Here is a 121765-nt window from a genome sequence, read left to right as displayed (position 1 = left end):
GAATTGAATTTCATTTATTATTTTTCAATGAATGTTTTAATTGCCTATATTACTCAGGTATCAAACAAAATTTGTGTTTCAAAACTCACTGTCCATGAGGAAGTGTGGATTTATCAGAGAATGGTTAGTTGCCGAACTGCTTAGGAGTGTGTTAGACTAAGTAGAAGATACTTTAATTTTGTATTTGCACCACGTATATTTCCAAGAACTAAAATAAATCAGCTTCGAGAAGGATATGTAGTTGCTCTTAAGAATAAGTTTCAAGTTTATAATATTACAAAATTGCATAGGAATATATTATTGAGTATTCACCAGTGAACATATCTGGTTGGAATTCAGAACATTTCGTTAAATGAAAATTATTTACTGAGTGTTTAACTATATATAGAGAGAGAGTTATTACGTTAGTATAACTATAATTAACCCTTAACTACTACGGTGAAAAAAGTTGCACTAATATTCTGGTGGGGTTTGTGAGACCTCATCACAAGAAAATCATATGCTAATTCAAATATTTATTTTTTTGTTGGAATACAAGGTCCTGTGGAGGTAACCTTCTGCTCCACTTTAACGTTTTGATTTTTCCCATAGACGTAAGCTGTAGAATGTCTAAGCACACTTCTTCTTCCTCACTGATCTTAGTTTCCTCTGAGGCTGGGGCTTCATCACATTCAACAATACCATCAGACATTTCTGACGAAGACCTTAGTTCGTCTTTACTTACATCACTGTCAGTTACGTTATCCACCAGACGTTGAATTTCATCATCCGTCAAAAATGTATTCCTGGCCATTCCGCTCCAATTGAAGCACACTTTCCGAATATGTAACACACGCCGGTGCCAGAAGCTATCTCCAGAAATGCTCACTAGAGTCACAAAAAAATACGCTTACGCTCTGGTGGGGTTTCACAGACCCACTTGAAAATACAACTACTGTAATCTGCGACACAGTACGGAATAAATTTGAAGTTGATGTTATAAAAGAGTCATCTTTTGCCCACTAGAGAATGCCTAAGGCGGGAACGCTATCTGGAAAATCCGTGAAGAATAACTTGGCATGGGGTCAGTGAGAGTAGATAGGAGTTAATAACACTGTCAAGTTTATGCACTTCAATGTCATTGTAAAAAATATCTTATTGATTTAATTATTTAGCGTATTTACAACGAAAGTCTTTTGATTGTTGATCAATTGCTTATTAATTTAGAAAGTGTACTAGTATGAACACAATCAGGTAGCATAGTTAATATTACTATTAAATTACTAAGATAATATATGGAACATGCGAAAGTTGCATTATTGCTGACCACTCCTTCGACAATTTATTTTCCATCGTGTTATTTGTGCCAGAGTTCTTCCTTTAATAAGTACTTCCTAAAAGGAGATTCATAAACGCAAGCTCTTATTGACATAATATAATCATTATCGTTTCTAATCCTAATTTCTTTTAATAGCAAATATGTAGAGAGTAAGATATATAATAGTACGTCTAAATTGCAAGTTCAATCCACACAAAACTTAAAAAAGCATTAAAATGCTTCAGTGTCATTTCGTCTAAAATGATTATATGATAAATTGATAAATGATATATCAACATAATGTTAAATTATTTCGATATTATTGGTGTCTTTTATATAAATCACACAACATAACACATTCAAAACGAAATTTTTATTCTCAGTTTGAGACACAAGATTAACGTTGCAAATTACATTTTAAATTTCGAATGTATTTTAAGAGATTACAACATGGAATCTAGAATCTCCAGATATCATGAAAAACATGAATATATGACATACTACATGCATCGTAAAAGTGTGCTAAAAATACAAATTCTATAGTTAGAATAATCTGCATTTTAAAATTTGTAACCTACAATGCAATGGTTTACTTCAATACAAAACATCAAGTCCAAAATTCCTAGTAAAATAACAGTGTTTCATAAATAATACAATAAATATAATATATATTATGCAAAAGTAACGCTTGGAAGTTTTACACATTCTACTATTCAGATTACCCAAACGTTCGAAGCTATTTCATATTATTTACGTTATAGTGAACAAATATCAATTCCTTTTTTAAAATTTCTTCTATTCTTTGAAATTATTCTTATATTAATAATGCTTCTTTTACCTTTGAAATTTAAATGTACAAGAAAATCTTTCTTAGAAATTCAATTTTGAAATGTGGATTTTCTTTCCAGTACTCTCTAATAAATTAGATTCAAGGTTTTAAAATATCATATATCTATCTATCTATCTATCCATATATATATATATATATATATATATATATATATATATATATATATATATATATATATATATGTCAACTACTTGCAAAAATTCAGTATATGGCATCAAAATATCATATATTATCTAAAAGCATATTTAGCTCTAAAATACGGTATTTGTGATTATTTCCTGTTAAGAAAATTAATCTAGTAATGTATTTTCTAGGAAATGCGTTATAAAATAGTACACTTATAACTATTTGAAATGAAGAAAGAGCAATGTTCCTGTTAGAAGTCAATAATATGACATTCTCTATTGCATTGAATGGGTTGAGTATGACAAAGGAGTTCCTTTAAATATCATCGTCTAGTGCACTAATGTCATTTCCGAAAACAATTCATTGTATTTTCCCGTATTATGAGAGTACTAGCTACCATTTTGACAAGCGTTTAGAAAACAAAACATAATGAATATAATAAAATGTAAGTAAAATAAAATACATAACTGTATTAAAACTTTGCTCAGTTACTGTAATATTCTAAAGAGAGTTTATTTAACTATTAAATAAATCTGTAACTAATTTGCGACATTGATGCTTCTGGTAAAAAATTATAAATTGTATGAACTGTAAGTATTGTCTATTAGTGTTTTGTTGTTTACTTATTCACATTATTTTAATAAAGAAGTTGTAATGCTGAGCATACACAATTGAAGAAGTACCGGTGTCCATATACTGAAATTATGAGAAAAATTAACATGAAGTACAGCTGGTTCAGAAACACTTTATGTTCTACATGTTCTGAATTATAATCAAATATCAAAAAATTCTATCTATGACAAATATTTCACACACACACACACACACACAATATATATATATATATATATATATATATATATATATATATATATATATATATATATATATATATATATATATAACCTGTTATACTTGCAGAACCCTTATATTTGAAAATTGCATTTAATGCGGCATCCACCCTCTTATGACGACCGTATAATGTCGTCATATCATTTTTCATGCTTTTTCTACTCTTCATACTTCAGACTAAAGCCACCGCTTGTCTATAGTAAATCCATACAATCGTCAATTCAAATAGTATTCCCGATGCTCCTCATATACCAAATTATCAACAAAAACTAACTTGAAAATAATAGAACTGGTTGCCATAAAAAATAAGAAATATGAAAATTGTATAATTTTTTAGTTCGCGTGCGTTTCGCGTGTAGCGTTTCAATGGGAAAGTGTATACGACTATCAAGACGGTGAATTTATAGTAGCGGCATTGTTGCAACCGACGCGACTGTTGGTACTCTTGCTTAGCTGCTTGAAATGGCTTTTATCATAGGAGGGAACACTGAGAGCTAATTGAAAAGTCCCCGGCGCATGTGATCTATAATTCTCTCTCTCTCTCTCTATTTGTATTAGCCCGTGTGTGTGATTTCGTTCCACAGCAAGTAGTTGGTTGATAAGTGTTAAATGTGGCGTCATTCCATGAATAATCAAGGCTAACGGAAGACACACGCCTCCTCGGCCCCGTCAACAGAAGTCACATCATTAGTGCTAACATTCAACAACTTACATTAGTGCTAACATTCAACAAACTCTGAACTCGAGTGTTTAATTTTTTATATCACGAGTTCTCAGCATCTTCTCGATTGATTCATTTTTTTTCACTACTAGGAAGATCATTTAATATAGATTACGATACATTATAATTAATTCCGAAAAATAGGCCTTCGGTTGCTGTGACGTAATTTTTCATTCATCATAAATAACAAATTTTTAGAAACTACGAACCCGGTTTCATTTTTTCATTTTTGGTAAGCATGACTGACACCAGTAAAATTACGGTATATTTTATCCTGGAAAATGGGACCTTGGGCGCCGGGCGCGTCACGTTTTGATTCACCATATATAAGAAATATATAGAAACTACTGAACTGATGTCAAAAAATCTTTTCTTGTTGGAACGCCTGTCTAATGCCTATAACGATACGCTATATTATGTCCTGCAAAGTGGGCCCTTGGACGTAGGTGCGTCATTTTTTGATTCACTATATATAAGTAATTTTCAGAAACTACTGAATGGATTTCAAAAGTTCTTTCGCTGTGGGAAAGCGTATCTAATGCCAGTGACTAGGTTCTATATTTTATCCTGGAAATTGGGCTCTCGGGCACTGAGACGTTATTTTTTTGTTAAATATATTTCATAGAAATTCAAAAAATACTGAACCGCTTTCAAATATTTTTCCCTGTTGGAAGGCTTGTCTATTGGCAGTGACGATACGCTATATTTTATCCTGGAAATTGGGCCCTTGGGTGCTGGGGTGTCATTTTCTGATGCACTCTATATAAAATATATATAGAAACTACTGAGGAGGCTCAAAAATTCTTTCCGTTTTGGAAATCTTGTTTTATGTCAGTGATGACACGCTTTGTTTTATCCTGGAAACTGGCCCCTTAGGGGCTGGTGGTGTCACTTTTTCGTTCACCGCATATAACAAATATGTAGAAAGTACTGAAATTACCCCTAGAAAAACAGGTAGATGCACCAATCTGGGAAATCAGGGAAAACGTGATGTGGGCCCTCATTAATATCTGATGTGGTCCCCATGCAGATCTATTGACATTTCTGTGCATGACTTCCAATGTGGGATGCCCGACATGGGCCGACGTCATCTCTTTTCTCGGTCGACATTGCTCCATATGTATCAATGTGGGATCCACATCTTGCTTACCTGGTGCCCACATCTAACCTCCTTATATCGCTTGTTTGATTTCCTTTCAACTAGCACTACATGTTCGTTGATATGTCGAAATTCTATCTTATACCCATAACTGATCAATTGGGGTTCAAATTGGCCTAGCTCGTTGTCACATTTCCCACATGAGGCGTTGTGGGACCCAAGTTTTGCCAATGTGGAGGTGCTACTGGTTATCATTGTAATTTAAGTTTTGAAAAGTTACTGAAATGTCTCAATGTCACGTATCCACTTAACATCAATTTCTGTCCTGCAATCAAGAAAAGAAAGAATGAATACTCTCTTTAATTTCTACCTTTAAGGCTATGGATAAACAGGAAAAATTGATAAATTACTTATTCTCATTTCTATAAGTAATTAACAAAATCAGGTGCAAACTGCAGATTATCTAATTGTGTGTAATAAAATTTTGAAGTTTCAGTAATTGTCAGAAATCTTTGTATATAACCAAAGTTCAGAAATTCCGTTTTCTTTCAAACGAGTGTGAGTCCGGGACAGTTATCTTCCCTTGTGTCCAAAGTGCCTTTCTTGAACTGACGTCCTTTTGAAAAGGAATAATTCAATGAGATGATTTGGATTAGATATTCCATATTAACAAACATTCCACTAACTACTTGTATATTAAAAGCATTACTAGTGTAATTTCCCGATATTCCCACTTAAGACTTTGAAATTAAAATTAGGTAAGGATAAGGTTAGGATTGAGCGTCTCAACAACAATGTTATTTCATTATCTTCAACGTAATATTAAGATGCAAAATTGCAGCTGACATCCGCATTTCTTTTCCTGTTTGAATACGGTTACTTGGTTTCGAGTGGATATATGACATTAAGAAATATTTCAGTAACTATTTATTGACATTAACTAAAATAGTAATTTCCTTCTTTTTCCCAGGTTAATCTTGGAAACAACCTTAAGGGTGTACATTGAATAAGTATCCATCTTTAACTTTATTGTTTGCATACAATTACTTGATCTCGGGTAGTTACCCGATATTGACAAACATTTCAGTAACCTTCTCAGTAGCACACACATTTACCATACTTCCGCCCCACAACGCTCCATGTGGGAAACGTGGGATGGAGCTGTGAATATTTGAACCCACATTGTCTAGTTATGGGTCGCAGATAAAATTCCAACATATCAACGAAAATTTAGTGCAAGTTATTTTGAAAAGGCTAATGTAGCGCTCGATATAGAAACCAAATTTCATGTCGATTTTGTTCTGTTTAAGCGAAGAAATAGATGACAAGAAAATGGGCGTCCCATCTGGACCCAGATGGATCTGTATGGCATCTCCATATCCTATCTAGTCTACATAGATCTATGTGGGTCCCATGTGGAATTTCCGTTTCCAGACTTGTAATTAAGAATTTTAATGTGTTTAAAATACTTCACATTGTAATAATTTATTCTATTAAGTTTCTGAAAAAGCAAGTTGTTAAGACCATGAAGTAGTTTAATCTGTTTTTTTCTACTTCAGAAGTAAAGTTTAAAACTGCACAGCAATAACTTTATTTTAAATTAAATATTCGTCGTTAACTCCTTTGGGAGAAACATAGGGGACAATGCTAACTAAATATATCCAACAAAAGTTAGTACAAGATGTACTTGCTTCGACGTGACGATAGAAGAGAAGAGGAACTGGACAGGCGAACTGCAGTTCGTTGAAATTCGTTCTTGAGGTACTTCTAAATTACACTTAACAAAAATGTTGTTCTTTCGTGATCAAATGTTTGGAGGGGTCTGTGTCCCACTCAAGAGTACTTTGTTTTCAGGAAAATACGAAAGCCGTATTTCCTGATTTTACATCTACAATATCTGTACACAATTACATTTGTTTTGGCCCTCTTCTTGCTACAATTCGAGCGGCAAATTTAAGAATTTTGGGTGGAAACTTTTGCAAATGAACCATTTTTGCATACAAAATAAAGATATACGTATTCGTTTATGTTTCGCGAATTGTCCCAAAATGGAGTTTCATTGCAATTTTGCATATGCTTTAGGCACTATTGAATTACACTTATTAGACATTTTGATACTTCTTGATCAAATATTTCGAGGGGTTTGTGTAACGAAAGTCACGCATACATGATACAAAAGGACATATTTCGTCAATTTTCAATAGGTGCGAAGGGTATTCCATACAGGGTGTAATTCTCAGACATGCTCTCAATAGAGTTTTCAGATATACTGTGATTTCAAGGAGGGTTAAAGGTAAGCAGAAGGTAATCCTTAACAACAATGGACATCTAATGCTTCGGAGGGATGTTGGAAGTGTCATCTCCATGCTTTTTGTGTTCAGAAAAATGTGTGATGCGATGTATTTCTTCATGGTAAATTTCACGTTTTCTTCACTTATAAGCGTGAAAGAAAACATTGGAATATGCGTTTTCCCGAGTACGAAAAACCGTGCGGATGACGATTCTTAACACTTCCGACATCGACCAAAGGATTCTATGTTCACTACTATCGAGGCTTATCATTTGCCTACTTTGACTAATCATAAACTCAGAGCATATCTCAATTTTCGGTTGATGGCATGTATGGGAATTTCAAACGGTATGGAATACTCTGTACACCTACTGAAAATTAATGAAATATGCATTTTTGGATTGTGTATGCGTAATTCCCTTTGCCCTGATAAGGACCATCACCCACAGTTTCTGGAACTCGTAATAGGGCCTGTAGAAATTTGAATTTTTTGCGATTTTGGACAGCCCTAGCTCTAAAACTATGCACTTTTCCGCACAGGTTTATACGAACTTTTTCGCTTCCTTCGATGTAAGGAATCACCTCTTACAGTTTGCCGGTATAGTTCATTAACACCATATATATATATATATATATATATATATATATATATATATATATATATATATATATATATATATATATATATATATATATATACTTTCAAGCTTTTGAAATTTTAATTAAAACCAATGAATATATATATATATATATATATATAAAGATAGAGAGAGAGAGAGAGGCTGTGTACGCATATATTAAATAAATACATTTGACACAAAAATGTTTCTAAACTTAACAAAAGGATTGATTTCTAGTTATAGAGAAGTTCTATTGGAGTAAAATAAGTAGAAAAATATTAATATGATGACACGCATATTATATAACAAAATGTAAAGTGAAATATATTAAATCGAATAAGTTATATAAAGTCCAAGTTACATTGAGTATTAACACTGCAGAAATAAAGGTTAGTTATTTATTGTAAATTGCAAAATCATTTTAAATTTCTTACTAACCCTTCAATTTTTTCTGTAATTTTGAAATCATTATATCTGCTGTACTCATGTGGCAAAAGTATTTGGTATTTTGTTTTTCTATTAACTGCAACACACTGTTCAAGTATGCAGATACAACTAGCAGTAAAGAACCTTGTTCTGTCGCAATTTTATCCATTTGAACATTACCTCAATTTTCCCAGGACAATCATCTCTAAAGGTCATACACTGACGTCACCATTACCGTGCACTAAATGAATTGAGCGTAGCAGTTGTGCTGTTTTAGGATATATTGTCCAAGAAGTAAACAACTCCACGAATTGGGCAAGATGTTCCCTCCAACTTGAAGAAGCATCTTAGAATTAGGCGAAGTTCATCACCAGCGCCACAATAATTTCTGATGTGGGCTAAGTTGATACTGAGACTACACTGTTGAGCAGGAACCACTGTTTTCGAAAAACACAATTGCCGGTAGGCAGTAACCACCTCTGCTAGTAGCTACGCTTCTAAGTTTTAGCATCAGAAGATACAATCGCTAATATGTTGTTTGTATTTAAAAACAGTATCATCATCTGTGAGCCCAGTTAATATTTTGCACAACATCGAGAAGGCATAAACATTATTCTCCTGCAGAAAAAGAGGAAATGAATATATTTAGTTTTTAATTTATTAACCATTATATAATACATTCTATATCGGGTAGTCTTTTATTTTAATTCTAATAGTGGGAATAAAATCAGCATCTTAATTCGTGAATATTTAACCCATTAGCCATTGTCATTCCCATTAAGGCATCCAACTTTAACTCTCCATTTAATACTATCTGTCTTCTCGGAAAAAAATATAGCCTTCATTTCTTTCACCTGACCATTGCCAACCGTGTCACACATCAGCCATTACTTATGGAGTCACCTATGAATCATTGCTTTACCCTCTGGAACAATGGACTTGTTCCAAGATGTCTTTTGGATACAATATAACTGTTTAATTTGATTTTCATAAGGGAATAGATATGTATATATCTTTGTCTTAATTTAACGTTAGAGTCTATATAAAGAAGGATGTGTTATTTAGTGTTAAAATGTTTAACTGAAATTGTTGTATTTTGAAAAAAGAGAGAAGAAGATTAGCGCCTTTACTAGAAAGAATATGGAATTTATTCGAATTAAAGGTGTGCGTGGCTTTAGCGCTAGGCTTCGTGTAAGGGCGACCTTGTTCTGGTCCCTGACCCTTTTTCAATGGTAGTGAGGCACGGATCTCGTGTTTTGCTGCTGTCTGTTGTGTTCTTTCGTTGTGCTGTTGCATCGCTGTTTGTTAAACTGGTCAGCATCGAACAGATTGGAAGTGTGTGCGAAGAAGAAAAAAGTAACTAGTCTCATGTGTTGTGTTTCGATAAATATACTAGCTAACCTGATCACGTAAGTGCTTTCTGTTGGTTACAGTGCTTATTTTGCCTGCTCTCCTCAGTTCTTCTCACCACAAAACAATACTTGAGGTTTTAAGATAGATCGGATGTTGATAATATAAACGAATTTTAAACGGGTTAATTTTACCTTAATTGCTGGTGAGCGTTGATTACGATAGTTGCACTTTCTCCATGTCAGACTACTCTGTGTGCTTATAGAACACAAATTCATAAATTTAATTTGGGAATCACGGTTAACACTGACTATAATTTCATCAAATATTTTGTAAATTCATTATACAGGAAATAGCTCAACAGAAACTTCTTTCTTTATAAAACTTGAAGATATCGTTAAATCCAACACATTCTGAAATTCTGACAATCAAGATGATTGCAATGATTCTATATACATTGGGGAACTTCCTCCAGCACGGGTCGATTGAATATCTGACAATGACAATATCGAACAGGATATTATTGACAATAAAGAACCATCGTATGTTCCAGGACACATTGAAATTCATTGCGCTACAGGAGGGATAAACTCGTTGTGGTACACATCGCTGTACCATTGGTAATTACAAATGGTTCTATATTACTAGAATAACAATTTCAAACAGTTTATTCGTGATAAGAATGTCAATTTGGGGTTCAAATAATGTGTGATAAGCTGCCCGGAGACAGGTTATGTTCCTGCCAGATGAAAGCGTATCATGCCAATTCAAACATCCTGGGGATAATGATTCAGACGTGTCCGAACTTGGGCTATCTGCTGTCCTTATAATGATTTTTACTTTAGGTACACTACAGCCTCACAAACTACGTCAATGTTTTCAAGCAATTTTCCTTGATATAATATTTCTCAGATATTGATGGCAGAGCAACAGAAACTGTTCGATTCAACTGAAAGAACAATTGCTCTACTTCACCTTTCACAGAAATGAAGTAAAAAGAACGTCGAACATATGCAGATAGATTTGATTTACATAATGAAATTTTGTCTCTTACCTGGAACGATAACAGCTGTATGAGGCTATTATTCAACCATGAAACAACTGATTCTCTCTCGCAAATAAGAGGTAGATTAGGGCTGAAGAAACCGTTCATTTCCCAATTTCTCCTGATGACAATACAACAAACATTTGCGAGGAGTGCACAAGATTGGGACCTCCAAAACTACAGACTCAATACAAATGCTATAAAATAGTGCTTCTCTTATCTAACTAACGCTATTAACGTTCCACTGGTGGGCTCCCACGTAATATTTTGTTTCGCAAATGTTATTTTCCTACTGAATTACAGAAAAAATGTTGGCATGCTATATTTTGCCATGTACGTCTCTTCACAAAATACGATTCAACAATGGCTGGAAAAATGTTTAGCTAAGTCATCAACTATCCACGTACCTGTTGGTATTGAAACATCCGAAAAACTCATTGTACGCACATAATTGGTAAACAAAGGAAATATGCAATTTAAAAGAAAAATAAAAAATCTTGCAAATAAAGTATGGGACTACAAGAGGAGTGCTTGGATCAAAACCACCAGATGTGTTTCATGATCTGCATTTGTGTATCGGGCTAAAGCTGCAAACTTTTCAAAACATTTTGCTACTGTACTTCAAGCTAGATGGTTTATTCTTAGTATTTGGAAGTTGACGAATAAAAATAAAAATTTTCAAAACACAATCGTATAGTTAATGGATTAAAATCACAAATCCAATTGCTACATCTTATACTTACATTAGGAATAATCATTAAAGTATTAAAAAATAAAAAAAATATTTCAGAAGTGGTTATTAAAAGAGAAAACCTATTTATTAATTTTAATAAGAATATATCATTATTTTCATTAAATTAATTAGCTCTTTAAGAATACTTTTATTAAACTACACCTACCAATCCGTGAAATATAAATCTCTTTGATATTTTCTACAGTGAAAATTAAGGGAAAGAAAAGTTGCACGCAATATTAAGATGAAACAATACTCTAATGTTTGATCATCTTTGTTTATTCTTTCAATCGTGAGCATTCAGCAGTATATTTGTTTCATATTATTCCATTGTCTGATGCTATGTTTGCCATGTTTTTACTGTATTTAGGTTACACTATTCTTATGCGTGCATTACAATTTATGGTAGTTGGACGATATGTGTGTGTTAATTAGTAATAACAAATACATGTATGATCACTTGAAATATCATTTAAACGTTATAATAAGACGTCATGTAAGTAGTGATTAACTCATCAGAACTTAGCTTTTGTTGCACTTTTGTTATAATTGACAGGCAATATTTTAAACAATCCTAAGATTAATATAGAAAGAATATATATATATTCTAATACCAAAAGTTACACACAAATTCATATAATAATCTCTGTACAACATTGTATATTCTTTAGTATTTGAAGCACGTTGGTACTAATATTATATTACATTTTATACATCACCGTTCTTCAAAAACTTAATGAATTAATAAGTAATACATTTTCTATGAATTTTATCATGAAATCGGTTTAAACTGTTTCTATATTCCATCATAGTTTTTCAAACATTGATTATTATTTCTCTTACTTACGAAGGTCTCCGGCCGAAAAGGATTAATAGCGGATTGGTATATTATTCTTTAATTCTCGTAAGAAAAACGACCTTTACCGGAATATGTTTTTGAATTTTGATAGCTTTAAGAAAACGAATGTGTCCATTATAAATAATTTTCAAAGATAGAACATTCAGAATTCTTGTTAGCTTATATATATTTCTATATATGAAGACATCCTAGTCTTAATATCTTGTCTATTAATGTATTTTAAACGAAATCAACATAATATATGCTTTTCTCTATTAATTGTCTCTTAGTTTTTGATTTAAAATAACAATGGAAATTTTCGTCACGTTCGATCATATCACTTTAAACTAAAGCAACAATAAATATTTATTATCGTTATTTACCATTGCTTTAGCCTCTTATGGTTCTGTAGGCACACTCATATATCTTAGCACACACACACATATTTTTGCATGGAAAACAAACATTTTCTTTTCGATTATTTTTTGTTTATTCAATTGCCATTCGCTTATCTTTCTCTATGTGGTTTCTCCATCTGGCCTCTATTATCTAAGTGTTGAAACAATTTTAACTATTTTACTGTAATTTAACATTATTATGATTTTTATGTAATACCTAAACTCTGGGTATATGTTTTACGTATTTTCGAAAACACAAGAAAGGATTTTAAATAATGTTTTAATTTCTTGCAACTATCCGTAAAGTGTAAATCCGAAGTCAATGATTACATTTAAAAGCGCTGTAGTATTATAAATATTATATTAAGTATAATATAAAATAAGTTAAAACGTATGTGCGTGTTCCATATAAATGTTTTCAAGAACCTGTAACATATGCAACAAATTATACCACACGACTTTTCTAACGCTACTATAGTCCTGCTTTCCTAAACGCTTACAACGTTGCAACAGTTTACGATGTTTACCGATTATTTTTAAATCTTATTACTGCATTTTCAGTACCACCAAGTAGTCAACCACTAACTTAACCTAAAACGAACCTAAGAATTTCTTGTACTATTGTTACTTAAGTACTGCTTACACACGCAACATAAATAAGTAAAGTTATATACAACAATCTGCTGTAATATGTCTAATTCAGTTTTCACCTATCTGTATATTTACCTATGGTCAGGAGCAGAACAACCTTACTTTAAACTCTAATAAAATCCCATCAAGCGTTTGTCATTCGTTAGTTTTTAAACCTACGTTTTTTTTTATTTCCGTACACAAATCATGTATGACTCGTATAGTTTGTTTGATATAGTATTATAGCTTTACTTTTGTGACGCACTGCGTACTGGACGTTGCGATTAATGAAGAAAATATCTTCCATATTATTTTATAAACATGCCAATGTATAAAGTAAATTTTTAATGCTAATTTAATTTGAAATTTCACAATCGATAACAAATTAGTCTCAATGTTAATAATAACAAAAATAATAACACAACTTCTTAGTTTGAATTTGTGAATTATTTTACTAAGCATATTTACTGTATTTCGTTTGAAAATTTTAGTAAGTTGTGATCAATTGTTTCAAATGCTTCTGACGCCCATAAGCTGTATTATAATTTTACTGAAGTGGAAAACTTGTTCAAGTTATGCTACAAGTAAGTAAATCAGAAAAACAGGCACCAGTATTGTTGAAAAATAATGTATTATTATACATATTCATTTCTTAGCAATGCAGAAATATACTTAGATGTTTGTATCTGTTCACAATTTTAGTTGTATGAATTATTGTTATTAATATTTCATTAAAAATGTATTTATTTATCAACAAAATTTACAATTAAAACGTCAATGCAGAATTTGCTATAAGAGATGTAAATTAATACACTATTATACAATTTACATATTTGTCGTATATTTTATAACCTACTCAACTCAATCCATTCAAACCATGGCTGAAATTTCCATGTTCAAAATATACGAATAACCTGTTACTTAATTATGTCCGAACACGTAAAGCGAGAAATACTAAATTTGATCAAATTTTATCTTATGTTGAAGAGGTGAAGGTATTACAAGTACCACTTTTCGAATAAAAAATGGTGTCCTAGGAGCAAGTACAATACAAGTATATCAAGATTGTAGCTGGTAAGAAGATACGATGGTCACCAATAATGTATTAGGCAATTACAATTAAGCTGAAACGTTAGTTTGATGTTCTTTATTATGATAAATCACGAGGTTTTAAACTGTTTCCAATGTATTTGCTATAGCAACAAAACTACCACCGTATGTCATTGTACAATCATGGAAAGAAATCAAGTGAACATATGAAATAATCAAACCGATACGAGCTGAGTCCACAAAGGAGCAATCTAACACTCTGTGCAAGTTATTTTCTAGCTCTGTTCTGCAGAAACAACACAACATTCAGAAGATACGTAAACGAAATTACGTATTTCAAAACATACGCAATATAATGTTTATTATAAAAGAGAAAACCACATAATCTGTCAGTATGCCAATTGTGGATTTTACAAATATATTTTACAAAGGAAAAGAAAATGTGTGTTAATAAAGAGCATTATGAGATTGACATTGCTTTCGAGAAGTTACTAGAAACTTCTTTCCACTGCCTTTGAAATGGTAGCAACAACGTATAGTTCCAAAGATTTTGAACGAAATGAAAACCATTCATTAACATGTAAAGATAAAGAATAAAATTAAATAAAATTAAAAATATACCGTATGCGTTGGAAATACTTCATTATAGTTTTCTCTAATGCGAAACAATCACATCATCCAATATTTACTAGCTAATGGTACTTTTCTCTCTAATACGGCGGATTTTCATTTTTGCAAACGATCTGCGCATAACTGAAAGTCTCATTTACAGCATCAATTCTAAATTTTATTATTTTCTTAACAATTAGTTGCGTTTTATGTAAAATTGTAGCTTTTTCAGTCATTTATTATTCAAATTTTTAAATTTTACAAATTATATGATTACTTACACTTTTATTTTTATTCTTATTGCATAAATCTTTCCTTTTTATTTACATTAGCATGTTTAATTTGTTCTATGCCATAATTGCATGTGCTTTTTGATTGACGACTGTGGATATATTTGGTCTAGGAATTAATTCGTGCGGTTGGTACGCACACATTGAAGCTGTAGTACAAACACAAAATACATAAATACCTTAAGAAAAATATTGTCCATCGCTAGCCACCACTTTCGCCCACCTGTCAGGCAATGTACGGATTCCGTGGCGAAAGAAGTCCTCATCCTTGGAAGCGATCCAGTCAGAGACCCATGTTTCGATATCTTCTGAAGAAGTAAACCGCTGTCCAATCAAATCGTTGTTCATGCAATCGAACAAGTAGTAGTCCGAAGGAGCAACGTCTGGTGAATACGGCGGGTGGGGTAAAACTTCCCATCCGACATTTTCTAAATAGGTTTAGACCGGTTTTGCGACATGTGGGCGAGCGTTATCATGTTGAACAATAAGTTTATCATGTCTGTTCTCCCATTCTGGTCGTGTTCTGGCCAGAGCTTGCTTCAAACGCATTAATTGTCGTCGATAACGTTCTCCATTCATAGTTTCACCCGGTTGAAGCAGCTCATAGTACACCACACCTTTCATATCCCACCATATGCACAGCATAACCTTTGTACAGTGAATATCTCGTTTTGGTTGTGATGGACCTGGTTCACCTGGTTTCACCCAGGCCTTTTTTCGTTTAGGGTTCTCGTAATGGATCCACTTCTCATCACCCGTAATAATTCGAAGCAGAAACCCCTTTCTGCTCTGTCGTTGAAGCTGCAATTCGCAAATGGTTTTTCGTCTTTCAACGTCTCTGTCTTTCAATTCATATGAACCCAATGTGACATCTTTTGAATCATTCCCATGGCTTTCAAGCGTTTGGAGACTGTTGTTTGATCAATGCCTAATGCTGCTGCAAGTTGTTCCTGCGTTTGACACGAATCCTGCTCGAGCAATGCTGTCAATTCTTCGTCTTGAAATTTTTTTTGGGCTGTCCAGCTCGCTCTTGGTCTGCCAAGCCGAAATCACCACTTCTAAACCGTGCAAACCACTTCTGACACGTTCGCTCAGCTAGAGCATGGTCACCATACACTTCCACCAAAATACGATGACTTTCAGTCGCACTTTTCTGCATGTTAAAGTAATTCAGCAGGACACCCCGCAAAAACACTTTATCAGGCACAAATTGCGCCATGTTCACTTAACTACAAACTGGTGTTGTTGACGCATTAATCCACTGCCCTATACTACGAACGATACGCGATGACAGGGGTTTGCAACACATGTGTGGATACACGGAACTGTGGGACGCTCCGTTCGTTGCGCCATCTCTTGTCCACCCGCACGAATTAATTCCTAGACCATATAGAATATAAAATTGTTATGATATCAAGAAAATATGTTTTTATGAAATTATAGTTTTATGGAACACAGGATGTTGTTCTTTTCTTCACAAAGCAAGATAAGCAACTAACCCTTACCATCTTTGATTAACTTTTTATATATTACAATAATATACTGTACTTGATAATATCAGGGTAACAATTATCACCTAATATGACGTATAGACACTTACTGTATCCAAGATCAAATCCAGAATGGTAATACTAAAAGAAACATTCAACCACAAAAAAGTCATTTTTAACTTGCAGACTTAATATAGAAGTGAGGAAGAAGTTGGTCATGTCATATATATGAAACAAGTACTTGAACTGTATGTTTCACGCACTTGGACAATACAAAAATTAGAGAAGAAATATTTAGAAAGCTTCGAAATGTGGTCTTGAAGTAAGATGAAATGATAAAATACAGAGAGAGAGAGATTAAAAACGAAAATGTTTTATAATGGATAAGAGAGTAGGACATCCTTTTAGCCAGCATCATTCCTAGGGAGGCCAATTGGATTTCACATATTTTGCGAAGAAATTGTTTTCTTCATGCTGCCAAGGAACGAAAGCGAGGGAATGAGAATAAGAATAACATGACTGATCAATCGATGATTGAAATATAGAAGAAAATATCGATAGTTAAAAGTGGTAGCTGAACATCGAATAGCGCGGAAGAAATATTTCCAGGCTCAAATGTAAATATAAAATTAGTAGCAGAACCTGCAAAATAATAATAATAATAATAATAATAATAATAAAAATAATAATAATAATAATAATAATAATAATAATAATAATAATAATAATAATAATAATAATAATAATATCTACACAAATGCCAGTCAATCGACGTTATGGAAAGTTGGTTTTGTGTACAGCAATGTGTTTCCAACTAGTGGGAAGTAGGTATCAAACAACAACATAAAGGTAAGTGCCCTGTAGAAAGCTCTGAGGAGTTTTTCTATGAAAATTTGTGCTACCCTTCACAGTGTTTTGTACGTATTACAAATTAATCATAGTGACTTCAAATTTTTTGGTAGGTGTCAGGAAAAATGGTTGAGAACGTCCTCTTTTTTTTCCTTCCCATTAGATATCTCGATTTAATTGTACTCCTGTGAAGATTGAGATTTTTGTAAACGGAGAGTTTTGAATAAGATTTCTTGATTACCAGCATAATGCAATGTTAGTTCGTCATGTATGATAAATGACGTTCATCAGTGATCACACAGTCCGAGGAAAGGGAAGGAAGAAAGAATTTTGGAAGAGAGGAAGCGTCCTGGGACATATATGTTAAGTATCGTACATATATGTTAGGTATGTATATATTACATTGGGTACCATTGGGTACACCACTTGCCTGGTGTAAATGAGGAAACGCAGTAAAAACACGCGTAGCATGGGTGGCCTCAAAACTTTTTTATATTTTACCAATCGAGTATCCTCACTTGGAATCGAACCTGGAACCGCTCGCACTAAAAACGGCAGTGTCAACGAGTACGCTATGTGGTGCCAAATACGGTAAATACGTCAGTGCGTGAGCAAAGATAGATGTGGAAAGATAAATCGATTGCTTAGTATCCACGGCAATTTTCGATTGCCTAACATTGATGAGGAACTTGATTAGCTGTACAAACTTCTCATCGTGGGAAATATGATGAATAAAATCTGAACTTTGCGATATTGTCAACCAGTATTTTTATAGATGATAATATTCTCCGATACTAAAGGCATTTCCTGACGAGGGGAACGTATTGAGTTCGGGTTCAATTAGTGAGAAGTGTGCTGATAACATTCAAGCTACTTCCATCCCATCAATGTATATGAGGGATTGATTTGTAATTAAACAAACAACTTCTACACAGGGCGCAAGCGTTGTTTTGAACATTGTATTTAATTTGACATATATGGAAATTTTTCGTATTAGTTTAACAGAAGGAAATTAAAATCACCGCTATAGGAAGTATAAAAATACATAGAATGAATCAGTGCTCAGTAGAAAGAAGGAATTGTTTGAAATGTTGATTTGGCATGGACAATGAAGTTCTCGCTATCACATAGACAGACAGACGTGAAGTGTTAATGTTGTCACATCATCATACAGTACACCTACGTATATAAGTAAACAATATAATCAAAAATAGAACCGTAAGTTATAAATATTTGATCACCAAAAGTAAAGAAAAGTAATGACTGTTTCAATTTAAAAAATAAATGTAATAATAACAGTTACAAAAATTGCGAATTCCCGGAAAACACACATAGTACTATACCTTTGTTAATTATTAGTTACGCATTCTAAATACGTAAGCGTAGATATTATAGTTCAGATTTGATTTTTACTGAAAGGAAAAAGACTAATAACTATATATATATTTATTGTTCTTTTTAATCCTAAGCTACTTCTGTTACTTCGAAAGTTGCGCATTAAATTTTGCTCCTTAAAATGTTCTACTTGATTTTGTTTTTCCTTTCAACGTTTAACAGAACGCGGCAAGAATGTTATTACACAATTCTTGAAGATATTATTCTTATGTCATCCCACATCAAGTATAATTGTACTTTAATAGTATTTAAAATAAAGAAAACAAGAATCATAGTATATCTCGCTTTATCTGAAATTCTGTTCATGAGCTTATATTTGTTTCTGGAATTGGTCATTGGATTCTCGATTTGGATTTGTTGTTGCTGCTTAGTTCGTAGAGAATTAAGGTTGTTCATACAGTCGAATGGACATATTACCCTTTACATATTGTATATAGTTTTTTACGTCCCAAGTGTAAGAGTGAAAAATTACGTTCCAAACGTTATTTCCAAGCTGTGTGTTTAATGATCTAAAAATCATTTAAGCAAGATCCATCATTAAACATCTCTTTAATATTTATTGTGTACAGGTTTTCAAATTGTTTAGCTATAACATAATTAAATACGAAATTATTAAGGAAAAGTAAGCTAGCAGTATATCATATTTGGTGAATTTTACAATGTGGTTTCACCATTTTTAGAAGAAGCAATCGAGTTTACATTTTTTTTATTCCTGCAGGATATGAAAATACTTCCAAGAGTTTAAGAAATTTACAAGAATCGAGTGGAAAAGGTACTTCTTTATATTTAGAAAAAACATAGAAATAAGTGTTGATGATTATTTTAAAATGTTCAATCATTTGTATATCGTTCTGTAAATATAGTTGTTACCTTAACTATTAAATACGATGTATCGAAAGCATATGTTTCAGGACTAGAAATTAAATAAATAGATTGTGTGAATTTAATAGATAGATAAAACATTTAATGCAACCCAATTCAAAATTTTATTAATTGCCTCGCCATGTATAATAGCACATTACTTAGTATTAATGTTTCAGTTGATAAATTTATGCTGTTGATTATTTTGTTATTAATCAAATGTACAGGAAATATGATTTAATAATCAAATGGGGTAACTAACCTAAGACAGACCAAAGAGTACTGAGAACTGTGTTAAGAACGATATGGTGTTGTGTGATGTCACATTGGATATGCCGCAAGATATAAAAATGTGCAGGATAGAGATCCTAAATTCCGAACAAAATTCAGTGAGGAAAGGGCCTAGAAAAAAAGAAACTTATTATGTTTATAGTTAAAATTCACGCTAAATTGTTTTTATTACCACTAGCTAATCATATCCAAGACACTAGAGATAAGGAACAATGAATGTTTATAAATATAATTATAATTGAATATAATTATAATGCTGTTATATTATTTACTTGTAAGTTTTAAAAAAGTTTCTTTAGCCACTTACACTCAACAAATATTTGCTAAGTAAATGCAATGAGAGCTGAAATAATTTTTATGAATGGCCAATGCTGTTACCTAAAGGAATAAACAACTCAATAAATTTATTTCTCAAACAGGTCTTCAATTAATAGCCGGTATAGTACTTGGAATTGGAAAGGAAAGCTTAAGGAAACCTGAAGGTGCGTACTTAAATAGTGATGTTGGAAATATTTTAGCTCTTTACGTTTTCCGTACTTGTATAGGTTACTCTATGTGGAGGGGCATTTTATTATTTGATTCTCACTCAAATATTTGTTTCCCGGCGGGAGCTCATGTGGTTCGGATTCTACGTTAATCAGTAGGTCCACGTCTCATATAGCCTCGCTGCTGAACGGGACGCTAAACTAAAAATCAATCAATCAATCAATCAAATACTTGTTGAAGTCATGTATTACTCTGAAGTTAAAGCATTAAGAGGAAATGTTTATTCTTTTTCAATGTACGAATACCTTTTCCTCCAAAGCGATAAGACCAATGCACATTAAGACAATGTTTTCATGCACATGCAATATATTCTTTGAGCACCAAATGTACCTTATAAACTCATGACTGAAAAACATATTAATTTACATTAATCTTCACATTTAAAATGATTGTATCTATAACGTTAATATGTGTGATTGTGTTAATAATTTCTGTAGTGAATAAATATGGTATTATTAGTATGTCGTTGACAAGCCATATAGAACGGATGTTCAATCTTGATACACCCTTCTAACTTTAAAATTAGTAAACAAGAAAAATGTAAAGCAATACATCACAAATATCGGTAAGGTAACATTGTTAACATACTCGATGCTACCACCAGTATGTTGCCAACGCAACGTCAAGTTATATTCTTTCAAATGTTATTACGTTGTGCTATTAGAAATTTAATATCTACATATTAGGCAAAATTTTACAATATAGAATTCCTTCTTCAATATGCAAATAAGGGATTCTGAAGTATCACAATCATCCAAATTTTGGTGACTTCTGCAGCACTAAAATTACACGTGAGACGTACGAGGCAGTAAATCATGATACAAGAAATTTGAATAGAATAACCACAAAGTAACAAGGATTGAATATGGGACCATTTTGAAAAAGACTTCATTTCGAAAAATATGTTAGACTATTCCATTACCCAATTGCATATAGCATTTTCAATATATGGTAAGGTACTAATGCTGCTTAGTGAAAGATGTGCTAGTTATCAAAACAATTGTACACTCTCGAAACAAAAAATAAAATGTCAAAACGTTTATTTTTTACAAATTTGTATCTACGCGTCTATAATATGACATAAGATACCTGTGGTATTAGAAACTAAGCTGCTTTACATATGAATTAACTTCTCTGTCTCGCAAGCATTGTTATTGTTGTAAAAGCCTCCAAAAATTGGACGTTTTCGAAGTTTCTTATGCTGCAAAGTTCGTGCTTTACAATTCTGCATAGAAGTGCATGCATTTCATTATGTACGAACATACAAAATATGTTATAATCTGACGTGCTGCTATTTGGAAACAAACAAAGTTTATATTAATCTGATGGTATAGCAAGTATGTCAAAGAATGTTTCATGATGTAAAATTTTATCGTTATGTATCTATTATTTTAAAATAATATAACATAGTATCTACATACACGGTTCAAGCTGTATATAACAAAGCCAATGCCTGTTTATTAATTGAATTTTTCAGGTTACAAATACGAAAAGGATGAATATACTGCAAGAAAGGTCACAATTACTTTGGGAGAGCAGCGTACGTTAGTTCTTATTTTCTTATATAACTACGTGTTACTGAAATAGTATTACATATCAAATTTTAAGGTAAAACTGTACTATTATTGCATGTTTCAATAGACTGAAACTCATTCAACATCTAACATGTATTCTTCTGTTGTTACCAATCGTACAGGAACTCGATTGTTTTTCAATATAGTATTAGGCCTATTTACTTGAAGAAGGAAATTAAATCGAATTTGAATGCAATAGGCACTAAAGTGAAATTCGGAAGATTTTTAGAATCTCCTAATACCATGTACTCTCTGACCCTAATAAAAACCTGTATACGTCACCTAGAAACAATTAATGTAACAACTGTACATGCTTTATTTAAATATATTGTTCTAAGTGAGACATTTTAAAAAGGTAAATATTCATTGATAATGGATAATAGCAAGCAATAGAAAGATCTAGTAAATTGTGCATTTTTCCTTTGTCATGTACACTTTTGAGTATATGAAAGTTAAATTTTAGACGGCAGAAAAACAATATCAAATACTTTAACTTTCATGAAAAAAATTACATATAATCTCTGATTTAAAATGCTCAAGATAAACATTCGAACCTTCTGTGTGAAGCTCTATTTCACATTTTAAGAGAGAATTATAGTTCAATAAACCGTAAATAGTTGTTGATACCTTGTTCAAATTTCCTTTGTATATTCAAATTTAGCAATTTGAAACCTTCGTATGTATTTTCTCAGAGACCACCAGAGTGCAAATGCGTCCGAAGGCATTCCATTTCCTCTTTTCTTCTGTAAAGTGATTTTAATTTATATCTTAGGAGGCAAATATATAGGGGCTACACTACAGCAGAGAGTTCATTACAATGAGATACATTATTTGCAGTATTCAGTTTGACACAATTCGAACATCCAGTTGCAATATATACGTTATCAGAGAGTATCAGACAAAATCATCCGTTATGCGAGGTGCAGATGACAAAAGCGCGTTCTTTTGCAAGATAAAGAATATAAATAATAATAATAATAATAGATAATCTACAAAAGTTTTCTCCCGGTATACTGAACTCGCTATGAACTTTTTGAACATATTCCACCGTTAATATTCCACCGAATATATCAGTTTTAAAGATTTTTTACACGTAACTATATAACTTATCGATAGTAGATTCACAGTGTAGTGTGTTGAGATATGCTCATTTTAAACTGAATTTTGTGAAGAAGACATACTGATTCTTGTTTGCCAGACTCACTCGAATCTCCCAGGAGATGTTTGTATTTAAGAGTTTAGAATAGGATATTTAACAAAGCGTTAATTCATAATTCGTAAAACTCTCAGCTGTTCTTTGACATAAGTGCAGTGTTATAGAAGAACCACCATATAATTGATAAGTAGTCATTAACTAATACTCATGTGCTGAAAACATAAATGCTCTAGTTTTACGACGAATTTTAAACACAGTGATTAAAGGTGGCATTTAACACTGTGTTACATGATAACAATCCAAATATTTTCAAACTGGTGCATCCTGTCAGCACATACTGATAAATAAAATTACAATTAGGTTTCATGTTTAATAACTTGGAAGTTTCTTTCGATTATGTGCGAAATATTTAACACTAGAAGCGCTGAAGTATAACACTACCTAAATCACGTTGGGTCAAGGTTTATTCAGACTCTCTTTTATAAAATGAAACAAAACGAAAATTGCCATATCGCTAACTAGGAAAAGTAAATGTAGAATGTACAAAAGTATAGTTACTAGCGCAACAATATCAAGCAATTAGAAAGCTTGCATAAGAAACTACTTCATATATAATACTTTTGTCTTATTTCTTTGTTATCGTTCAATGTCACAAATGAACATGACTTTTACCGTGCAATGTTTCAATAAATTCTAACACTTATTAGAAGTGTTCTCCCCTAATAGGGTTTGAGCAATTCAATTTGAGAATAGCGAGACAATATAAACACTGGACGCACATAACAGCAGGCCACGGTCGGTGCAATTCATTCCGTATGGAGGATGACTTTCACGGACCATTGATTTTCCAAGACTCCCACCAACTACCAGCAAATTCAGTAGTGGTAATAGAGCATGAAAGAACATGAGGATAAGAGGTGTCACACGAATGACAAATAAAGCCGCCCTCTCATCTCCAATCTCTTCCTGACAATGACGATCCTCTACAATGTAGGATAAGAAAATGAGTGTGAATGAATTATACCAACAAACTGTAAGAGATAATCCCTCACACGAAAATAAGAGAAAATGTTCTTCTGCATCTGTAGGAAATCTCCAGGATTCCCATTAGACATTGATGAGATATGCATCTTTTGCTTGTGTATGCATGACTTGCTTTACGCTATTATGTACCCACGCCCAGATTTATGGGGTGCATGGGGGAAGGGCCCCTAAAATTTTCAAGGTAGCCTTTCAAATAAACTCTAATATGGTGGTGAACTATAATATGGTTGGATCGGGTCCTCTCTAACTTCTACCGCTCCGTAATAAATACTTGCGTTGGCTACGGGCCTGTATGCACCGCCACTCCATGGTGTATTGAATTTGAAATAAAAGGTATTCACATTTAGTTTTTTTAACGACTTTCCACGACCATATTTTCCCCAGGCCCATATTAATTTTATCTTATATTGATGTGAAGAATCAACTATTACAGTTTGTCTGAATAAGATTTATATATTAGTTATCGAAACAAAAATTAGAGATAAGCAAGTGATTATTAATTATTGTTTATTTATGCATATAATATAAGTAAGACGTCATGTAGTAATATGTTTTAATTTGAAGTAGTATAGTTAATAGTAATCCTATCATATCCGAATAAATCATCATGGAGTTGACTTGCGGAATCTGTATATTGCAGGTTTTGGACTTTTCATTAACTAGCTAGTAATCTTTGCATTTTAAAGTTATTGGGAAATTATCCTCGTTTTCAGTAAATAAACATTTTACAGAAACCAAGGTTCTTTATTTTTTATTTTCAGTATGAATAACGTTGCATTTCACTGTCATTTGGAATATACTAAGGGTATAATTATACTTTTTATAGAATGCAGAAGCAACGAACGCTATAGTGCTTGCAACGCGAAGTGTCAGAGTACCTGTGAGAGTGGAAAAGATTTCACATGTCCTCCAATTTGTGAACCGGGATGTATTTGCAAACATGGATACGTTCGAAGTGTATTGAGTCACAACTGCATTAAAGAAAGTGACTGCCCTGCGGAACGTAAGTGATTAAAATTATAAATAGTGTATTTGTTACAATTTATGATTTCTACAAGGAATTAAAATAAAATTTTCGAATTTATAAAATATTATTTTCTGATTTTCCTAATTTCATCAAAATGTGCGTTTGCCTGCCTTTTCATGCAATAATTGACTGCAATTGTAACCATACTATCGTCTATGGACGGAACAAACATTTTGTATTAACATATCAGATATGATGTATTCGATAATGACTGAGATTAGAAGGAAACAATTCAATCATGCTAGAATCATTGCATATAAAGTAACACACATGTCCTAATATAAATCTCAAGTAACAGCAATCTCAAGTAATATAACATGTGTAGTAACCATTAACTATTTCACGCCTTTAGCAGTTACAGAGTACTGCCATCAATTTTGTGGCTCCGCGCATGAAACTTATAACCCACGCAGAAAAGTTCAAAGAAAATCAAGTTTAAATGCATTGATATTTCTTTACTAAAGATTTCTAAACTATACTACTTTTCTATTGCTTTTATAATACTGAATATGTAAGGTTGGAGGGATGACGTGTTAAAGGTCTAGCATTACAGGGGTAGCATGATTTCTATGTTCAAAATTTTGTGTGTTATGGGGTTCATGCACTGTGCCACAGAGTTCAAGGATTATTTAGTAACTCAAGGATTATATATAAGCTTAGGGTCGATTCACTAGAATACCATACCGTTAGAATTTTTAATCTTTCCTTAAATTTAGAACTGCTTCTCAAATAATTTCTAAGAAAACGTAACAGTATAATTTCTATCACGTAACTGTGCATTTTGGTTTTCAGAATTATGTAAATGTATCTAACTGTATGATATCTGCAATATCAGACCTTTGATTCTATAGATCCTATCTTGTCTTAGAGAAAATCAAAATAGCATTTCGTGTCCTACCTAGTTATGGGTAAATTTCCGAGAAGATATTTTTCGGGAATATTCCCGGGAAGATTCTCAAAAATGGGAATTTTCCGGGAATTTATGTACAATCACAAAGAAAATTACATTCTATTACTATATTTCAATTTCAAAGTTAAATTCATTTATATATCACAAGTATATTATTACTGTTGTCTCCAGAGGAGTCTCTAAAATGTATATTATGAAAGATATTATGTTATTTTATTAATATTGTATTATATTTAGAGAATACGCATAAATGTATATTTATTTACAATGTGTTCTATGCAAGTAAGTATGTGAAAAATGGTACAGTAAGTCCATATACTTTTAAACTAAACCGTTAAATAGTTAAAATTTATATGTAAGTGGATTTGCTAAACTTGACTCTACTATTGACATTATAAACATATTAAATTTTTAAATGTTATAAACAAATTAAGTTGGGAAACTGCCAGAAGACACATGTCCCACTATTTTATCAAAATTTGCGCATAAAGATTTATGTTCACAATATTTGCAAGATACTGACTTCTCTTTAAAATTTTGCAGGTAACATTGCCACACAGAACCTTTCTTCCTACCCATTTCTCTTCATTTCATGCTCTAATTCACATCTAAGAGAAGTCCGAGTTCCTCTTCAGAAATTCGAGTCAGAGAGATTTAACAGACCGACGTCTATTATTAACAGTGGTTCGGGGGTTTATTAATAGTACTTCATATCTATTCTACATAATTAACACATTACTTTACAAAATGGTTCGTTTTCATCATTTGTAAGTTAGTACTTTGCTACATTCTAGTGCAAATGGAAATGGAACTTTAAAAATCGTATTATTAGTTATATAAAATACAGTCAACGAATTTTAAATTTTTTAACTACCAAATTATTTAAAACCTATTTGGTCTAGGAATTAATTCGTGCGGGTGGACAAGAGATGGCGCAACGAACGGAGCGTCCCACAGTTCCGTGTATCCACACATGTGTTGCAAACCCCTGTCATCGCGTATCGTTCGTAGTATAGGGCAGTGGATTAAAGCGTCAACAACACCAGTTTGTAGTTAAGTGAACATGGCGCAATTTGTGCCTGATAAAGTGTTTTTGCGGGGTGTCCTGCTGCATTACTTTAACATGCAGAAAAGTGCGACTGAAAGTCATCGTATTTTGGTGGAAGTGTATGGTGACCATGCTCTAGCTGAGCGAACGTGTCAGAAGTGGTTTGCACGGTTTAGAAGTGGTGATTTCGGCTTGGCAGACCAAGAGCGAGCTGGACAGCCAAAAAAATTTCAAGACGAAGAATTGACAGCATTGCTCGAGCAGGATTCGTGTCAAACGCAGGAACAACTTGCAGCAGCATTAGGCGTTGATCAAACAACAGTCTCCAAACGCTTGAAAGCCATGAAATGATTCAAAAGATGTCACATTGGGTTCCACATGAATTGAAAGACAGAGACGTTGAAAGACGAAAAACCATTTGCGAATTGCTGCTTCAACGACAGAGCAGAAAGGGGTTTCTGCATCGAATTATTACGGGTGATGAGAAGTGGATCCATTACGAGAACCCTAAACGAAAAAAGGCCTGGGTGAAACCAGGTGAACCAGGTCCATCACAACCAAAACGAGATATTCACTGTGCAAAGGTTATGCTGTGCATATGGTGGGATATGAAAGGTGTGGTGTACTATGAGCTGCTGCAACCGGGTGAAACTATGAATGGAGAACGTTATCGACGACAATTAATGCGTTTGAAGCAAGCTCTGGCCAGAACACGACCAGAATGGGAGAACAGACATTATAAACTTATTGTTCAACATGATAACGCTCGCCCACATGTCGCAAAACCGGTCAAAACCTATTTAGAAAATGTCGGATGGGAAGTTTTACCCCACCCGCCGTATTCACCAGACGTTGCTCCTTCGGACTACTACTTGTTCGATTGCATGAACAACGATTTGATTGGACAGCGGTTTACTTCTTCAGAAGATATCGAAACATGGGTCTCTGACTGGATCGCTTCCAAGGATGAGGACTTCTTTCACCACGGAATCCGTACATTGCCTGACAGATGGGCGAAAGTGGTGGCTAGCGATGGACAATATTTTTCTTAAGGTATTTATGTATTTTGTGTTTGTACTACAGCTTCAATGTGTGCGTACCGACCGCACGAATTAATTCCTAGACCAAATAGAACTAAATGACAATAAATGAAAATAAAGTAATTAATAAAGTAATTAATCGTATGGTTCTTATAATTTGGAAGATAAAAGTAAAGAAATGGAAATAAATTCCTTCCCGGGAATTTATATGCCTCGAAAAAAACCTGAGATTATTCCCATTTTTTAATTTTCCTTTGCCCAGGAATATTCCCACTGCCCATCTCTAGTTCTACCCACCCTCGATGTCACTGAAATCTGATTAGGCTGAAGGCAAACTGAGAGATAGTGAGTATACGGTAATTACCTCACGAAGTAAAAGCAATATTTCTAACTATACTCGAATGTAACGGATTCACACGTCACCTTAAGGAACTGAAAGAACTGATATCTGACCTCTCATGTACAGTTCCCTCTTCGAACTAAAATATGTTTTATTCTATTCTAATTTTCTTGTCCATCCGCAGTTGGAAGCAAGACTTCCCTTTTTGAAGAGTGTTCATTACCTTTCCACACTTTGAAATATATAAATTTGCTCTTACTATACTACTATACATACTATACTACTATAGGTTCTTACTGTAGAATATGTACGTACAAAATTTCTGTTTTATATAAGGCACTGTATTCACTCGTGCACAACTGTACACAGCAAAAAGTGAGGTGTTGAAACATCACAAAATGACTACCACTTTAGCCTGTTACTTGTGTGCCAATTCAACACGAAGCACATTGCCTTCAAAGCATATCAGAAATACCTCGTTACTGACATTGAATGTTTGCATTACATTTTATAGTTTGGTATGAGCAAAGCTTTGCGAAATATATTTCGCATTTCTGGCAAGTAGCTAATAACATTCTATGTTTTCTGTAATCAGTCATAATAATATTGTTGTAAACCTGTGAATCATCTGACAACCGTTACACAGATAGCGGCGTTTTCATCTATTTTCTTTATTTGTTATTCTTGTGTCTTAGCACGTATGAAGAGAAGATGGCAGAACTGTTGCCTATGTAACTGTTGTGAGACGATTCACAGGTTTACAACAATATTATTGTCACCGATTACAGAAAACATATAGCAGTATTTGTTACTTGGCACAAGTGTCAAATATATTTCAAAAAGCTTTGCTTATATTAATATATAAATACCAATGCAAATTCTCTCAGGTAGTACCGAGTTATTTCTGACATGCTCGGAAGGAGATGTACTTGGTGCTGAATTAACACGCTAATATGGTAGTCATTTTGTGTTACCTCAACACCTCATTTCTTAGAATGTATATGTATTTGCAGCTGTGATTGTATGCTGCTGCTTGGCTCCCTCGTAAAAAAATTCTACGAACTTAACTGCGATAAATAAGGAGTCATAATTAATGAGAAAACTTTGCGTTTTCTCTATCAAGTTTTCTGAGGCTAGAGACATCACAAACATAATAAAAACAATCAAGCTGGGTCAAAAGAAACGCAGGTTATCTTCATTACCCTTTGGGGTAAAAAGTAATCTAAAATAGTTTATTATTCACTTTTTGAGGCTAGAGTCACTAAATATTACAAGCATCCAAATGTTGCAACCCTTTATAACAGTAATATCATAAGCGACACGATTGATGCAATGCACAGCCAATGGAATACTATGATCATTGATTCTTATCTATGCATTTCTAATTATTAAAAACTAACTTATAAGATACTTATTTAAAAATAATTTAAAGAAATACCTAAGTTAGTATTGCATAGGTGATTATATGGATGATTTCAATAAGAGAAATAGTATAATGTCATTCACTATAATTTAATATCTCAACCGTTATGAAGATGTGCTAGTTAATTGTAATTTAAAATTCTTAAATTGCCAAAATTACAACTAATTACCAAAAATATTATTAATGTTAAAAAGCAAAGGACAGTAAAAATCATGTTTAAGAGCTTTTACGACTTTGAAAGCAATGCATATATATAAAGGTTTATAAAAGATGCAAGTGCACCTTCACTATATACGTTCATAGATACTTATAAGAAATTCATAGCAACCTTAAGAATAGCGAACTAAAAGTATTTGCAATAAACATTCACGATTGAAACCATGATATACAATTGACGACAATAAATGGTATATGAATATTTGCGCAAAATATTTGATTTGGTTTATATAATTATGTTATATATTTATAATTTGTCTATTAATTTTGCATATTCACTTTTTATGTGAATGAAAGATTAAAGATGTTATCCAAATTAGATTTTTTAAAGGCAAAATCTAGCTAGATATCTTGTAAAATCAATCTTTTAATTACTTTTAAATGATAGTTTCCTAATACGGAAAATCTAATAAACTTAAAATATTCTCGTTTTTGGTTCTGTCAATGCTGTAGTTGCATAAACATTTTTGCAGGAATTAAACGAATCATGATAAACAGAGTTGCATTCGATGGAGAGGTACCAGGTAAAGTAGCATAAATTCTTTCTCAATTACTATAACATTTAGAAGTGTCATGCATTAGAAAAATATTATTTTCAAATTATGCTTAGTGCATTGAAGAATTGATCATTTTCGTAGACAAAACAATTATGCGTGGACTATATACGCTGGATTTGTTCGAGTAAATTTTATTCAGTGTGCAAAATCAAAATATAGAAGGCTATACTAGGACACAATTTGTAAGATAAAAAAAAAGAAAGAAAAACTTGTCCCTTCAAGAAAGACTTGTAATAATAATTAATTATAGATATGGAAGATACTGATGAGTACTTCTAGGGAGCGAATCCTTCAGAAGAAACATTAGTACGACTTATATATCAGTAGTAACTTTCCTCCGTTTGTAAGTTGCATATTAGTTAAAACTGAGAAATGTTTCTTTTTTCTTGGTGCAATCCTTAATAACATTTTGTCATCTCTAAAGATTAAGAGATCCATATTGTCAATGTTTTCTTTATCCATGTTCGTGCCTAATGCTTCAGTTGGCAATGTTATACTTGCCGATATTTTGAAGTCGATTTTCGGTTATCTATTTTGGTCGTCGACGTGCTGCACTTTCATTGTTTTGAAGCCAACGATTTAGATGTCGGCAATTTTAATTTCGATGACTTCAATTTAGATATTTGGTTGTTCATGGTTTACCCGGTGATGAATTGGTCGTCGATGACTTCTGTGTCAGTAATATACTTGCCGACATTTTGGGTGTCGATACCTTGGTTGTTACTGATTTGGTCTTCGATATTTTAGATGTTACAGAGTAGGTTGCCAATGATTTAGTTCTCGAGGATTATCAATGTTTTGTGTCGCTGATTTGCTTTTGATGATTCATTTGTCAATATTTCGGATGTCGATGATTTGGTTGTCCATAACTTGGTTATCGATATTTTAGGTGTCGACAAATTGCTTTCGATGATTTTCCAGTCGAAGATTTTGTTGTCGATGTTTTGGATGTGGATGAATTGGTTGTCGATGATTTGGCTCTCGACGAATTGGTTATTAATGATGTGGCTGTTGACATTTTAGATGTCGATGAATTGCTAGTCTATAATTTAGTAGACGATATATTAAATATGGATGAATTGGTTGTCGATGACTTGGCTGTCGATAAATTTGTAAATTTGTGTGTCGATATATGAGATGTTGATGAAATGGTTGTCGACATTTAACATTTTTTGAATTGGCTGTCGACGAATGGCTATCGATGAATGGGATGTTAATAACTTGGATGTCAATGTTTCGGGTGTCGATATTTTGATTATTGATGAGTCATCTGACGATAATTTGAATACCAATGTTTTAAGTGTATGAGTGTATAACTGCTGGTTATTAGAGTGTCGATTGGGGTGTTGACAATGCATGATGTCTTTAGCCTAGGTGAGGGAAAATGAAATGATTTGTATTTTCACATATTTTGCCTTGGCAATGTATAGAATCACACGGATATTTTTCTAAATAAATTATGATACATAAATATAACTTTTTCTTGAAAAATATGCAAGTATAAAATTTCAGAATGTTCAGTGATAATACTCTACATAAATATGGGGTTTCTAAATGGGAAAAGAAACAACATCAAGTTTCTCTAAATTCTAAAAAAAATATTGTGTGTTTTTATGAATTTCTAATGAGGATGGAAAATTATTGTTATATACCGCAATGTTCTAACGTTACTTGCATTATTCCGAATGGAATCCTCAGAGAATATATGCTATTTACAAATATTTTATGTAGGGCAAAATAGTAAAATAGATAAACGTTTTCTTTAGTATTTGGTATTTTTTAAATATTTACTTTCAAATTTTTCTTGCAGTTGATTTAAAAGGTAAGTTTAAATTTAAAAACAGCAAACAAAATAGAAGTAATACTGGGGGCTTTGTTATTTCAATTTTCATCTAACTAAAATATTCAAATCGTTCATCTCAAATTTTAAATTTTTGCCAGTGAGAAGGTGTTATTCGTTGAAAAATATGCTTTTCTGTGGTAACGTAATTTCCAGAACGATGAATAAAGAATTACTAAATGATGCTACCTTATTATATCTATGCTCCGTAAGTGACAATTGACGATTGCTATTAAATACATTTTGATAACTTAATAATAGAAACACTATACTTTCAAAGACCTATCACTCAATCTTACCAAATAGCACCCAAACTCATCCACATTTTTAAATTTTCCGAATGTTTTTTTTTAATATTCTTTTTGGTATTTTGTAGTCTCTCACACATTTTCTCTGTGTTTACCGATATCTAACTCTTCTGGAATATTGAATATTTTAAAATCAGAACTAATGTGCTTCCAGTTTTAGCAGTCATAAGGATGTTCATATAGTAAAAACAATAAAACACAAACAGTAAAAACACAAACAGAATATATAGTTTTTAACTGATTTGATTCCATAAATTAATGTTAAGGATTTTTAAAACTGAATGTCATTCTTGACCAACTGTCGAAATGAAGTTGATTCCCTTTCAGCACGCAAACAGCCTATTGGCCAGTACACTTCATGATAGCTCATTTCCGGTAAATCTGGCAACTATGCGTTACACAAAAGTGCGAGCTAATGTAGTAAAATGGATATGATATTCATATTTAAGGCCCTAAAATTAGTCAGAATCAGTGAGTTTTGTTTCTGTAACTTTCCAAAAGTTTAAAAACGTCGGTCTGTGTTAAATATTCATCCCTCCAGTAATCATATACTATGTCTTTGTATGCAACCAAAAATGCTCTGCAGGTGATACATGCAGTATAGTATCCAGGGCAATTTAGCAAACCACGATCCAGATGGTGAACGTAGACATACTTCGAAAATTAAACTAATTTAAATATATCTTAAAACACTAATAATATTACTAAAATATAATTACGTACATATAAAATGCATGTATTAGTTCTAAAATTAAGAAAAGTTTGTTAAACATGAAAGCATTGGAGGCTCCTTTCTTATGTTGTGTTCGATTTTTTCAGATCGACAGTTTTTTGGATAGACTGCGAGTGTCGGTAAGCTTGTAGTAAACAAAAGTATTTCTACAATCATGGAAAACATATTTAGTATTCAATAAAAAAATAAGAAAGGGATAATAATTAAAGAAAAATATTTAAGAATAAATCATAATTTCCTTTAAAAATAATAAGAAAAAGAAACAAATCTTACGTAGCGTAAGATAACAAACATGTATTGACGAAATTATATTTTAAAATGAAGTATATTTATGCAAAAGGTAAACCTATGTATTGCTATTGCAAACTTGTTACCAGCACACTATATATGAGATCGTTAATTATGTTTTTCTTTGCAGAGATCAATAACATATTTTTCAAAGCAATTCTCTTGAAAATAATTATTTTACTTTAATTTTGAATAAAGTTTGTTTTCCATTACTTTAGTATTATTTTCCTTGTTTCTAAAGAATGTATTTTTAAATGATTCTACTTCATTTCATTTCGATCTAGTTTCTAAACTATCATGAGCTTTCTAAAAGTTTCAAAATAAGTTGAAGTCCACCCAATATACATTAATTCAATTATTGTTTCTATAATTTTAGCATTAAGACTGTAACATCAAGGTATAACGGAATAAGAAATTAAGATACTAAAGGCACATTATCTATCATTTATCTTGGTATGACATGAAACCTTTAAATTAACTGAAACAATACAGTATGGAAACAAAAAATGTGCAAATGTCCATAGCGTAACTATGTTAACCATACTTGCAATACCATCAGATAGCCAACTCAACAGAAAGTTATATTTTTTAAAGGTAGTTACGTGAATGAAGTAGTGATTGTACGTATGGTTTGCCGAAATATTTGCCGGCGACGTTATCCCCAAGTGACTTTATACAGTATAAACAGTACATAAGCACATTTTACAAAATATACCGTACCAAATTTATATCACCAAACAGGATCGTTTAAACTATAAATGGGGACACTGAACTCTCTATAGAATTGTTTGATCTGTAACCATAAAGAACTTAATCGTAACAATCTAAAAATTACAATAAACAGAATTATATTTGCACAAAATTCCGTTATGCTCCTAAGTTAATGAATTCACACTATATTGTAAGACTATACTTAATCATCATTTGAATCTAATCATACCTTAGTGGCTTTTATAATGTATACATCATTTTATGATACCTAATGATTGTTATATTTTTGTATGTATTTACATCATTGAATAAATGGTTTTTAATTGCCATTATATTGTATTTTCTTATATTACACTCTAATTAACATATTTCTATTACAGGTTTTCTACTTTATTATCATACACCTTTGATCTTAATCTAACATATATATTATCATTCTTCATCTTTCATAACACTTTCTTATTTGTAGCGGTATACAGGACCTATTGTTCTTTTCACGATCACTTATGTTGAATTAATTAAACCTTTTCGAAACCTTTTTTTCAGTAACTTATATAAACCATTCGATGTCTACACAATATAAATCTGTATTGTTTTGATCCCTCGATTTTAGGAGCCGCGGTGGCTCAGTGGCAGAGCGTTCACCTCTGGTGCTTAGGGTCCCGGGTTCGATCCCAACCCCGCCAAGTGAATTCTGTGGTGGATAAATACCGTGAGCGTGGGTTTCCTCGGGGTTTTCCCGTTTCCTTCCACTTTTCTCATTCCAACATTTCATTCATTACTCATTATCACCGTCTCCTTTAGCCTAACCGGCATAACTGTGGGACTAAAACTCTAAGATTTCATTTCATTTCATTTCATTTTTTCCTTCGATTTCAATCACATATTGGAAATCATCCATTATTAGCATTGATATTCCTAAAACACTAACATCTGTTAGTATTTACTTTTTTATATAACTACTACACACAAGTTCATAGTAGGTATTGTACTGTACGCAAAGTTACGTTTACTTATTCTTTTCTCTATACATGTTGGATCATAATGTAATTGGACAGGCAGACTCTTTGTGATATTTCCAGTGAACTCCCATTTGGCTAAGCGTTTAGCGTACATGATTTTTGTGTAACTGATTGTGTTCAAGGAGCTCGTGTAGTTCGATTGAACGTTAAGTTGTCGAACCACGGCGCATATAGTCTTGCTGGTGAAACGTATCATATTATAAGTTATCATAGAAAGTTATTCTTTGTTTTGGTATCATTGCTATATTTAAATGAATAAATTTTGAAGCAGTCTGACTGATTAAAGTTTAATAAACTATGTACCTTTTTCATTCTCTTTTCAATTCACTTATATAGTTTTAATTTTCGATAGTAAATAACATACTTTCCTTATTATAAAGTTTGACTAAAATAGTCTTTATTATAAAGCGTGACAGATATTTTATTCCAGTCTGCTATCTTTTTGGAGCTAGTGGAAAATCAGGGAGTTTGTTATGAAAATATTTTTGATATGTTAAAGCAACGTTTAGTATGTAACGGCTTTAGAGTTATATGGTATATTTTAAATAGTTCATGGGAATAGTTTTTCAGTCTCCAAACTGGCGAAATTGAGTAAACATCATGCTTTTACACCTATATTTCTCTGTAAAAACTTTTCCATTTTCATAGGTCTAAAATTATATAAACATATGTCAGCTTCGATTATTCTTGGCAACATGGGCTCTAGTCAGTAATTGATGTGAATACTTCAAGCTAGGACAAGAAATTATTGACGTGGATACAGAAATCTAACCTACATCATTGTTCTACAATTTAGTTTTGCTCCAAGCGCCGTAAATAAACAGAATGGCGTTGTGAACAAGGATGACCAAGGAATAGCGGACGAGAAACCTACCTGTTATTATGTACCCTCACTAGGAGTGTATGACCCCAAAATATATCTTGATATATGTTAACCATTTAGAAATCCTGCAGCTTTTAATTCTATTGTGAGAAATTGAGTTGTAAATGTCTAAGAATATAAGATGTTCATCGAGTATGAACTTCGCTTCTGTGCACCTTTAACAATACAGAAATAGAAAATATTGATGTCATCCAAGATACAGTATTGTAGAATCAAAATCTTTGCTGAGTTATAGAAATTCTAGGTTTTTCGTTTAGCAGCATACAACACCCCCTGATGAAGTGCGACAAAGTCTGTGGCGGAGCATGAGGAAAACTTTGACAAGACAAGTCCCCAAATCTGAATACTGAATACAATCAACAGCAAGTTTAGTGTTCTTTCCAGGTATACTTCTTCCCCTCTCTGCTCGAATAGAAACATCGCTCTTATATCGAACTAAGATATACCTGTATGAAATAATGTCCGAGTGCTTTTCTAATACATTACTTTCTGCTCATACAATTTTTCTATAGGAAATTGTCAACGAGTGCTCGATTGTAATCTATTAATTTATCTTTATAAAGAGGATACAAGCAGATTTTCAAAATATGATATAGATAAAATTCTTAATTCAAGATATGGCTTACATCCACCACTTTGATCTTGATACTAAACAGGTTTAAAAGTGAAAGGAAAACACTTCATCGCCACTCCCAAAACACTGATATGAGATTTTTCGGACTAAGTTGATGGCCAATGTTTATGAAACTCCAGGACATTCATATCATTGAAGCTCTAGTAAACGGTGATACGTAATCGGAGTATACTATTGAAAACTACCAAGTCGGTTAAATGAAAAACGTGAAAAATTGCCGTGAAAACCTGTCAAAAATCGTTATATGCTTCAAAACAACACAAAGTTGATAAGTGCAACAACAAACCGCGAAGCTATAATATGTTGTCTCATTAAATTTAGCAATCATAAACTTTTGTTTGCTTCCTAGTTAATTACAATAGTTATAAAATGAAGAAGAAAAGAAGAAAAAGAACAAATTCTAGGAATGATGAATCAGTTATTATGGGTGTTAATGATTTCCTGAACACTATAATACCGAATTTATATACAAGTTTTCGAAAACCTTACGGATCGATGTAAGAAGTCATTTGCACTATAGAGAAATCACATTGGGTTTTATGCCTGTGTAAACTCTTATTTTTGGATAGGTTACAATGTTGTCAGTCGCTCCGTACAAACATATACTGCCAAAATAACTGAAAAATTATAAATAATAATAAATAAAATCAACCAGGGATATTCAAACCGGTTCAAAAGTACGAGTCCCCACAAACAACTCAACACGTATAGCTATCGAAAGAAATACGAAGTTGTTATTTTTTCTTATGTTTTTCGTTCCTATTACTTCGAATGCGTTGTTGCAAATCTTACAATTTTAAGAGATTTAGGAAAGCTCAGATGCGCAATTATATTTTTGGGAAATGTACAAAACGATCTTCCTTAGGTATTAAAAATTGGAGTGTGGATTCGTGGTAAGTATTCTGTAATAAACTAACTTTAAGTGTTATAAAATCGAAATATATATATCATGTACTTGATTTCGACAAGTCGGTCCATCACATTAAAATATCGTATGTTATCTAAAAGTATATTTAGCTCTAAATATATATTACCATTTACTATTACGAAATATTAATATAATAATTTGTGTTTGTTTATCAAATGTGTTATAAAATTGTGCACATATATATATATATATATATATATATATATATATATATATATATATATATATATATATATATATATATATATATATATGAATTGAAGTACGAGGAAGGTTCTTGTTAGAAATCAATAATATATTTTGAATTATATTGAATGGGATGTATATTACAAATTATTTTGTTAAGATATCAACGTCTAATGTACTAGTGTGATTTTCGAACAGAGAAATAAAACTTAAATAAAATGTATTTGGTCTAGGAATTAATTCGTGCGGTTTTTAATAAAAATTGAAGCTTTATTTCAAAAACAAAGTAAATGAATACGTTAACAAAAATATTGTCCATCGCTAGCCACTAATTTCTCCCATCTTTCAGGCAATTTACGGATTCCGTGTCGAAAGAATTCCTCATCTTTTGACGCAATCTAATCAAAGATCCATTTTTCGATATTTTCTGAAGAAGTGAACCGCTGTCCAATCAAATCGTTATTCATGCAATCGATCAAGTAGTAGTCAGACGGAGCAGTGTCTGGTGAATATCGCGGGTGGAGTAACACTTTCCATCCGACATTTTCCAAATAGGTTTTGACCGGTTTTGCGACATGTGGTCGAGCGTTATCATCTTGATAAATAAGTTTATTATGCCTGTTATTCCATTCTGGTCGTTTTCAGGCCAGAGCTTGCTTCAAACGCATTAATTGTTGTCGACAGCGGTGTCCATTAATAGTTTCACCAAGTTTCAGAAGTTCATAGTACACCACACGTTTCAAATCCCACCATATATACAGCATAACCTTTGCACAATGAATATCTCGTTTCGGTTGTGAAGGACCTCGTTCACCTTGCTTCACCCAGGCCTTTTTTCGTTTAGGATTCTCGTAATGAATCCACTTCTCATCACCAGTTACAATTCGATGCAAAAATCCCTTCCTTTTCTGTCTTTGAAGCAGCAATTCGCAAACGGTTTTTCTTCTTTCAACGTCTTTCTTTTCAATTCATGTGAAACCCAATAAGACATCTTTTGAATCATTCCTATGGCTTTGAGACGTTTGGAAACTGTTGTTTGCTCAACTCCAAATGCTTCTGCAAGTTCGTCCTGCGTTTGACACGAATCCTGATCAAGCAATGCTCTCAATTCTTCATCTTCAAATTCTTTTGGCTGTCCAAATTGCTTTTGGTCTTCCAAGCTGAAATCACCACCTTTAAACCGTGCAAACCACTTCTGACACGTTCGCTCAGCTAGAGCATGGTCATCAAACACTTCCACTAAAATATGATGACTTGCGGTAGCACTTTTCTTCATGTTAAAGCAATGAAGAATAACTCCCCGCAGAAAAACTTTATCAGGCACAAAATGCGCCATTTTCAGTTGAAGAAAAAATGTTGTTGTTTCCGCTTCAAGCAACTGACATATACTAAACAAGATGCTCAATGACAGTAGTTTTCAACGCATGTTTGGATCAACGAAACTATGGGACAATAAGCTAGTTACGCCATCTTTTGTAAAACCGCACGAATTAATTCCTAGACCAAATAAGAAACATATAGTACACAACTGTTTTAAAATTTTACTCAGTTACTATACTATACGGAAGAGAGTTTATTTAATTATTCAATTAAATACTAATTAATTTGTGACATTGATACTTCTGGTAAACGTGTGAGAAAATGATACGAACCATAAGTGTTGTCAGTACTAAATAAACTATAAATTCTAACCTAAATAATTCAATATACTTATTACACTAAAATAAATAACACTACATTCGATTACAAGTAGCCGAATTAATACAAACTGTTTTATGCATAGATTACCAATTAATATCCATATATCGTTTAATAAAATTTTATTTTGACTTTAATATAACTAAGTTTCATTATATTGAACAACCGTACTTATAATGAAAGCGAAAAATTTCGACATGTATAATTGAAAGGGTTGATAAAAATAATTTGTAAGTACGTATTTTGTCATACATTGAATTAATTTGTGCATAATTCAATATTATTTTATGAATATTCTAAGCACTTTTTGAGTGTTCTAAATTCTTGGCATACATATTTTGTTATTTTACATTTCACTAATGGTTTGTAAATATGTAACACTTTTGTTATATTACCCTTTCATATTGTTTCAATAAACTAAAAAAAATAACGTAAAAAAGAATCACCGTTAATATTATTTATACCGTACCTATTATGTATGGATTTTTAAATGAATTATTGTTGTAATTATATTTATAATGAAAAATGTAAAACAAAGATTATATTTAGATCAGTAAAATCACTTTTACGCATAACTGGTAATAATATTCTATCAGATGAAATATACTTTCACTATTCCAAGCTAGTTATAATATAGTTCGACTGCGTGATCTGTCAGAATTTATTAAACACGTCATCAGTGAAGCTATTTATTCTCAAAGCAGTAAGGTCAATAGTGAACAAATGTTTTCCGTTAAATATAGATACTAAGGAATTAGAGCTTACTCCCGCAAAATACTATAAAAATAATAAATGACACACAAAAAATACAAAATAAATTTAAGAAGCAGGAAATAATTCAGCTGTCCTCCAGACTTGGTTATGGAACAATAGAAACCCCACGCCAACTAAAATTACACTTACAAAGGAAGAACATTATAAATTTAACCTAGTGGTCGTGAAAGTATTTTAAAGCTTTGTAAGGGAAATGTGTTCCATAAGTTTTCGCTAAATAAGAGAATGGTCTAGATAAGTTAGAAGATTATCTGGAATATGTAGAAGAGTGGGTTGAGATAAACATGAATTTATGGAACTGGAAATTGATTCTTCGACTAAAATTACGTCATGTTCTAAATTAGAACTTGATGAAAATTTGAAAACTCTATGTCAGACGCATATTCACAATGTTCTTAGAAAGCTTACAGACAAACTTCATGACGATAAAAATACGTGGATTGTCACTGCTCTTTACAACTCTCTAAATTTCACGATTTGTAGTGTCATAAAACTCTACCACAGTCTCACTCTTCGGTGGAGGAAAGCCTTATTTAATCTCATTCGACTAATCAGCTGTAGTAATAAAGTTGGCAATCATCAATTAAATCCAAACTAATAACCGGAGCTCAGAAATGAAATAAATCTTTAATTTTAGCGTCCCACGATTATGCCGGTTAGGCTAAAGGAGACGGTGACAATGAGAAATGAGTGAAATGTTGGAATGAAGAAAGTGGGAGGAAACGGGAGAACTCCGAGAAAACCCACGAGCACGGTGTTTGTCCACCACAAAGTCCACACGGCGCGCGCTGGGATCGAACCAGGGACCCCAACACCGGAGATGAACGCTCTACCATTGAGCCACCGCGCCCCCCAACCGGTGCTTAGAGTCCTAATATATTTTCTAAGTTGAGAACGTGTAAACTTTTGAATCATTTGAAGTAGATAACAGTTTTCTTGGTTTGTAATACGTAACAACCTTTATAACAATAATATATTGTTTTACTTGCGATTAATTTTATTTAGTACATTTCGATGGAAAATAAGTAATATATAAATACCAAAGCTCGTTTATATTGAAGTATATTTTTCATGTTTGTAACAGCAACATAGATAGTTATTTTTCTTAAAATTTTCAAATGTATATATTTGTAATTCAATCATAAAATAATACGTTAATGCTGAAATCAGTTTTATATTGCTATAATATTTTTAAACACATATATATTAATACACATAGTTATATTGGACAAATATTCACATATACGACAAATATACCGACAAAATTAAATTGTATATTAAATAAGTTCAAGTTCAATTATGGTAGCATTGATGTCTGTAATCACACACAAACAAAATCAAGATTAACAACTCAAAAACTCTTGTAATAATTATTTTGATAATAGAGATTTTCATAAAATATCGAACAGCATAAGAGCTATGGTAGTAAATGTAGAACCTATATGGGAATAATGTAAATGCACGTAGCAGTCATGCTGGTTGCGAAAATTGAAGTAGTTTCTGGCCAGAAATTATAACGGAATACTCACAACTCCTAAAGGTACCATCCCATACACCTATAGAACTACCTCTTCAGTGTCTGCTAAGACGCATATATTTGTTGTCTGAAAATTCTCGTTTTGATTGGAAATAAGTACAAATTCAGAAGTATTGCGTAATCTAAATTATTCTTTTATAAAAACCACCTTAGTTCATTAAGTATGTGGTCTACCAAGCAAATGAAGTTTCGCAACTAACCCATGCTGTACAATATTGATATCTACAAAACAATCTCTGACTTCTAGCTAATAAGGTAGTTTCTAAACCATTCTTTTAAATTTCTTATTGTGATAGTATGTGTTTAAATATTAAAGATTTCAAAATATTGCTTACCGAGACATCAATAACATGTCATATGGTAAAACGTGTATAAGAAATAAAATTGGTTCTATATTGCTTACAAATATAATTAACTATTTTCAACGTTTTACTACTTTGAAAAATAAAACATGACATGCCCTAGTTTCGCATACATGTTAGTTTCCCTGTCGATATTCAAATATCTTGAAACACACTTTTGAGTAATATTATTGCTTTCGTGTTTATTGCTATGTCTCAGTAATTAGATTTTTTAAAAAAAAACTTATACTACCTAACACAAAAAAAACTCATATTTCTATGATGTTACTTTTATACCACGATATCTCGTAACCGTTAACTGTGTCGACTGAACTTTGTCGCCAAGCATATATGTATCACTTGCTTGAAAACTGTTTGAATAGATTTTATCAAAATCACTAAAGTTTGATTTTCCATTACTCCATGATACTCTCAAATGCCATGATTGTATATATTTACTTTTTGCGTAACTTTGTTTCTGGAGTCTTAGTAAATTACCAACATTCAGTTACTCAAATATTAGCCTTTGATACAAAGCTCTTTACCTTTATTGATTTCTTTTTATTTTACAATATTTTTGCAACTGTTTGCCCTGTGAATTGATTGATTTTGAATGGAGACGTCAGTATGGAAGCTATTTGTGCCCCTCACGATCAACATGACTGTTGACGAAGGACAGACTGCCGTAAATAAAACTTTATAACGAATATAATAAAATGCAAGAAAAACTGCTACAAAATAGATATAGACAAACTACAAACAAAAGAGAAAATAAATATATGAGAGCAATAAATCAATAACAATAATCGTAAATAGTAATAATTTTAACAAGATAAAAAATATATGACAATAGCAATAAATAGTAATGACATTAAGAAGCGAGAGAAAGAGAATGATAAACTGTGCAAAAACAATAAAATGCCAAAAGGTAACATTTCAGCCGATCCTTTCCGTATGTGAAAAGTACAGTCCATTGAACAGCGATCACCATAGTCGTTTTCCATCATGTCAAATTTGAAAGAAACTGCAGTGGGTTTACGCAGGTGGAGACTTTGATCTTCTCGGTGAAAGAACCGTATCATTGAACTGGCGTATATGCTGGTTAAGTTTAGACCGATGACAAAAGGTCGGCGGCGATAACCTCGTGTTTGCCGAAGTCTATCACTTATAGAAACAAATGGGGCTTTGTGAGATTTAGTAGTTGATTCGTCTCGGGTCAGCATTTCTGGTCCCTTCTCAGGAACAACATCAGTGTGGGTGGAGACGTCAGAGGTATTGGTTGCCACAGATTTACAAGAAGAAGCTGCAACTGTAGCAACGGGCACAGTAAAAAGGATTTCATGCTTTAAGTGACGCTTAGATCAGCATCAGAGATCTTCTCAACAAGCTCTCGGATATGTTCCTCAAGTTGAGAGCATGGACAGTATTGATATCAATCAGAATTCTCGCTTTTACAATCGACACAAAAGGAATTGCTATCTGTACAGGGTTTCATATCACCACTACCAGGATCACCATTCACATAAAGAGCTCTCTCATTGCACGGCATGCTGATGTGACCTAAGTGTTCATATTTAAAACAACGCATAGGACTAGGAAGATAAGGCAAAATAACTACACTTCATATAGTCCAAAGGTGTAGGAAAACTAAAAGTAATAAGTAGTGACTGAGTAGCATCGATCTCATCTGACTTCTTACTTTTGATATGAGCTACCTCTACATGTTGGTCAGCCAGATTCGTTTTCATCTCCTCTTCTTTGCTGTTTAGAAATCTCAACACGATATCACACTTCAAGAGACGTTCAATAGACGATGAAGCTCTGACAACACTTCCACTAGTCCACTAGCGAATTTCAGTAGCTTCGCTGTTTGATTCACGTCGACCGTTTTCATCAATAAAATGTCCTTCCGTAATTTCTTGATATCTTTCACCTGTCCGACGTTAAAAGTAAGAACGTTGTCAGTGAGCTCTTGAATCAAGTGCTCGGACTACTTGATTCAGCATTGACATTATTATATTTAACTAGAGGATATCTAACTACTTTCATCACGATATTAGTTTTTTCTACACTATTTACATCTTGTGATTTGGGTTTGTTCTCGTCTAGTTTGGGCTTTTTGCAAGAAGATAATCTCGGACCCGAGTTTAGTTTTAGTACTTGTCAAATGTTAATGTTATATATATATATATATATATATATATATATATATATATATATATATATATATATATATACTAAAAGAAAATGGGAGCGAACACCGCTACTTCATACAAAGGCGCTTGTGCTAGGAAAACTTCCGGAGGTGGCTATCTTATAAGCACACCCTCACCGTAGGATCAGCGTGGGGCCGACAATGCCAGAAGAAATCTTGATGCAAAGTACATTTCCGTCGACAAAGAAAAGATATAAAAGATATAAAAAAGGTCATATTAAGTAACAAAGAAAAGATATAGATTCTTTTGCAAAGAATTCTCGTACAAACAATCATCTAACTTACTAAAGTCTCTGCTGACGATCACATTTCAAATTCTGAAAAAGTAGTTATAATTTTGGAACCAAGCTTACCCATTACTCATTGTCAAGATTTTAGAAAAGTTTCGAAAGATTGATTAAATTCATCTACAACATTTGTCTCCAAATTTATTCCCTCTTGCACATCATTATCTATTTCCATTTACTCAGATCCGACAACAGGTAACGAAGAACAACGGACACATTTTTTTACCAGAAAACTATAAAAATCACAGTCTGATCTCACATAATGGTACATGTTGACAGTCTCTGAGAGCACATAAATCTATCAAAAATTAGGAACAGTAGCACGATATATTAAAATTTAATTGATTTTAAATAAATAACAATGAACAAATACAATAGCATTTTTATGACGAATGGCAATACAATCTCTGTATATGGATTGAAGTGTAATATAATTATAAATTGCCAATAACAAATAAATACAAAAGAAGAGTTTTAAAACACCATATACAATGTCCACTGAAAACATGAAGTTTCCACAAGAGAACAAACTGATGCAAAGCAAATAGTTACAAAGACCAACAAAATAATATTATCCAGTTTCCGGGAGGGCCTACATACACATCTGATTGTTAATAAAGTACAATAAATATCATGCTTTTACTAGCACACACAGGACCCAATTACAATTGTCAGTTGAGGCAGCGAATTTACAATGACACTTGTTTCATGTTTCGTTCGACACTACCCAAAATGGCACAAGCATTACGAATTCGTTGAGATGTAAGATAAGAAATTCTTTCTAAGTTTGAGATTTGAATGATATGTCACTTGTTACAACACATTCTGATTGCATTTGTTATGATTCATCAAGATTTATTTAGAAATGAAATTGAGTGCAGTATATTTTCTAAGAGCAGGGTGTCAATACCGAAATCAAAAGTACTGTAAGTTCGAATTGATGGATAATAGTAGTAGAAAATGGATCGATCTGGAACAACCTAGGCCATAAGAGAACAACTCACAAGCCCCTGGGAAAATGACCACCGTACACCGTGAGCCCACGGTCTTTTATGACCTCAAATTTACGGGTGAATTTAATCCCTTTTATGAGCACTTTTAAGGGGGTGTATTCGTTCTCTTTTATGACCACTATTAGGGGTGAACTCGTTCCCTTTTACGAGCCCCCCCTGGGAATTGACCACCGTACAACGTGAGCCCATGGTCTTTTATGACCTCCATTTTAGGGGTGAACTCGTTCCCTTTTATGACCTCCATCTTAGGGGGTGTATTCGTTCTCTTTTACGAGCACATTTTAGGGGGTGAACTCGTTCCCTTTTATGAGCATATTTTTCAACCCTTATTTTAACATAACAGAAATCACGAACACACAACAGCACAGATAATACATAAGAGTACGTAACACATCTAACAGATAACACATAAGAGTACGTAACATAACAAGGGTGTACTCGTTCTCTTTTATGAGCATATTTTTCAACCCCTATTTTAACATAGGAGATAACACATACGATTACGAACACATAAAAGAACAGATAACACATAACACTACGTAACACACAGCAGAGCAGGTAACACATAAGACTCGTACCCTTTTATGAACACTTTTTCAAGGGTGTTTTTATTCTCTTTTATGAGCATATTTTTCAACCCCTATTTTAACATAGGAGATAACACATACGATTACGAACACATAGAAGAGCTGATAACACATAGCACTATTTTAACATAGCAGAACATAAGACTACGTAACATAGCAAGGGTGTACTCGTTTTCAACCCTTATTTTAACATAACAGAAATTACACTGAGATTATGAACACACAGCAGAGCATAAGACTACGTAACACATAACAACCTATGAGCATATTTTCCAACCCTTACGAACACATAGCAGAGGTGTATTCGTTTTCAACCCCTTAGCATAAGACTATGTAAGATAGCAGTTACGAACACATAGCAGAGCAGATAATAAACACAACAACCTCCATTTTAGGGGTGAATTTATTCCCTTTTATGAGCATATTTTCCAAGCCCCTATTTCAACATGACAGAGACTACGAAACATGGCGGACATAACACAGGGGGTGTATTCATTTTCTCCACCCCTAATTGAACATAGCAGAAATTACACTGAGAGTACGTAACACACAAAAACCTCCATTCTAGGGGTGGACTCGTTCTTTTTTATAATTACTTTTCCAATCCCTATTCTACCATAGCAGAAATTACATAAAAAAATTTTTTCAACCCCTATTTTAAGACAATGAATACCTATGTAACTTAGCGATTGGATACGCTCTTTGAACCGATTTGGATGAAACTCGGCATATGGGGGTTTTCGAGCATGCTGAGTACGAATATCATACTTATTTTTACCTGGGTCCTATAGTTTATGTGGCATACACCCTTTGTATGACACTTAAAACCCAATCACTCGGAAACGGAGACACATATTGAGATTGTGTTTCCAAATCTAGTAATTGGTCATCAGGTACTACAAGTTCCAAAATAGTGGCCATCGAGGTCAAAGGTCAAAATACTTAAAACCTAATAACTCGAAAACGGAGCCACATATTGAGATGGTGTTTCCACATATAGTAATTGGTCATCAGGTACCACAAGTTCCAAAAGGTCAACATACTTAAAACCCAATAACTCGAAAACGAAGCAACGTATTGAGGTGCTGTTTCCAAATCTAGTAATAGGTCATCAACTAGTACATGTTAAAAAGTACTGATCATCGAGGTCAAAGGTCAACATATTTAAAACCTAATAACACGAAAACTGATCCACATATTGAGGTGCTGTTTCCACATTTAGTAATCGGCCACCAACTACTACAAGTTCCAAAATAATGATCATCGAGGTTAAAGGTCAACATACTTAAAACCTAATAACTCGAAAACGGAGCCACATATTGAGATGGTGTTTCCACATTGAGTAATAGGTCATCAGGTACCACAAGTTCCAAAATTAGTGGTCATCGAGGTCAAAGGTCAACATACGTTAAACCTAATAACACGAAAACTGAGCCACATATTGAGATGCTGTTTCCACATTTAGTAATCGACCACCCACTACTACAAGTTCCAAAATAATGATCATCGAGGTCAAAGGTCAACATACTTAAAAACTAATGACTCGATTGAGATGTTGTTTCCACATTTAGTAATCGGTCACCAAAGACCACATGTCTCAAAAGTGTTAACCATCGAGGTCAAACTCGAAAACGTAGCCAGCAAGAGATTTCTGTGACCTATTCCATTTTTTTGTTCCAAGCAGAAAAAGTGAAGAATGAATAAATTTTAGTGACTTATTTGCTATTAACATAACAGAAATGACATAAGAATACGTAACAAGACTATGTAACATAGCAGGGGTGTACTCATTCCAACCCTTATTTTAACATAACAGAAATAGCAGACAATGAGCAAAGATTATAATCGAACACCCACGGTCTACAGATAATCATTTTAGAGGGTGTATTCATTCATTCTCTTTGATGGCCATTTTTTCCACCCCTAAGTGAAATTACATAGCAGAGCAGATAATACATAAGATTCCTTCCCTTTTATGAAAACTTTTTAGGGGGTGTACTCGTTCCCTTTTATGATAACTTCTTCAACCCCTATTTGAACATTTTAACATAGCAGAAATTTATGAACACATTCTCCACCCCTATTTTAACGTAGCACTGATTTCGTTCCCAACCCTTAATTTAATATAGCAGAAATGACACAAGCATGTCCCCAAACTACTAACCATCGTGAACAAAGGTCAAACTCAAAAACGAAACAACATATCGAGGTGGTGTTTCCACATTTAGCAATTCGTCATCAACTACTGACCATCGAAGTCAAAGATCAAAACTCGAAAACGGAGCCACATTTAGTAATTGGTCATCAGGTACTACATGTCCCAAAATTAGTAGTCATCGAGGTCAAAGGTCAACATACTTAAAACCAATAACACGAAAACTGAGCCACATATTGAGGTGCTGTTTCCAAATCTAGTAACTGGTCATCAACCACTACAAGTTCCAAAATAGTGGCCATCGAGGTCAAAGGTCAACATACTTAAAACCTAATTACTCCAAAATGGATCCACATATTGAGGTGCTGTTTCCACATTTAGCAATTGGTCATCAGGTACTACAAGTTCCAAAATAATGACCATCGAGGTCAAAGGTCAACATACTTAAAACCTAATATCTCGAAAACGGAGCCACATACTCAGGTGCTGTTTCCACATTGAGTAATAGGTCATCAGGTACCACAAGTTCCAAAATAGTGGCCATCGAGATCAAAGGTCAACATACTTAAAACCAAATAACTCTTAAATAGATTCACATATTGAAGTGTTGTTTCCAAATCTAGTAACTGGTCATCAACTACTACAAGTTCCAAAATAATGATCATCGAGGTCAAAGGTCAACATACTTAAAACCTAATAATTCGAAAACTGAGACACATATTGAGATGCTGTTTCAACATTTAGTAATCGACCACCAAGTACTACAAGTTCCAAAATACTGATCATCGAGGTCAAATTTCAACATACATAAAAGCTAATAACTCGAAAACTGAGCAAAATATTGAAGTGTTGTTGCCACATTTAGTAATTGGTCATCAGGTACAAGTTTCAAAATAATGACCATCGATGTCAAAGGTCAAAATACTTAAAACCTAATAACTCGAAAACTGAGCAAAATATTGAGGTGTTGTTGCCACATTTAGTAATTGGTCATCAGGTACTACAAGTTCCAAAATAATGATCATCGAGGTCAAAGGTCAAAGTACTTAAAACCTAATAACTCACAAATGAATGCACATATTGAGATGGTGTTTCCAAATTTAGTAATTGGTCATCAACTACTACAAGTTCCAAAAATAATGAAAGCCCAATGAACCAATGAACGCAAATAACTCATAAACAGAGCAACGTATTGAGGTGCTGTTTCCAAATCTAGTAATACGTCATCAACTACTACATGTTCTGAAAACACTGACCATCGAGGTTAAAGGTCAAATATTTAAACTTTAATAACTTTAAACAAAGCCTGTGTGACCTATTCAGTTTTGTGCCAAGCAGAGAGAAGTGAAGAATGAATAAATATGACTGGCTTACTTCGAGAAAGAAAGCAACGATATACATTTTAACTAGCTGCGTATTTTAAATCATTTTGTACTATTTAAATAAACAATCGGATAAATTTAACCGGCTCAGAAGTTCAATACTATTTTGTAATCTTGAGTGAGCTTTCCAATTTTGTAGCAAGAAGGACCATTTTTTAAACTAACTCAGAATTTCATTTCATTTTGTAATACTCAAATTTGGATGGAGTGTTTAGCTTTGTACGAACCAGAAACATTTGATTGGATTATTTCCTTATGTACCAACTGGAAAAAGTGAAGGGCCATTATTCAAATAAACGAAGGAATAAAGTATTTAGTTTTGTACCAACTAGAAAAAAAGAAGTGAAGTATGAATACAATTTAGGTGGACTATTTTCTTTTGTACCAACTGGAAAAGAGAAGAAGAGCTACTTTAACTAGCTCATCATGTACTGTTTAAAGAAACGAAAATTGACTATTTAACTAGCTCAGAATTTATGTAAGAATAATTTCGATGTTCTACTTTTTATACCAACGAGAAAAAATGAACTAGCTGAATATACGAAAGAAAAATTTAAGTGACCTATTCAATTTTGTATCAACGAGAAATGCCATTTTATCTAGTTCAAAATTTTATATCATTTTTGTACTACTCAAATAAACAAAAAACCGAAAAAATTATTTTAACTAACTCAGACTTTTATACCATTTTGTACTACTCCAATAAACGATGGAATACCAGAAAAAAAAGAAGTAAGGAATGAATAAAATTTAGGTGGATTATTTTCTTTTGTACCAACTGGAAAAGAGAAGAAGAGCTACTTTAACTAGCTCATTATGTACTGTATAAACAAACGAAAATTGACCATTATGTAACTTTTGAACTACTGAAATGTTCTATTTTTGTATCAATCAAAAAAAACGAAGAAGGATCATTTTAACAAGTTCATAATTTCGATGTTCTACTTTTTATACCAACGAGAAAAAAATGAACTAGCTGAATATACGAAAGAATAAATTTAAGTGACCTATTCAATTTTGTACTACTCAAATAAACAATGGAGTATTTAGTTTTATACCACCGAGAAAAACAAAGAAATTGTACCATTTTGGAGTATTCAAATAAACAAAGGACTTATAATTTGCGTCAACTCTAAAAAGCGTCATTTTATACCATTTTGTATTATTTGAACAAACAAAAAGAAAAAGCAAAAAAGGATCATTTTAAACTAGTCTAATAAAGGAAGGTATAAATATGAGTGAGACCAGAGAAATAAAATGAAGAAGGCCTAGTTTAACTAACTGAGAATTTCTGTACCTTTTTGTACTATTTAAACAAACGATGGAATAAATTTGAGTGGCCAGAAAAAATCGAAGATGGTCCAATTTAGCTAACTCAGAATTTATATAGCTTTGTACTAGCCCAATGAACGAAAGAACAAATTTGGGTGTTCTACTTTTTTATACGAAACAAAGAAGAACCATTTTAACTTGCTCAAACAAAATTTTAACTAGCGCAGAATTTCTGTAACGCAAAAATTAATTTGGATGGAGTAACAAGAAAGAAAGCAAAGATATGCCTTATTAACTATTTAAATAAACGAAAGAATATACCAATGAGAAATGTCATTTCCAGGCCATGTTTTACTATTTTAAACAAAACGAAGGGTTAAATTTGAGAAAGCGAACATGGATCATTTTACTCAAATTTGGATGGAGTATTTAGCTTTGTATGAACCAGAAAAAAGTGAAGAAGGTCCATTTTAACTAGTTCAATATTTCTGTACAATTTTGTACTACCCAAATAAACGAAATTTTATTTTTGTACCAATCAGAAGGAAATCAAAGAATGGTTATTTTAGCTAGCCAAGCAGAAAAAAAGGAAAGAATTAACACTTTGTACTAACCAGAAAAGAAGAAGAATGATCAACATTTATTTGGGTGTTTTATTTCCTTTTGTACCAACGAGAACCATTTTTAACTGGCTTAGAATTTTATACCTTTTTGTAAAATTTGTACCAAACCGAAAAAAACCAAGGAAATACAATTTTAAATAGCTTAGCATGTTATAACTTTTTGTGTTTTTGGTCTACCCAATTTCTTACCATTTTGTACTATTTAAACAGTGACCTATTCACTTTTGTAACAAGCAGAAAAAGGCTTAAGCAAATATGGTCAATTTATACCTTTTAATTGAGTGACCTATTCAATTTTATACCAAGTAGAAAAAAATTTGTTTGCAATTAAAAAAGCGGAGAAGGTCTATTTTATGTACTTTCTGTACCAACCATAGAAAAACAAATTTGTTTGACTTCTGCTTGTTACAAATGTGAATAGGTCAGTGTTTAAATAGTACAAAATGGTAAGAAATTGGGTAGACCAAAAACACAAAAAGTTATAACATGCTAAGCAATTTAAAATTGTATTTCCTTGCTTTTTTTCGGTTTGGTACAAATTTTACAAAAAGGTATAAAATTCTAAGCCAGTTAAAAATGGTTCTCGTTGGTACAAAAGGAAATAGAACACCCCAATAAATGTTGATCATTCTTCTTCTTTTCTGGTTAGTACAAAGTGTTAATTCTTTCCTTTTTTCTGCTTGGCTAGTTAAAATAACCATTCTTTGATTTTCTTCTGATTGGTACAAAAATAAAATTTCGTTTATTTGGGTAGTACAAAATTGTACAGAAATATTGAACTAGTTAAAATGGACCTTCTTCACTTTTTTTCTGGTTCATACAAAGCTAAATACTCCATCCAAATTTGAGTAAAATGATCCATGTTCGCTTTCTCAAATTTAACCCTTCGTTTTGTTTAAAATAGTAAAACATGGCCTGGAAATGACATTTCTCATTGGTATATTCCTTCGATTATTTAAATAGTTAATATGGCATATCTTTGCTTTCTTTCTTGTTACTCCATCCAAATTAATTTTTGCGTTACAGAAATTCTGCGCTAGTTAAAATTTTGTTTGAGCAAGTTAAAATGGTTCTTCTTTGTTTCGTATAAAAAAGTAGAACACCCAAATTTGTTCTTTCGTTCATTGGGCTAGTACAAAGCTATATAAATTCTGAGTTAGCTAAATTGGACCATCTTCGTTTTTTTTCTGGCCACTCAAATTTATTCCATCGTTTGTTTAAATAGTACAAAAAGGTACAGAAATTCTCAGTTAGTTAAACTAGGCCTTCTTCATTTTATTTCTCTGGTCTCACTCATATTTATACCTTCCTTTATTAGACTAGTTTAAAATGATCCTTTTTTGCTTTTTCCTTTTGTTTGTTCAAATAATACAAAATGGTATAAAATGACCCTTTTTAGAGTTGACACAAATTATAAGTCCTTTGTTTATTTGAATACTCCAAAATGGTACAATTTCTTTGTTTTTCTCGGTGGTATAAAACAAATACTCCATTGTTTATTTGAGTAATACAAAATTGAATAGGTCACTTAAATTTATTCTTTCGTATATTCAGCTAGTTCATTTTTTTCTCGTTGGTATAAAAAGTAGAACATCGAAATTATGAACTTGTTAAAATGATCCTTCTTCGTTTTTTTTTTGATTGATACAAAAATAGAACATTTCAGTAGTTCAAAAGTTACATAATGGTAAATTTTCGTTTGTTTATACAGTACATAATGAGCTAGTTAAAGTAGCTCTTCTTCTCTTTTCCAGTTGGTACAAAAGAAAATAATCCACCTAAATTTTATTCATTCCTTACTTCTTTTTTTTCTGGTATTCCTTCGTTTATTGGAGTAGTACAAAATGGTATAAAAGTCTGAGTTAGTTAAAATAATTTTTTCGGTTTTTTGATTATTTGAGTAGTACAAAAATGATATAAAATTTTGAACTAGATAAAATGGCATTTCTCGTTGGTACAAAATTGAATAGGTCACTTAAATTTATTCTTTCGTATATTCAGCTAGTTCATTTCTTTCTCGTTGGTATAAAAAGTAGAACATCGAAATTATAAACTTGTTAAAATGATCCTTCTTCGTTTTTTTTTTTTTGATTGATACAAAAATAGAACATTTCAGTAGTTCAAAAGTTATATAACGGTCAATTTTCGTTTGTTTAAACAGTACAAAATGAGCTAGTTAAAGTAGCTCTTCTTCTCTTTTCCAGTTGGTACAAAAGAAAATAGTCCACCTAAATTGTATTCATACTTCACTTCTTTTTTTCTAGTTGGTACAAAACTAAATACTTTATTCCTTCGTTTATTTGAATAATGGCCCTTCACTTTTTCCAGTTGGTACATAAGGAAATAATCCAATCAAATGTTTCTGGTTCGTACAAAGCTAAACACTCCATCCAAATTTGAGTATTACAAAATGAAATGAAATTCTGAGTTAGTTTAAAAAATGGTCCTTCTTGCTACAAAATTGGGAAGCTCACTCAAGATTACAAAATAGTATTGAACTTCTGAGCCGGTTAAGTTTATCCGATTGTTTATTTAAATAGTACAAAATGATTTAAAATACGCAGCTAGTTAAAATGTATATCGTTGCTTTCTTTCTCGAAGTAAGCCAGTCATATTTATTCGTTCTTCACTTCTCTCTGCTTGGTACAAAACTGAATAGGTCACACAGGCTTTGTTTAAAGTTATTAAAGCTTAAATATTTGACATTTAACCTCGATGGTCAGTGTTTTCAGAACATGTAGTAGTTGATGACGTATTACTAGATTTGGAAACAGCACCTCAATACGTTGCTCTGTTTAAGAGTTATTTGCGTTCATTGGTTCATTGGGCTTTCATTATTTTTGGAACTTGTAGTAGTTGATGACCAATTACTAAATTTGGAAACGTCATCTCAATATGTGCATTCATTTCTGAGTTATTAGGTTTTAAGTACTTTGACCTTTGACCTCGATGATCATTATTTTGGAACTTGTAGTACCTGATGACCAATTACTAAATGTGGCAACAACAACTCAATATTTTGCTCAGTTTTCGAGTTATTAGGTTTTAAGTATTTTGACCTTTGACCTCGATGGTCATTATTTTGAAACTTGTAGTACCTGATGACCAACTACTAAATGTGGCAACAACACTTCAATATTTTGCTCAGTTTTCGAGTTATTAGGTTTTAAATATGTTGACCTTTGACCTCGATGATCAGTATTTTGGAACTTGTAGTACTTGGTGGTCGATTACTAAATGTTGAAACAGCATCTCAATATGTGTCTCAGTTTTCGAATTATTAGGTTTAAAGTATGTTGACCTTTGACCTCGATGATCATTATTTTGGAACTTGTAGTAGTTGATGACCAGTTACTAGATTTGGAAACAACACTTCAATATGTGGATCCATTTAAGAGTTATTTGGTTTTACGTATGTTGACCTTTGACCTCGATGGCCACTATTTTGGAACTTTTGGTACCTGATGACCTATTACTCAATGTGGAAACAGCACCTGAGTATGTGGCTCCGTTTTCGAGATATTAGGTTTTAAGTATGTTGACCTTTGACCTCGATGGTCATTATTTTGGAACTTGTAGTACCTGGTGACCAATTGCTAAATGTGGAAACAGCACCTCAATATGTTGATCCATTTTCGAGTAATTAGGTTTTAAGTATGTTGACCTTTGACCTCGATGGCCACTATTTTGGAACTTGTAGTAGTTGATGACCAGTTACTAGATTTGGAAACAGCACCTCAATATGTGGCTCAGTTTTCGTGTTATTAGGTTTTAAGTATGTTGACCTTTGACCTCGATGACTACTAATTTTGGGACATGTAGTACCTGATGACCAATTACTAAATGTGGCTCCGTTTTCGAGTTTTGATCTTTGACTTCGATGGTCAGTAGTTGATGACCAATTGCTAAATGTGGAAACACCACCTCGATATGTTGTTTCGTTTTTGAATTTGACCTTTGTTCACGATGGTTAGTAGTTTGGGGACATACTTGTGTCATTTCTGCTATGTTAAATTAAGGGTTGGGAACGAAATCAGTGCTACGTTAAAATAGGGGTGGAGAATGTGTTCATAAATTTCTGCTATGTTAAAATGTTCAAATAGGGGTTGAAAAAGTTATCATAAAAGGGAACGAGTACACCCCCTAAAAAGTGTTCATAAAAGGGAAGGAATCTTATGTATTATCTGCTCTGCTATGTAATTTCACTTAGGGGTGGAAAAATGGTCATCAAAGAGAATGAATGAATACACCCTCTAAAATGATTATCTGTAGACCGTGGGTGTTCGATTATAATCTTTGCTCATTGTCTGCTATTTCTGTTATGTTAAAATAAGGGTTGGAATGAGTACACCCCTGCTATGTTACATAGTCTTGTTACGTATTCTTATGTCATTTCTGTTATGTTAATAGCAAATAAGTCACTAAAATTTATTCATTCTTCACTTTTTCTGCTTGGAACAAAAAAAATGGAATAGGTCACAGAAATCTCTTGCTGGCTACGTTTTCGAGTTTGACCTCGATGGTTGACACTTTTGAGACATGTGGTCTTTGGTGACCGATTACTAAATGTGGAAACAACATCTCAATCGAGTCATTAGTTTTTAAGTATGTTGACCTTTGACCTCGATGATCATTATTTTGGAACTTGTAGTAGTTGGTGGTCGATTACTAAATGTGGAAACAGCATCTCAATATGTGGCTCAGTTTTCGTGTTATTAGGTTTAACGTATGTTGACCTTTGACCTCGATGACCACTAATTTTGGAACTTGTGGTACCTGATGACCTATTACTCAATGTGGAAACACCATCTCAATATGTGGCTCCGTTTTCGAGTTATTAGGTTTTAAGTATGTTGACCTTTAACCTCGATGATCATTATTTTGGAACTTGTAGCAGTTGGTGGCCGATTACTAAATGTGGAAACAGCACCTCAATATGTGGCTCAGTTTTCGTGTTATTAGGCTTTAAGTATGTTGACCTTTGACCTCGATGATCAGTACTGTTTAACATGTACTAGTTGATGACCTATTACTAGATTTGGAAACAGCACCTCAATACGTTGCTTCGTTTTCGAGTTATTGGGTTTTAAGTATGTTGACCTTTTGGAACTTGTGGTACCTGATGACCAATTACTATATGTGGAAACACCATCTCAATATGTGGCTCCGTTTTCGAGTTATTAGGTTTTAAGTATTTTGACCTTTGACCTCGATGGCCACTATTTTGGAACTTGTAGTACCTGGTGACCAATTACTAGATTTGGAAACACCATCTCAATATGTGTCTCCGTTTCCGAGTGATTGGGTTTTAAGTGTCATACAAAGGGTGTATGCCACATAAACTATAGGACCCAGGTAAAAATAAGTATGATATTCGTACTCAGCATGCTCGAAAACCCCCATATGCCGAGTTTCATCCAAATCGGTTCAAAGAGCGTATCCAATCGCTATGTTACATAGGTATTCATTGTCTTAAAATAGGGGTTGAAAAAATTTTTTTATGTAATTTCTGCTATGGTAAAATAGGGATTGGAAAAGTAATTATAAAAGAGAACGATTCCACCCCTAAAATGGAGGTTTTAGTGTGTTACGTACTCTCAGTGTAATTTCTGCTATGTTCAATTAGGGGTGGAGAAAATGAATACACCCCCTGTGCTATGTCCCCCATGTTTCGTAGTCTCTGTCATGTTGAAATAGGGGCTTGGAAAATATGCTCATAAAAGGGAATAAATTCACCCCTAAAATGGAGGTTGTTGTGTTTATTATCTGCTCTGCTATGTGTTCGTAACTGCTATCTTACATAGTCTTATGCTAAGGGGTTGAAAACGAATACACCTCTGCTATGTGTTCGTAAGGGTTGGAAAATATGCTCATAGGTTGTTATGTGTTACGTAGTCTTATGCTCTGCTGTGTGTTCATAATCTCAGTGTAATTTCTGTTATGTTAAAATAGGGGTTGAAAAATATGCTCATAAAAGGGAACGAGTTCACCCCCTAAAATGTGCTCGTAAAAGAGAACGAATACACCCCCTAAAATGGAGGTCATAAAAGGGAACGAGTTCACCCCTAAAATGGAGGTCATAAAAGACCATGGGCTCACGTTGTACGGTGGTCAATTCCCAAGGGGTGGGGGCTCGTAAAAGGGAACGAGTTCACCCCTTAAAAGTGGTCATAAAAGAGAACGAACACACCCCCTTAAAAGTGCTCATAAAAGGGATTAAATTCACCCCTAATTTGAGGTCATAAAAGACCGTGGGCTCACGGTGTACGGTGGTCATTTTCCCAGGGGCTTGTGAGTTGTTCTCTTATGGCCTAGGTTGTTCCAGATCGATCCATTTTCTACTACTGATAATCATTTCCAATAAATATTTTAACAGCAGTCTTCTCAACAAGAAAACAAAAGAACAATGATATAGTCAATGCTGCAAACAAAAGCCAGGAATTTGTTTATTTTTCTACTTAATGAATACTTTATAGATGTTTATTTAATTCCATGCTATTTGGTCTAATGTACAACAATGTATTTCAAAATATTTACAATTGTACCTCTTCCATTCAAAGACATAGGTGTAAAGTGTTTGCCTTCACTATATATTTATTTTCAGATATTGCTATCAAAGCAAAACATTTTAAGATAATCTTATGTTTGGAATGGATATTGTAGACACTATCTTTCTTAAGGCTGAGAAGAGCCAGAAACAAACTAAAAAGAATTTAAGCTTGGGTGTTTGAATGACGGTTAGTGTGCGTAATATTTATCTCACTTTTACTCTGTCAAAAATAAAATAATGATTTTACACTTACTTTTAGAATAAATACTTCACCGGCATAACTATAGATAGAGGTTTTATTAATAAATATTTGAAAAATTGCCAAAACATTAAACTAAAGAAAGCTAATCTTTAAAAATATTAGATTATAGTATGTTAGTCAATATTATTAGCTTACTTATATTAGCATTGCATTGAACTACTATAAATCCTAACGCACTTTGGAGCAAAACATTTCTACCAAAAAAAAAAAGTATCTCGTAATGAATTTTAAATAAACATTAGAACGTATATATATATATATATATACTTCCATTTTACTGGTAAATATACTTATTAACAAAATTATCTTCTGTGATTTATATTGTCAATGTATTAAAGTTACAATCATAGTGTTGCAGGATTTAGTTTTAGGATTTCGATTTCTGGGCTTTCGGCGTCTATGAATATTTAACAAGTCACATATGACTTTCATCATGTGAAGAAAGGGGAGGAAGAGGCCTGGAGTCATTATGTGAGATACCATCCCAACATTTGCCTGGTGAGAATGAGGAAAACCCAGTAAAACCTCATTCAGCATGGCTGCCCTGAAAAAGAGTTCTACACTTTATTTACCGAGCTCCCCACCGAGAATTGAACCCGGGACTGCTCTCATCGAAGGCGAGAGCGTTGCAACTACGCCATGCGGGGCCACCACAGTAGTGTAGTTGTACGTTATATTATATATACTATTTTTAAAGTAGTTGCTTACGTTAGGTTATTAGACAAAATTCTGGAATATGATAATCAACGTCCCAACGGTAGTTTTATAACTTCCAATAGGAAAAAATAATATTAAGTGTAAATGTACTACTGATAGATATTGCACATGTAGCGAATACAACTCACCAGGCAACAGAAAATATTCATATGATGCGCTCATAACACGCGAAAGATAAGTCCAATAAAAACACACAAAGTTTTCAATAGGGGATTTCGTTATCAAATTATATCCCCACCGCAACATATTTATAGGCATGCGACAATAATTTTGGACATGAGTGTACCCTCCTTTCTTTAAGCACAATGTTGACTCAAGCTTAAGTCCTCTCTAGTTTATGTCAATACCTACAACTGGAATATAAAAGTCTGTATTGCCACAAATAATCATTTTATCAATAGAAGTATGAATTCACAGTCGGCGTCCACAAGCCTCGCACAGTCAATATATATGTTGTAGAAGATGAATTTTACACTTTAAAAATAATATTCATTAAGAAATAAAGGTGATTTGTAACACATCGAATGCACTTGTAAATCTGGTCCACATACTTCAGGCAATACTTCTTTATAAATGCATTTTTCTCACTTAAAATCGCTGTTATATAACCAAATAATGTCTGTTGTGTTGACGTTGCAAGATTTATAATTGTTGTTAATGTACACAAACAGATACACTGTCGAATGACGTTAGATTTGATCCAATGCGGTTCATATATCATGAAATTTAAAACGTCATCTCGAGTCCAAATGGCAGAAAACTTCTTAGATAATCTGATATCAAAAAATAAATAATACTTTTTACAAGCCTGAAGAAGATAAACACTCTAAAAATTCTACAACTATTTTATTTTAATTTACGGGAATCAAACTGGAAATTTCAATAAAGTATATATGTCACTCCGCTTTATGTCTACAAATATGATGAGTTCCCTTAGAAATTGATATTGTGTATTTATTGGCCTTTGCACGTATGTGATCTATAGTATATAGATCAGTATCAAGCTATAACATATTGTAATACTATGAAACATATTCGCTTTAGCATGTTGTAGCAATATTTAGATTTGAGCAATCATATTTATGTGTCCTCAAGTTATTTGCTGACCATATTTAAAAAAAATTAAAAGAGAACAAATAGAATATTTAACAAAGTACAATTTATCATACCATATACAGCGATCACAATGATTAGGATGAACAAATAATAATAATAATAATAATAATAATAATAATAATAATAATAATAATAATAATAATAATAATAATAATAATAATAATAATGTAAAGTTGTACGTAATTAAATAGCAGTTAATCTGAATTTATAGTGACAGCCATTTTCCTTTTTGGGTTACTCATTTGCTTGCATATAATTTTTGATTCAATTCCTTCATGAACATTCAGTTTATTTAATTATTGTTTCCTTGGTCTTTCGTATTTACACATAGGACACAAATCTAAAATGTCATTTTATTTCAGTATTAGAACACATAAGTTTCTACAGTAAGTGTGAAACTACAGTAGACTTCTGAAGTATGGGAGTTCAATACTAGAACCTAAAAGAGTACATTTATTACTTACTTAGTGCAGAGAGTAATGGCATAGAAATAGAGTTCCTCAGAAGCTAAATCCATATCAAAAAGTCATTATTCGCTATAGCTTCCTGCTTTTATTCTATGGCGATAGAGATTTAAACTGAAAACTGTTAATTAAAACTCTTCCTAATTGAGCAGAGTATTGAGGGAGAAGATCGAACCTACTGTTGTGAAGTTTATAAGGGACTAACACAAACTATAAAACTTATTCCCCAGACGCTAAAACAATATCGAACTCTTTTACTCACCATGCCGTCTCATTTTTGTATTATGGCGATGAACGTTTAAAACGGAAATCCTTAATTTGAACCATTTCTAGATTTAACGGGACGTTAAAGTAGGAGATAGAGCCTACTGTTGGTAACTTTAGTTGCTTGCAGAAAATTACATCTCTATATCTCTTACCGTTCTTGGTTCGTGGAAGAGAGTTCTGAAACCAGAAGTAGTAGTAAATTTCAAGCACTTCCAGTTTCTGTAGAGTGCTTCGAGTTGTGCTGGTATGTTCTTTTGATATCCAAAATCGATTGCATAAACCACTTATCACCATCCAGTAATTTTGGCCTATAGCAACACGTTTTGAAACCGGAAATAGTTCATTTGAACTACTTTTGACTTAAATACAAGGTTATCGAAGATAAAACGTATTATTAGGACGATGAATCAATTGCTAAACACTACATCTCAATATCTCTTAATATTTTATCTCTATAAAAATCTGTATTAAAACCGGAAGTGGTGATAAGTTTGAACTTCTGTTGGTTTTGGTAGGGTGTTCAGGATACTCATCATATATCTTATCTCGAAACGCTGAATCCTTTGTTAAGATTCTAGCTATATTGTAACGGATTTTTCGTTCAATGGCAAGAAACGTTGAAAGCGGAAGTGAATTTGAGACACTTTTGGTTTGAATAAGAACCTAGTGGAGGAGATGGAACTTATTATTAGGAAGGTGAATCGATTGCAAAAATCGAATCTCGATATATCTTACTGTTTTTGCCCTGTAGCTCTCGACAGACAGACGGACGGACAGATGGAGAAAGTCGTTCTATAAGACTTTCGAGAGTCATACAGAGCATAGTTTCGAAGAATAATAATGTAGAAAGGGTATAAGAAGCTTTATAATGCATTGCTTTTGTGTCTCTTTCTATGTTTGAGAGGACCTAAACAAGTGCTTTTCCATCCTAAAAGAATACACTTTAAGTAGAAAAATGTTTATTAACGTTAATAGTAGCAAATCAGTTGATAATTACATAATTTTTATACCAAAGTAAATGCATTCAGCTTGTATAAAATATACATCCGTAATTTAATAAGAAATTAACACATGTACTATACAAATAACTTAGATTAATGTATTTCATTAGCATTTACACAGATGGGAAAAGTAATACATTCATGCATACCCTTCATAAAGTGGATAATATTTTATCTCGGCCTGTTGCAAGAACCTATACCCTGGATAGATTTGTCTGGTAAGTACTTTCTGTAGCCGAAAAAATATTTTGGATATAAATATTCTTCCAGTTACTTTTAGAAAGACTGTATTTTACGTAGTAATTTTAACAAAGATATAATATTTTAACAGATGGATGAAAAGAGTGCCACAGGATGAAACAGGCGACAAAAGTAAAACTGAATGGTATGTCTAGTTGATAATATCTTCCGTACTTGAAATTACTTGTGTATTGAGCATAGTAAAATGAATATTATTTTTATTTAGGTCATGCGTGTCTCATAACTTACGAGTGACTGAATTTATCTCCAAGAATGTGAAGCGTTCTACTACGGTGTCAAATAAATCACACAAAATTTCTAAACATATTATGTTCAAAATTTATTCTCTTAATTTTCTCAACTATTTTAATATCTGATATATAATAAGTATTTTAAGGATATTATCAACTAATAACGTTCTAATTCTCTAATAGTTGTACAACATTTGAGTCGTTTACACTCCAGTCAGTTCCGTTTTCGTTTGTGCAGTTCCTCAACATTTTATCAACTCCACAAGCTCTAACACTGATTCGTTTTATTTTGTACTTATACGGATCACCTATTTCGTCCGCATCATGGTCCTTAGTTGCACACATTGTAGCAATGCATGCACAATCTCACAACGCAACATTAATTTACTATTACAAAGAAAAGTGACAGAAACTGCACGCGTCAACTATGCGCTGTTGTTCCTGCGACACAACACATACATCAAAGCTCTGCGTTCTGTCGAGAATCAGTCGCTCTTTCGTTGAAACTATGGACGATGTGGACTATGATCGCTTTTCCATGTATAGAATATCTCTAGCCATTTGTACAAAGAACTGTGTTGTGTTTCTACGTGTGTTGTTAGACGGCAAGCAAACTATTGAATATGCTGTATTCGCCTTCTGACTTTCGTCATTTTGCCATTTTAGATATTAGTTATGTCATACTTTTCTACATTTTAGATTGACCTCAATTAAGATTCCCAGTCTCTCTCATGGCGACTTTATTGTATGATCTTTCTCATGTAATGTGCATGCATATTTCACAGTAACTATTCTGCAGTTGGCCAATGTCGTACGTTGTAATGTATGTCTATCGTCATTCTTAAAAATTGATATTACTTTGTATAGTTGAAATTAATGTGGATATGATCGATTTGTTTGCATTAGAAAAATATTAATTGCTTTCTTTATAATTATCGAACTATAATCTTGGTATGCTTTCTCTTATGTTCAGTATTACACAGACTTAATGTATATAAATATGGGGTCATTCCACGTCGAGTGAACCTCCGAAAAAAACTGACCATTTTTGATCTCTTTCATTTTTGGTATACTTGAACTACTCTTATGGATAGAAGAAACAGCAAAGTTTCAGATTTTTATATGACATGGTTGTCCAGTAGCAGTCCTTCAAAGTTCGAAAAAAGCATCATTTTCTGCCGACATGTATTCACAAAATTAACGATTTCTCAGGCCAAAATAGAGATAGAAGGCTGAACTTTGCAACTTGACTACTTTTGGAGAAATTTTAATTTCAAAGTCATCAAAGACAAAATTAAACCTTGAATATTACAAAAACCTACCTTAGAAATATTTTGAAAAAAAAATCATAGAAACATGTGAATTTCGGCATCATGTACAGAACGTTTGGTGATGGAATCACAAAGGGATCATATTGATTGAATTTTTTAAGAACGATACGGTGAGAAATCGACCTTTCTGATCTGGCAAATAATTTGGATACTTTATGCAAATAACTTACACAGGTGGTTTGTACGGCCCTTGGAATATGCGGGATCCACAACAGTAAGGGTTGAGTCGAGAGACACTTCCATGATATTTGTATAATCAGTGGGTATATAAAGGAAGAAGGATCTGCAGGGTACAGGAACTTCACTTTCACCATCTGGGTTGATTTGTTTTTGTTCAAAACTATTCCCAGCTACCAATTACTGTTATACTTGCATGTTAAAAATCCATTCACGTCAGCTAAATTCATTCTCTTTTTTGAATCTTCCCATCCTGAGACAGTAAAAGTATGAGATTGCTCATTGGTGGAACAAATTTTGTTACTAATACTGTTTCACACACAGGGATAAAGCTGTGGAATTTCTGGGTACCTGATATTGGCTTTGCGAGGATAAATCTGTTTTCTAATAATTTTCCTGCCTTCTTGTGTTGTTCTCTACGGAAATAAAAGAAATGCATGGAGTCAATATTTGCCTCACACCATGCGAACAGTTGTGATGGTGTCATAATCTTATGTTGAAATGATCGCTGCTGGCTTGCTTTTGCTGCAAGTTCCGCCAAGCTCATCACACACGATATAGAAATTCCATTCAGCCTTGATTCCAAATACAGTTTCATAATGGCACATATTTGAGAATTCTTTTCTGTTTTCAAATTGTGCTACAGAACCATCAGAGAAATAAAATATGTTTTTCCAAATTTGGAAACAACTGTGATCTTAGGTAACAGGTAAGTTTTGTCTGGAATAAATGAACGGTGACCGTATCGTGTTGCAGACTTTTAGAGATGTATACAATGTTTTTGAATTTTATACCATTCAAATCTCTGTACTAGACACCTATTGGAAAAATGGTAGCTTGATCTTTGTTCCAGTGGGAAGATTGAACCTGATATTGCAACACAAATGATTAGTATTTTGCAAAATCCATGCACACTACAGCCTAGTTAACCTTCATGTTCTCCTTTAAGTAGTTATAATATTCAGCCTGTTTTCAAGAGATAAAGGAGTGGCTTTTTAGCACCAGAACTGTTCACACAGACATTCGACAAATTCATCAGCTGTTTTCGATAATGTGACAAGATTATATATCTCAACTGATACCTATTGTCTATAGGTGATATTGTCCACCATTTCTTCATCTATCTGTAAGCTTAACTCAGCTTTGAAATTTTCTAAACCAGGACATAAAGGGCATTTATTCAGGTGACATGCTGCTCTTGGCTTACCACATATGACCTTGGCTAAACAACAATTCCGATCAGTTACTATTATGACATCTCCAAATGTAATATTTAGAGGTTTCAGCACTTGTAGCATTAGTTTCGCGTTCTGATATGCTGTACATACACAGACAGTGTGGGTTCCAGTGCCACCAGCCAAAACAAAGCGTTTTGGTCGTAAATCAGCAAATTTAAAAAAAAAACTTTTCACTGGGATGATTCTTTTTAAACTGCTCATATAATTCCCTTAAGTTCTTCAATACTAACCTTTTTTGCACATGAATTCGAGCGACATCCTTTGTTTCCACTGACAGAAGGCCTTTTTCCTGGCATTTGGCAGCTTATATAATCACTATTGTGGAAGGCATGCACTTTTTCTACCGCAGTCTGATCTAACATCCTTCCAGGTTTTCGATTTGGTGTGGCTAAAATGCCATCTTCATTCACCAACACTTTCACTTCTCTGGCCATTCTGTTTCTGATTTCAAATTCCTCCTGGAGTTTCTTGCACCTCCAACTTTAAGGTAACACTCTTAAAAGTTGAACTTTAGCACCAACGCTTAGATTCTGTTCTTTGAATTTTCTCTTTATGTGCTGGATCATTTCACATTCATACTTACTTTGAACACTTACTTCTGAATTGACACTTGCAGCTGTAAGTACTTTTTATGTCAAACATTTACTGATTTCCATTATTTTTTATTACAGTATAATATTCTTTTCAATTTTTCCTTAGATACACGTGACTCCTTAAGGGTGCTCAAAGGTTCATTTAGATAGTGTAACATTTCATTCATATCTACAAACTGTTCATCTTCAACACTATGGCTTGGCACACTTCCACTGACTTTAGGTGATGAGGAGTCTCCTATTTCCATATGTGTCATCTTATTCAGTTCTTTCCTGCAGCTAACATATATTTTCATGCCCTTCTTAATATTGCCATAACTATTACACACTCAATCTGTAACGCATCGCAGACTTCTTTTCACTTTTGTATGTCTGTTTTTCTTCAGCAGGTTGCAACAGAAAATAGAGTAGATTGTCTTCACTTCTTCTGCCATATTGGAGATGTATAATCACCACATATACGTAACTATCACTAACATCTCACATTTGCACTAAAAACAGTCAAGCTTCGTACAGCCTACACACAGCAGGTCAAATACACAACTGAAGATTACTCAATCTAGCAGTAAGCAGACTGGAGCAAGTTTAAACTAGTTCACACGAGCGGTGATTTCTCTAATGCTCCCAATCTGCAAAACAATGTATAACTTTAGTGGAATGTACCCACTGCGCAGTAGGAAGTCACTTTTGAAAATAAAATGTATTTAGATTACAAAATAGCAACTTTATAATTAGAGTTTTATGACAGTTTCCTCTATGTCAGAAATGTCGATTTCTCACCATATCATATTTCTTAAAAAATTGAAACAGTGTGATCTTATTGCAATCCCATCATCAAAGTTTCTGTAAATGATGCCGAAATTCATATGTTTCTATGAATGTTTTTCAAAATTATTCTGAGGTGGGTTTTGTATTTAAGGCTAAATTTTGTCTTTGATGACCTTAAAATTCAAATTTCTCCAAAAGTAGTCATATTTCACATCAAACGAAAGCGCATTGTAATATCAACAATTTGGTGCAAATTTCATCCTTCTATCTCTAGTCTGGCCTGAGAGATCGTTAATTATGTGAATATATGTCAGCAGAAAATGGTGTTTTTTTTTTCAACATTTGAAGGAGTGCTACTGGACAACTATGGCATATAAAATTCGGAAACTTTGCTATTTTTTCGGTCTCCAGAAGTACGTCATACACACCAAATATTACAAAACTCGGAAGTATCCAAGTTCAAAATGTCCATAAATTTGGTTCACTTGACGTTGAATGACCCTATGTAAAGTTATATTTTTTGCATAACTTGAGGAAGTAACAATAGAAAATGAAAATATTAGTCAGACTATTATGAAACATTATTCTTGTATATTTTAAAGCTTTAAATGCAATTCCATTTTGAACTCTAGTTAACGTAGGAATCCTAGTTCACTTAAATAACAACAAATAAGAAGTGTTGCTCTTTCTCTGCATAACATGATCATATCTTTATTTGATGCATTAATTGAACTGTGATGATGAATCTTGTTCTACTTCTTGCAATTATTGAAAGAAAATGTGGAAACTAATACATGGAGACCAAAACTATTAAACGTATCATGAACTGAATTTTTATTTAATTTATGCACTTTAATACTGAAAAAAACATTACGTTAATGTTGCACGAAAGAAACAATGACAGATGTGTAATTTTTATAAATATACTCGTACAGTTCTATTAGATAAATTACAAGAATTAGAAAAATACTTTGATGCTAGTTTTAGAAATTATCTCGTTACCTACAATGCAATCTTTACAAAATCATTTTGTTTTACAATGTTGTTGCAGTGCATGCAGATGAAACTTTAGATGAATCGAAAAGCTCAGTCAATGAAATCGCTGGAGACGAGGAATTTGTTCCCGATATCAAATTAGGTACTGAAATTTGTAATTCCAATACCTTTTCACATGTAATTTAATTTAACATTTAACTACTCTGGTGAAAATAAAAGTTATACTAACATTTCTCTGAGATGGCGACCCATATAAACATACTGATAACTTACTTATGTCAGTTGATAGATGTGAGACTGAATACATTTTTATGAAGATAATTAATGCATTTTATTCTTGAAATTTTGCTATTTTCATATTAGGATAGGCAATTGAAAATTGCTTTGAAAATAATTGTCACATGTTTTTTCCACGTCGTACTGCCATGTATTTCCTTAAGACAAAATTTGTAAATACAGAAAATACAGATTGCAAAGAGTCGTAGTACTTGTTTTTAAGCCTATTAATATTATAGCAGAACATGTCAAATTGCGAGCGTAGAGAGGAAACTATCTTCATCTATTAGCCACCTCTAGATTTAAGCGAAAAACCCTATGACGGTTGAAGTCTGTGAAGCCCTACCAGGGTAGTTGAAGGTTAAGTTTGAACTTTAAGCACAAAAGTAATATAAAGTTATGTTAGTCAATTATTTCTGCAAACCACCTTAGTTTATTTGGCTAGCTACATTAACTTAATTACAGTAGTTTTATTTCTGAAAATAGAATTAAAATGTAATAGTTTTGTAGTAATACCGTAATTCATGATAGAATTTTATCCTAGTTATACGAAATCTCATAAATAAATCACAATAGAAAATTCTTTATATTCTGTTCAGTACTTCTATAAGAAATTCTAAGATGACAACTCTTAAGATCTAAGTACAAATATAATGTTATTCTGTGTTTATCCATTTGTGTTAGGTAACAGTTACAGTAAAATAGAAAGTCTTCAGACTGCTATGAATAATCAGTGAATTGTTGAGGATTGAACCGATGGAAACTTCTACTATCTACACGAAAGCATTATCGATAAGGTATTTGATAAGAGAGATATATAAGTTAAACGTTTACTGTTACAAATCATGTAAGCCATTTTTTATTTTCTGATTTACTGAAGACATATCTGCAATGGCTTCTCTGGGAAACGTGCCGCAAGTTTCTAGAGCAAATTCACCTTTCGTGGTAACTTGTCGTTTCTCCTTTCAAAAATCTAAGGAGAGAAAAGAATTTGACAGCTTAACCATTCTCTGGACACCTTATCAGCCTAATCTAAACAGAATGTGTATGACGTGAGAAACAATCCGAAAAGTTCCATAGTAAAATAGAACAATGGCAAAACATGACTGAAAGTCTAGAATATGTAAGAGTGCTTTCTCTTTTTGTTCTATGTCATAGTAGTACAAATCAACAAAGAAACTGGCGCCGACCGTCAATATCTTCAGTTTTTCACATCAATGATTAGTTTTTGTCTGACATTGTTGAGCAGTGAGATATGTAACATTTCCAAAAGCATTCCAAGACTCTGTCATATTTGTGCGCCGTCTCGGTACCGAATCCGAGAAAACAAACCGTATTTAGAATTTCATTTCAATAATACTGCGAAAATTTGTGGTGGAAGATGAAGTAATATTTCACCTTTATGAGCTACACCTTACTCTGACTTTTAATATCTTTCTCTGAAAAACTTGTGCCCAGACTGCTAAATCTCAATATCGGTATTATCTTGCACATTACTTTTAGGATTCTTTATAAATAACAGAATTTTGTTACGAATATTTCCCCACCCTAGAAATTCTCATGAATTTGTCCTTACAGATGATCAAGTATTTGTTAATATGGTTGAGGTTGATGACGTTATTTTCAGCTATTCTTTTTGATATTCAACTACATCTGTTTACTGGGGAATCGTTTTCTGTCATCAACAATGAATATATATATATATATATATATATATATATATATATATATATATATATATATATATATATATCAACATAGTTTCAATGAATACACATACACTAATGCTCTGCGTTCTGTCGGGAATCGATCGCTCTTTCGTTGATACTATGGGTATTGTGGACTATGATCGCTTTTCCATGTATACAATATCTTTAGCCATTTCTACAAAAAAACTGTGTTCTGTTTCTGCGTGTGTTGTTAGACGGCAAGCAAACTATTGAATATGCTGTATTCGCCTTCTGACTTTCGTCATTTTGTCATTTTAGATATTAGTTATGTCATACTTTTCTACATTTTAGATTGATCTCAATTAGGATTCGCAGTCTCTCTCATGGCGACTTTATTGTGTGATCCTTCTCATGTAATATACATGCATATTTTACAGTACGTATTCTGCAGTTGGCCGATTTTCTAAATTGTAATGTATGTCTATCATTATTCTTAAAAAAAAAGATATTATTTTGTGTATAGTTGAAACCAATGTGAAAATCAATTTTTTTGCATTTGAAAAATTGTTTTCTTCATAATTATTGAAATTTAATCTTTGTATGCGTTCTCTTATGTTTGTGGTATACACTTTATGTATGTTAATATGTAAAGATATATTTTCTGCATAATTTAAGAAAGTAACAATAGAAAATGAAAATATTAATCAGATTACAATGAAACGTTATTCTTGTAAATTTTTATAGCTTTAAATGCAATTCCATTTTGAACTCTAGTTAAGGTAAGAATTCTAATTCACTTAAATAACAACAAATAAAAACTGTTGCTCTTTCTCTGCATAACATGATCATATCTTTATTTGATGCAATAATTGAACTGTGAGGAACAATTTTTTCCTACTTCTTGCAATTATTGAAAGAAAATGTGGAAACTAATATATGGAGACCAAAACTATTAAACTTATCACGAACTGAATTTTTATTTAATTTATGCAAATTAATACTGAAAAACTTTACGTTAATGTTGCACGAAAGAAACAATGACAGATGTGTAATTTTTATGAATATACTTGTACAGTTCTATTAGATAAATTACAAGAATTAGGAAAATATTTTGATGCTAGTTCTAGAAATTCTCTCGTTATCTACAATGCAATCTTTAAAAAATCATTTTCTTGTACAATGTTTTTACAGTGTATGCAGATGAAACTTTAGATGAATCGAAAAGCTCAGTCAATGAAATCGCTGGAGACGAGGAATTAGTTCCTGATATCAAACTAGGTACTGAAATTTGTAATTGTAATACCTTTTCACATATAATTTAATTTAACATTTAACTACTCTGGTGAAAATAAAAGTTATACTAACATTTCTCTGAGATGGCGACCCATATAAACATACTGATAACTTACTTATGTCAGTTCATAGATGTGAGACTGAATACATTTTTATGAAAATAATTAATGCATTTTATTCTTGAAATTTAGCTATTTTCATATCAGGTTATACAATTAAAAATTGCTTTGAAAATAATTGTCACATGTTTTTTCCACGTCATACTGCCATGTATTTCCTTAAGACAAAATTTGTACATCCAGAAAGTGCAGATTGCAAAGAGTCGTAGTACTTGTTTTTAAGCCTATTAATATTATAGCAGAACATGTCAAATTGCGAGCGTAGAGAGGAAACTATCTTCATCTATTAGCCACCTCTAAATTTAAGCGAAAAACCCTATGACGGTTGAAGTCTGTGAAGCCCTACCAGGGTAGTTGAAGGTTAAGTTTGAACTTTAAGCACAAAAGTAATAAAGTTATGTTAGTCAATTATTTCTGCAAACCACCTTAGTTTATTTGGCTAGCTACATTAACTTAATTACAGTAGTTTTATTTCTGAAAATAGAATTAAAATGTAATAGTTTTGTAGTAATTCCGTAATTCGTGATAGAATTTTATCCTAGTTATACGAATTCTCATAAATAAATCACAGTAGAAAATTCTTTACTGTGATTCTTTACTGTTCAGTACTTCTATAACAAATTCTAAGATCACAACTCTTAAGATCTAAGTACAAATATAATGTTATTCTGTGTTTATCCATTTGTGTTAGGTAACAGTTACAGTAAAATAGAAAGTCTTCAGACTGCTATGAATAATCAGTGAATTGTTGAGGATTGAACCGATGGAAACTTCTACTATCTACACGCAAGCATTATTGATAAGGTATTTGATAACAGAGTATTATATAAGTGAAACGTTTACTGTTACAAAACATATAAGTCATTTTTTATTTTCTGATTTACTGAAGACAGATCTGCAATGGCTTCTCTGGGAAACGTGCCGCAAATTTTTAGAGCAAATTCATCTTTCGTGGTAACTTGTCGTTTCTCCTTTCAAAAATCTAAGGAGAGGAAAGAACTTGACAGCTTAACCATTCTCTGGACACCTTATCAGCCTAATCTAAACAGAATGTGTATGACGACGTGAGAAACAATCCGAAAAGTTCCATAGTAAAAAAGACAATGGCAAAACATGATTGAAAGTCTAGAATACGTTCTCTTTTTGTTCTGTCATAGTAGTACAAATCAATAAAGAAACTGGCGCCGACCGTCAATATCTTCAGTTTCTCACATCAATGATTAGTTTTTGTTTGACATTGTTGAGCAATGAGATATGTAACATTTCTAAAAGCATTCCAAGACTCTGTCATATTTGTGCGCAGTCTGGGTACCAAATCCGAAAAAACAAACCGTATTTAGAATTTCATTTCAACAATTCTGCGAAAATTTGTGGTGGAATATGAAGTAATATTTCACCTTTATGAGCTACACCTTACTCTGACTTTTAATATCTTTCCCTGAAAAACTTGTGCCCAGACTGCTAAATCTCAATATCGGTATTATCTTGCACATTACTTTTACGACTCTTTATAAATAACAGAATTTTGTTACGAATATTTCCCCACCCCAGAAATTTTTATGAATTTGTCCTTACAGATGATCAAGTATTTGCTAATATGATTGAGGTTGATGACGTTGTTTTCAGATATTTTGTTTGATATCCGAGAACATCTGTTTACAGGGAATTAGTTTAGTTTCCTGTCATCACCAGTGAATATATATATATATATATATATATATATATATATATATATATATATATATATATATATATATAAGCTATTGGAATAGTTACTATGCGTAGCAGCAAATAGGATATAATTTAAACTGATTGTGTTTATATCAGCACTAATATTAAAAGTACTGAATATTAAATATCAACATATGTATCATTAATTGACTAATTCTGTATTTTTCTATAAAAAATTAGGAGATAATATTGGAGTGAAAATTATTGATGAAGTCAACCTTGACAATATTGATGATTTACCAAAAGGTAAGCTAAATGTTATTTTATGTAAACAGCGTTACCGACACTTTAAAGATAATTAATTATATTGATAAATATTAGTCAAAATAGATATATTCGTTTCAACTCATTTTACCACAAACACTATTATATATTACTTCGTTTGGCAAATCTGTTGTAAGATTCTAGTTAGGTGGTTTCAAACATGTCTCCCTTCGAAATTTATAGCTTCACTTCCGTAATGTTACAATTTGAAGTATGTCATTTATGGTGTTAAAAAAGTATAAATGTGACAAAGTTTACATTAACATAGTATTGCAAACTTCAATTTATTTCATTTATTATATAGATTATTTATAATTGTCACCTTATTATTAAATAGATTATTGTAATATTAGTCCTGTTTACATATTACTAAATTAAACTGTGCTTAAACAACCTACAAAATCATTGAGAAATAATCCATAGAATATTTCGACTACTTGAAAGTCAGTGCCTTCGATGCGAGCGGTTCCAGGTTTGAATCCCGGTGGGGACACTCAGTCGAAAAATTGTAAAAGTCTTTTTCAGACCAGCTATCCTGAATGAGGCTTTTCTTGGTTTTCCTCATTCACAGAAGGCAAACGCTGGGGTGGTACCTAACATATAGGTCCCAGACCACCTCCGTCCTTCCATTTTCCCAGATATGTGCTTGCCGAGGGACGTGATGGGCTAAATGGCTATAGATGCCGAAAGCCCAAGGATCTAAATCCCAAATCTTATTTGAAAGTCAATGTGAAAATTCAGCGACAACATACCGTACTTCAAGTATTACAACCACAGTATATTCATTATTGCCATATTGCAGTTGAACCTAAAATACATACTTGAAATTAAAATTAGTATTGCAACTAAATACCAAGATCGGGTGCAAAATATTCCACACATACATGTTTTTGATTTTTTTTCATAACTTTGTCTTGCGTGTTAAACTACCAGGCAGTAATGGTGATACACAGAAGGAAACTAGTAACAAATGTAATGCCACAGTAATAACATTAATGTTAAAATGTTATACTAAGCTACCTAGATTTATTATTTAGACCACCTACACTTAACAACTGCATTAAGGATAGTACTTGGTAGGTCATTTGGCAGAAAAGTAGCTGGAGCTCGTGCGCGACATTCAACAACGAATAGGAAATAATTACATTAAATTTGCAGCAGAATACAGTTGAGAAACCCGAAAAGAACGACAATATGAAATACAATGTTATAACATAAATTCGATTTGTTTCCTAGTCAACTCAAGCTCATTTTATGTTCGTTTTGCCACCAAGTATAACATAAAATGAGCTGTCCGTGTCCCTTTGAGCTGAATTTCGTTTTCTTATTCCTTGTATATTCAGAACATAACAAATCTTACATCATACATATTTCATAAAGCGGCGCAAGCGAAAATATGAATTCGCGTTAATTATTCATTTATTTAAAATGAGATTTGGGTAGTGGAAATTATAAGGAATATCTTCAAATTTAGCTGGACAAAGTAAACACAATCAGATGTCTTCTTTTTACAATATGAGAACAAATGTAAGAATATTTTAAATGCTAACAAAACAGCTTAGCACAGTCAGAAAATGTAGATGCAGCATATCATAGTAGCTGAAGCTAGTCTTTCTTTTTAAGTTCTTAATTTATTATAAGCTCTATACATTTATAGTAACAAGTGCCTAAGGTAATTCACAATTATAAACAAATACGAAATTAACTATTTTCCGCACGCTTCGTTCAACGATATATATGAAAAAAAAATCTTGAATTTTATTTTGTTTTTAAATTTTACTCCTTAAATGGGTCCGTCCCAGAACAAAGTAATTCATTATAAAAGTTAGCTTAGTGTAATAAAATTAATGTAAGTCTTATTAGTATAACAAAAATAAAGATTCGAATTCATTTATAGTATACAACATGAGGCAAATATCTGTAATAGGCTATAGTAAGTTGTGAATGGCTGCCGGAAGTGAGAACATACTATCTTGAACAGAGATAAGGGAGGTAGATCTGCATGTATCACTGCACCATCAGTGTATCAGTACTGTACAATGCCATCATGACGACATTCTTTAATCCCATCATCTTTGAATCAGATCGAAAATTTTAAATCGAATTTATATAATATAATTGGGTAATATAGCTTTGGGATATCTTGTCATCACAAGTACACATCTGATGTTATTTGCAACTTTGATAATATAATATTTATTAACCTCATGATATATATATTTACTAAATTGCATTTTTTTAGTAATTTTTATGAGAGCTTGACAAGTTGTACCAAAGAGTTGAGTTGAATTTCAGTTTAGCGTCCCTTTCAGCAGCAAGGCTATGTGAGACGTGGACCTACTGATTAACGTGGAATCCGAACCACATGAGCTCCCGCTCCAAAGGCGCGTACGCTAACCGCTTAGCCACGGAGGAGCTCCTTGTACCAAACTGGTGTGGTATGGGAGGTTTAAAATCAAATTAGAAGAAAATATAAGATTACATAGTGCTAGACGAGAAAAATATGACGCTAGCACTAAGGAGTACAGCGTGCAGTGCGTAAACAGGAATACATGAATATATACAATATATAGCTAAATTCGTTGTACAAAAGCAGAGGAGTGATTCCTGAGAGTAAAACAAACAAAAAGTTCCAATAAACATAAGACGAAAACCTCAGATTTTATTTGTTATAGGCTGCCGAAAACATGAAAAAATGAATTTTAAAAGTTCATAGCTCCAAAATTATGGGATCTACTGTAGCCGAGTTAAGACTTCACTTAGGAACTAGTATGTGCTCTATCCAAAAATACATGTTTTAGAATCCTAAGGTACTCACGCAACAATTTTTATGGAGGTAGTTAGAGAGTACTTTATATCATAGGCCCGTAGTCAAATTCCCTCTATAAAATGTTGTGGAAGCACCTCAGGTTTCTGAAACACGTATTTTTGGATAGAGCACATACTAGTTCCTAAGTGAAGTATTGACCCGACCAAGGTAGGTCCCATAGTTTTGGAGCTATGGCCCTTTGGTATTCATTTTTTTATGTTTTCGGCAGCCTATAACACGTAAACGATGGAGTTTTCGCCCTCTGTTTATTGGAACACTTTTGTTTGTTTTACTCTCAGGAATCATTTTTCTGCTTTCTTACAACAAATTTAGCGCCATGTTGTATATATATCGAGAGAGAGAGAGAGAGAGAGAGACGGTTTCTGCTTAAAAGTGTGCAGTGTTTTAAAATAATAAAGTCCTGAACATGTATGAAAGAGACAGATAAGGAAAAGTGTCATAGGATGCATTGAATGGAGAGCACTGTTTCTCTCAGTGTTTACTCTCATGGTACACTGGGTGTCATTCGAAAATTTAAAATTCGAAAGCATCTCATTTGATATATCATTCAAAACATCATGACCAAAAAAAAATTCTAGTATAAACGTTTTCGTGGGAAGCAGGGAAGCATCTTTTCCGAAATACCTGTTATTGCAATGGAAGTGTTTCTACAATCAGGCAAAACGTCCACTGCCCAAAACGACCAAATATAAAAAAGTACATAGGTATTAGAAAGTGAAATAAAAAAGTAATAGGGCGCATTAAATGGAGAAAATTGTTATTTTTACAGTATCTCCTATGATGAGGCATTGAATTTCATTCAAAAATTTTAAATGTAAAGGATATATCATTAAAAACATCGAGAAATCAACAAAACAAAGTTTCTTCCCTAGAGGAAACCGTTTTGTCAATGTCAATTATTTAACTCTGGGTTCTCTTATAGCCAAATGAAATGTTGAGTAAATATAAATAATAAACAATTAAAGGTAAACTAGATTAAGCAAAAAGTATTGTATAAAAATTGAATAAGGTGCATTGAATCTAGAGTATTGCTTTTCCCCCACTGGTCTTGGAAACCTAAAAGGTTACTCCAGTTTTCTTTAATTTGATGATATGTCATTTGAAATATTTAGAAGCCATAGACAGTCAAACAACATGTGTAATATTTTTGTGCGCGACAATCTTTCCGAAATGGCACCCACATAAATGTTATATTTTTCACAGCAGGATAAAAATCCAGTTTTTATATATAACAAACGTCTTAAATTAAACCACTTGAGAATGCTCCAAGAGCATTTCCTAAACGAAAGTAAAACGAATTAATTTTTCTTCTTAACTTCTACATTCTTTACACCAATTGTTCTATATACTTTGTTATTATACTCATTCCACTTTATTGTTATATTTTATTACTATAGTCACTAAATTTTTTCCACGTGCTTTTTTGAGTTCTGTTAAAAAGACTCTATTGTTCTCTATATTGTTCTACGAAGACACCTGCTCAAAATTGGGGGCTCAAAATTTAAAAATTCGTAAAATATTATCTTTCTTTGACTTAAGGTTCTCGAGATATGGCTCCTTAAATCTCTCGAAATGTGAAGTTTTTGGTCAATATCTCAGGAATGATAAGAGTGTCACCAAAACTTCCATCACTTCTTTGACAGAGTCTTTGGTGCTGTAACGAACGCAGTGCCGAAAATGAAAAAAAACGCAAATAACAGACACACGTATACACAAAATGATATAGAAAATTCAGTAAAGAACTTTTTAAGTTCGTTGAAAATGATGCAAAATGTCAAAAAAAGGAAAAATACAGAACCACAAAATCAAGTATCATGCTTCAAAAAATAAAACGTTAAGCATTTTATATAACTGCAGTGTCGATAATATTATCTTACTTAAATTTAATTTAGCTAGTACAATAAAATATTCTAGTTCAAATGACAATTCTGGGGATCATTATACTAAATGAAACATGCTTCTACTTTGTTTTTCAGTTGTGCAAAAAGCCATAGATACACGTAAGTTAATAATTATAATTTCGAAATTAACTATTTGTTTTAATAATAAAAATGGCAGTACCAATCTCTGAGACAAAATTGAAAATATCATTTTATGTGCTAGTAATTTATAATTAAAGTGACGGTTTAATTTTCAGTTTCATTAAGCTCTTAGTGCAGCATATACCATCATGAAAAATTACATAAAACTTAAATGAAATTCATTTTATTGATGTCCTTAATTAAAATAGAAGCCTCAATATAGAATATGATAGTAAAGTAATTACTCGTTAATAACTACACTCTATATTACCTTAAAACGTAATATTAATAAGTCTATCAATAATGCTAACATAAACAAACTAAGATTGGATTGCAATGTGCAGAAACATGTTAAATAGCGGTAACATATATTCTCGATTGTCAGCAATTTTGAAATCAAAATTTTAAAATTTTTTAATATCCACACAATTACATTCTGAAAGGAAGGTGAGCACAATTTTCAAATTTACATTTCAAAATCACACATTAGTTTCAAACGTCCAACATTTCAAATTTTAGTTTAATATTAGAATATTGAATCTGATTCGGTTTCAGATATTGTGAGATATTTTCGATGTGAATTAAGCGCAGATTCATAAAATCTTGAGATAAGTGTATCGTTGTGTAAGTTATACTAACATTTTATAAAAAAAGAGATACTAGCTGTACAAATTATTATTATTATTTAGAAACCACTATCTAATTGCGTTTTTCATATATAAGGTTTCTTTTTAGAGAGAAAGTCTCTTCTTCCCATTCATTTTCACGCCTCTAAGTTCTTGCGCTCTAAGTTGCAATTACTGTTGAAGGATACGGTGTTGATTGTTTGGTTGCAGTTTTGTGTATTTATCTCTTCCTGTGAGAAGGACGTGAACCAGTCTGACCTCTTGCTGTAGGCACAGCTCATCTGGAGGGTATTGGAGGTTAACAGAGAGTTGAACATGATCTTTTAGAAGGTTCTCGTAACGTTTAATGCTGAAGGACGTTGTCAATGTACTAGGGGTTCAATATCATCACACATGTAAATTTCCCATACCAGGATACCACCACTATTACCTTGAACTGTATCCTTCTAGCAAGAGAGATCTATTATCTCACTTGGTTAACGATGCATTTGTACTCTTACTTCTACATACACCAATTCAAGCTTTTAAGTTTCATCAGGAATTAGTATTCGTAGAAATCATAAATTCTATTAGTCCTTTAATTCCAAAACTATATTATAACTATTATTATTATAAATCTACATTAAACCAAATAATATTATTGCAACTTTACATTCGTGACGAAACTCAGTGACTTTTTACTAATATACAAAATGTACTTATATTACCTTCATAGATTTACCAAACCAGATGGGCATGTGGACCAACAAAGGTAGAATGTGTATTTTAGTTTTCCTAATTTAACATTAAATCTATTGTTTGAAATATTAAGACTTAAATTGTCAAATATTTTCAAATATCATTTGTAAAAAAATGTGAAAATACAATTGAGTACTCTCTTAGCGAATATGATTAGTTAAGACTAAAATATAAAATTTCTAAAGTGATAAATGACTAAATGTAAACCATAATAGTGAATATTCTTGTAATTAGTTGTAGCTGTATGCAAAGTGATGGAAAATAACTTCGCTATTCCAGGATTATTGGTACCAAAATAATATTGAATATATAGACAACCTCGGTGTAGAAATGTCTCCCCTTGGCTGTATGATAAATGGAAAATTTGTTCAAAGTATGCGAAAACAGTGAAAAAAGTTAAGAACATAATATCGAGTCAAAGTCGTATAAAAAGGGACATTTATGATTTTCAATCGTAGATATCATCATTGCATAACTAGTCAAAATGGACGCAGCGTAAGGATAGGATCCAAAGATGTTAGAAATTTAACTATGTTTTCCAATAGAAGTGAAAGTAGAAAATGCGGAAAATGCACCTTTACATATTAGACCCAATATTAGAGGCAAATAGGAATGGAGATGAGACATCAAACTAAACAATTTCCTCGCATGCAAAAGTGGAAAACTAACACTAAAAGTCTTTGAAAAATGATTCCTTACACTAAGATATAAACAGCGTGAATCAGCATAGATGCGGATCTTCCTCCATTCAAAAAGATGTAACACTAAAACAATATACAATGTATGTAGATTATTCTCCTAGCGCAGCATGATTCTCATTGTTTGACATTCACAACACCTCTACAATACAAAATATACAGAAAATTTAAGTTTATAAAAAAAATGGCAGCGATAACTTTTTGTTACTCGTTGGAGGAAAATATCTATCTATTAAAAGCCATCTGTGGAGCTTTTTTAAACTACGTTTATATGTTTATGGACAATCCTTTCCAGAATGAGATCTCGGAAACTACAGGCTCTAGAAAGATAACGTTTTCACTGATCGATTGCAAATTTCATGTAGATTGCTCAGTTCTAATTGAATATTTAAAAAACATGGGTACTATTTCTTTATTACATTTATACGGGTACATTGGAAGTGTTGAAATTAAAAAAAAAGAACTAAAGCATCACACCCTAAGCATTATACATTCCAACACCACACTGTTGTATATAGGGGTTGTATATTTCTCAGGCGTTTGTTTCATGGCCAAATAATAATGGAAAAGGAAGGATAACCATTCTCCAGTCTAAGATGAACCTTTTTTGGGAGTGTTTTGCCCAATGAACACCATATATAACTGACATTATAATTGACTGTGTATGTAATGTAATTGCTTATTACATACTGCATGCAAGAAGAAAGAAAACACTGGTCATACATGAATTAGAAACTCCAACCGGAAGCAGGCTCAAATCTTGCAAACGGTGCGAGATATTGAGAAAAAATAATCGAAAAAAGTCTCCCCTTTATGATACCTCTTGGCTTCTTTAATCAATACGTCTTTCACTTGTGTCTGTAAAGGGACATGTAGAGATGTTGTAAGGAATGATAAGGAGATTTATGCTCATATGTGAATGATGCGCTGTGTAGAGAGCGCAGGTTCAGCTAGTTTTATATAAAAGGGGTTAAAGGAGTAGTGTAAAAAGAAAAATGTAAAGTAATTCATGTTTACGAAGTTTGAGATATGATCCTACTGGAACTTTGATGGATAGTGCAAAAATTTTTACATATGGCACCCCCTGAAATTATCAGTGATCATATTTCGAAAATGTAAAATAAATGTTTCATACCCTTTCAGATTGCTTTTCTCTGAGAGAAACGCTATTAAAACCCCAATACTAATACTGAAGAATATTGTGTCAGTCAATATGTTATCTCAAGCTTTAGATAGTGAGTACAATACTTAAGTTATAAACTACTTGACCTTTACAATGGTATACATAAATCGAAGTAATTTAAAATTAGCTTTTCTTCAGACGTTGTTTCTTGAAGTTGTAATGTTTATAGCCCTTCTTTCTGGCGTAGTGGGTAGTGGATGTGCTTTGGTGCATGCACTTCCAGATTTTATTTCCCTTGGCAGAGTGCAAAGAAATTATTTCACCATCAATTTACTTTTATTTATGATCCCTTTCCTTTCGCCTAAACATCATTTGTATAGAACATTAAACTAAGTAATTTCATTTCAATTCTCTCATGTATCTTTTGTTTTCAGAAGGAAGTTTTCTACTTGATGCCCTAAAAGGAAATAATCAAACCGCTGGGTTTTTTGAAAACTCAAAAGAAGGTAAGCTTCTTGAAATTATTTTTAAAAAATGAAATCTTTGAGTTTTACGTCCCACGATTATGCCGGTTAGGCTAAAGGAGACGGTGATGATGAGTAATGAATGAAATGGTGGAATGAAGAAAGTGGGAGGAAACGGGAGAATCTCGAGGAAACCCTCTGTGTTTCTCCACCACAAAGTTGGTGGGGGCTGGGATGGAATCCAAGCACCAGAGGTGAACCCTCTACCACTGAGCCATCGCGGCCCTTAATTCTTGAAATTATATACTGAAATAATATATACTGTGTTGTATAGTTAATTAAATGAATAAAGTGAATTCGTTAAAATTTAAGTGTTTCACGTTTACAGGAAACATCTAATACATTTTTAGACAAACTGAAATACACAAAATATACCTCAGCTGATCTCCTGTAGTATACTAAAAAGCAGTAAAGACAATAATGAGATAATGCATTTAGAAAAACACTCACATAAAATGTCAATGATAATTACATTCTCTTTACAAGAATGTATGTTTTCTTTCTTTTCCAGTATCTAGTGACAGTAATTGAAATATTTGGATATATTTTCAACATTACATTATCTTTTTTATTGTATTTCATGTGTTAATTGTCGACATATGTGTTACAAACTTCTTAATATTAATTTTACCAAACATCTTAAATGAAAACTAATCATGATAAACACAAAAATTATCTACCATCAACTGAACACTGATTACCAGTCTAACTTTAAATGGGAATAGTTATCTTCCATTTGCCACAAAAGCTGCTTTTACTCCCTGACATTTAAGTTCTTTCGGGAAATCTTTTAATTAGGTTACTTAATTAGAAGAGAACATCAAGACTTTTCATTCATTTTCAAGATTTCAATACAGTGCTTATGTCACCCTTATGCTAACACCGCTTCTACAGTTTCAGCACCCGAGTACGTAATTTCATTACATTACACTGATTTTTAATGTTTCAAGCTGTTCTTTTAAAGCACCAGATTATGTGTAAGGCTTCATTGCGAGTTAAGTCCGTTAAAATAAACAATGTACATATTTTAAAGTGCAACGAGATCAGTATATCGCTCCATCTTGATAGATATGCAGAGAATACTATACGAGTAGATTGATAGATAGATAGATAGATTTGCAAATACAGAAAGAGAGAATGGAATAGGATATTTTATAAAGAATCAAAACAATGTTGATTCTATAAATGTTTTACTAGGATGGTTGTACAGGATTTTTCAACAAAATATCTAAGATGTTTGAGAGGTGATTCCTGACAACAAGATAAGACAAAAAGTATTGAACACTCTGGTTGCAGAAATTCTTCCTTTCGGAGTTATAGGCTGCCGAAAATATGAACAAATGAAATTTAAAGTTTGTCAGGTCCAAAATTATGTGATCTACCGTTGTCTTCTCGAGACTTCACTTAGGTACTAGTATGTACTCTATCCAAATGTCCAAGTTTCACAATCCTTCCGTAATTCCTCAACATTTTTTATAGATATAGTTGGTGAATACTTCGAATTATATGCCTGTAGCCAAACTCCCTTTATAAAAATTGTTGCGTGAGTACTTTAAGATTCTGAAATATGTATTTTTGGATAGTGCACGTGTTAGTTCCCAAGTAAAGTCTTGACCTGACTACGGTAGGTCCCATTGTTTTCAAAGTATGAACTTTCGAAATTCATCTTTCCATGTTATCGGCAGCCTGTAACTTCGGAAGGAAGCATTTGTGCACCCAGGATGGTCTATACCTTTCCTCTTATTTAGATGTCAGCAATCACCTCCCAGATATTGTAGGTGATATTTTTAAACACCCTGTATAACTTTCTCATTATTATAGTTTTATATTCTCAGATCTACTGTGTGTCTTCCTATGCATTACAATATAATACCAAATAAACATTTTTCTAATTTTCTGTAATGTGCAAATAAATGAATAATAAATATAATGATTTGATACATGACATCTTTTTTCGGAAAACGTCTTTTATCTCTCATGAAAAGAAAATAACATTTCTTTCTATGAAAGAGATGAGTTATTTCGTTAATAACACATATCATATAGTACAAATATTAAAATACGTCTTAGTTCTGTATCAACAGAACATCATGTTAAATTATTTTCATAAAGAAAAAGGAACATTGATTTAGGGTACAAATTAATCAATATTTAATATATTTTGCTGAATTATTTACACAAAAAATTATCTAACTCTCAAACTAATATATAAAATTGCTTGGAATATATATAATGCACATACTGAGAAGGGAATGTCGTTTTACATAACACTTAAGCTCCATCAGATAAATAATACGTGAATCCGTCAAAAGGAATTTTCAAATGTCGATTCGTCACATTATTACTAGATTCTAATCTGCATATTAAAAGATAATTTTCAATACATAATTCGAATATATTTATGCTTATCCTTTAATGGGGAAGTCAGCAGCAAGGTTGTTTGTCCCTTTAAGGGATAGAATTGTACCCTACATGCTGTAATCTGAAACGAAAGCAGATAATATTCCTCAGGAACTCAGAGATATGAATTCACCAAAAATGTGGTGTACCATGTTACTTGAAAATGGTTTGGAGCTGAAGCTTGTTATGCAGTAGTGTGTCATGTTTAAGTAATATGGAAAAAATTAAATGAAATCTTTGAGTTTTACGTCCCACGGTTATGCCGGTTAGGCTAAAAAAGACGGTGAATATGAGTAATGAATGAAATTGTGGAATGAAGGAAGTGGGAGGAAACGGGAGAACCCCGAGAAAACCCACGCACACGGTGTTTGTCCACCACAAAGTTCACTTGGCGGGGGCTGGGATCGAACCCGGGACCCCAAGCACCAGAGGTAAACGCTCTACCACTGAGCCACCGCGGCCCCTTAAGCAATATGGGTTATGATAAACATTTGCAATAGTGACGATCAAGATTAAGGTATTACCTTTCGTGCCTGGAGTCTATTTATCGATACGACCAAGTAACTTTGGGGTGGACAACCTCACATCTGTTGTTTTTTTAAGATACTCAAATTTCGTCCCATATTTGCATTCCACCAATTCTTACGTTGTCATTTACTTCCCTTAATCATCCGTCGCCCTTAACATAAAGGGCACAATCGAAGGGTGTTGAACTAAAAGATATTATTTCATTTTTTTCGAGGTCAAGTTATGAAGAAAACCGAACCAACGATTGGTTTGTGTATGTATCCTAAAATCCAAATAACTAACTAAATCTATGGCATATGTAACCCTGAGGTTCAATGTTGCGTTCAAAAAAGTTCTCCATTGACTTCTATCCTTAGCCAACTGGATCCAGTTTCTACATTGTATTTCTATTTCTAAGAGATCCATCTTAATATTGTCCTTCATCTCCGCCTAGGTCATCCTAATGGTCGTTTTCCGATTGGATTTCCAGTTAAAACCTTGAAAGCTTTCCTACTTTTTTCCGCTCTGGCTACGTGACCTGCCCACTTAAGCCTCCTAGATTTTATGACCTTAACAATGTTTGGTAAACGTAATAAACTATGCAGTTCCTCGTTAAGAAGTTTCCGCCATTCATGATCTCATACATCATATTTACATTAGGAAATATCTGGTAAATTCGTGTAATTTTCGGGGTCACTGATTCCCAAATTAGTGTGGTCAGTTTCATTTAAACCTAATAACTGAAACGTACTCGGTTGAGGAACGCTGTATAGTCAAGCATTCGGGCAAACGTGTGAACTGCTGATTGGGTAGGTTTTGTTCTATCATTACTCTCCAGGCTCTGTAAGACTTCAATTTTATAATTACAAACTCTCAAATTACTTTGAAGAACCACATGCATTGTTAAACTTGGTACTAAGTAACTGTCCCGGAGCAGCAAGAATAAATTTAAAATAAATGAAATGAAATCTTTGAGTTTTACGTCCCACGATTATGCCTGTTAGGCTAAAGGAGACTGTGATGATGAGAAATGAATGAAATGGTGGAATGAAGAAAGTGGGAGGAAACGGGAGAACCCCGAGAAAACCCATGCGCATTGTATTTATCCACCACAAACTTCACTTGGTACGATCTGGGATCGAAACAGGGACCCCATGCACCTGAGGTGAACTCTACCGCTGCTCTCAAGAATAGATTTAGTAGAAGAATGAGAAAGTATTGTCTTACATGTCTTTCTCTGATATTCTAAGCATTTCACTTCTTTCCTTATCAAATACTAAACTTACCTCAATAATTTGTTTCTAGTTTTCACGAATTAACCGAAGTAATTATGGACGTTTTCCACCCTTAAATCTATATTTTGTGGTGTTGGATTACTCGTTTAAGTTTCAGTCACATTGTACCTTAAATTAAAGAATAACCATGTCTAAAAGATGTATTTATTAAAATATTTTTCGTCAATTTCATATCTAAAGTTATACAAATGCAGTGTGAATACAATTACTGATTAAAACTCTACACATAACAAATTTCGTTAACATATCTCGTAAAGTTCTGTAGTATACTTTGTAAGTTGTAAGCACAAACAATTTGCTGAGCAAAACAATATATTCACATTAAAAAAATACATACGTGTTAGTTGGCGAAACTGTAACACGTATGTAGTTTTTTAAATGTGAGTATATTGTTTTGCTTAGGAAATAGCTTGTTTGTGTTTAAGTATATACAAAGCAAAGCTTCTACTTATGGAAAATAAGTTGTAAGGAAACTTTGTTAAGACGTCTTAGAAATATGTAAAGGAAACACATATGAATTTTCATAATACTATTCCAAAATTACAGCCACTTGAAAACTATTTGGAGAGAATTATAGTATGAAAAATACAAAATAAATTTAAACTTACGTAGTTAATTTTCCATAATAAGAGATTATCGAAAAAAGTATATATTGATTCTAAACAAGAATATATTTGTGAATTTTATTGACATATTAAGGAAAATTTCGTTATATCAGAATAGAAAGTTTTCAATACTTGATTATCGGAGTCTAATTGCGAATGGAAATGAGGGACAATTTTACTACTGATTGAAATACTATTTAAATGGAATCAAACAGTTAAGCTAATAAATTAGCTGCCCCTAACTAACTAACTAACTAACTCTATGGCCTATGGAACCCGGAGGTTCAGTGCCGCGTTCACAAAAGCTCTCCACTGACTTCTATTCTTAGCTAATTGCATCCAGTTTCTACTTTGTATTCCTATCTCTGCGAGATCCATCTTAATATTGTCCTCCCATCTGCGCCTAGGTCATCCTAATGGTCGTTTTCCTATGGGTCTACCAGTCAAGACTTTGAAAGCGTTTCTACTTTCTTCCATTCTAGCTACATGACCTGTCCACCTAAGCCTCCTAGAAATGACGACCCTAACAATGTTGGGTAAACCGTATAAACTATGTAGTTCCTCGTTTTGAAGCTTCCGCCATTCCCCATCCCCTAAGAAATGCAATTTATTTTTTCTAATAATCATTCTATAATATTTATGTAAATACAAATTACTCTTCTGCTTTAAACTAGTTGTTGCTGCCAAGCCTCCTTCCTGCTGTGGACTAAAGGTAAATTTTATAATTTATTAACCCGAGAAAGCCCATGAGTGACTCAGAGGCACCCTGGTCCTCTTTTAATACAATTATTCTTAATAGATGTTTCGTCGCGTGTCTTCCGCTCTAGAATGCTCCCATCCCTTTGGAATATGCCCCCTGATTGAGTTGTTCATACGTTTGCGTATTTTACTTCAGAAAAAACAGGGTTATTTTTTATATTGACGTAAAGGCCCAAGGGGTGCCTCGGAGGCATCCTGGTCAATATTTAATGCCATTATTTTTAATAGATATTTCGTCTCGTGTTCTGCGCTCTAGAATTCTTCTATCTCTTCGAAATACACCCTCTGATTGCGTTTCCTAAGCACTTTGTTTTACATTACCTCAGAAAAAATAGCGTTATTTTTTATACTAACTTAAAGGCCCAAATGGTGCCTCTGAGGCTCCTATTGAATTATGTACTTTTCTAATTATTTGATACTATTATTTGATTCTATTATTTAATGATATCATAGCGAAGTAGTGAGTAGTCTTAACTATTAATGACGGAAAATACAAATGGTCGCGGTGAGTTCAGGTAGCTTGTATATGCAGCAGAGAGCCTCAGAGGCACCCCCTGGGCTTTTTAAGGGTAATTAGCATGGGCTTTCTCGGGTTAAAAAGTCCTAATTATTTATAATTCATACTTCTTTTGATTCTCATCGTGAACAAAATAAAACCTGGATATCATATTTCGTGCAAATAATAAAGTGACTTTATAAAGGACAATCACGAAGATATCAACATATATTAGGATCAGCATCGGAGCAAAAGGATATGTAGTGACCGTATTAACGTGGATGTTTACTATGGCACTGCTTAGGCTTTGATTATCTGCCGTTTGTTATAAAGAATTTTCATTTTTTTCGTTTCTTTTATACAGCCAAATTTAGTAATCTCTTAAGGAGGCTTGTAAAACATTTCAAGAGAACATGACTCACGAACTCGTTAATTTTTATTTATAACTAGAATTCGTTAATATTGAAAACACCTTGTAGATGTTGATAGTTTTACATGTTTGAATGCACATTAGTTACATTAAAATGTATATATTTGCTTATAAAAATGTAAAATTTTTTAAACATTTTACTTAGCAATATATCTTTTTTTTTACGGACTACAATATTAGAACAAAATGTTTATCATTTTCTTTATTTTAGTTGTATTTGATTGTGTTACTTCTTCCTTGGTTAGTAGCGACAGAACGTTAGTGTACAGTCAACTGATCAAATAATTACAATGTAAAATCGGCAACCTTCCCGATATAGAAAAGGGAAGTTATTGCTGCTTAGATATAAAAAAAATGCTAACCTTATAGTTACGTATGACACAAGGCAATGACAGTCAACGTGATGACAGTCTAAAACACAGCAAACCATATTATCGTAGATGAACAGTGATCAGAAGAAAACTAGTAGTGACAAATATCGCAGACCATTCAAAAGGATTATCACTCAAAAGCGTTGTGCGACTACGGTGAAAGCGATGGAGGAACTCAAGCTTTAACTCCCACAGCCTCTGTTGAGCTTCAAAGACTGATGCTACTTACATGACATGGACATATGAAGTTATGTTGCACGGAAAAACCTTTATAACGGACCATAAGGCTCTAGCGTGTTGTCAATGACATAGGGAATATGCAGTTTGACTCGGTGATGACTAAATTGTGTGATACGATTTCTGAATCAAATCACATCTTCTTTCAAACCACGTTTTACATTTATGTGTATTGGATGCCCACAGACGAGTATGATCTACAGATTATTCTCATAACAATGAAACGTTTCGGCACCAAGGTGATGTGAACCTAGTTTTCTTTGTATTCAGCTGTGTCCCAGTAAGTAATTTTGCAACCATTTCAGGGAATCTTACACAATGTTACTGATGTTGTTTCCGGGGAAAATATTTAGCAAAAGTAATTTAATCATTCACACAGATGAATCCATTTCGGTATGCTGTCAGAAATATCGGAGAAGGTAAACTCTCTTTCAGTTCCAACAATTATCCACAGTTGAGTATAGTTGTATTTTGTTTTCTAATTTGGTGATACAAAACCGGTGTAAATTTTTTGCCTTGATCCAGTCACATGAAACTGTTTGATTTGCTGAATAGGGTAATAAATTACATGCTGCTATTAACCTCCTCTATGACCTCATTTATGTCGTATCATAGCTGTTCTGAGAGCTAAAGTTGTCCTATGCCATATTCATATCCTATGTTAAAATTCTTTAGGTGTTCCTATGAAATTGACAAGAATCTGTGCACGTATAATAATCTAAATTCTTTCGGCAAGTAGCTGTATTAAATAATTTTGCATTTTGTTGTCTATAATCCAAAGAACGCGAAAACAATTGATCGATCGGGGAAATTAGTTTCGCTTATATAGCCAAACAACCTGAGACATAATACATACAAAGAATTATGAAACTTTGCTAACAAAATTAATAGGTTAATATTATGTAAATTATTATTGCAAGCAAAAACTATACATGCATCATATGAAAGTACTTCAATTATAAAGAACGTGTAAAATTTACAAGAAAAGTGTATGCTTTTCTTCTCCTAGCTCCGTACCCACAGCAACAATGTAACATATATAATTTATTTATTTATTTAATTATTCATAAGGACAGCACAACAGGCTTAATGCCCAGTTATAGTGGTTATGCTCAGTACATAATTATCTAGCATGCACTGTTATACACACATTATATACATACACAAATATATGTCGATTAATTCACCAAAAGTTATTGCCTGACAATTATTTTGAACTTGTTTTCGGACATACTAAACACATCTTCTACATAAAATCTAATCATTTCGTTATATGAAGCCCACATTCTGCACAGGGAAGACTTTCGTAATATGTATTTCTTGCTTTTCTACAATAGAATGTCTCAGTGTTTGGTGTTCTAGTCTTACCTGTTGGAACACGTAATAATACTTGTGAAACTAATTCTGGACAATCAATTTTACCGTTTAAAAATTTATGTACGAACAACAAATCAAAAACCAATCTCTAATTTCCTAAGTTTGAAAAGTGCCGCTTCTTCAGTATTGCAGTTTTATGTCTACATGAAGCAGTGGTTGATATTAAATAAATAGTAGAAATAGCAAACCGATCGTTTCATTCCCTTCAGGTAACAAATCTCTTTGCTAATTGTATCTTTATCATTTCTAGTTAATCCCAGCTACGCATTTCGAAAAGGTCTCACTTTCATATTTTATGACAATCCCATTTCCCACATGTTGTCAGCTTTCCTATAGATGGAAATCAACGTTCATGAATAAAGATATTGATGAACTAATATTAACTTTCTCTATTTTTACAGTTAATGACTCTTTAAGTCGAATTCCACGGAATGCTAATAACTTCCATAAAAATGGTAATGGCAACGGTAAGTATGCATATGATTATATAATTCTTTATACATAAAAATGAGCATTTCTGAAAAACAAGTTTATCAAACCTAGTATATATTTGTGTGTATAATTGGAAAGTGTACTATAGTTTTAAAATAGTTTTAGATTTATAGCTTTTATATTATTCAGAGTAATGCATTATTATAATTTTGTATTATGGAATTTACATATAAAAATAGTAAAATATCTTAAAATGGATTCAGTTTAATACTATGGTTGCCATTGAATTGTATGTGATTTTCTATTTTATTATAGTTAGAAAGTAGGAGCTAATTTTAATAAAGTAATTAAGATCTAAAAGTAAGCATAACAAAATGATACCAAATTAACATTTTCAAGACTTAATGAGTGTTATTATCTTACATAAAACAGACCACTGGCGTCGTAGCTTTTTAAATCTGGGGCGTCGGATGAATCAAAATCAAAATTCTCTTTCCTACAAAAGTCACATATACAAAGTAGTATAGTTGCTTTAAATTCACTTGACTAAAATCTAAGTGGGCCGCTTCCTCTCCGAACACCCCACGCTAGTGAAAAGACACATAATTCCGCTCAATCTACACTTGGATTTAAGCTTGGAGAGGAAGATCCTGGTTGTACTGAACCTTTTCTAGTAAAAGTTTCACGAAGTCATGTGTTTCTCTCATCTGTATGACAAAACAATTGGTACAGCTCGGAAGACAATCTCATTGTGTATTAATATAGCCTTAATACTGCTCATTGAGGTATCGAGAAAACGTCTTCATTCCTGTGTTACATGAGACTTGCCAAGAGCTGCGAACAAGCCACTAGTATCAGAACTAAAACAAAATGTATTTTGTTGGTAAAAATTACTGAATAGCGCATGCAGCTTCCTGTACGAACAGTCAATTGCACGTCTATCAAGCAAATTCAATCTTTAAGCCTATATCCAAGAATCTCAGGTTGTGACCTACTTAGATTTAAGTCTCGAACAAGGTAATTTCATCCATTTTGAGTTATAAAATGTGACATGTTCCCATCAACCAATTTGAAATCTGAAGAAACTCTGTCTGTATCACTTCTCTGCATAGATCATATTTGCAGACGAAATATTGTCAGGATATTCATTTGGCTATGCTTTGAATGCTTTGCTTTCATGCTTTGAATGTTTACAGCACAGAATTATCAGTTATTTACGTGGTCGGCTGGGCGGTGCCATATCATCCGTACAGCAAATGACATGTTAGTTGGGTGTTTGTTTTCAGCGATGTTCGAAAACGCAAGACACAGTTATTATACACTGATTATCTCTACCAATCTTGCTGTAGAAGTGTAGTTCGTTAGCCTTCTTCACCAGAGGTGTTAATTTTTTCCCTGTTAGTCTTCAATGTGTGTTCATAACAGGCTCAACTACTAACAACACACTCCATATTTTTGACATAACAACCCAAGCTCGTCTGTGAGACTCTCTCTGGAATTTACAGTCGTTGTTAACCAATGTTTGTACTGAACAATAAAAAATGTGTATTTTTATTCTCTGTCAATATTTACTTAACAAAAAAATTGCAAATAGTTGAGTTGATTTTGACTTTAACGTCCCGTTCAGCAGCTAGGCTATATGAGACGTGGACCTACTGATTAACGTGGAATCCGAACCACATGAGCTCCCGCCGGGAATCGAACCCGGGTCTCCCACGCCAAAGGCGCGTACGCTAACCGCTAAGCCACGGAGGAGCTCTAAATGCAAATAGTAATTACAAAATTTTGTTACATGATAACTATTACAAATACAAAATACATTGAGGAAATCTTTTGCCTTTTTTATAGTACTGTATTACTAGTAAAAAAAAAACACTTTTACTATAGTCCACAGAAACAAGATCATTCACATTTAAAAAATTCAAAGGATCCTTTTTATGAAAAATACACAAACTTATACAAAGGTAAACGTTTTAAGAAAAAATACAGAGTGTCTAAAAAGTCATACTTTTAAAGGAAAAATTAAACTCTGCTGTAAATTTCAATATTTGAGTTGCTATAAACTGTACCAAAGGCAATATCTTTTCCATTTCAGCTATGATCAAGATTAATTAATGTTCTTAAAGCAAAAAACATCAAGTTGTTTTGCTAGCTTTTACTTTTTACTTTGTACAATATCGGCAAATATTAACAGAACACCCATGGTCCTATTCATGATCCGATCATGGTATTTGCATCATGGTCCGATTCTAAAACAAAGTTTTCATCAACTGTCAATTCTTCATCACTCCCTTCTTCATTCTCCAACCACTGGGTAACAACATTCCGTTTAAGATCACAGGCAGCGAAGGATCAGGGACAACATGCATTACGTTACAAAACACACTCTTCTCTCAGACGGCAAGCCAGAATGAACAATTAGTCATGTGACCCCTATAAGAGCTATAAACACACTACAGTGAGGTTGCAACGGCAGCAGCACAAGGAAAGATTAGGTGGTAGCGCCATCTAATTTTGCAACAGGGGAAAAGAAAAAAAGCTAGTGAGTGGCACCTTGAGCAGTCTCGGAGACGGGCTGTGTTGTTATGGGTTAACAAAAATTATCTGTTTGGTCAACACAACCTCGAAGCATTGTTAAAATCACAGAAACACTTGAAATGTTACTGTAACTACACAAAGATATTATGCCTTACACCACGCTCAATCATGCAAACTACTGAGCAACAGAGGTGGTGGCTAAAGGGGAGAAAGAATACTGTTGGCAGGTTGGAGGAAGTGTCACAAAAGAGTACACATGCCTATGTAGCCTAAGGGTTATATTAGATAGTCTGTGGTCGTTGCTAAGGTAAACAAGGTACATGGAAGATTTTGAGTATATGTGGTAAGGACAAAGATTTGAAAGAGTATAATAATTATATGAATTCGTAAGATTGAAATGATACGTTGTTAAGATGATTTAAGAACAAAGGTACGATTACAAGTAAAAATAAAGTTTACAGATTGTTAGTGAACAAAGGAGTTTGATTACTTGAGATATACTGTTCCTGATAATGTACAATAAGAGTAATTTAATCTACTAACACCAGCCAAATTCTCCATATACATATTTATAAAGTAACAAATACACTGTTGCCAAATTTTAATACGTTCTTTGTTCTCGTACACCGGAGCATTGGGTGTCATTCAAGAGTTTCTGACCACGTTTCTTTAGGCAATAACGAAAAACGGAAAAATTTATAAAACTATCGTAGACAATTTAGGAGGGTAACTTCACATTTATATATACGTACACATAGGGCAACATTTTCCCATCTTCTGTTTAGGTAATATCTGGAAATAGTTTTTATGTTATCTGTGAATATATATGATGAGTGTCACTGAGCTTATGTTTGCGTAGCATAAGTGTTGCAAACCTATCTCAATTTCTCCAGAAGGAAAAAGTTTTTCTCCATTTCTCAATAATTTCTTTTTCTTCTTCTTTTATATATTGAACGTGATGGGTACTAAATTCTTCTGGTAAGAATTTGCGTTCCGCAAGTGTTTGAATGAGTTGTCATTTGTTATTTTCTTCGATCATTGTAGCAATTAAGCAGAGCACAGTCAGCATAAACTTATTCGTGAAACGCTCAATCTGGCAACATATCTAGGACAGATCCAACCATTAGTAGAATGTGTCTGTTACCGTCCAAAGTTCAGCCGTATTTAGATGCCAAAATTTTACATCTTTTGTAGCTCTGTAAAACAGAAGCGACAATTTCCATAATTCTCGGTAATTTATCTGCATTCTTGCCTCTCTTAGTTTATCTGAGTTTCTTTGCTACTGTTGAATGATAGACTTCGCAAACATGTTACGGATATTAGCTTCAATGTTTAGTCGCTAACAACCGCATGGCATTCATGATTTTTCTTATTTTCCGAGCATAAATCACCACAATAGATTTTTGGAATTCAACATTACATTGTATATTTCTTTACTGCCTTATTTTACCCACCATATCATCATGTTATGTTGTGCTGACGACACTGTTTTCCGTGATGTATCACAGAGTATACTAAATAATGTTCCTCTGCCGGTATTTGTATAGTATAATAGATTAGCATTATCATTAATTCGTTAATTCAAAAGTTACGAAGGCATATCAAGATATAAATGGTCCACCTTGTATGTTATAAAATCTTTTCTTATGTATCCAGTCAATAAAAATGATTTTCATTCTCTTTGTCAACAGAAGACGGGAAACTTCTGGCTGGAATTATGTTTGGAATTTCAAAAAACGTTGGAAATAATGGACAAGGTCAGATATTTAAAGTTCAATTATACATACTCACTTTCATATAACAAGTTAATTTTACATAACGATAATAGGGATCTACAGGAATTTTGAGTTATAATAATATTAGTTCTTTTCTTTTTATAAAATAAATTTTATAATAACAAAAATGTTCGAAATATGTGGTATTAAATATCTATTTAGTTTTTAATTTATAATGCTACGATCGATTATGATGATGTGTTTACTAGTTGCATATGACTTAAAAATATTCAGTTAAGTCTACCAGTTAGTACTTTGTCAAGTAGTCTGAATACTGATAACTTACTTGTTCGGTGATTGATTTTTAGTTTAGCGTCCCTTTCAGCAGCGGGGCTATATGAGACGTGGACCTACTCATTAACGTGGAATCCGAACCACATAAGCTCCCGCCGGGAATCGAACCCGGGTCTCCCACGCCAAAAACGCGTACGCTAACCGCTTAGCCACGGAGGAGCTCTTACCTGTTAGGCTTATATAACTTGCAAGAATATGCAGATTAAGATTTCGGAAGAGTTATAGTGTGATTTAGATACAAAATAGTGCAAATTTGAAATAATGAGGGTCTAAAATGAACCAAAGTTACTGTCAAACCATACAAACATATTACATTTCTCTATGTGTCATTAGCATATAGTTGATTTTAATGTATTACATGTTGTAAAATATTTAAGCGAACTAAATTTCTATTATTCTATATTTTTTTTAAAAAAATGTGCTTAGCTGAAGGTTATTTAAGAGGTCAATACGAAGAAAAATATTTAACATAATGTAAAAGCTCCGTTATTAATATAACATTGTCAAATATCGCAGGCCTAAAGCAAATTCGAGCTCTGACATAATTTCTGCTTATTCTTATGTAAAATAACTTTCTAAATCCGAATATGACCTCCGTTTTTTCACATCACTCACAGTTTTCGGGGGGACCCCACCTAATTTTATCAGTTTCCGAAAGTTCAGAGGGATGGAGAGGATTTTTGTTTTAGCATGCACATTTCTTCTGAGAGGTTACAGAGGTGAAAAGTTCTAAATCATAAACAGTTGTATCAAGGAGGTAGATTTGGGAGGATTTTCGATATTAAATTGTAACATCAGTAAAACTGATCGATTGTTTCGTTCTTTTCCCAACTAAACAGTCTCCATTTTTCTACGTCACATGACATCTTCAGTTGTATCATCAATACATTTGAATCAGACCCAAACACTAAGTTTTCACCTTCTGCAAAACGTAATTTCAAAGTTCACTGCCTCGTCCTGTAAGAAGCGATTTTTACGCTTTTTCTAAGAGATTCCACTACTGAAGTCGAGATCCAAGAAGTTTAGATATACTCTTAGGCAAATGCAAATTCCTAATCAGATCACTCAATTCCGACTGAGTAATGAAGTGAGGTTGTCGATGAGGTAAATCAGCTGAACGATCTTCATCATCGGCGGACGTATCATCAATTGATGACCCAGGCTGTGGCTCAAAGTGTTACAAATCCGTTTCTGCCTGTAGAGTATAGGACTCTGGGAGCACTGGGATTGGCAAATATTATCTTACTTTTTGATAATGGCCTTGTTCTGCCGAAGTACGAGGGTCATTCGGAAAGTAAAGAACGTTTTTGTATAAACACTTTAATAACTGATATACAAAGGCGAAATTTGTGTTACATACTATGTGATACTTAAGTTACTTTTCGACATAGTCGCCGTGTAAATTGAAACACTTGTCATACTGTGGTACAAGTTTTTCTATGCCTTCGGCATACACAGTTGCCACCAAACTGTTGAACCAATCACTAACAGCTTCCTTAAGTTCATCATCACTACCGTAGTGGCTTCCACACAAAAAGTCTTTCAACTTTGGGAATAGGTGGAAGTCACTGGGGGCTAAGTCTGGACTATAGGGTGGATGCTCCCAAACTTCCCACTTAAACTGCTGAAGCAAGTCCCTCGTCAATGCCGCAGAGTGAGGACGGGCATTGTCGTGGAGGAAGATGACGCCGCTCGTCAGCAATCTGCGCCTTTTGTTTTGAATCGCGCGGCGAAGTCGACGTAACGTCTGACAGTAGGCAGCTGCATTTATGGTCTCACCTCTCTGCATGTAGTCAACGAGCAAAACACCCTTACGATCCCAAAAGACCGTAGCCATAACCTTTCTGGTGCTCAAAATTTGTTTGGCTTTTTTCGGCTTTGTCGGAGAATTTGAATGGTGCCATTCCATGGATTGGCGCTTTGTTTCTGGAGTGATGTGTGAAATCCATGTCTCATCTCCAGTAACAATACGATTTAAAAGTTCATCGCCATCCTTATGGTAACGGCTGAGAAAAGTCAATGCGGCTCCCATTCGCTTGGTTTTGTGTTCCTCCGATAACTGTCGAGGCACCCACCTTGCACTAATTTTTTTGTAACCAAGTTCACCACTGACAATTTCGTACAACAAAGTTCTTGAAATTTCAGGAAAGAATTTGTGCAGCCCATCAATAGTGAATTGCCTATCCTCTTGAATTTTCCGCTCAATTCTTCCTTTGAGTTCGTCACTCACAACAGAAGGCCGGCGCGAGCGTTCCTCATCGTGCACATTCGTCCGTCCGTCATTAAACATAATGCACCACTTACGAACTGATGCTTCATTCATTACATTTCCATACACCTCAGTGATTTGTCTATAAATTTCTATCGGACGCACTTTTCTTGCATTCAAAAATCTTATCACACTACGAACCTCACACTTGGCGGGATCAGTAATTGTATCGCACATTTTACAGTCGCACAGCGAAGCAATAACGGGCCGTAGCGGATCGCAGCTGGTGCCAGACTGAGGCTAAAGCGTACCCAGGTCAATAACCCAGCGGCAGCGGGGCTGGGGGAACACGCGCACGCGCTAGCGCAAAACGTTCTTTACTTTTCGAATGACCCTCGTAGATATCTAATTGATAAATTTGAGAGTGGAAGAGATAGACTACAAAACGTTTAAAACCGAGAAGTTTGAAAACGAGTTTTTTTTATATAAAACTTAGTAGAAAAGTATTTAAACTAGGAAAGAATAGATGCAGGTAATAACAGTCTGTCGGATCATACTTTGTATACAGCAGGGTGAAGAAAAAGTAGTAGGTATTCTCGAACACACAATGACCAGAAAAAGGATGGGTTACAAGTCGCATGTTGCAGAAACTGATGGAAATGGGAGCGTGAAAACAGATCAATATAAATGAGCGTAAGGAACAAGTTATAGAAATGAATAAACAGTGGAAGAAAATGTGAGGACACTAAGGAATTAAATAAAGCTAGGAAATATGAGTGAATGTACAATGAGGTGAAATCTATGGAACTATGACAGTAGAAAATAATAACGGGGAAATAGTCAGCGAGAGGAACAAAGTCTGGGAAAGATGGAATGAATATGTTGCAGATTTGTATGGGAATAGGGATGCATCGTGCAATTTACATGTTAAAGTAGAAAACAAAGGAAACGGGGGTGATAAAAGGTTTTAATAGTCTTTGGCAAAGATATTAAACTTTGAGAAAGATGTTTTCGAAATTAGGAATGGAAATGCAACCAGAATAAATAATATACCATTCAAATGCTTTATAATGCGGGAGATAAGGGCAAGAAATAGTTTTCCTGGCTTTGTCATAAATATATGAAACTATAAGGTAGCCAAAAGATTTCCTAAAAACAATCATGTTCCCGTTGTCTGAGAAATCGAACCCAGAAATATGTGAGGACTATAGAACTATTAGAATCATGTAGGATGTGCTTCGAATATTGAACAAAAGGTTGTGAGGAATAACAAGTGAAGAAGTTAAGGAGGAACGGTTCGGAACCAGAGGAGATAAGAGTAGATGTTACAGTGAAAGGTTCATAGGAAGAGGAAAGGTGAATGTTATAAAGGACTTTGATCACCTGAATTGTGAGTTGTTGTTAGGAGTTCTAAAGAAAGCTGTGCTGGAAACAAAGTATCGAAGACTCATAAGAAACGTATATATGAACCAAAAATAAGTTTTAGAATGGGTAAATAGATGATAAAGGAAAGTGTAATTGCAGGAGGAGTTGGACAGGGAAGCTTTCTCTCGCCAGCATTATTTAATTTGTATCTACAAGATATTATTTAAAAGAGCGCTCCTAAGGAGGGTGGTATTTCGGTAGGAAATGGAGTATATATGGTTTGCAGATCTGAAGAGAAATTTGAAAATATCTTAGAAAACTTGAGGAAATGCTGCAAAGAATATAGGATGAAAATAAATGTTAGAAGGACAAAAGCCATTATGATTGGATGGAAGCGATGTGTATCAAGTATAGAAGTAGGAAGGAACAAATAGAATAAGTGACTAGTTTTCGATACTTTGGTAGTATTGTTAGTGATGATATGAAGTGTAAAAATGAAATAAAAGCACCAAGAAAGATGAAAGAAAACATTTAGTAGAAAGAGAACTCTATTTTGTGAGCCATTGAGTAAAGTGAAGTACTCATAAAATACTTTGTGTGGACTATTGTGCTATATGGGACAGGAAAATGGGCATTATGCAAAAGTGACGAAAAGAGACGGGAAGCTTCTGAAATGTGGATGTGGATAAAAATGGAGGGAATCGGCTGTTTCAAGTGAAAGGGAGTGTTAGAAGTGGTGGAGGATAAAAGAAAAATTGATGTAACCGAAAACTGAAAGGAAAAGTAGTTGGAATATTGGCTGAAAATGAAATCCATCATGAGAGACTTGCTAAGAGGCTATGGTGGAGGGAGACAGAGGAAGGAGGCATAGGAAGATACAACTGATGAACAGGATCAAAGAAGAAAAACGCACCTGAAGACGAAAAGGTTAACTAAAGACCGTGGAGCATGGAAGCTTCTCACAAGGAGACTTACGGAAGTGTCATTCAGCGATTTGAATGAAACTTTGCATACTTGTGGAACATCGAAAAATAAGCGAAACGTATTTTTTGTTCAGCAATGGCGCAAGTTTAAGGATAGAAATCACCCTTTGAATGTTAAAAGTGGTCTCAAGCATAGAGGGAAAACAATCATTTAATATACAAGAAAACATACTGCCAAGGGGTTAGGAGAACTAATTAAGAATCTGACTTCAAAATTACAAAATTCATAATGACGGATCCAATATGGTGATTACAATTACTAAACGTCTTCTGGTTTGAAATGCTCTGCAGTTAGCGAAGAACGATTATAGTTGACAGGGGTTACTGCGAGAAGGTTGCAGACCGATTTGAAACCATTTTCTTTCTTTATTTTAGCTGGATACTTGATCAAAGTTAGTTTCTGCATCTCTAAATATTCGGGGTGCTAATTTATAGTGAGTCCCCTCCCTCTCACTATTCAGGGTGCTTATTTATAGAGTCCCCTCGCCTCTCACTATTCGATGTGCTTACTTATTGTGAGCCCTTTCGCGTGCAGCACCTGAAGTCATGCAACGCCACCTAGGTAAAGATATAAAACTCCATATACCCCAGTTAGCATATGTCTTTCTTTTTAAGGCCGCCACACTTCGCAACACGGCGTTTATCTTTTAGTTCTACCCATCGCAAAACTTTCACTCAGTGGACGAACTAGTGTTGGCCATGAAGAAACGAAACTTATCTTTCATTACTATATTCTACCAATCGATGGTTAGACTTAGTCGGTCATTATATAATCGAGTTAAAATTGTGTTCATTCTTCTAGCCCTTCCTGGCGGGAGCTCATGTGATTCGAATTCCACGTTAATCAGTAGGTCCCGTCTCATATAGCCTCACTGCTGAAAGAAACGTTAAACTCAAAATCAACTCAACCTACCTTCATCCTCATTATTATATTCAACAATCCATAAGAAAGTAAAGACGAAAATTTCGGGTATATACTATAAATCACTATAAATAAGCACCCCAAATAGTAAGGGTACTTATTTTAAATAAGCACCCCGAATAGTGAGAGATGCAGAGACTCAAGCATTCCGTTAAAATAAGTACAGAAAGAGGTTTCAATTCGATCTGCAACCTTCTCGCAGCAACCCGTGAAAACTATATTTGTTCTTCGCTAATTGCAGAGCATTTTAAACCAGATGACTTAGTAATTGTAATCACCATATTGGATCCGCCACTTTGAATTTTGTAATTTTGAAGTCAGTTTCTGAATCAGCTTTCTTAACCCCTCATTGCAGTATGGTTTCTTCTACATTAAATTATTGTTTCCTGTCTATGATTGGAAACCACCCCTAACATTCAAAGGGTGGTTTCTACCTTTAAACCGCCACCATTAAGACAATAAAAAATACGTGGAGCTTATTTTTCAATGTTCTACAACTATGCAAGTTTCATTCAAATCGCTGAATGATACTTCCGTATGTCTCCTTGTTAGTTGCAAAAAATTTACTACTAATAATAACAGAACACTATGGTGATAGGGAAAGTCCTCTAATTTTTAGGACTTGTTATCAATGCTGATAATATAGCATAGGTTGAGTATAATCACAAAATATTACTTCACGTAACAGAGTAGTACGATGGAGACAATATTATATTAAAGATTATAACGGGCATCTTGCAAAATATCTCATTAATGAATAAGATATTTAATATGATTTTAATAGGATAATTCTGAGATATGAACATATTCTACATTAATACAACAGATTGTTGGTCAATTAATACATAGTTATGTGTCCTTTCGTTGCAGACATAAGAATTTATTTCTAAACTAGGATATACTCCACATATTTTGAGTCCAATTTGTGAGCCTGTTTGTCTTACAAAATCACAACTAAAGGTGAACATCAAATTTTAAAGAAAACAAAAAATTGTCAACAGGAAATGAGGTTTCTCTTTTTGCGCTTGTATTACTATTAAGCGGAGAGTACTGTTTAATGTTGATTTTCAATTAACCTCTTAATTTTGTGAATTACTATTATGAGATGCTCTAGCAGATATCGTGCTATATTTTTAATTTTCAATTGAAACTGTAATCTAAACATAACTTGAATAACGCATGTCTTTATCTTACTGTAGGTTTAAAACTAGTTGGTGGCGTTGTGATTGGGTTTGCGAAAAAGGTTCGAGGAGGTGGATATCCTAATGAAATGAATAAATCCGTCGATAGGTCATCTAGACGTTGTGGGAAACATGGGAAGAAAGGAAAATGGAGAAATTGTAATAAAATACGTAGCAAAGGACGTTCTTATAAGCCATATAAAATCAAGGGTAAGTTATGTTAAATTTAAATGACGGTGTATCTTATACTATAAACTGAACTTTCGGTTATGTAAATATTCGTCTTACTAAATGCAACTTGGAAAATATAAATGTATGAGTGAGTTGACTGAACCTTTATATGAGAAGACTTATACAGGGCTGTTTCAAACTAACACCGACAACATTTGGGAAGTGATTCCTGACGCCAACATAGGACAAAAAGTATAGACCAAATTACGTGCAGAAACTATTCATTTCGGAGTTATAGACTGCCAAAAACTTTAAAAAAATGAACTTTAAAGGTCTATAGCTCGAATACTTTGGGACCTGCCGTAGTCGGGTCAAGACTCCATTTAGGAACTAGTATGTGCCCTATCCAAATATTCATGTTCCAGAATCGTGCGGTACTTCCACAACATTTTTATAGATAGTTGGTGAGTACTTCAAATTATACGCCCGTAGCCAAACTTCCTCTATAAAAATTGCTTATTGAGTACTTTAGGATTTTGAAACATGTATTTTTGGATTACGCACATTGAAGTCTTGACCTGTACGGTGGATTCCATAGTTTTGGAACTATGGACCTTTAAAGTAAATTTCTTCATGTTTCCGGCAGTCTATAACTCTGAAAGCAAACATTTGTCACCCAGGTTTTTCATACACTTTTTGTCTTATATTGGTGTCAGGAATTACCTTCCAAACGTTGTTGGTATTGTTTTCAAACACCTTGTATACCAAAACTGTATTACTGGAAAGTGAGTGTAATAGAAATATTTAAAATAATAGCCTACATCAATGGTTTACAAATATTAGCTCCTCTTAACAAATGTAACTGTGGTATTTGGTGGTATAATAAAATAATTCTAAGTATGCTGTCACCACTAAACCTCGTAATTGTAATTATATTATGATAAAACCTTGTGTGTAAGGGCCTGTCTGGTTGCACTGATGTGAACAAACTTTTGGGGAGATGGATGAAATTCATCTCAAATGCAGAAGAGACTATACAGGTTTTATATTTCAAAGCAAATTGTTCTAAAATAGATGAAACATAGTCAAAAAGCATTAAACATTAAAGTTGATAGCAGTAGCTGAAATTGAACTTAAATATAGAACAGACTATCTTGCTTGTACATTCATAAAATAAATTACCCTAAAATGAATGGAACATAGTCAGAAAGCATTAAACATTAAAGTTAATGGCAGTGGCTGAAATTGAACTTAAAAATAGAACAGACTATCTTGCTTGTACATTCATAAAAGAAATTACCCTAAAATGAATGGAACATAGTCAGAAAGCATTAAACATTAAAGTTAATGGCAGTGGCTGAAATTGAACTTAAATATAGAACAGACTATCTTGCTTGTACATTCATAAAAGAAATTACCCTAAAATGAATGGAACATAGTCAGAAAGCATTAAACATTAAAGTTAATGGCAGTGGCTGAAATTGAACTTAAATATAGAACAGACTATCTTGCTTGTACATTCATAAAAGAAATTACCCTAAAATGAATGGAACATAGTCAGAAAGCATTAAACATTAAAGTTAATGGCAGTGGCTGAAATTGAACTTAAAAATAGAACAGACTATCTTGCTTGTACATTCATAAAAGAAATTACCCTAAAATGAATGGAACATAGTCAGAAAGCATTAAACATTAAAGTTAATGGCAGTGGCTGAAATTGAACTTAAAAATAGAACAGACTATCTTGCTTGTACATTCATAAAAGAAATTACCCTAAAATGAATGGAACATAGTCAGAAAGCATTAAACATTATAGTTAATGGCAGTGGCTGGAATCGAACTTAAATATAGAACAGACTATTTTGCTTGTACATTCATAAAAGAAATTACCCTAAAATGAATGGAACATAGTCAGAAAGCATTAAACATTAAAGTTAATGGCAGTGGTTGATATTGAACTTAAATATAGAACAGACTATTTTGCTTGTACATTCATAAAGGAAATTACCCTAAAATGAATGGAACATAGTCACAAAGCATTAAACATTAAAGTTAATGGCAGTGGCTGGAATTGAACTTAAATATAGAACAGACTATTTTGCTTGTACATTCATAAAAGAAATTACCCTAAAATGTATGGAACATAGTCAGAAAGCATTAAACATTAAAGCTAATGGCAATGGCTGAAATTGAACTTAAAAATAGAACAGACTATCTTGCTTGTACATTCATAAAAGAAATTACCCTAAAATGAATGGAACATAGTCAGAAAGCATTAAACATTAAAGTTAATGGCAGTGGCTGAAATTGAACTTAAAAATAGAACAGGCTATTTTGCTTGTACATTCATAAAAGAAATTACCCTAAAATGAATGGAACATAGTCAGAAAGCATTAAACATTTAAGTTAATGGCAGTGGCTGAAATTGAACTTAAAAATAGAACAGACTATCTTGCTTGTACATTCATAAAAGAAATTACCCTAAAATGAATGGAACATAGTCAGAAAGCATTAAACATTAATGTTAATGGCAGTGGCTGAAATTGAACTTAAATATAGAATGGACTATGCTGATTGTACATTCAGAAAAGAAATTACCCTAAAATGGATGGAACAATGTCAGAAAAGGCACGAAACGTGAACATTGAAATAAATGGAAGATCAATTGAGGAAATAAGTCCAACTATCTCAAAATCTGTAATAGAGTTTTTGGGACGATTTAATAAAATTTTATTGCAAGGACATAATGAAGAGCTTAAAAACGATGTATAGCACGTAAGATAAACATGAATAGAACATTTTCAAAAGTCAAGTTGTTTGAGTAAAATCAGTAATAATAATAAAGTATATGCATCTTTCTAGAATTATCCAGGGCGCTCCACGCGAAAGTTACGTGCTCGAAATATCTCATACCTGGTTTTGGAATGTCCAGACTCGATTTAGGATGCAACTTGACTTTTGACCAGATCACGTAACATAATCTGGTCCTTATGACAAATCAGATAGGCCCTTTCCCAGGATATTGCAATAATCGCTACTGTTTGAGATTAAAGTTTGCTACAAGTGAAAGGTTGGACTTACCCCCCAGCCAATAAGAAAACATGTCCCACAATAACTTTATAAAAACAAGTTCTACTTTGAAAAAGTATGTCACATATTTTCTGCGAAGTCACGCAATCATCCCTGCTGGTGAGATTTTAAAACAAGAAATAGTGGACAAAGGAGTTCTTTGCTTCCAAGATTTTAGAAATGCAGTTTGAAGTTATTTTCTAAAACAAATGTTTTTTTTTTTTTTGGCACAATAAGATACATGTGGTTACTGAAACATTTACGAAATCCCCCGTTACCTGAGGTTAGTCAAAAATAAGGGTTCACTCTATCTTCCCCCTAAATAAATTAGAAGGTTTATCCAGAAGTGTTCGTCATTATTTTTTCTTTGCATCACTCTTTACAGGGATTACTCTACTACCTGTAGCTCACTGGAATGTAGATTTCTACTTGCATATACCACAAACTCACCAAGTTGATACACCTTCTACAAATGTTCACAAATATGTGCTCCTTTGGTGCCGACACGACACACGTCCAGACGATGCTCGACGTCTTTTTTTTATAGATTTCCTCCTCGTTTTTGACAGTTACTAACCTCGTATTGCCACACTGTCACACCCGATCGGAAAAATAATGGACTCGTATTGCCATACAAAACAAACTCGATGAGTTTGTGGTTCTTTTCATATATATTTCATATGTGTCCGTGTAATACTTCTGAAAATATAGCCTTTTCTAAATGAATGAGTCATTTATGCTAACCCTGTATAAATTGAACTGACTTTATGGAAGCACAGAAACCAGTGGTCGAAGTAAGACGGTATGCGGTAGTATGCCATACCGCCACTGGTTTTACAGTAATGAGGACATACCGTCTCTGGTTTTTCAGTGATCAAGACAATATTTAAATAGACGATACGTTGAGTCAAAATCATAGTAAAACATACCGCCTCTGCTTTTTTCCCCACTTCGAACACTGACAGAAACGATAACAGACTATAGATAGCAACCAATAATAATAAACAGAAAACATCGTCTTGCTTGAATAAAAGAAAGAAGAAAAATACATGGGAGAAATTATTTTTACGAAGCATAAATTAAAATGTTCCCTGAATCATACTACCCGCGTTTATCACATCATATAGAAATAAGCCTACATTTAAAAGTTCTTGACCATACTTTACGTAACCTCGAAAGGTGAACCGTATAAATCAATTCTAAGAGAAGTAAGAAATACCGTGAAGATTACCAATACGGGTGTTCCTTTATAAAATTATTTAAATACGTTTGTGTGTTACAAATACGAGAAGCGTCCAATTAATTTTCTACCTGGACAGGAATGGAAGGGAGGGGCACAATGACGCCTGTTGCGCACACTAATGTCACTGTGAGGAACCCCGTTGCGCAATTTGAGGTCAGTCGAAATAATGCAGTGTCCGTGAGCAGAATTGTTTGTGTTATTCCACGTAGAAAATGTTTGTGTGACGCCGCGAACAATGGATTTGCAGAAGTTGCCTCTGGTGAAAGGAGCGGAAACCTGGATCCACCGTTGGGATTCTGAGAGTAAGCAGGAATCCATCCAGTGGAAACACAAGCGATGACAACGGTTTTCGTCGGACAACGAGGTCCAACAGGCTGTTTTCCAGTGGTTTGCAGGCCATGACAAATATTACTTTGTTTTGAGGATTTCTTCAAAACCCACAAAGTGGCGATGGTGCATAGACCTCCATGGGTACTAAATCGAAAAACCGTGCTGACCAGATCTCGAAAACAATTCTAATGACTTTGTACACACTTCATAAATCAATGTCCTACTACGAGTAACAACACATAATATGAAACACTTCTGGCCATAAAATCCTTAGCTGTCTTCTAGAGACTAAGTCCAAAAAATTGATCCTAGATCCTCACGTCCCTCAGACCAGTAGTTAGAGAGAAATATATTTTCCCTCGTTTGTGACAGTGAGTACGACGCACAGTTTCCCACGACCGATACACCAACTTCACGTTTCCTGAAAGTAAATATACAATTGACATTACAACACCCATGGTTCGAAGCAGTTGCTCTCCGTTTCCTTTGGTAACTAACAGTACACAAAAGGATCTGAACCACATACAGAAATTAATTTGTGAAAGGTTCGGCACATCAATTCATTATGTGAATCCATTTATTTCCTTAGCGAAAAAGTTTGAGCAAGCATTAGCGAATAATTTCAGACAAGAAAAATGAACAATTTCAGGTCAGTCTCGGGCTCGATTCTTGAAGCTGTTTCCTATAACCTCGAGATCTAGGGAGTTTCAGTCACACATTATGTCCAATAAAACAAAAATAACGATCCACTAATGTTACGCAAGATAGTAGATTCTAATGCACTGTGTAAAAATAAATGAACACACCAAAGAAAACTTTAACATGCAACTTACCGACATAAACGCCAAATACAAGTCACTTATAGGAAACACTTTTGATGAACATTTTATGTTTTCACTCAGATTACAAAAAAAAAGAAAAAAGAAAGAAAAGAAAAGAAAGAAAGAACGAAAGAAAGAGAAAAAGAGAAACCTACAGAATTCTTAGAAAACAAAGAAACTATTTTATATTTTAACTTTTTCTGCGACCGAATAGCATTTGATTCATCATTGTTCTTACACTTTGATTAGAAAAGAATTTTTATCCTTGTCGTATGCGTTTGCAACTCTAAACTGATACGAAAAACACGCGAATTTACAAACTACGCGGACTGTCAGATATGTTTCACTGTTCCAGAAGGGTTTATCTTCTTACTGGTATACTAATCCATTACGCAGCTATGAAAATCCAGGAGTGAATAGTTGAAAGCACCCCAACTTCCAATAACGTCTCCGATAGTTTCAATTAAAATATTTACCACATATTATGTGTTTAGGCTCACTACGAAATAACTTGTATCACTTGGTTATTTTACTTTTATAGTGATTCCATAGTACAACAACTATATATTATTTTCGGTAGATTTTTGTTATTATTCTACTCATACGAACAACAGAGTGAACGTTATGTCATCCAAGTGACGCTCCCACGCGCCGGGCTTTCTTTACTTGGATCAAAGAGTGGTGGAGCAATATATTACCTCCACTGAAACTTGTCCTATTGCAATTTAAATGTTATACGTATTATTAATATTGTATTTTGCTCATAGAAATAACACAGGTCTGCAAAAATAAAATAATGCTAAGCTGTTTCGGTTTAGTTAACTGATTCGTATGTGTTGGGTGCGCTGAATCCAGGAATGACAGCCATTTTGTCCTGGGACGTCTGGGTTTCAAACAAACGAGTGGTCATTGTTGAACAAAATATGAACACAAATATGCGATTTACAGAAACACCATTAACAGCGTAACACAAATTAATGTACAGAAATACGCACACACGTGAAGACAAAAAAAAGTAATACCATCCTCAATCAGATTGCTTGTGAAATCGTCTCTTTTTAAAGGTCAAACTTCGTTCGGAGCTTGTCCTTTTGTAGGTGGCTGCTGGAAGATTCCTAAACAAAATCCAGCAGTAGGCTATCATCATCGTAACACTCCAGTTCCCCTAATACCGTCGTTCCATTTCTTATATCTTGATGGGAACGCTCTCCCTTCTCCTCACTCACCGCTCCCAAATTGTCAGGAAAGTAATCAAGGTGGGAGTTGAGAAAATGGACTTTTAAGCTCGTGGAGCAACCAAGCTTTTGGAACGCATGCAACATTTTTTCCACCATTTTCTTGTACTGTGGTTCCTTCCGGTTTCCCGAAAACGTTTTGATGACCACAGTAAAGGCAACCCAATCCTCCTTTTGAATTGGAGTCATTGAACTGATGAAGCGTTTGTGAGATTTAAGTTTTCTAATACCAGAGCCAATAAAAACCCCCGTACTCGCGTACTCGTTGTATTTGAGCAACAAAGAGGTAGCCAGAACTACTTACCAACGTTTTACAAACCTAGATCTAATCTTACTAAATTCGTTTTATAAACAGATTTATTGTTTTCGTTTTTTTTTAATCTCGTACTTTCATTCACGACACATTACGTTATGTGTCAGTGCTCTCCATCCGGTCCAATATACGTGTATTTTCATTTTTCACTGATCACAAATAAATTTAATCTTCCATGTTCATTTTTATTTTCGTGTGATGCATTTACAATTTAGCGATTTGCAGCTACCTATTTGACAACGTTACGTTTCGATTTGCAAAAACTTGACGTCCCAGGAATAAACGGGGGTCATTTTCAACTTCGGTGCATGTAGAAGTGTAAAAATCAGCTAAACTTATGCAAACAGCTTTCTGTTTGCAGACCTGTGTTATTATTTGTATCACTAACTTGGATGTTTTGGAAGTATTCTATTCCACTAATCATTTATTATTTTTTTTTTTCAAAATATGCACATTAAACGAGTATTTTTATCACATTGGTTGGTATGTTTCGATAGTGAGTGTTTTCCCTGAATTAGCCCCCAGTCATTTCTTTTTGTTCCCAACAATCAGGAACATGTTGCGTGAGAAGCTCTTTTGCACTCCAGAAGAAGCCATCAAGGCATATAAACTGCATGTTTTGCAGGTAAAAACTTTGGAGCGGCATAACGCTTCAAGGTGTGGTTCAATCACATAAAACAATGCTTGCTGCGCATGGGGAGTACTTTGAAAAGCAATAAAAAATTGATGTAGTTTTATGCTTTTGCGTTCTATCATTTTTCTCGAAAGTTTCAGTGCAACCTTCGTAATGTATATAAAATATGGATCAAGTAGCAACGATATTTCTATTGAACATTCAATTGTTTAGTTTGAAAAGGTAGTCACAACATTATTACGGGTACCATTGTAACCACTGTGTAATTTAGTTACACACTATATTTTAGTTCCTGTAAATAATTAAATTTGTGTTCAATGTATCATCATTCTATAAAATGTTAAGAAAGGATACAAGTGATTACTTCTAAGTCAGAAAATTTACTGAAATTCAAATGACTCAGTGTTAAAGATTTACATATTAATGTGATATAATCAATTTATTTCCCTGTTTCCAGGTTATAGACGAGGATAACATTTTTTCATTTACCAGTAAGACAGTAGATCGGTAAGTTGCTAAGATATGAAATTTAAAAGCTAAGCTAAAATTCAGAAAAAAAATAAACAATTAAATAATCATTTCGTTAACTTGAATATTACTGCCATAACTAAAAATACGTTTAATTCGCTATAAATATATATCATGTAAAAAATCTAATTTGTATGCATTAATGAGGATTTCGTTTAAATAATAATTAATTGTGTGTTATCAACTAAGAAAATGGTCTTCCACAAGCATATAATAATATCATTTACTTGTAAAATACTGTTTCATCCATGTATATATATATGTGTGACTGTGTGTGTGTTAATTAGTACCTTTCGTATGATTTAAATACAAAACTCATATTTAATATATGAGACGTACCGATGTACTATAGCTGTATTGGACCAGTCCACCTTTTAGAACTCCAATTTCCTAAATATTTGGTAGTTTTCTTTACACCCGTATTCGGCATCACAAACAAATAGCTATATCTAATTTTGTTCAATATCGTGGACAAACCGGCACAGTTGATATGATGTTCTATTTAATTGATTATCTGTTATAAAATTGTGCATTAACATCTATAACGTATCTTATATTGATCACCATTAACCTCATTCTCCTCATGAATTATTTACCCAAATCAATACATTACTTAGTCTTATGACATTCTAGTTTCATTTTAGGACAGAAGTATTATTAGTAATATAAGTACCGGTAATTACTGATTTTCAAAATGTACCTGAAAATTATTTAAGAAAATGACTTGATTTTAAACCGAATATCCAAAATATATTGTTATATATATATATATATATATATATATATATATATATATATATATATATATATATAACAATATCTTTTATATATTGTTATAAAACATTATATATAGTATGTGCATTACCTAATGCTCAAACAAGTTCACGAAAAACAAATGAAACATAGACTTCACATACAGATTATGTTCAAACAACGTATCGTGATTACAGATGAAACCTGAGGCGTCGTAAGAAACCAAAATAACTGCAATTATCCAATAAATTTATTCTTCTTACACGTATTTTCATAGCACTTCATGGAGGGACATGCATTCATCATCCTCTTGTTTCTGTTCTCAGGAATGTTAAAGTACGTGGGATGTTTATTAAACACTTCCCTTCACTCAATTGTATTTAATGTAGAATATTTAAATTATACATGTGTACTAATACATATCTCCTTAGAATGTCAGAAAAAATACATATTAAGTCCTAACATTTCCTGATTTACTAGAAACTTAGTGAAATAAAGGCACCTGGGTGAAAGAAAGTATAAAGACGGGAAAAACTGAATCCGCACCGCGATGATCAGGTTCCTGTGCTTAATAAGCCGCACACCAATAAAAATATTTAATGATACAAAAGAAACTGGGTTTGGCCCTCATTCTAGGGAAAACACAGTTTGACATTTATGAAGACGTCATTGAGTAAGTGGAAGCCGCCATCTTTTAGGATCGCAATTAGCTAATGACGTCAATATAAGTGTGGGAATTGTAGAAAACAATCTACAAACATTTGCACATGGAAAATATGTCTACGCGATGGGTTTCAGGGCTAGTGATGCCTATCCAAAAACTAGAATGAGTCTTTTGCTTCCAGGAACTATCTGCCTTCATCATGAAAATCAGGGGTACTTTTTGACAGATTAATAACTCAGTATAAAAGACGGGTACACTGCTCTGACCCAGAGAATAAGGCACAGTCAAAGCAATGGAAACATACTTTTCCACCAATGCATAGTAATCCCATGTCCAACCTTCAGCATGCAAGGTCATGGTGACATTTTTTACACTAGCAAGGACCACTAGTTTTGAATTTGCTGACAAAAGGTAACAGAATTATATGAACATACCCCACCTTCTTGCTGCAGAAAGTGCAGAGCTTCGCCAAAAACAAAAAGTGTTCAGACCAATGTGATCGTATCTATCAAGATATCGCTCTAAATCACAACTGATATATTGTCCACATAATAACACGATGCTGTGGGTGTGAAGTCACTTCCCATCTTCATACTATCCTGACCTAACACTATCTGGTTTCACATTTTTTTTCAATTTGTGGAATCATTTTGGAAGGAAAACCACTTTCAAGACAATGAAACTATGAGACAAGCTATTTTTTTCAATCACCCTTCAGATTTCTACAAACAATAAAAGATCTCAAAAAATGGACAAAGCAATGGGAAAGATGTGTGTGCATTAAGATTTTGTATATAGAGAATAACTAATACTTTTATCAAGCTTCGTTAATAACAATAAATGGTAAGTAGGTCAGAGGAAAACTTTGATGAACATTCAACGAATTATTCGACAAATAATCTTTTGAGGGTAGTGGAAAATCATGCAAGTAAAAGTGCATAAACTTTTATGTTATTTTTGTCAATATTTCAAAACTATTTATCATTATAGTTGCTTCAAATAATTAGTATTATACTAAATGCTAAACGAAGGAAAACTTACACAAAGCACGAAACACTAAAATACTTTTGATAAAAGAGTTTTAATATTTAAAAAAAATGTTTTTGGAAAATGCATGTAGTAAATCTTAGTTGGAAAATTTACGGTTGGGGTTATCGGAACATATGTCGTGCTTTTTCTCAATAAATAAATGATATTTACGTTCGTTTAGCTGTCATTGTTGTACGGTATTTATCGGAAATTATTTGTTCTTGTATTTTGTTAATTCTAGCAACTATTTTCATAAATCTTGCAATAAGTATTATTTCACGAAAGAGAACTGACTGCCACAAGACTACAAAAATATCATTTTTGTCTTTCTTTTCAGATGGTAGTCATAAATGAATATTTATGGAACAGAAAGCAACCTTTGACGGTCTCACAAGAATTTCTCAATTAGTTTCTTCACAACATTAGTTTCTTTAATGATCAGTATTTGAAAAATTGCCAAAATAACTAATGTCATCCAAAATAATATGACTACTTTTCTTTTTATCAAAATATGACTTAATTGTTTTTATTTATCTATATATATAACCTGAAAATTTTGGGAAAATTACAATCGCTAATGAATTCCATGTGTATTAATAATGAAGTTTACATATAGCTTAACCTTTTATAATCTAATTCATGATATTTTAATATTACAGTTTAAGAACCAATTAAGATATGTTGGAGAATGATCTTACTAGAATAAATGTACTCTCACAATTTTGAAATAACATTCAAAAAATAACATTCACTTATAAACCTATCATTCAAGATAAATGTAACAATTATCACAGTCACACACAAAAAAGTAAACGTTTTGTGCACCGAACCCCAGCTTCTGAATTCTATGTGTTTTGTTACACAGAATCCAAATTTCGAAACTCCAGGACGATCGATAGTGTCAATTTTGTTATGGGCGAAAAACTTTATCGATTTTAGATAAGGAGGATACACGTAACGCAGACATACAAAAGCAAAATTTCTGTACAGTGTGCTTCAGAGTATGAATTGGATTTTTTTTTTGGTACATAGAATCCAAATTTCTTAACCCGAGAACGATTAACGATGCCAATTTTGTTTAATGGTCGAAAAACATGTGCTTTCTAACCTACCAAAATTCGCTGAAGTTTTTCGCCCATAAAAACATTGACACGGTCGATGGTCTTGTAGTTTCGAAATTTGGATTCTGTATATCAAATACCTCGAATTCATACCTTGGGGTCCACTGTACAGAACTTTATTTTGTATCGCTGTCTTACGTGTATTTTCCCTATGCAAAATCGCTAAGGTTTTTCACCCATAAAAGAAAAAAATGACACGGTCCTTGGGGTTTAAAAATTTGGATTCTACGTAACAAAACATATTGAATTCATATTTTAGGGTCCGGTACACAGAACTTTTAATTTTTTGTGTGTGGCTTATTAATAATACTTAAGTTTACAAGCGTCTAATATTTTGATAATACCTACAAAACCCAATAAAACGAAATGATAAATATAATACTTTCTTAACGCAATTGATGTTCTAAATGGGAAATTAAAAATTAATGCTAATGTAAAATAATGATTTTTAACCATTGGTAAGTTTTTTGTTAATATAACTTTAATTTACCTGTGATTATTATTATTTTGACCAAAAATGTATAACTTTTCCTTGAAACTTATTAAAGAGGTTCCCAATAACTCACTCACTTTATATATATCTGAACTTTATATTTATTTTCTTTATACCAGCATATTTTTCAATTTGAATTTTTTTTTTAGAAAATTTGTTCTCGTACATTTATGGAGTACCTATGTTATGGGAATGATGTATTATAATGCTTGTACGTAATTTCAGTGATTTTATGCAATAAACCTATTCATTCTTTAAAAATAAAAAAACATAATATCAAATATATTTGAAAATTAATATATTTATCTGGAAATAAATTATGACATATTCGTGTGAAAACCACCTATTCAACAATGTACCAACCTGACCCCACTTCATCTCACGTGACAGTTGACAATATATTATCTTGTATAGAAAGATTAAAAGTCTTAATTTATTGATAAAGCATACATTAATATGCTTATGCTTGTATTCATCTTAATGAATTGTGCATATTTTGTACAATAAGTCTTACTGAACATAAAAAATTGTTTATGCTCAGCTTTGAAGCACTTATGAGCCTCTAAATATTGCAAATATAAATGCACTTTAAGAATCAAAAATTGGTATCATAGTTTATCAAGATAAATTCCTTAACTTATTTTAGTAATTAATAAATTTGAAAGCGTTAAATAATTTAACATTTGACCTTCCAAGTGATTATGAAACCTAAAAAGGGTTAGTTTTAGTGAGAAAGTAAAGAACATACAACACTATTGGCAAAACCATATTTTAAGTATCTCTTCATTCTATATTTCATAATCAAGTCGATATTGGCAGATAGAAGTGTGAAAATATATTCGTGTTGTCCTACCATATATTAATATGACATTTTAAGTAAAGAATTATAACTGAATTCAATCACTGCTATCAGTAGTAAATTCAAAGAATTCGAACATACAGCTCAAGTTCTTGTGTCAAGTAGCACAAATAGCTTTTGCTTTAGCTAATGGGTAAAACATGTGTAACTGAATCACGAGCAACGTTTATCTTATGAGTTGAGAGTTTGGTCAATTTTCTGTCTATAGCTTATCATAATGTCTGAAATGATTCAATAACATTTTTCGAATTCAATTTAAAACATTTGTCTCAACATTTGTCACATTTGCTTTCATGTTTATTTAAAATTCGCATAATTTTTGAATATGTAGTGTCTTGAATAATCTTTGTAAAGGAAACAAATAAATCTTAAGTGTTGTAGCGTTACAATAAATGTGCAAAATGTGAATGCTTGTCAATTTTCATAAAATAATCTTTATAGTTAGGTTTGTATGAAATGAATATTACTCTACAATGTAACCGAGAGCAAAATAAATTTAGAAACATTAAAATGATTTGATTCTAGATTGTGAATAAAGTATCGCTATTACTATGAATTTTTAGTAACATAAGTTTATTGCAGGCAGCGATGCACGTAAAAATATACCTCGCTGCTTTGCTTTTTAAATGTATTATTGTAATTAATAATTTTCAAAACGATAGAACAATATTTATAAATGGAATTTGTAGACATAAATTACTTGAGGACTGTTTACAAAGAACAAACATAGTAAATATTATATTGTATAGATCGTTTTCAAATCAAGGCAAGTTACGAAACATGTATTGTATTCATAATTTGTATTACGTAATTAATAGTAATGTAATGATGCAATGCGTATTTCTGAAATAAATGTTTAAGTGAAGAAATGAGAAATATAAGTATTATTATTGCTTCCTTATCATGTGACAAACCATCACTAAATTCAATAGTTGTTGGAGCTAAAATTGTATTTGTCTTTGAAAATTAATTTTGTTTTGCCATATTTCTATTGAATCTACGAAATAATATACGTATTCTTACAGGTAATCTAACCAATCCTAAAGAAATTCACTGATTTACACATAATAACAATGAAAGAAATTAGCTTCTAACTTCCCTAGATATTAACAAATATGAACGTATTGGTGTAAATGTTCCCAGACTATAATCGCATAAACGTGCTCTTTAATTTTGTAAAACATTGTTTCACACTGACATATTTAAGCAACCAGGTTTTAACTTCGAGACGAAAATGTAAAGATGTAACCTCATCCAATAATAAAATATACACTCAAATATTAACATAACTATGATATTTTGTTTCAAGGTTGGCGTTTGCTATTCCTAAAATGAATTATTACTTTTGCATAATTAATAACAGACCTTATATATTTATGGGGGGACAACCAAAAGCTCCTGGTATTTTTACCTCCTTATTACCATAACAAAAGTATACATTTACTAAACCATCTTTGACGGGTATCTTTTAGGACCATTTTTAGCTTTGAGAAGAGCGAAACATCCCTTGGTGCTAAACTATTTTTAAGGTTATCAGAGTCTCTGAAACCGAGTTTCCCAATTTGCACATGAACGTAATGGTTGAGCATTGTTCGATCTGTGAAATTAAACCAACTGATTACTACAGGCTTCTCCGTTCAGCTACACCGATCCGTACAGTGCCTGTTAAGACATGGTAAACAATAGGAAGGTAGAATATAATATATTGACTATTAAATGATTAGAGATAAATTATAAATAATCTCAGATGTGCACTTTGTTGTAAGAAGCTACCCCGAAACTATATCTTATATACTTTTCCCTTTCCAACAAAAGTTATCTGAATCAAGGATGGCAGACTTTAAGATGGAAGCCATTATGTACCTATATAATACTATATTTTCCTTTGCCGCTAACGAAGATATGGTCACACTTCGTCTCGCCATTCCCAACTTTCAAGAATCTACTGTATTACAAACTGTCGCCCCATAATGCATGTTATAAATGTATTTAAAGTTAAGGTTGCATTTGTCACAACACTTTATATTACAACATTTCTTAAGTTATCTTGACTCTTCTTATCCAGTCAAGGATTACTTTTGTCCATCTACAGTCAGTTCTTACAATGTTTCCCGCCCATTGCCTTTTGAATCCCGTTATCTTAGCGATTATATCCGTCATTCCTTTCATCTTCCTGATTCATCGTCTTTCTTTTACGAGCTGTGCCGACGTCTTGTAATAATTTAGACGCCGTTGGTGTAGGATATTAAATCCACACAAATTATTAAAAAAACTGTCATTATAATGAAATTTTGGTGAGTGCGTTAGAAATACAAAAAGCGTGGTGACGATAGTGATTTCAAACTTTTAATGTATTTTGCACAAATATCACTAAATCCATTAGCACACAAATACGTAGAATGATTATATTCAAAATCACACGACTATAAATAAATGTAGTAACCCATACAGTAAATTCTCGTTATATAATCCATCGATGAATTACGCCAAATACTGTTAAATGTTCCCTTGAATCACTCGTAGTAATATCTTTTGCCACAAAATAAAAGTTATTTCTTGTAACACTTATGGAAATATTAAATAAAAGCTTCACAATCACTGATATAATTACTTAGTCTGTCAAACATAGCCATAGAAATTGCAAACTTCATTCCTAGATAATTTTGACACAAAAATGGCTCATAAAAGTATTCAAATTAGGCTCCTATTCAACTCGATTTGATTATGCTAGTCACTTTCAAGAAAATATCATAAATACTTATCCAGGCTAATATCAAAATATCAGAATTCACTAAATTACAAAACGAAATATGACAGAGTCTCGGAACTTTCCATGATATTGCACCATTTACGACTAATAACAGGAGTATGCGCTCTCGCCGTTACATTCAATTTCCAATGACCAGAAGGTGGTCAGTTAACTACCTCCAGAAATAGTAGTTCCTATTTTAGCCACTCATTACAAGTGGCGCTAGTTTTAAATGATCTTTTTTTTTTCTTACAACATGCTACAACATCCCACCCTCTGAGAAAAATTGATATAATCATTTTTTTGTATTAAGAGATATATTGATGTAAACAACATTAAATTTCCACTCGATTCAAACTTACTAAACTTAAAATTAATAATTAAACGAAAAGAAAAAAAATCCCCCATAATGACATTCATTCCACTTTCACGCTAATCACTCTAACCATTCAAGTATTGTATACACCATTTAGTACTAAATGCATATATCTCAAAACATCTCAAACCATGCAATTAAATTAATTACAATTAGATCTTAGTTTTTGTGTATTAGAGGTAAAGATCTTATTTCCCTCTCTTTTAGCAATTACAGTTATAAAATAGTTCCCCTCTTCTTTAGCAATTACAGTTATTTATTTTCCTCTTTTTTATTTGCAATTACAGTTATAATATAGTCCCCTTCTCCTTTAGCAATTACAGGCCTGTAATTTTTATAAATGACAATTTAAGTATTTCTTTTATCTCTGTAAGGTTTGGTTAAACTCACATGAGTTTTTCTAATATCTTTAGGATCATCAAGATTTTCTACCAATATTGTATTGACTGTTAAGATACGTATTGTAAGGAAAGGACCATGCCATACATTTGATAAGCTCTTATTTATCTGACCAGATAAAGATGATTGAATCTGTGACTTAATCAAAACTTTATCACCTACTTGATAATTAGTTTCGGTCCTGTTTCTGTCATATTTCTTTTTTCCTTTTCAACCATGCACCTTCCATATTTTTTAATGCTGTTACCCATATATCTGTTCTTTTACTTTTAATATCAGTTTCATCTATTCTCCAACAAACATCTAGGGGATTATTAACATTATAGTTAAAAACTAACTCCATAGGTGTAAACCCTTGTTCGGAGTGTACAGAAGAATTTAATGAAAACTCAATTTCATATATAAATTTATCCCACAAATGTTGTTTATGATTTATATATATTCTTAAAGCCTGCTTAAAGCTTAAAATGTATCGTTCAGCCGCGTTACTTGCACAATAGTAGGGTGAAATACATATATCCTTTATTCCTAAGCTATGCAAGAAGTCTTTAAATACAGATGATCTAAATATACTGGCATTATCGTGTGCTATACTTGCCACGAACCCTCTTCGACACCTTTATTTGAAAAGTTTATTAACAATAATCTGACTGTTCAAATTAATTAAAGGTTCTAAAAACACGTATTTTGAAAAAGCATCTACTATTATCAAACAGTATCTACCAGATCTCGAACGTGTAACAGGTCCTATTACATCTATATATATCGTAGAATTAACTCCTCGAATTAATTCTGATACCAATTGACCTATTTTCTTTCTATTATTACTTTTTGCCAGTTGACATTCCCTACAAGATCTCACGTATTCCTTAATCTCAGGTATAACACCCTCCCAGGTGAATCTAGAACACACTTTTCCTATACATTTATTAATCCCACAATGTGCTCCTGACAAGGCTGGCTTATGATAGTATTCTATAATAGATTTTGTCAAAGCCTTAGGTAAATAAATTTTATAAGGATTGTGAACAGACCGAGTTTTCTTACACAATATTTCATTGACCATTTTGTATTCTGGTAGATCTTCCTTTTTCTTAATCCTATCAATAATACTTTTCATTTCCTGATCTGCATTTTGAAATTCTTCTATAGATTGTCTTGCAAAAGGCATACTCCAAATATTCACAAATAGCTTATTAATTATTTCTTCATTTAAAGTAGGATCCTCTATGAACCCTTCAAAATCATTTTTATTGTGTAATCTAGAAATAAAATCACTCGGAATATTCAAAACGCTAGCTGTATGTTTCACTGTAAAACTAAATTGAAACAAACGATACAACTAAGTACCATATGGCTTTAATATTTTCAAATTACGCAACGCATAACTTAACCCCATGTATCTACTTTTAATTCAAAAGGTGCATGAGAAAGAAAAGTTTTAAATCGTTCCATAGTTTCCACTACAGCCATTAATTCAAGCAGGAATATGGGTTTATTTACGTCATGTTTCCTCAAACGTCGACTATAAAACCCTACAGGAACTTCTTCCCCTTTTTCGTTTAATTGTGAGATCATTCCTCCTACTGAGGTTAGTGAGGCATCACTTGACAGGAAAAATCTCTTTTTGAGGTCTGGTAATTTAAGTATTACGTGACTTTCAAACATCATTTTAATATTACTCAAGGCAGCTTTCTGCTCATCTCCCCATCTAAATTCAACCTTCGGGCTCCTGAACTTATTCAAAGGGCCATAAGATCTTGAAAATTAGGAATAAACTTGGCAAAATACTGAAGAAATGAACATAAGCTAATTAGAGCTTTCCTATTCCTCGGAGAAGGTAATTTTTTAATTACTTCTATTCTAGATGGATCCATGTAAATATGTCCATTTTCTATTATATGCCCCAAATAAGAAATCTTTCTTTGAAAAAGGATGCATTTATTGAATGACAATGTAATGTTATTTTCTTTAAAAATCGTAAAAACTTCACTAAGGAGCTTTTTATGACTTTCAATGTCTGCTGTGTTAATCACTAAATCATCTGCATACCAGGTAACACCTTTATCCTTAAGATGATACAACAATTTTGTGATTAATTTACTTAAAGCGAACGATCCGCTTGCTATACCGAAAGGGACATACCTATATTCGTATAACCCACGATGAGTAAGAAATGCGGTATATTTAATTGAGTTTTCATGTAACTTTATCACGTGATATGCATGATGAATATCTAATTTAGAAAAGTATTTACTATTAGATAACTCACTCATGATATCATCCATTCTCGGGGTATACTGAGAATTTAGTAACATTTTTTTATTAATTTTTTGATAATTAACGATTAATCTCTTACTGCCATCTTTATTCCCCACCAAGAAACAGGGAGAGGCATAAGCACTATCACTTTCTCGAATAATATTCTGTTTCAATAGGTTATCTAATATTTTATCCATTTCCTTTTGTGTGACCCTGCTTAGTGGATAAGCTTTTTCTCTTACCGGCTG

At 33.0% G+C, this 121765-nt stretch overlaps 1 protein-coding gene across 2 annotated transcripts; it reads left to right on the top strand.

The window, feature by feature from the left end:
- Positions 1–59023: 59023 nt before the first annotated feature.
- On the top strand, positions 59024–114279 carry LOC145692687 (uncharacterized). 2 transcript variants are annotated; one of them, XM_081768070.1, is made up of 13 exons: positions 59024–59145; positions 62896–63003; positions 68435–68521; positions 71517–71603; positions 73649–73714; positions 78539–78562; positions 79925–79960; positions 82203–82274; positions 91171–91236; positions 95431–95496; positions 102487–102678; positions 110742–110791; positions 113596–114279. In XM_081768070.1, exons 2-12 carry the CDS (start codon positions 62907–62909, stop codon positions 110756–110758), a joined length of 810 nt encoding a protein of 269 aa, XP_081624196.1. In that variant the 5' UTR covers positions 59024–59145; positions 62896–62906; the 3' UTR covers positions 110759–110791; positions 113596–114279. The 2 variants fall into 2 exon arrangements, with proteins under 2 accessions (XP_081624196.1, XP_081624197.1); XM_081768071.1 differs by having other exon boundaries at positions 59029–59151.
- The last annotated feature ends 7486 nt before the right edge of the window (positions 114280–121765 follow it).

The sequence above is a fragment of the Thermobia domestica genome, chromosome 8 (assembly GCF_964235325.1).
Source record: "Thermobia domestica chromosome 8, izTheDome1.hap1.1, whole genome shotgun sequence".
Taxonomy (NCBI): Eukaryota; Metazoa; Arthropoda; class Insecta; order Zygentoma; family Lepismatidae; genus Thermobia; species Thermobia domestica.
The sequence above is the reverse complement of the archived record's forward strand: the minus strand, read 5'-3'. Positions and strand labels throughout refer to the sequence as shown.

Coding starts and splice junctions, on each gene's coding strand:
- LOC145692687 (XM_081768070.1), top strand. CDS start 62,907: ATGGGAAAAGTAATACATTCATGCATACCCTTCATAAAGTGGATAATA. Junction 78,563..79,924: donor GCAAAAAGCCATAGATACAC/GTAAGTTAATAA, acceptor TTACCTTCATAG/ATTTACCAAACCAGATGGGC. Junction 91,237..95,430: donor TAAAAATGGTAATGGCAACG/GTAAGTATGCAT, acceptor CTTTGTCAACAG/AAGACGGGAAACTTCTGGCT.